This window comes from Rhipicephalus sanguineus, chromosome 3 (assembly GCF_013339695.2).
Source record: "Rhipicephalus sanguineus isolate Rsan-2018 chromosome 3, BIME_Rsan_1.4, whole genome shotgun sequence".
In the NCBI taxonomy this organism is placed as follows: Eukaryota; Metazoa; Arthropoda; class Arachnida; order Ixodida; family Ixodidae; genus Rhipicephalus; species Rhipicephalus sanguineus.
In genome coordinates this window covers 67,093,813-67,225,959 of record NC_051178.1, presented here as the reverse complement: position 1 = coordinate 67,225,959, position 132,147 = coordinate 67,093,813, and the positions used below count along the sequence as shown (strand labels likewise).

The 132,147-nt window shown below is 48.3% G+C and overlaps 2 protein-coding genes across 2 annotated transcripts; both read right to left on the bottom strand.

Moving 5' to 3' along the window:
* Positions 1-40,440: 40,440 nt before the first annotated feature.
* LOC119386709 (uncharacterized) lies at positions 40,441-66,177 on the bottom strand. The gene is made up of 5 exons (XM_037654001.2): positions 66,042-66,177; positions 61,596-61,752; positions 60,590-60,729; positions 55,635-55,752; positions 40,441-42,316 (listed from the first exon to the last, which is right to left on the bottom strand). Exons 2-5 carry the CDS (start codon positions 61,676-61,678, stop codon positions 42,079-42,081), a joined length of 579 nt encoding a protein of 192 aa, XP_037509929.2. The 5' UTR covers positions 61,679-61,752; positions 66,042-66,177; the 3' UTR covers positions 40,441-42,078.
* Positions 66,178-66,290: 113 nt separating this feature from the next.
* LOC119385532 (uncharacterized) lies at positions 66,291-131,836 on the bottom strand. The gene is made up of 4 exons (XM_049414013.1): positions 131,715-131,836; positions 87,665-87,800; positions 84,375-84,514; positions 66,291-66,307 (listed from the first exon to the last, which is right to left on the bottom strand). The coding sequence occupies exons 1-4, from the start codon at positions 131,776-131,778 to the stop codon at positions 66,291-66,293; spliced, it is 357 nt and encodes a 118-aa protein (XP_049269970.1). The 5' UTR covers positions 131,779-131,836.
* Between the last annotated feature and the right edge of the window lie 311 nt (positions 131,837-132,147).

Here is a 132,147-nt window from a genome sequence, read left to right as displayed (position 1 = left end):
GAGCGTTGCTGACAGTCTTTGTGGCCGAAAACCGAACACAGCAAAAGCGATAAAGAAACTCACGTGGCAATGCCCCCCTCTGAAAAAGCATCGTCCCGATGCTTCAAACAGAACACGGGGAGGGGTGGGCGGCCAATACATGCAACAATAAACAACAGGAATAAAGCAAGAAAGTACAATAAACAATAAGCAAAAGTACAGTCCTCAGATTCACTATAACGCGCGTAATATGGCTTGAGGCGCACGACATGGACGACTTCAGGTCGCGCACGGCGCCGCTGAGAGTTCGTAATGCCGTCAGGGACAACCTCGTAGTCGAGGGCGCCGAGGCGTCGAAGTACCCTGTACGGTCCGAAGTATCGTCGAAGAAGCTTCTCACTAAGTCCCCGTCGGCGTATTGGCGTCCATACCCATACACGGTCACCGGGTTGGTATTCCATATGGCTTCGTCGAAGGTTGTAGTGGCGGCTGTCAGTCGTCTGCTGGTTCTTGATCCGTAGGCGGGCGAGCTGTCGTGCTTCTTCGGCGCGCTGTAGGTAGGTGGTCACGTCAATGTTTTCCTCGTCGGTCACGTTTGGTAACATGGCGTCGAGCGTCGTTGCCGGTCTCCGTCCGTAGACCAACTTGTATGGCGTCATCTGTGTCGTTTCTTGTACGGCCGTGTTGTACGCGAAGGTCACGTACGGAAGGATGGCGTCCCATGTCTTGTGTTCGACGTCGACGTACATGGCCAGCATGTCGGCGATGGTCTTATTTAGACGCTTGGTGAGGCCATTGGTCTGCGGGTGGTAGGCGGTGGTGCGGCGGTGGCTCGTCTCGCTGTATTTGAAGATCGCCTGAGTTAGGTCCGCAGTAAAGGCGGTACCTCTGTCTGTGATGAGGACCTCTGGGGCGCCATGACGCAAGACGATGTGCTCCACGAAGAACTTGGCTACCTCGGCGGCACTGCCTTTGGGCAAGGCCTTTGTCTCGGCGTAGCGGGTGAGGTAGTCAGTTGCCACGACGATCCACTTGTTTCCGGTATTGGACGTCGGGAACGGCCCCAGTAAGTCCATCCCGATTTGCTGGAACGGCCGTCGAGGTGGCTCGATAGGCTGCAGAAGTCCGGCTGGCCTAGTGGGCGGTGTCTTGCGTCGCTGACAGTCCCGGCAGGTCTTTACGTAACGGGTGACGTCGGCAGAAAGTCGCGGCCAGTAGTACTTCTCCTGTATTCTTGCTAGCGTGCGAGAAACACCCAGGTGTCCAGACGTCGGGTCGTCGTGGAGAGCCTGGAGGACCTCTGGCCGCAATGTCGAGGGTACCACGAGAAGGCAATCGGCTCGAAGCGGTGAGAAGTTCTTCTTTAGGAGAACACCGTCGCGCAAGAAAAACGACGTCAGTCCCCGCGTGAATACCTTTGGAACAACGGTGGTCCTGCCCTCGAGGTAATCCACAAGGCCCTTCAGTTCCGGGTCGGCTCGCTGTCGTTCGGCGAAGTCGTCGGCACTTATGGCTCCCAAGAAGGTGTCATCATCCGGGTCGTCGGGCGGTGGTGGGTCGACGGGGGCACGAGACAGGCAGTCGGCGTCTGAGTGTTTCCTTCCGGACTTGTACACGACGGTAATGTCAAACTCTTGAAGTCTTAGGCTCCACCGTGCGAGGCGACCTGAAGGGTCCTTCAAGTTAGCTAGCCAACACAAGGCGTGATGGTCGCTCACAACTTTGAAGGGCCTGCCGTAGAGGTAGGGCCGAAACTTTGACGTAGCCCAGATGATGGCGAGGCACACCTTTTCTGTTGTGGAATAGTTTGCCTCTGCCTTAGACAGCGACCGGCTAGCATAACTGATAACCCTTTCCAGTCCACCCGTCCGCTGCACAAGGACGGCGCCGAGTCCTACGCTGCTTGCATCGGTGTGAATCTCCGTATCGGCGTATTCGTCGAAATGCGCAAGTATCGGAGGTGTCTGCAGGCGTCGTTTGAGTTCATGAAATGCTTCGGCTTGCGCTGTTTGCCACCTGAATTTGACGTCGGTCTTTGTGAGCTGCGTTAGTGGCTCGGCTATCCGTGAGAAGACTTTGACAAAGCGTCTGTAATAGGCGCACAAGCCGAGAAATCGACGCACGGCCTTCTTGTCGGTGGGTGGCGGGAAAGCGGCGATGGCAGCTGTTTTCTGCGGGTCTGGGAACACTCCAGTCTTGCTGATCACGTGACCCAAAAACAAGAGCTCTTGGTACGCGAAGCGGCACTTTTCTGGCTTCAGGGTGAGCCCGGAGTTCTTGATTGCTTGAAGTACGGATTGAAGTCTCTGGAGGTGCTCGTCGAAGTTCGAGGAAAACACAACGACGTCGTCCAAGTAAACAAGGCAAGTCTGCCACTTCAAGCCAGCTAATACAGTATCCATGACTCGTTGGAAAGTCACAGGTGCCGAGCAAAGACCAAAGGGCATGACCTTGAACTCGAACACTCCGTCCGGTGTTATGACTGCAGTCTTTTCTCGGTCCCTCTCGTCGACTTCGATTTGTCAGCAGCCGGTCTTGAGGTCCAACGAAGAAAAGTACTTCGCGTTGTGGAGTCCATCTAGGGCGTCGTCTATACGTGGGAGAGGGTACACGTCCTTTTTCGTGATTTTGTTCAGGCGACGACAATCGACGCAGAAACGTAGGGTCCCATCCTTCTTCTTCACTAACACCACGGGTGACGCCCACGGACTCTTTGAAGGCTGGATGATGTCGTCGCGTAGCATTTCGTCGACTTGTTTCCTTATGGTCTCACGTTCTCGCGTCGAAACCCTGTACGGGCTCTGACGAAGTGGCCTGGTACTTTCTTCTGTTATGATGCGATGTCTTGCGATCGGTGTCTGCCGAAGTCTGGAAGATAATGAAAAGTATTGCAGGAGCAGGGTTTTGAGCTGGTCTTGCTTGACCTTCGGAAGGCTCGGGTTGACGTCGAAATGTGGTTCGGGACCTCGACTCGTCGAAGCAGGTTCGGCAGCATCGAAGAGGGCAAAAGCATCGCTGGCGGCTACACATTCTTCGATGTAGGCGACCGTCGTGCCAATGTTGAGGTGCCTATATTCGTGGCTGAAGTTTGTCAGCACTACCTTTGCTTTACCGTCACGCAGCTCGGCTATACCTCGTGCGACGCAAATTTGACGGTTCAGGAGTAGGTGCTGATCGCTCTCGATGACGCCTTCAAGGTACGCAGATTTTTCGGTGCCGACGGAAATAATGACGCTGGAACGTGGCGGAATGGTCACCTGCTCTTCTATCACATTCAATGCATGGTTCCCTGGCGTCGCACGGTGCGGGAGCGCTTTGTCTGAGGTTAGTGTTATCGACTCAGACCTAAGGTCGATGACGGCGCCGTGGTCACTTAGGAAGTCCATTCCAAGTATCACATCCCTGGAGCAATTTTGTAGGATTACAAAGCTCGCAGGATAAGTCCGGTTATTGATGGTGACTCTCGCCGTGCAGACACCAATCGGTGTTATCAAGTGGCCTCCAGCTGTCCGGATTTCGGGTCCACTCCAAGCGGTCTTTACTTTCTTCAGCTTGGTGGCGAATGGCCCACTGACGACGGAATAGTCGGCCCCAGTGTCGACGAGAGCGGTGACGTTGCGGCCGTCGATGATAACGTCGAGGTCGCTAGTTCGTCGTCTTGCGTTGCGGTTGGGTCGCGGCGTCGGATCACGGCTGCGTCGGTATGTTCCGCTGCTTCCATGTTGCGTCGTCGGGTCTTCTTCGGTCCGCGAGGTTTCGTCGGCAGGGCTTCGCCTGCTTCGCGTCGTGTTCTGCAGGTCTCGTCGGGTGGTCGTCGGCGGCGGCCGCGGAGGATCTTCGGCATTTCGTCGTACAGCAACCGCACCTCCATCGGTTGCTGCCCTTAGTTTCCCTGATACGGGCTAGGCGACCGGCCCCGGTTTGGGCCGCTGTACATCTGTCGTCGCTGAGGGGAACGGTAGCGTCCAGGCGACGGCGAACGCGACGTACGTCGAGGTGCCCATTCAGTGGTGGCCAAGTAGTCGGCGATGTCACGTGGCAGCTCACCATGCTGTGGGGGCGGTGCGTTGACGGCGAAGCCACGTAGGCCCATCTGACGGTACTGGCAGCGGCGGTATGTGTGGCCAGCTTCCCCGCAGTGATAGCAGAGCGGTCGGTTGTCAGGGGCACGCCAAACGTCGGTCTTTCGGGGGGCGCAGCGTTGTCCTGTCGGCGGGCGGTATGGCGTCGTTGGTGGTGGCGGCGGTGCCTGGCGGCGCAATTGCTGCGGCGGCGCGGCGTCTTGACGCGAGCGAGGAGGAGTATTGCGGCGGACTGCAGCGGCGTAGCTGATCCCTTGTGGCTCAGGCTGCATTAGTTGAGGTGCTCCCAGGGATTGCTGTATTTCCTGGCGTACGACGTCAGTGATCGAGTCTACTTGAGGCTGCGAGGACGGCAACAGTTTTCGCAGCTCCTCCCGCACGATCGCTCTGATAGTGTCTTGCAGGTCTTCAGATTGCAGCGCTTGAACCTCCCCGTAGGTCGTCGTGGGAATCCGGCGGTTGTACTGCCTCGTGCGCATTTCAAGCGCCTTTTCGATCATTGAGGCTTCCGAGACGAATTCCGCGACCGTCTTAGGTGGGTTACGAACAAGGCCGGCAAAGAGTTCTTGCTTGACTCCTCGCATTAAGTAGCGGATCTTCTTCTCCTCGGACATAGCGGGGTCAGCATGGCGAAAAAGGCGGACCATTTCTTCAGTGTACATGCCGATGTTCTCGTTCGGCAGCTGTACACGAGTCCCTAGCAGAGCTTCGGCTCTTTCCTTCCGGACGACGCTCGTGAAGGTGTCCAGGAAAGCGGCACGAAAAAGGTCGCAGGTTGTGAGCGTGGCCTCTCGGTTCTCGAACCATGTTCGAGCGGCGTCTTCCAAGGCGAAGTACACGTGTCGTAGCTTATCGGGATCAGTCCAGTTGTTGAAACGAGCGACGCGGTCGTACCTTTCAAGCCAACTGTCCGGGTCTTCGAGCGGTGACCCGCGGAAGGCAGGTGGCTCCCTCGGTTGATGTATGAGCACAGGTGCAGGCGCCAAGGGTGCTGTCGCCGTCGTTGATGTGGTGGGCATGGTCGTGGTGTTCCTGGTCTTGTCAGGTAGAGGCTCGTACTCCGGTGGTAGACCTTGTTGCCTACGGCTAGCTCGCTGGTCGTAGCTGGCTGCAATGTCTTCTCCGCGCTGTGGGCTGGGTTCACGGCTTGACGGAGGCGTCCGGATCATGAAGGAACAGCACCTCCACCAGATGTCACGGGGTCGTGACGTGGACGAAGACCGCAGGCGACGTGTCCGAGATGAAAGTCTTTATTTGGCCGAACTTGTGGCCGAGAAACGGAAAGGTAATTTACAGCAATACACACTGTATGCGCTGATAGCGGCGAACAGAGCGTCGACCGTCAATCAACTTACAGGCGATGAAGCGCGTCGTTATTTAAACATGTGCCGTCGAATATTCCAGCGTTATCGCTGGCTGTCGTGCAAATTCTAGAATAAGCTCGAGTGTGCGCGTCTTGCGCGCAATCTTAACAAAACGATCTACAATGATCGCGAAGGTTCTCGAACAATGAGGCGCGGTTCGCGCTGAGCGTTGCTGACAGTCTTTGTGGACGAAAACCGAATACAGCAAAAGCGATAAAGAAACTCACGTGGCAATATGTATATATATCCAGGGCATGACAGCGACGGCAAAAAATCCGCCGAGAGTGTCCATATAATTGCTATCGCAACAAAAATGCGCTGAGTTCTATCGCAAATGCTGAATGTAATGCTCATACATATTTTAGAGCGCAGCTCTTAGGCGCCCGTTCCTGCATTGAGCGTCGTCGACGTTGTTGGCTGGCGTCGGCGTAACCAATAGAGCGAACGAGGAAGAAAGAGAGCGAACACGGAGTCTGACGATATCACGAGCCACTGGCCTCTAACCTCGCTTTCTTCCTCCGTCACGTGCGCTGGCCCCTCGGTCGGAGCTCGTGCGCATGCACGGCTGGCACGTGTACTGCGGCTGGCTTCACTTGTAACGGGGCTGTCGGCGTTTCGCTTGGTTCGCGACGCCTGCAATGCATAGAGTGGTTTCCCTAGCACTCGAGCGCTGGATGTTTCTGCGGCAGCATGCAAAGGACGTTACATTGCTACAACTGCGGGTAGCCAAAACCTGAAACACAGTTGGCGTTGCCCCAACACGAAGCTGCGCTCAGAATTTGAATTAGGCTAACGTAATCGTCAGCGAATTTGTTTGCTCAACAAATTTAATGTGTTTAAGTTTAAAAACATGTAATAATACTGCTTGCTACTATATTTTGAAACTGAAATTAAGAAAGGAAATGAAAATCGCAACACTTTGTCTCAATCTTTCAGACGTACTTAGTACTGAAAGGTTGCTAGATTCCGAGAAAACTAAGGTTTCCAAATGTTAGAATACACATCACCACACAACCTTAATGAATTTGATTTTACAGTAGAGCGATTGCAATTTCTTTTGCGAAAAGATATTGTAGCGGCCGGGAATGTCGGCTGCCGGAGGCAGCGAGAAAGGAGACGTGAAGCTGGTTTGGAGTTGCAGGGCAAGACTGTTTATTTCCACTCCGTGCGAGTGACGAGAGCTCCCCTCGACGAGGGAGAGAAGGAGGCACCCCCGCGTTCTTCTACAAGAAAGAGGAAAAGGGGGCCCCCGAGCGAGCAGACGCAGCATGCCGCCGGTGCTAATTCCCGGAGCCGGCCCCGACAACACGTTGTTCCCCGAACACGGAGGAGGAGGCGCTGGCGCCGCGCGTAGGCGAGCTGTCGACGGCCGGCTGCAGACGGGATAGAAAAGAATGCGGTGGTGCTGAGCAGCTTCCGCTACAAAGGCTCCCCCCCTAGATTACGGAGCGTTTAAAGAAGGACAGCAGTTACGGGCTGAATAGTGAAAGGTCACAGTCCAATGGTTAGCACTGAAATCGTACGTGAGAGGCTGCTTGAATGGAAACCTCAATATGAGCAGGCTTGGCGCGGTCAACGGCGACGACTTCTCGTTTCCCCCGCACGTCGATTGCGATGGTTTTGTTAGTACGTCCCAAAACTTTGAATGGGCCATCGTACGGCGGAGTAAGGGGCGGCTTCGTTGCGTCGTGTCGCACGAACACATGGGTAGCAGAGTCCATGTCAGGAAAAGTGAAAACTTTCCTGTTGCGGGCGATGCGAGGTGCTGTTGGCCTGAGTTGCGCGAGCCATGAGCGCAGCTTCTCGATGTGATCGGAGGCTGTTGGGGCGGAAGGTGTCTGGTCGGAGAAGAATTCTCCCGGGAGGCGCACTGTTGAGCCGTAGACCATTTCCGCTGCGCTGAAGCCGAGGTCTTCCTTCACCGTTGAGCGTAGGCCAAGAAGAACGAGCGGGAGCTTCTCCACCCAGTGCTGGCGGTCGAGTTTCGCTGCCAGTGCGGCTTTGAGTTGCCGGTGGAAGCGCTCAACCATTCCGTTGCTGGCGGGGTGGTAGGCGGTTGTATGCTGCAGCTTCGTGCCGAGGAGCGTTGAAAGTGCGGAAAAGAGGTTGCTCTGGAATTGCCGTCCCCGGTCAGTTGTTATGCGGGCGGGGCAGCCAAAGCGGGACACCCATGTTTGAATGAAGGCCTGCGCGACGGTCTCAGCTGATATGTCCGCAATTGGTATAGCTTCGGGCCACCGGCTGTACCTGTCGATGCATGTGAGCAGGTACCTAAATCCTTGGCAGGGCGGTAGTGGTCCCACGAGGTCGAGGTGAACGTGGTCAAACCGCGACTCAGGAGTGCGAAATTCCTGTAGTGCAGCCCGATTGTGGCGAGTCACTTTCACTTGCTGACACGTTTCACATGTCCGAGCCCATCGTCGCACGTCCGCGTTGACTCCGGGCCAAACGAAGCGTTGCGTTATCAGCCGCTGGGTGGCGCGGACACCTGGGTGGCTGATGGAGTGGAAAGTGTTGAATACCACTCGGCGAAAGTTCAGTGGGACGAAAGGTCGTGGTGCTGCCTGGGAGGTATCGCAGGTTATCGTGCTCTGCACGTAGGGAAGTGCAACCTCCGAGAGCACGAGTGAAGATCCCCCTCCCTTCAGTCTTGTCAACTCGGGGTCGTCCCGCTGAGCTGCGGCCATAGCTTCGAAGTCCAGGACTTCTGTGCCGGAAGCGTTGACGCGCGACAAGGCGTCAGCTGCTTCGTTTTCGACCCCGGGAACGTGGCGGATGTCTGTAGAAAACTCGGAGATGAATGAGAGCTGACGGATCTCTCGTTCTGAGTAGGAGGAACTGTTGTTTTTGAATACGTAGGTGAGGGGCTTGTGGTCTGTCAAGATGTAGAACTCACGGCCTTCGAGGAAGTAGCGGAAATGCTTAATGGAACAATAGATTGCGAGCATCTCCCTTCCAAAAGTGCTGTACCGTGCTTCTGCAGGCTTCAGACGTTTCGAAAAGAAGCCCAGTGGCTTCCACTGGGCGCCCTCCTGTTGCTGCAGCACTGCTCCGACCGATGTGGAGGAAGCGTCCACCATGAGGCGTGTAGGAGCTTCAGGCCGTGGATGAATGAGGAGGGTAGCCGCGGCTAGCTCGTCCTTAGCTTTCTGGAAAGCGTTCTGGTGTTCGTCAGACCAACAAAATTCTGGTGCCTTTTGGTCGTCTCGGCGCAGCAGGTCGGTCAATGGCTGGAGCACTCGAGCACAAGACGGAATGAAGCGCCGGTGGAAGTTTAAGAGCCCGAGGAACTCCCTCAGCTTGCGAAAAGATGTTGGAGCTGGAAACTTCTTGACGGATTCCACCCTCGATTCCAATGGCATAATGCCCTCAGCAGTGATGTGGTGGCCGAGGAAGTTGAGCGCCTCTACTCCAAACACGCACTTTTGAGGTTTCAACACCAGACCGTGCTCATCCAAACGCTGAAAGAGCTGGCGGAGGTGCTCTTCGTGCTCCGCAGGCGTTCTGCTGGCCACCAAAATGTCATCCAGGTAGACAAAGATGAAAGGAAGACCCCGGGTGACTTCATCCATGAACCTTTGAAAGGTCTGTGCGGCATTTTTCAAGCCGTACACTCTAAGCCGAAACTGGGCAAAATTGGACTAACGGCAGTCGTTAAACCAAAGGATCAACGGTTCGTCCAACGCGGTTTAAATGCGAGACAGTGCGTGTCGTGCGCAAACGCCCGGCAAGAAGGGGACCAACGGGGGGTGTAACTGCGCGCCGATCGCCCGCTGCCGCGCTGCACTTCTCGGCCCTGTCGGCTAGCACGATTACGAGTTACATGGCTTACACGCCAGAGTGAAAGCGAAGCACTATTACAACGAATAGAAGCAGTTATGAGAGTCAATTTTAACTCGCGCCGGCGCACACAGCGAGCGAGCGCGCTCACCCACGTTTCTTCCCTATCGAGCTGCCGGACCCAAACAAGTGCAAGCCTTCGAGTCCGGACACCGCGGATCTCTCGCTTCAATGTGCCGAATTAGGAAGAACTACGAAGAACACTGCCAGCGCTAACAAAAGTAAGCGGTTCGTCAGCGGTTGTATTCCCGCAGAGTCACCGGCTACAACTACGAAGCAGTATACGAAGTAGGCTTCGCTACGTCGTCGGCACTAAGCCGACCGGCGGCCGGTGCGAGTTCGTTGCCGGTGCAGGTGAAAGAAACGTTGCGTAGAATTTGTTTCACAGAGAATAATGTCTTCTGGAATAAAGTACAGTTCAATCTGTGTCTTTCTCTTCATGCGACAACTGTTGTCAAACATCTAGCGTGAAGGCGAGCGCCGATACGAATCAACGTGCGGCCGGTGGTGTACAGCGAGCGACTTACGAGCACGGTGAAAGAACCGTGCCTGCGCGCCGTCTCGTCGTTGTAGGCATACATATATCTACATCGCTCCGTAAGACGTCGCGGACAGCGGACATCTATTTTTCATTTGTGTGTAAAAGAACGACGACGAAAACTGCGCAGGAGACGCATGTTGTGATCGCCAGCGGTCGTTTAGTTCAGCCGTGCTCCTCGTAAAGGCCTAACGACGTTGTCGGCAAGAGCCGGCATCGGCGGGGCGCCTCACTGCTTCGCCGGCGTTCCTGCATAAGTGCCGCGTCTATGTTTGTGTGTGCATAAATGGATTTTACGGACTTGTGCACCGGCATTACTAAGGCTGGTTCGGCCGACACGATAGAGTACCAGCTGATGATTCGAATCCGCTGACTGAAAGAGCGTTAAAAATCCGGCGGGTTCATATTAAAAGATCGGTGTGTTGCGGTTCTAACATTGAGCCCACGTAAGTTTAGACGTACGCTGCGAATGTTTATTGTTTTATTATGCCGAACAGAAGTCTGCCACCAGCACAACATGGGAGGTCAAGATACTGTGCCTATATATAGCCGATGGTTGGTTTTCGGCTGTGTAGCGCGGGCGGTATAGGTGCATAGTAGGTGCGTGTGGTGTTTAGATTGCAATGGTTGAGTGTTGTTGTATGTTTGTGTACGTGCCCCTAACACTGCATCATTCAATGCTGATTCAGTTGGAAATAACAAGAATTACGCCGACATAGCGAAGAATCGCCATCTTTTTTTTTTTTCTCGGTTAGTCTCGACGGTTCAACTGTTAGACCCTCGGGAGCATTCTACGAGGACCAACATTTAAACCAACTGGAGTAAGTGCTAGAGAGTAAAAGTTGAACCCCTGTAGTTACTCCCGCAGTTGGTCCAAAAATGGTTCAAAATCTGTGGCAGCCCATTTAGTCCCCTGAAGGACCAATGCCATACCCCATTTTAGTCCTTTTCGGCTTAGAGTGTAGGGCATGCGGACAAACTCAAACAGGCCGAACGGAGTTGTTATGGCTGTTTTTGGTATGTCCTGCGGTTCGACGGGGATTTGGTGGTATGCCGCTACAAGGTCGATCTTGCTGTATATTTTCGTACCTGCCAGCCGCGCGCTGAAATCGTGAATGTGTGGCAGAGGATACTGGTCCGGCGTTGTCGATGCGTTCAAGGCTCTGTAATCACCACACGGGCGCCAATCGTCATCCTTAGGCACCATGTGTAGCGGCGATGAATGGTTGCTAGACGAAGGGCGAACAATTCCCAGCTGCAGCATGTGCTCGAACTCCCTGCGTGCAGCTTGAAGCCTTTTGCTGGACAGCCGTCGTGGCCGGGCGGTGACTGGCGGCCCGGTGGTGACGATGTGGTGAGTCACGTTATGTTTCACCGGCTGTTCCGTGTTGCGGGGCTTGGTGAGCGAGGGGAATTCGGCCAGGACGTGGTGGTAGGCTGATACTGGCTGGAAGGCGCAGATGCCAGATGAGCAGATGTTTGACTCCAAACCACGTACTTTGAGGGATGTGTTGTTATCCTTGAGGCAACGGTCACGTACGCTCACATCCAGGTTGAAGTGGCTGAGAAAATCTGCTCCGAGTATGGCGAAATTAACATCCGCCACCACGAAGACCCAGCGAAACAGGCGCCTGAGTCCGACGTCTATTGTCAGCGAGCGGAAGCCGTACGTAGCGATGGCAGTGTTGTTCACTGCCTGCAGCGACGATGTGTTCTTGCTACGTCGGCGATCCTCGGGGGTTGCCGGGACAATAGAGATTTCGGCTCCCGTGTCGACTAGCAGGCGGGAGTTGCTTACGCGGTCGACTATGAAAAACAGGCGGCTGGGTGGAGGGCCGATGTCGTAAGCCGCCGTTAACGACTGGCCGGAGCGTTTCCCGGAAACGAGCAAGGTTGAGTGCAGCGGCTAGCACCCGTGCCGAAACGACGGTGGTACCAGCAAACTCCGTCCTGTGTATCTCGTGCATGGCTTCTCTGGGAAGAGCTTGGGTGTCTTGAAGGGGATCGGTTGCGTCGTTGCTCGTCCTGTTGGGGAGCGCCAGATAGCACAAGTTTCTGCATGGTGTCGGTAAGGTGTTGCAGTTTCTCCTCAAGGCGCGACAGTCGATCTGGTTGCTCATGTGTTCTTGCAGCAGCTATGGGCGCAAAGGTTGGAGTTGAGTATTCCGTGATGCGATCGGCAAGTTGCGCTAGTTGATCAAGGGACGTCTCATTTGAACCCGCGAGAACCACGCGCACCGACTGGGGGAGCCGTTGCAGGAAAAGTTCACGAAGAAGTGGGAGCTGGCCGTCCTGACGCGCGCGCACACCGAGTAGTTGCCGCATACGGTGCAGCAGTTGGGAAGGTCGTTGGTCGCCCAGCTCTTCGCGACACAAGAGCTGCTGCAGTCTGCTTTCTTCAGGCGCCTCGAGGCGGTCCAGCACCGTCTTTTTGAGGGTGTCATATTGTTCTTGCGCGGGGGGTGAAACCAAAATGTCGGGGGGCAGGGCTGCGACGACGTGAAGATATTTTGTCGACTGCGAGGTGATATGCCGGAGCTGAAAACGGGCCTCCACTTGGCTGAACCAAACTCTTGGATTTTTCGGCCAAAAATTTGGTAGCTTCAGTTCTGTGGCGATGACCGCAGGCGTGGAGGCAGCAGCGTTGTCGTCGGAGCTCATCGCGGCGTGTTCGTTGAAGCGTTCGGGTCACCAATTTTTGTAGCGGCCGGGAATGTCGGCTGCCGGAGGCAGCGAGAAAGGAGACGTGAAGCTGGTTTGGAGTTGCAGGGCAAGACTGTTTATTTCCACTCCGTGCGAGTGACGAGAGCTCCCCTCGACGAGGGAGAGAAGGAGGCACCCCCGCGTTCTTCTACAAGAAAGAGGAAAAGGGGGCCCCCGAGCGAGCAGACGCAGCATGCCGCCGGTGCTAATTCCCGGAGCCGGCCCCGACAACACGTTGTTCCCCGAACACGGAGGAGGAGGCGCTGGCGCCGCGCGTAGGCGAGCTGTCGACGGCCGGCTGCAGACGGGATAGAAAAGAATGCGGTGGTGCTGAGCAGCTTCCGCTACAATATGTTTACTAGATTGATATATGGTAATTTATGGTACAAGGGCCAATGGTGGCCAAAGAGTGCCAGGTCATGGTATGGGATGTGATCAATGATGATGTTAGGTGGCTGTATAAGGGCCTAAAATTGTTCGCACTGAAGGTGCGTAACACGCATAATTGCTAAAATCATGACAGTGACGTGAATTGTGTGCGATGAGGATAAATGAGTAGTGCTTGTGATACTAAAAAAATTCGGCAGATCCCATGTACCGTGGGAATCGATGTTATGCGAAGCATGCGGCGAGTAGGTGACTGTGGCGTAACTTTTTTTACTACGTGTCCCGAGAACGCACGCGCGTTTCGCGAACCCGTGTGCATGTGAGCAAGAAGTTCTTGACAGTTCTTGAACAAGGGCATCATCACCGTGATCAGTGAGCAGCAGCAGCTGGTCATGACTTGTTAGACGATCAGGTCATGATCGTGGTGACGAGGGGTCCATATGTAGTGAAGTATGTGGTACAGTAGAGATGTTGGAATACGTGGATGCCTCGGTCATTTCGTCGAGAAATCGTCTGTCGACAGAGCAGGCGACATGTCGGAACATGCAGCCACCTTTCGCGTTGGTGAGGTATAGGCCGTCGAGGCTGGTAGGCCTGGATAGTGCTACGTAGACTAACATCAGTGGATGGTGTTTGTCGTATTCGTAGACCACCTGGGCGTATGTGGCCTACGTAGCCTAGTCTACAAAGCGGCTGTCAATCAATCTGGCGTCATCCTCGGTCAGCATGAGGCCATCGCCCAGCCTCGTAAGAAATAAAGAGGACACTGCGTCGTTCTGGTGGACAAAGTGCACCTTACGGTGCGGTGATGTGGATATCATATGTAACTTTCGTTAATGTATTTCTCCGGGGTCGAGAAATTCTTCACTATAGCTTGCTGAATCATAAACATACAAACATATTGTTTATTAGACTGCTATAAAAGCGGAGCCAACACTGGAACCACAGACATTAATCTGATTTGACGCCTGTATCGTAGGAGTACACACATCGTAGGAGTATCATGCAGTGTTTATTGCTTTTTTGTAAAAATATAGATAGCCACCACCACAACCACAATTGACGTTGCACCGATGTTACGCCTGCTTAGGCTGTTTTTCCAAATCAGTTTATGGTCCTGGCGTGGCTCAGTGGTAGAATACCTGATTGCCACGCAGAATGCTTGGGTTCGATTCCTGCTGGGATCCTAATTTTCATTCTTTCCATTCGTTGAGTGAACGTTGCCAATGTTGGTTTTCCTTAACGCTCTAGCATTTAAGATACCAATGTCTGCTCTCACCGTTCCTGGGTAGATATAAACTGTCAATCACCTGTGGCGTATACCCGTACACCGCGGCCCGTGGTAAACGGTGTTGCGATCGGCGAGCCATCCTTTGCCGCGGGGCGCCGGGACGGAAAAAAGGCAGCCGCTTCACTGTGCGGCGATAAGGAAGAACGCGAAGACGCCCGGCTGATTCTCATGCGCCAGGAGGTGCATGGTTTCAATTTGCTCGAGACAGCACCATTGTCGCCGGCGCCGGAGCGGAAATGCGACACATGGCGCCTTTGTGCCCCACGAAAGGCCGCGACGCCGAGTTTCCGCCGAAGACGGACCTCGGACCACCGCGGTGTGCGTCTCCGGCTGGTAGGTCGTCTACGCTCAAATCAGCGCCAGCTGCCCACATGAATAGCAGTGGATCTGCCGGGCCTGCAGCCGCCGTTCGACCGCATGGGTGGTCGGCTCGAGCAGCGACACGAGGGACTCATCACAACCCACATGCTGGCGGCATGCTTCCCCCGACGCGACATCGTTGCGAGAACAATGCGCGTGTTTGGGTTGTGTGTGCGTGTGCTGGGGGCGGTGCCAGCAAGGTGACCTGCAGGATTCACTGCCCGATTGGATGGAAACGTCTTCCCCTGTTTCCCCAGGTCTGGCATCTAGGGACCGCCAAGGGGTTAAAAGACGCGAGCGGATGCATGCGAAGGACATTCCGGAACGAGTTGTCTATATGTAAAAAATGTAAATAAACCTCTTATACGCTTCTTCTGCTCCTCAGTCCGGTTCCCTCCAACAGCAGCTCTTCTTGCGGACGAGGTTTGCGACCGCCTGCCTGGACGCGTGAAAACCAGGGCAATTGCGGGAGAGCCTCCCCTCTACAACTTCCAACAACGGGTATGTGCCACACGTGTCTAGTGGAAAGGGTTTGACGGCCTACGCGACAGGATTTTAGGGTTATTCATGTCATGACCCGACAGTCATATTCGACAAATGCTCTTACCCTCCCATGCAAATTTTGGTCTACACCAAGTGAAGGAGGCGATCATGAGAGCACCCAGACGTAGGCGGCTAGATAGATAGATAGATAGATACGTAGATAGAAACGCTCAAAGTGCCAGAGGTTCGCTAAGGAATGCTTCGCATTTAATAGAGTATGGAAGTAGCGCGAAAGCCTCACGAACGCGCTTGAGACAAAGGGCCCTGAGGTAGGTGCTTTCTGTTAATGAAACTACCGCAGCACCGACCTCTCTTGAGAGGCCGTGCTACGGAACACCTGTGTATATTACGTGAAAACTACGAAGCTCTTTTCAAAATCCTAAAAGATAATATTATTTAAAAGACTGATCCTTGCCTAGCAACATTACTGGATGAAGTGGGACTTGCTATCGGAATGGTACTGGAAAATGCTTTCTCCTAAGTGCTCCAAGTTCCCAGCACTCTAGCAAGACGTGAAGGACTGAAAGTGACTGGCCCCATTTATCACAGCTGGGTGGCTCACCACCGGATAAAACATACACGTGTGTGCTGAGTGTGTGTCCTATTCTAAGTCTGTAGAATGTTACTTCGGTGTGGCGTGTCCTTGAAGTGAATGTCCAGCTACCGAGGTATGGCTTAATCATGCGTAATTTGTTATGTATTTCTAGATTGCATGACCTTTGCCAGAAGGCCCCGAGCTTTTCCTTAAAAAAGTGTTTCACGTCGACTACAGGAACACCCATGGATGTATTAGTAGCACTTACCTGGACAGAAGTTGCTAGCTGGTCAGCCAAGATATTGCCTTCGATGTCTCTATGCCCAGGACCCAGCACAACACGATATGTTGGTCGGATGCATACATGGTGCAAAGTAATGAATACAGTTCCATCACCAACGGGTTTTTATTCTTTCGGAGAGAAATGATGGCTTTTATCACACTCACAGGGTCTGTGAATATAATAATTTTTCTAACTTTTCCTTGCTGATATGTTTCACAGCTGTCAGCAGCGCAAAAGCTTCTGCTGTGAAGATGCTTGTTTCCGGGTGCATAGCGCCCGAGTCTGTAAATGAAGGATTGATCGCTGCATGACGAGCACCGGCATGCAGCTTAGAAGCATCGGTAAAAAACTCAGGACAACAGTAATTTGCCTGTAGTTCAAGAAAGTGTGTATGTATGTGCGCTTGTGGAGAATGTTTGGGTATTTCGATTAAGAGCAGCAGGCTAGAGCGCACTAGCTCAGGCCGACCTGTCTGCCTTCGAATAAGTTCTCTCTCTCTCTCGATGAAGGATACGTCACAGTCAATCTGCTGCCACTGCCATGGCGGGAGTGGTCTCGCAGGAGGCATTACTCGGTGTGTAAAAATCGAGATATCCATTTCTTCGTTAATCTTCCTGACACGCAGTGAGAAAGGAATATTGCGGCGCACCTAGTATCGTTTACAGTAGGATAAGCAAGGTGTTCAGATTGTGCATTCACATTCAGAAAATACGTGAAAGTATTGTATGACCGTTGCAAATTGAGTGACCACTCGTTTGCTTACACGGGGAGATTTCTGTACAGGGCTAGTCCTAAATGCGCCAGTGGCTAGGCGGATGCCCAGATGGTGAATCGGATCAAGCATTTTCAGCGCACTTGGTGCGGCATAGTGATACACCACACTGCCGTTGTCCAAACGCGTCGTGACAAGACTCTTGTACAGATCCATTAAGTAGTTCCTATCCTGTGCATTAAGCACTTCCCCATGTTGTGTGTGACAGTATTTTTGGAACACTTAGTTTCAAGTTATTTGATGTGGAGGATGAAGGATAGTTTTGAGTCAAGGATGACACCTAGAAATGTATGTTATTTGTTGTTCTGTATGTGTTGTTAATCCAACGTAACCTCAGGATCTGGTACAATCAAGGGCGTAGGCAGAAATGTTTTGCGGGGGGGGGGGGCACCTCCATGATCTGAAGTGGGGGCAGGGTAGGCAGATGTGGTCGAATGTCATTTTGTGCTGTATATGCCATGGCAAAACAAAATATGGGGGGGGGGGGCCACGGGCCTGGTGTGCCCCCCCTCCCTGTCTACGCCACTGGATACAATGCCCCTTTTTTCTGTTAAAAAGATCACACGAGCTTTTAAGGGGTTGATCTTAAAACCACCCTCCATGAAATAACATTGAAGTGTTGCTTTCGAGAAAATAGATTAGTCGCCGGTTTATCATCTTTTCATAGAGCCTACACAAACAGGTTTTTAGTGCTGTTGGCCCATAGCTGCTGGCCAAGGACGTATCTTTCCCTTATTATTAATGTAATGGGATGATAATAGCTTCTTTCCAAGATGTTGGAATGTATACCTAGATGCCGTTGTAAACGGATAGAAGTGCATTTGGTGCTTCAGGGTGTAGGTTCTTGATCATTTCATACATGGTGCGATCACCACCTTGCGCTGAGTTGTTACAGGAACAGGCGCGCGCGGCGCAAGAAAAGAAAAAAAGGAAGAAAAACAAAGCGAGCGGTGCAATAAACAGTTTCAAAACGTACATAGTCGTTTACATCCCATTTCTTAGGAGCTTCGCTCATCGGTTGTATTTGTACACGGAACAACTGCTATTGTTTAAACTTGTTAATATTGGCACTGTCCGCGAACTGTAGGTGGCGCGCAAGTCGACTCAAGATGGCTGTTCGAGGGATGATAGGCGCTCCGGTATGCCCGGAGAGACCCTTGTAAACACAGCTCGTTGCGTGTTCTTCAGCGTGGTGCGACAAGTTTTGCACCATGTGCGACATCAATTCACTTCCTTTTGCGAGGCCGCTTTCATTCGCGGATGTTATGAGCCACATTGGAGCGGAAGACAGAAGAATTAGATGCCTAATTGAAGGCGAAGCGGTGTTGAACGCCCGGCACATTATATGCTGTGGAAGGAAAAGCTGCGACGCTTTGTCTGTTACCGTCCAAGGGCTGTGCGTCCAGACATCGCACGTGCAACAAAAGCCACACGAACTTGAGTTCGTCTATGGACTCGACGGCTCTATCAAGGTACGTACGCATATGCCCTATTGTGCCGCACTAAAATTAGAGAAAATCTATGGCTATGCACTGCATGAAATTGCTGTTTGCGCTGCAGTAATGCTTCCTTTTAACAAGACGATCTTACGAACCGCGTGCCGCAAGAATATTTGTCGCGCGAACGTCGAGCGAGTTGACGGCCGTGTCATTTCGGCCTGGATGTGGTTCTCGCCGATTTATATAGCATAACTGTGAACTTAAACGAAACGTTTTTGTTTTAAGCAACGGCCGTCAATAACACTTTCGTGATTAGCAACAACGTGCGTCTTTGCGCGACGTGCAAGCACCTACGTCACCAACATGCACGTCGTCATAATCCAACGCTTGCGAAGTGCATGCCGTGAGCGTCTGTGTGGCGAAGACTTCGTCTGCATAAGTTCTCAGAGTATAAAAAAAGTGCTTTTGTCTTACACATTTCGTGTTTCATTAGGGTCACTGTTCTTGCAAAGCGGGTAACTCGCAGCGGTGCAAGCATGTGGTGGCAATGCTGCTCTTTGTGAACAGGCAAGCACGCTTTCTTGTCTTACAGCTTCTGGCTTTTAAGCATATGCGACAGGGCAGCCAGCCGATATCAGAACTCACTAACCTCCCTGTCCTCCCGTCTGTCTCTTTCTCATATTCATAAGACTTCAAATTAATGAGGCATGAAGGCTTAAATCTTCATGGAGCTGGCCTTTTTATTGACAAGCCACCCGGCATTGTATTGCGTAATTTCTTGTGTTTGTGAGTTACCTTGACCTGTGCAGGTTAGAGTAAAAATTACCCAATTACAATTACTTCACTCAGCAATGTAAACTGTTAGTTAACAAATGCAGCGTCACAATAGTAACTGATGTATTAATTAAAAAGCAATCAATTTCTGGTCACTTCAATGTTATGTGCCACGCATCTTTGCCAACTCTCACCATAAAGGTCGTTGGAACACATGAACTGCTCACACATTTAAAAAATTCCGTGATTTGGCAGTACTGCTTATTGTACTGAAGAGCTCACGGCCGAGAGCAGTCTCAACTATCACAGTGCTTGTATAAAGCTTTCTTGAAGAGTGGCTCTCTCAAGTGAAGTGAGCGCAGCCTTCTGTTTTGTTATTTTGGGTATTTGCACGCCAGCTATTTTATACTGTGCAAATATGATCACCTCTGAACTGTGTGTTGCACTCTTCCATTTGCACTGCCCAAGCCTCATGAAGGGTCCTTTGAAGAGTGGCAATGTTGTGCAGATTCCTATGAGAATATCTGAACGCCAAAAAATGACCAGGAACTGAACCCACAACACTTCAGCATCGTAAAAATTTCCTGGCACCGCCTCTGAAGTTCTCACTGCCAGAGTGGACTATTTATTTTCAGCTTAATAACTTTAAAATTACATAAGTGCTCAAAACAGGACGAGATGAAGACACAGATACAGCGCTGACTAACAACCAAAGTTTATTGCAAAACAACTGCAATATAAGGAAGCAGGTATTTGTGCAAAACAACGAAACATAAGCACATACATGTGATACAGGTTATACAACAATGATAATCAGCTCGAACATTGTTTTATTCTTCATCTGTTATGTACCAACCAGCCCACTCAAGCACACTAAGTGCTGGACGCCATTGCCGCGCCTTAATATTTTGTGTCATACATGCATACATAGGTCGGCAAACTCACTCATGAGTCGACTCACTAAGATTCAGATCAGCTGATGTGTCTGAGTTTGAGTGAATCCGGGTGAGTAGTATTTTGGTGAGCTGGAGTCTGAGTGAGTCTGGTTGAGGCAATTTTTAGCGAGTCTGAGTCCGGTTGAGAAAAAGTTTGGTGAGTCCGAGTGTGTCCGGTTGAGGAAAATTTTGGTGAATGTGAGTGCGAGTGAGCCCTCAGTGCGGAATATATTTGTTGGCGAGTCTGAGTGAGCTTCAACTTTTTTCCGACCTATGCATACATAGGTGAACTTGTGGAAAATGAAGCAAATTTGAAAATAACATGTCACTTCCTGTTCTCTATTAGCAGGACCGGCATAGAGAATCTGGAGCCGTTGACTTCTACGGATATCAAACAAGCCTGGGGCAAGCTTAAGGCAGCTCCTCTGTATGCTGCACGAGAACTCAAGGACCTATGCCATGTAGTCTCCCCCCCGCTTGCACCTCTCTGAGCAAGCACGGGAGAATATCAGGCGTAGAATGATTGTTACGCTACCCGACAGTGCATTGGCAAAACACTTCCATGGAAGACAGCAGCAGCAAGAAGTACCTGCCATGGAAATAGATGCCAACGATGAGGAAGAGTCATTGCTGCGCTACATTGTAGAGAAAAACGTGGCGCCTTATTCTGAAATGCTGTTTCGTGATGTAGCATTTAGAAGTTCAACCGCATTCAGGATATTCAAGTTTACTGAAGCAGACCTCACAAACAAGGAGAGGGATTTTTATAGTAAGCACGTTGCAGTGACTTATAATGAATCCTTAAGAATATGTGTAGAGACCAGGTCTCAGGACAATACTAAGTGGCAGCGTGAACGAAAAGTGAGAATTACGGAAAGTAAGTGTCACTCTCTCTAAACATACATTCCCAAAGAAAGTAGCTCATGGGACAACAAAATTGCAAAGATGAGAGATACTTTCCGCGGGAACTCTGCCACACGGTATGGCAAAGAATGCGAGCCGACAGCTCTGGATAGGTATATGCAGATGACTGGAGATGCAGTAACACGGATTGTATTTGTAGTCCACCCAGATTTGCCATGGCTCGGCTACAGTCCAGATAGCGTCATATTTAAGAATGGTGAGCCAGCCATCCTTTTAGAGATCAAGAGCCCCGTTCTTGGCAAAACAAAGGCAGCCATTGATTTAGTTCAAGACAGGAAGCTGCCTTATGTCAAAAGTGGCGAAAACATTACTCTTAATTGTAAGCATAACTATTTTTCGCAGATACAGCTCGGCATGTTTCTTCTAAACCTACAGGTGACTCATTTCATGATATATTCCGAAGTCGAACCACACATCATTGTTGTGCACCGTTGTAACGACCATGTTGACAGACTTTTGCGCAAGCTACAGTTTGTTTACTTTAAGTGCATGCTGCCGAAGTTGGCAGAATCAGCCTAATTCCGTACATGTATGTTATACTTTTAGAAACTTGTTGTCACAAATTAGCGGGTTATAAAGCGCGCGCGAGGCCGCTTTCAAGCAGCTACGAGACAGAACGGCGCGAACCGCTCGCCAAGAGCGCGAAAAGACGAAAAAACAAGCATCAAAAGACGCCGGCACGCCGCATCCTCCTCACCCAATCGAGCCAGGCGCAGACGACGCGATCAAACGCCCGGCAAATCCTGGATGTTTCTAGAAGGAAAGGGTGACGCATCCGAGAGCGATGCCGCCGCGATTCGAACCTACGAGAAAGCTCTCGCCCCTTCTGTAGCCTCGGCTGTACTGCACGCGGAAGAACTCTCCCGACGCTTCTAGAAACCGGGGAAGAAGGGATAAAAGCGTGCAAACGACGAGAGTCGAGTAGTGCAGGCAGAGTAGTCAGTGAGTGAAGTGGAGACAGGAGTGAGTCAGTTGGCCCGGTGATGGTGAAGTTATGCAAAGTGTGGCTTCGTTAGCCAAAGAAGACGTGTTTATGATGGTGTGCGGTCAGTCGCTCGTCGATCTGGAAGAATCCGATGACGACACCGTGTGAGCCGTGACAAGTCACGACGACGGTTGAGCTACGACGATCAACGCTGGAGCTGGCGTGAGTGTTTCCTTGAAGAGAAGCATTCGATTACCGTCCAAGTATTGCGGACTGGATACGCCATTGTTTATTCAGAACTTTAACAGTCGTTGACTAGTTGTAATGCATGCGATTGCATTTGTTGCGTGTGATCTGTTTGTTTAGCTCCCGTTGTGTAAACACCATCTGAGTATTATTGTGAAGCTGTAACTGGTACCAGCCGAGTGTGCACGTGTTTGTGTTATTTGTATTGCCTTAACTGAGAATATATTTCGTTTCGTTTGTGTTGTCGACTCTCGGCTCTGACTCGGTCTTTGGACCACAACCGGCGTTCGCTGGCGCACCAAAGGACCAACTTTAAATTGTCCGCGCTTTCGTGGTGCGTTTTCGGAGGGCCGTGACGCCAGCCCTTAGAATCCGCCCGGCGATTGCCGTCCCCATTAACGGGATTAGTGACACTTGTCTTGGTTAATAATGAATAACTGCTGAAGTTTGATGCGCCAAAAGCCATGATAAGATTGAGGCACGCTGTTGTGAGAGACTCCGCATTAATTTTGGCCACCTAAGTTTATTTAACATGCGCATAACTCTAAGCACACGAATGTTCTCGTTTTGCTTCCATTGAATTGTGGCCAACGTGTCTGTGAATAGAGTCACGCCTTCATTTTCTGGGTTAAGAAACCTGAAACCTCAATAACATAATATTCTCTGGGGTTTTACGTGTCAAAACCACAATATGATCATGAGGCATGCCAAGTGGAGCGCTCCGGAAACTTTGACCATCAGATGTTCTTTAACGTGCACCGATATTGCACAGTAGAGTGAGAAAACTCTCCTCAAATGATCTACAATATCAATGCTGGAATGTATATGAGATAGTTTTGTTAGTGGTGTCTTAGAACTCGCTTTGTATGCCTGATAGGCTGCATGAAATTTAAACCCTTGACACAACATCTAAATCTGCTTGTTTTTTGCTTGACTCACTACAGGGAATATGCACTCAAAGCCAAACAATGCACTCGGGCAGCTTCTCTCCAACTGGTTCGCATGACTATGATTCCCACAATACATGGGATCTGCCAGAATTTTTTACATGTGCTGCAGTTCGGTACACCCTTTAAATGCGTAGGCGTTTCTCATTGCAAATATGCAGTGGTAGAAAAAGTGGGGGTGAAAATGCCTGCACTTAACACATTGTCATGATACACAATGAAAGCTATACAATTAGTTGTAAGACTGGTCAGATATTTGAAATCAATATAAAGGAAGTACATAAACAGCCAGCATTTTATAGCTCTAGGTTATATATGTTTAAGGAAATGTTTTTAAGCAGCATATTCCCTTAAGTGTTATTCCCAAATTTATTCTCAGAGAGTATAGGAGAAGAGAGGTTCACAAGGCCAGCAATTATGACCAGTATCTGGTCGAGTGAACCAACCAACTCCCAAGGCACAGGCCCCCTCAGCACATTAAAAATTTTCATCCACTGGCCCGTTCTACATGCACACGTGCTCTGGCAATATTGAGGGTTTTGCCAGAATCCTCTGCAGAGAACTGGCGCTGATTCCTCAGAAATGGTGGCTGGACAATTCCGATTCCAACCTCACCACAAATGTCTTCCAAGTTAAACCCCTTATCCACCATTACATCATCTCAGAAACTCTCCAGTTTGCTCAGCACACCTGACTTTTCTACGCATGCCTTATCTGATGATCTCCTTCCAAAGCCATTGCTCACGAAAGTTATTAGGCCAGCAGGAGAGACACCCACAAGCATCTTGGCAGTGTGCATTCCTTTGTAATAAGAATACGTTAGAATGCGACAAGAGGCGCAGTGTGACTTTTCTATCTGCACCTCCGTGCAGTCAAGCACTATGCGTACTTCCTTGAAATCCCTGAAACAGTCAGGCATATTTCGTGAAATTTCGTCTCTCTCTGGGCAAGGAGTGGCTGCCTCAAGCACTGCTGCAAGAGTAGATAGTGTGCCATTAAAATTCTTTGTCAATGTTGTCCTGCTGACACCGAACAATGCTGCTAGACACGTAAATGACAGGCATAACTTCAGCTTCACCAGTAGAAGCACGATACGGTCAAGCACATGTGTATTTGTGACCATTTGGTCAATAGCCTCTACTTCGATGGCTATCATTGTCAATGCAGTCCTAAATTTTACGCCAGTAAATGTTAGTACAGCCTTGTCAGTAGTAAGTACACTGAGAAGCCTAATGTTTTTTTGGACTGGTCACTTCAGTGTTCACTCGAACACTTTTGTTTATGGTAGATGTACTCTTCATGATCTCCTCCACATCCTGGCTGCAGGCGGCTAGCTGCAGAAGCGCGGTGGCCACTTCACACTCCTCATTGTTGGGGCTACAGCTAGTAGTCTCAGCAAAGGCGTGTGGCGATGTCGCCTGCAGACAATGTAAACACTGCTGAAAGTTGGGCAAATTGAGCAACATTCACTGAGAGAAAAGTGTCGCTTGAGCACTGAGAGAAGAAGCACAAGAATTTACTTTTTTGCCACTTATCCCTTCATTGTAAAGAGTGTTTATGCCTGCTCCTGTTTAACGAATACCAGACTTGGTCTGCTATTTGTGCACAAAAATGTGGCCTCAGTAACACCAGTACAACACCTGTGCTGCTCCAATTCATACATTAGCAGCAAAATGTGGAGCATCTTCAGTAATCTCTGTCACAACCTTGCCAAATAGCAAAAGTCTGGCCTGCAATAAAGTGCACAAAACTCACTTTCAAATGCTTAGGTTGAGCATCATGTACAGGGTTCTGCTGTTCTGTGAAAGATTACACCTTATGCAGACAGAGGGAACAATGATAATGTTAGAGCACCACATTACAACTGATGCGTACACCGCAGGAGGCCATTTGGCCAAATATTGTTGCCTGTGCTCTCTTAAAATACAGCGAGGCTAGTGTTTCATTACCTTCTATATATATTAACCAAACAGAAACTGAAACCTTTCAGACCTTTGCAAATGTGGCAGGAATGCATGAGCACTCCATCAATAGCACTTATAAAGAAAGAATGAAATCACCTCAGAGTGCTTGCTATGTGTACCTAAAATCAGGAATTTTTTCCTTTCTATAATTGTTCCCTCTCTCCCCCCTTACGGCCCAGTCTCCAATCTTTTGCATTAATATGCAGCATTTCAACAAAAAATTACTCGAAGCCTGTACTTGTCTTGCTTTGTATGTTTCTTATGTCTTCCTTTTTTGGTGCTGTCAGAGTGCATAAAATGTTGAAATGACCAACAAGCACTTCCTCGTGGGTAATTTGCCTTAATGCCTCGAAATATTGTGTGCATGGTCCATGCAGAAGGTCCAAGTTAATTTCTTTAACGGCAGCATTGCCCTTTAGTCACATTGTTTGTATTCAAGCATAATGGATGTAACTTAAATGATAACTTACTGCTGTTGGCGTGTCAGCTGTGCTTTCCACTTCACAAGGCGCTGTGCGAAGTGAACTCTGCTCCAGATTGTCAGCAGGAACTCCTACAATGGTTGCAAGTGCAAATAACTTAGTACACCCTTTGCTATGTACAACACCGACCTTTTCTTTGATCATAGCAATAAAGAATTCAATAATGCTCATGTTCACACAAGTCTCGCATTGTACTTTTGCATTTAAGGAGCCCAAATTTATATTTATACTATCATATATCTAACATCTTTCATGCAAATAATGAGGTGACTTACCATGCTCTTGGCTCCTAGGAGGATTATGCAACTCATTAGCTGCCACTCCCACAGCACTGGATGGTATAGCTGCTACCGAAGATGTGGACAGCCTTCCAGGACGCACTTGTACAATAACAAAGTAGAAAGATATCACGAAATCAGTTGAACTTCTATGCAACAGAAACTCGCAGCTGAAAAATGTTTAAAAAAGCTGCATGACAGTTGCCACAGTAACAATAAGACGTTCTGGTGGGCTAGTTGGTTCATTGCTGTTAAACATTCTTAAACTGTGCAAAATGACCAGGACACGAGTAAGAAAACACACAGAACAACATGAGCACAGACTGCCAACTGCGTATTTCTGGTAAGCAAGGAACAGATATTTCAACCAGAAACCCAGACATGTGACCAATATGTGAATCTCGCCTGTGCCGACAAAAATACGAACATTGCTGAATAAGAATGCACTCCAAGATAGTGGCCAAACAAACACCGCTAAACTTGGGACCAATCTCGCTCGCATGTGAAGAAAGAAACAAAAAAACCAGTTGTCACATAACAAATAACCTGAACAAAGATGAAAAGATGACGACGTAACATCACTTGATCACATGTGCAGGTTCCTGGTTGAAATATCCGTTCCTTGCTTAGCAGAAAATAAACATTTGGCAGTCTGTGCTTGTGCTGTTCGGCGTGTTTTCTTACTCGTGTCCCGGCCATTCGCACAGTTAAGAACGTCTAACACCACAGTAACAAGTATTTATTTTCTAACATGACCGGTAAATAATTAAGGTGACTAGCAGCATGTATAATTCGATTCAGGCTGTGTAATTAATTTAGGAAGATGAAGCATTTATCTACAAAATCATGGCCTCAAAGTATCCTAACAGCTATCATTGCATGTAGCATGAATTGTGTAAACAGTAATCTTTCCCGTCACTGTAATTAATATGTTTTTGCAGCATTCCACTTAAAGGTTGGTGACAGCTGCTTGGAGCAGGCCAATCGGAAGTGAAAAAAAAAGTGATAAAAACATTCAGAGAGGAGCGTTTCAGGTCCCATCACAATCAGCTCGAAAGCAGGAGGCTACCTTTCGATACCTGTTTTGTGAAATAACAAGTATTTGTGTCAGCTGTTCCAACAGCATTTTAATAAGCAGAAAATTTCGTGCTTAAACAGTGTTACAATATGTACAGGGGTGGTCAAAAGTTCCCAGGCCGCAACGCCCGGCTGAGGAGCAGCAGCTCGCTGCTATCGGGGCGCTCTCATCGCAATCACGCCTTGGCGCACGCTGGCGTCGAGCGTGTGCGTGAAGGGGGAGGGGCACCCCTCTCCATTTCTTGCTCTCCTTGATAAGAAAGCGACGTATAAACTTGGTGCGTCATGTTCCCTCATTGTCCGCTCGTCGATGTTTTACTACTGTGCAGCGTGTAGCGAGGCGGCAGTCTTCCGGAAAACTGACGCATTATGATTGCGGCTACATTTAGCTAGGCACCATATACATTACCGTAGTTTTCGGCTTCCTGGAAAACAATATCGCGCGTTTAACTTTCCACTGGCACTGCGGTGGTTCTATCAGCTGTCTTCACAGGCCATTTCGCTGCATACGAGCTTGGTCGGAGCCCGAAATGTATTCAGAAGAGCTTGTGTTGGGGCTAGATGGAACATCTTAGTGGAATAAGCAGCGCTGCACAGTAGTAGTTTATACCTAGGTTCCTTATGAAGGAGAGCAACAAAGAGAGAGAGGGACACACCCCCCTTCCCTTCCACACACACGCTGGACGCCAGCGTGCGCCCAGGCGTGATTGCGATGGCAGCGCCCCAATAGTAGCGAGCCGCTGCTCCGCGGCCGGGCGTTGCGGCCTGGGAACTTTTGACCACCCCTGTACATGTACACTAATTCAGTAAGGCAGGTGAGACGTGTTAAATGCTACCACCTACAGACATAGAGTTTCTTCAAATAATGCCTAGAGGGAAATCTTGCGCCACCGTGTACGCATGTTTTAGAAGGGGCGTTGTGCCATCGTGGGAATGACTGCACATGTGTCTATGAGGCTTCTGTTGGCTCGTGTTGAGCAAGCCCTGGCCTAACACGGTGGATACGGCTGCACAAATAAAGCTTTGCTAAAGCAAGACCTTCATAAACAGATCTTTTTCACCCGTATTACATTTCAAATGAAAAGTTTACTCATATACATAGCATAATTGAGCAGCAAAATTAAGAAACAAACAGTAGCAGAGCAAACGCTGGTCTTGTATCTCTTCCAACTTCAGTGGCTGCTCGGCAGATACAGAGGGCCCCACTTTTCGTCTAAGACAGTCTCTCGATCCGTTTTAAGTTCATAAAACTGCTTCGTTCTAAACGGACGCATCATGTCACCTTAGATTGAAGCCTGCATAGATTGATTGTCTGCATTTTACAGGCCTCCGACGCGCGCAAAACCGTTGTCACACGGGCACTTTTGATCACGGTCAGGGCCGATCTTAGGCTCGGTCCGAATCAGGTGCTGCTACACATTCTCTTGATCGCAATCAGACTCGACGTGGATCAGTTTGGACCAATCACGATTAGAAGATGCGATTCGGATCGGCTTTGATCGCGATCAAATGTCCGTGCAATACTGTTATTATAAACCGCTATGATTAAAATTCGATCGCATCGAAACATAACAATAATAATATCTGGGGTTTAACGTCCCAAAACCACGATATGATTATGAGAGACGCCGTAGTGGAGGGCTCCGGAAATTTCGACCACCTGGGGTTCTTTAACGGGCACCTAAATCCAAGCACACGGGCCTAAAACATTTTCGCCTCCATCGAAAATGCAGCCGCCGCGGCCGGGATTTGATCCCGCGACCTTCGGGTCAGCAGTGGAGCGCCATAACCACTAGACCACCATGGCGGGGCGATCGCATCGAAACAGCTTCATATGATTACGACCGAGCGTAATCCCGATGGCCCTGGCCGCGATCAAAAGTGCCCGTACAATGTCGGAGCTTATTGAAATATTTCACGGAATTCGCTTGTGTATCGAGGTCGGTATTGAATCTCTGTAAAAACAACTGCGAATATCACACGAAAACAGGCAACTTCGCGTCCACTACGTTTGCTCGCTTGCTTGCTTGCTTGTTCCTTAAACTTCCCGCAGTTTGCAGCATTTTCTTTAGTGTCCATCGCGTCGCGTCACGCTAGCACGTACGGGCCTCTACGTCAATTAAAGCGAAAAGTGAAAGTGATTTCCACTTACCTGTGTTGCTCCAGAAGAAATAACTGGGGATGAAATGTGCACTGCAGACCCGCATCGGCGGCGTCACAGGCTTACCGATACGAAGCCTCACCACCCATTCCTTTCTTCGGCGCGGATCTTGCGGGAATGAATGGAGGCTTATCTTCTTAGGGACAGCTCGATTTGTGCACTGGGGCACGCAGCACATCCGATTGCTGTTGTGCTTCTTGGCCATGACGCGCATAAGAAGAGCACAACGGCGCGAGGCATTTGACTATAAGGCAGCCAAAACACGCGTCTTCGTCTGTCTATCCTCCAAGAGTCGCCGCCGTCAGGCGCCACTGTGCGGCGCGACCGTCTACGGACATCGCGAATAGGGAAATGATCACTTCCTTATGGGTTCTTAAACACTCGCCATTCTAGATACGGCAATAGAATAGTGGATGTGATGCTTAAGACGATAGATGCGTATGTTTGCTGCGTAGCATTCAAGTATGTGTGTTCGTTTTTGTTCAGCGGACATGTACCAGTGGAGAATAGGAAATTTTCTATCAGTCGTCCTCTCGCATCACAACGAGAGTCTCTCCACAGTAGGCCATGTACATTTAAATCTCTGACTAGTAAATAAGGTACAGGAAGCTCATAAATTAAGTTTTGGAATTCAGTTTTTGTAAGTCTATAGCCGGGGTGAATGTATAATGATATTTGAGGGGATGTGTTCATCGTGCGGTGCGGGGTGGCTGTCACTGGGACGTCTGCCAATGATGTTAAATTGGACAACTTCTCATGTTGTGTTTGATCCCGGAGTTCCGAAAGAAGATCTCCATTTGCCATTCTCGACGCTTTGCAGCCTACTCCAACAGTTTCGGACAGAGTTCTTGAGACCGGCAAATGTGAGATCATTCTCACTCTCCTTCCTGCTTTCTCGGAATGAACGACATGATAGCGTAGAAATCTTGCTTTCTGGTGTCCAGCAAAGAGAAATACATCTTAGGTGTACCCCCTCTTACGGACGCGATCCCGGAAAAGAGCAAGCCATCAGATATCTTATGTTTGGCAGTAACGCCGACCACCCACCGCAGAGTCCAACTAGGGGACGCTGCAGGAAGTGCGAAAAAAAAAATTCCTGCAAGCGCCAGCTGTACGTTACCGCTATAACCAAATATGGCGTCTCTAAGGCTGGCTACCCACACAGGTTAACCTTAGCCGCCAGGACATTTGGAAGTAAGTGGAAAGGAGGAGAGGACAGGGTAGATTTAGAGAGAGAGAGAAAGACGAAGATAGAAGAGGAAGACAGGAAAAGGCGACTGCCGATTTCGCCTGGGTGGGTCAATCCGGGGGTGCACGCCGTCTACGTGAAGCCAGGGCCAAAGGGGTCTGTCGCCTCTGCCGGGGGCCCTTAAAGGTCTCAGCACCCGGCGTCGACTCAACCCCCAGGATCTCCTCTTCCCCGGACACGGCTAAGCTACGCACGGCGAGGCGTGGGAGGGGGTCGAAAGACCCCGTTGGGCTCGAGTCTGTGGTGACGCCGCTCACTAAACGCCTGCTTGCGCAGACGCCCCTGCGGGGAAAACATATGCGTTCAGCTTTTTTTCTTAACAGCATCATTAAGCATACACTCATATATTACAATATACTGGTGCACCACTGAAATAATTGTAATTTTGCATTTCTTTATTCCTTTCACCATACTCACAAGTGACATTTTTTACGCTGCTGCATTTGCTGTTGTTTGTGTGTGTGTGTGTTTCTTTTTAATTTGAAACGTTTGCATTTAGATTCTGTGTTGCTGTTTTCTTTATTGTGCCAAATTCGAGTGTATACTTATTTTGTGCGCTATGCTTACGTGAGCGCTTCATTGCCGCCACTTTGCGTCTGTGTGTCTATAGCGCCCTGTGTGTCTATATGTGCCTCTATTTTGTCCTGTCTTGTATGTGCGCTACAAAGAAGCCTACAGAAGCCACTATTCTTACTTGTGTTGTTGGGGTATGGGGCCAGTCAAGCTGCGCTTGAGTCACAGCTTTTTTCCCGCACTCCACACCACACTCGGTATTATTTTATATGTACAAGTGTCCATACAATGTAAACAACGTAAAGACTGCGGTGAAATAAGCTCAAACTCAAACATTTCGCCCCTGGGAAAGACAACATACTCAAGTAAACACGACAACATGGGCGACACTTCCTGTTGATTTAATTAAAGGATGAAACGGAGCGTACGTATATATGTAATACACACATGCACAGAACAGCCAACAGCTCTGCCTTTCGTAGCCAGCTCTGAAACAATCTATTCTCTGAAGAACGCAGCTGTGTCGACGTGCCACTGATACATTCACCACCCAAGGTAGTAACGTGAAAAGGTTCTAATAACCCACGTGCTGTCTGACGCTTGCTCTTACCCAGAATCATGACCTCATGAAATCATAGTTATTCCAAAAGAGCGCACAAACGGGACATGAAAGAACCACACTACACAGGCGCTGACTTCCAACAAAGATTTATTGCGCGAACGCGAAATATAAAAGCAGAAAATACACAAAAGACGCGTGATAAACATGATAAAATGATGGCTAGGAGTTACAGAATTTTGAAGGTGTTAATCTTGCCCCGCCACGGTGGTCTAGTGGTTATGGCGCTCGGCTGCTGACCCGAAGGTCGCGGGATCGAATCCCGGCCGCGGCGGCTGCATTTTCGATGGATGCGAAAATGTTTGAGGCCCGTGTACTTATATTCAGGTGCACGTTAAAGAACCCCAGGTGGTCGAAATTTCCGGAGCCCTCCACTACGGCATCTCTCATAATCATATCGTGGTTTTGGGACATTAAACCCAAATATTATTGTATAAGGTGTTAATCTTGCAGATATGCGACTTCCTTGTCAAGTAACTGGATGGACGGTGAACTAACGCACGAATGCCTCCGCTTGATATTGGTGAATGCTTCAATAATTTCGCGCGTGCGCTGGTCCGGATGCTTTCTGATACCGTCATCAGAAAGCATCCGGACCAGCGCACGCGCGAAATTGGAATGCAGTTACATGATCTCTAATGTAGCGCGAAGTTGCTGCCTTGCCTTTGCTTGACATTGTTTGCGTGCTCCCTGAGGCGATCATTAAAGGGGCCCTGCAACACCTTTCTTAGTTATATTGGAATAGTCTCATTATTGACGTATGACTCTTCACGAGTCATATGCCGCAAAAATTTTTGAAATCCGTCAAGTCTAAGTGGTGTTAGCAAATTACAGAGATCACGTTCCGCAGCTTTCTCCCTCAACTCAACGCAGCGAGCGCGCGGACAGCTGCGCGCGGCGTGAAGGGAGGGAGGGAGGGCGGAGGTGCAAGGAGGCGACGTCAGCGCCGGCGGCATTTTTTTTTTCATTTTTTTCTCTCTGGCGTCTCGGCGCAACCACGTGGTCTGTGGCGCCACTTCCGGTCGGCTAGCGCGGTCGTCGTCGAGCGGCGGAGCCCATGGCACCGTGTATCGCGCGTGCTTGAAAACTGCGAGTCGGTTTGGTAATGTTGGGTGTGCACCTCGAACTGCGGTAGTGTTTTCATCGCTCTGCCAACCACGGACGCAAACTTGCGTGCGCGTTTGGAACGAATGACAGCTGAGATGGGTTTCGACCCACACTCCGATACACCGCCTCTTCGCACTGCTCGCGCTTGAATCGTATTCAACACGGCAAGCTGCGTGCACCATTCTTCCAGTGGCGGTACTTCGATGCTGTTTGCTCTTCGAGTGCGGGCGCACAGCGAGTGCGGGCTGACAACAAAGAACTACAGACTAGAAGAAAGGATCGTGGGGCATCGGGCCGGCGCGGACCCATCCCCCGGCTGTCTGCAGCTACCGTGAAAATGCGAATCTGCTTGGTTGCTGTGTCGCGGTTTCTCGGGAACCTGAGACTACGGGGAGGATACGCCGAGGATACGCTCGATGACATACTGAACAGACAGCGAACGGGACTCTCGCCATACAGCGAACACAGGTATCCTAAGCTAGCGGGCGCCAGCATTGTTATCGGAGAAATGCTGCACCGCTGCCTCGGTCGGTCATGAGAACGTGCCGACGATGCAGTTTCCAGCTGACGAGGCAACACTCGAACGGCTGCCACTCTCAACGGCAACCTGCGATGGTCAAAAGCACAGAAATATTCACGATTTCGGCACTGCACATGGTGAAGAAAACGCAACCATGCAACTACGAGCAGACGAGCTGTCGCTGAGACCGGAAGTGCTAATATTAATGTTTGTTCGGTGTTTTAACGGCATAACACAATATAAACATACATATTATCTACTTATTGAACTCAAAATTAACAACTAAGGTAATAATGAGGGTGTTATCGTGATTAAAACATCAGCCAATGGTGGAACTGCCGACAATCGCGTCATATATTGCGGACTAATACATCATTTGTCGAGAGAAGAGGGAGCGATTTTCAGCTGACTTTGAGAATTTATTGTAAATTCCAGGCCGCTTGCTTCGCTATAATATTTGGCTCGCGTGTTCTCGGGAGCCTCGACTACCGATTGGCAGCGCTTTTTGACCCTGCTCAAAAAGTGTTGCAGGGCCCCTTTAAGGCAGCATTCAGTCTGCCCAACGTAGGAGCGGCCGCAGCTCAGAGGGATGTTATAAACGACTGCCTTGACGCAAGTGGTAACGGGCGTCTGGTGTTTTTTCTCGCATGCTTTTCTCAAAGGTTCTTCTTGGTTGACCTTCCTGCATAAGACGTTGAGCTTTCCTGGGGCCGAGAAGACAACTGGAACTCCAGCCCTGCCTGCTGTCTTTAATCTGTGGGATACTCCATGCACATATGGAATGACAGCCAGCTTTGAGGTGTCGATCTCAGTGGTCTTGCGGGGCCTTATCTTCTTCTAATCTCTATAGCGAGGACGTCCTCCGCTAGCGCAACCAGGAGGCACCTCGGGAAACCTGCCCGCATCAGACCCTGTACTTGACCTTGAGAAGCCATTTCAGTCTCGTGCGTGCACGATCTTTGTAGTGCATTGCGGAGGGCCGATTTGGCGATTCCCCTCTTCACAATCCTTGAGTGCGCTGATCACAAAGGCAAGAGGCTTTTGGCAGAGCGAGGTGCATATCTCCAGCATACATGTTCATTTTTCAACAACGGAAGCAGGTCATGAAACCGCAATGTGCCACCCTCCAGAAGCTCCGTGGTGAGCGTGAGGCCATCCATTGTTTTTCCAAAGATACCGTAGACACTCTGTACCATTGTATCAAAGCCGTTTTCGCCCGCGTCAATGAAGACTAGGTAGCCATCGACGTACCTGAACACATTCTTGGCGTGGCTCTCTGGAAGGCTTCTTTGCACGTCACGGTCGTAGTGGTCGAGCAACAAGTCGCTTAGTACAAGTACAAGGCAGGAGCCGATGCACACTCCTTCCTTTTGGAGGTGCACCTTCCCTGCAAACTGCACTACAGAGGAGCGCAAGTACAACATTACCAGGTCTAGAAACCTGTCCACACATGTTCCGCACTCATTTTGGAAGCGCACGACCCCGTATATTTCGATGCCTTCATTTACAACTTCGAGTAGATGCGGGTGTGGCATGGAGTAATACAAGTCCGCATATAATTCTTTTTAACATGCAATAAGTCCAAGGTGCAGCGTAGATTCAGGCTTCGGAAATTGCAAAGGAACGTTAATTCTTTCATTTATTGTGTTGTTCCTTACGGCATCCCTTGCCTACCAAAGTATGCGCTTATGTTAGCGCATGTGCTCCTAAATCATGTGTTTAACCCACATTTTCCATATGCAAGACCATTTCTTTCATTAGTCCTATGCTAATTCCTTCGGCATGGCTGCTATCTGGCTTCAAACCAACCATTTCGCCGACAAGGGCTAGAAGAAAAGTTAGTATTTTTCACCTGCCAGAATCCAGGCCTGCAGAGCGGTTAGAGAGTAGTTCACTTTTGGGAAAAGGCGCTCATGCGTGCGTATAAAAAAGAGACACATAGATCATACCATTGCACTCATCTAACATCCCTTTAGATGGCTAAATTCTGGCGATTTGCGTTCTGAACACACGATATGATTACGAGGCACGTCCCAGCGGGAAACACCGGATGAATTTCGACTGGCTGGTACTCTTTAAAGGGACACTAAAGGCAAATAACAATTTATGTCAGAGTGAAAGCTCAATGTATGACAACTTCTAAAATGGCAATATTATCAACAGCAGTGCCCTACTTACCGAGAAATTAAGCTAAATGTATCACATGATCAGCGCCACGAGTGGGACATTTTCGAAGTGATCCCGATGACGTATGAGAGTCTGCCTACAATAAATCACTAGTAATCAAACTAGCAGCAATAAAAGAAGAACCTTCCGTGCATCAAAAGACGTAATAAAATGCTGTTTGTTCGTTTCCGTTTGATTCATGGAAAAAAGAACCTCTGTGGCGTTGCCATGGGGAACGGCGCGCGTGGTTCAAAGGTACCGTTTTCGCCGAACTGCGCTTCGCCCGGCGCTCTGCTTTGCTCATACGGTCGCGTCTCAGTGGTAATTTCGGGATCGCGTACTACCGCGTGTGTTTTGTGCGCTCGTGAAAGTCGCTCTGACAGAAAGTTTGACAAAATGCCGCATGCAACGACGCCGGCACTACGAGCCCTCAGCAGCATACCGCGTTCATCGGGGCTCAAGTAGCTGAATTGGAGCCCAGCGTCGCGAGCCAATGTCTTGTTGTCAAGTTCTCCGTCCACATCCATTGCGGCGATTGCGGCAAGCTTCGATGGCTTCGATGGCCGTTGTTGCTGCTGTGGGTCCCGCTACTATCGCTCTGCTGCTACTATAGTGTCGGCGGCCGCGCAGTAAAGGCGGGCAACGTTGGGCACGGCAGCAGTGACGTATGAAAGTCTGATTTCAGGCGGGTGATTTGAAGTGCGCTAACGCGATGCGGACCACTAAAACGTGATTTTATTTCAAAATAAGCACTTCCTTGGCATAAAAGTAGCACTGCGAGGCTTCTGGACCGCTATTTCAACAATCAACGTCGACTTAATACTTGCCTTTTGTGTCCCTTTAACATCAGTCTAAATCTAGTAGGCGGGTGTTTTTCCCTTTCGCCACCATCGAAATTCGGCCGCTGCGTCCGGGAATCAGGGCGTCCTCGAGCTTAGCAGTACACCTCCTTAGCCTCAAAGCTACCACGGTGGGCCGTTTCCGAATCACAGGGCCGGTGCCAGGGGGGGGGGGAGGTGGAGGGGAGAGGGGGAAGGGGGGAGTGTAGGGCGCAGCTACCAAAGTGAGTCCCTTATGGTGCATTCAGACGACGGGACGAATCAGGATTTGCCATAAATGCTGACTGCTAATCCACGGATCATCCGCCAGCAGGCGCATCCACACGACGGACGCTGTCCTAGCATTAGTGAGCGGGATTACTCTCGACCGCAGCCTCTGCGCTCACCTGCGCCCGCTGCCAGCAGACCGGTTTGAGAGTATTCAAAAACATGGAGGCCGACAGAAAGCGAAGCTCGAGGATTGTTGAGGACTGTAATTTGTTTCGATGAAAACGGTGCTGTTGACGGAATGGCTCTGACCTCGCTGCTGTCGCTCGTGGGGCCCCGCATACGAAGGGGGAATACAGTGATGCGCCGATATCGGCAGCTTTTTTTTTTCTTTTGCGGAAACAGGTACCGACAGTGCACAATGCACTGCGGCGCATTATGTTTCCTTCTCTTGGTTCCCATCTTAACCTTAAAATCAGTGTTGAAACACGGGCCGTGTTCTGAGACAACCGCATTTGGCGACAACGCCAATTTGTCGGCCGCAGAACCCTTTGTGTGCAATGGTTAAAGCGACAACTTACCCGCTACTCTCCAACCTGCCAATCAGCGCGCATTAAAAGTGACAGGTTGATATGAGCAGAGCTCATATCAACTGCGAGGACAGCCGTATGGCTCGAGCTAAAGAAAAGTGTACTGGTTGCCAGCCTGTTTGTCCGCTAATGCTGCGGTGTTCCGCCGCCAGAATCCCGATGTTAAAAATAGGTTGGGGTCATCCGTCCGCGAGCCGCGCAGACGGGGGAAATCGCTCATGTGGGGTCACGTGATGCGTCGTCCGCCCCTCCAAATACGGATTCGGTCCGTTGTCTGAATGCACCATTAAGGGGCGCAGGGTGGCGGGGAACTTATGCGTTGTGTTTTCACTATGCTTGTTCTTGGTGTGCCAAAGGGGGAGGGCGGGCAATAATTTTTTGGGAGTAGCCGCCCCGCACCCCCCCCCCCCCTGGCTCCGCCCCTGCCGTATCATGTGATCACCATGTCACACATAGAATGTACGGTATCTTCGCGTGGTCATGACGTCAGTCACCATGCGGCTATAAATAAAGCCGCATATCAGAAGACTTCGACGATAACATGCCTCAGACTGTGTCGCTCATACATTGGTCGACGGTCTCAAGACTGTGGACATTAACCATTTGAAATGTCCTAGCCTCCGCGTTCATCATAGCATATCACAAAGGATGCATGGAAGTTGAAACAAGAACATGGTAGATCCCTCCGTCATAGGAATCGAAATAACACGAATGGGAAACGTCTTCTCGCAGAACTAGAATATTTATTATACATCGATATACGAGAGCTTGCATAATGTCTATTGGTGCTTGATAGCTACACCATTGATGCAGATGCACCCACGTTTATGTGTGGTGGCACACCTCCATTCCGACGACTAACGTCCATGAACATGAATAAGCCTTTGTGGTAGCTGTAGTAGTTAACATACAGCTGGACTAGAGTGTACTCTCTGAAGCAACACGTAGCAACTGAAGCTAGTTTTAAGAAGCAAAGGAAAACCAATAGAGTTACAAAAGATGACACTAATGAATAAAAACTAACCATCTACAGCTGCGATTTGAACCCGGGCCTTTTCATTGGGAAACAGGCATTCTGCTCCTGCACCACTTCGGCCGCGCTGCGCGCCACTCTTCAACGACGACACATTGCAGACTGCGGATCGCAGCGCCACGAGCGGATTGACCTTGTTTGGGCTTCACTTTTCGTAGCTCGTTCCGAGCCCTCCCCAGATTTAGTGCACTCTAGCTGGCCACAGCGTATGGTGAATCCCGAGCAAAGATGGCTTCAACATGCACACAATAAACACAAACTCAGGGCTGGGCAGTACCGCGATACAACAGTATCGCGATAGTATTTCAGATATACTTTTGAGTATCTGTATTTCTGTATCGAGATACATTTGAAAAATGTATTTGTATCTCAGTAGTGAAATACGTTTACGATGTATCGCGATACTATGCTGGACACGGGTATCTCGTTACATTGTTTTCTTTTTTGTGTCGGAAATGAGTTGAGGCGTGTTTCCATTGGGGGAATGGCGTTTTTCCTTTCTTTTTTGTGCCAAGACAAGCAATGGCGCGCCGCCGGTCGCCGACAGATAGGGTGGCGATGGTTTCCGCTAAGCACATAATGGTCCATGTGGTAAAGCGCGCGACGCCGCAGACGGCAGAATCGCGGGGGCAGTGTTGTCGGCCTCTGCCGACGAAAGTCACTGTCTCTCAAGGTCAGTGCAGCACGCCTACTGTTTTTCGGGTGGCAAGCTATTACTTCGCGACCCCCCGCGCGGATACCGCCTTGGAACAGGCTTTGCAATGCTTCGCGTGCATTCAGTTCTCAAAGCGGCGGCACTTCCAAAAGCAGTTCCCGTAGTCGCGGCGGAAGTGACTAGAAGATGGCTATCTTCGACGCGCTTTCAGCCACCTCTCCAATGTCAGGGTGCCTTCCTAATTGATTACATGCGTGAAACGGTCTTTTGTGATAGCAGGCTCCCCCACCGCCGGAGCCGACTTCGCCTGTTGTGGCTTTCTCAAATGGGTGCTGGTAGCGTCGGTGGCGGTGACAGCTTCATTGAAGCCGACAGGGTCAGACGGCTTAGGATTCCGAAGATGGGGACAGACTTCGGTTTCTGAACAGCCAGAACAACCCAAGTGAGGGCGGAAGTGTTTCGGTACCTGGATGACCCGATATGAGATATCGCCACGCTGCAGGGCAATCCGGCTATGAAGGCGATATTTATTCACTATAAAACGAATTTGTGCTCGCTAGCGGTAGACAGACTTTTTTTCTTTCGTGAGTCGTGTGCTGAGGCTGAACCGACGCTGTTAGAAGACAGCCTATTTGAGAAGCCTACACAGCAACCTTCTCAGCAAAGCAGATCTTCAAAATAAATGTGTGCTTTTTTCTCAATTCACTGGTGTTAATTATACTTTTTTCTCAATTCACTGGTGTTAATTAGTGATTCGAGTGATTTGCTTAAAGTGTGCTATTTCTAGCATAGCTTAGTTCGCCGAGTATGTCGATTTCGGTGTCCCATCTTTGTTACTGTTGCTGTGAAATGGTGTATTTTTTATTGCAATTGATACTTGTAATTATGCCATTATTGCTAATTATGTACTTTGTCCAACCCCTCCCCTGCCATGTCTTAACGGTGCTGAGGGTACTGTAATAAATATATAAATGAACTGAACGTTTCGATGCGCTGTAACTTTAATTACAACATTATGCTGCACTAATAAGTGTCTTTGCGTAGTATGAGCATCCTTTAAAAAAAATATTCCAGTATCTGTATCGCTGTAACTGTATTCCGGAATACTTTTTTTCGTCTTATTGCAAAACTATCTCCGTAATATCCCGTTACGTTAAAGGCAAATGTATCTTAGTATCTGTATTTTAGGCTTCCAGTTCATGTATTTCGATATCTGTATTCCGGAATACTTTTCTGAGTATCTCTGCCCAGCCCTGCACAAACTCGACTTGCACTCTTTCAAAGCGTCATCATTTGAGGAGAGAAACGGCAAGGTGTGAACTCGTGGTTTGTCTGTGCAAGTGCACTCGAAGCTGTAGGCGGCGGATAAACGCCTTTAGTCCATTTGGAAGCCGCCCTTACGCTGGCAAGGAGGCGTCACACACTGATGCGAAAGGTGAATCGCACAACTGCGCCGTCACCGAATGGAATCACCGTGAACGCAGCATTTCACCGACCATAGAGTTTTCTACAATATTGCAGCGAAAGCCTCCGCCGCGCTGACACTGCCTAAACGCTCGCAGTCGGTGCTCGTTAATGTCATGAATCATTACTCGTGGCCTCCGAGATTGGCTCCGGCAACGCGCCGTTGCTAGTCTTGCTCGGGCTGTTCCATTCGCATGGGGAGAGCGTAATCAGAGAAAGCGGTGCGACAGCCAGAAGAACGTCGGTTATTGGACGCTGAGCTTCTTTACTAAGCTTGGGCTGAGGTCACCATCCCGCGAAATGTTAAAAGAGTTAACGGAAAGGTCACACCACGACTGTGCTAGAAACGCAACGGGCGTCGTGTGTCCCCTCGAGTCTGGCCGTGATTTCTCACGATTCCAACGGAGAAAGTGGTATGACAGCCAAGAGAGCGTCGCAGAGCTATTTGATTGCGATAGCAATTATATGGACAGTCTCGACCGGTTTTGCCGTCGCCGTCGTCATGCACCTTATATGTATAGGTATGTGTATATATATAAAAATTCCAAAGAAAAAGTAATTAAGAAAAATGCTTCCGAAGCACGCAATCGAATCAGCGACCTCTCGCTCCGCAGCGCGTGACGCTAACCACTACGCCATAAAACGCATATCCTTCAGGTAGCTAACGGCGAGCGTTATATACACACCCTTTACCGCTGGCACCACTCCGAGACGGCAGGCGCTTGTAAGTGTTTCTTCATTACCAGCGAGATGGTGCGAGGAGCGCAACGGGCGCATTAAAAGTCGTCGGCCAGCTTGCTCGCTTCTAATATTTGCGCAGGGAGAACCTTGCCCTTCCGCTGTCTGCTCGCGCGGTTACTTCGTGGTGAGGGAAGGAGGGATGTTTCGAGCTTTCACCGTGATGTCCGCGCTAATGTTACGGAGCGTACGAAAGTCACTCGAGCTCAAGGGACGCCGCTAAACGAACAAACAGAAGATGAGCGCGAACTATCAAGTGTCACAGCTCGACATTTGAAGCACGCTAGTTTCCTTCCCTGCTTCGGCCGCCTTTGCAAAAGGAGCGCTGTTCAAACTGAGAGCATCCATTGGCGAGCCTCACTTCGTATAGCATTAGTTTCTTCCTATCGCACTCATTGCTTCGCCCTTGCGGCGAAACTGTCTTTTTTTATTTGTAGCGCCAGCTATTGAGAATAAGAGCAACTACAAAATCATAATATATAACCTCTGAGTTGTCGCACGTCTTTGAGGCCACGTATTCGGCCAATACACTCATTCCTGCTAGGCCTACCGATGAACTTGAATATGGCTCTAGGAAACAGTTCAGATATATCACGAGCGCTTTGCTGTCGAAGCTTCTAGGGAACAAGCTAAGTCACATACAAGCATCAGTTGAGAACTTGGGGGCCACACAGTGTGCGGCGACGACATAGTAGATCCGAGGCGGGCAGGAGCCATTTTGGCAGCAGCGATGACGCCATTACGTAGGCGGAAGTTGCTGCTAGCCGAGTGTTAATTGGTTCGGTGGCCATTGAGCTGCATCCGTCGTCGACGCCGACGCTGCCTACGTGTGGGACGTCCTGAGGCGGGCCTTTCGGCCACCGCCACCAGTAGGATCGACGCAAAGTGACGCGGGGAACGAAATGCCGGCAAAAATGCGGCATGTGGTCCCGCCTTAAGGCGTTCACAGAATTACACTTCTCTAAACAACAGTGCGATGGCGCTTTGCCGTAGGTAATCGCGGAGGCAATGCATTATTTCATGCTTCCGCTCCCAGACGGCGACACCACCCCTCGAACCAAGATAACTGTGAGAGGAAATTGGGAGAGATAAAATGGCGTTCGTGAAGCCTCCTGAAGGTGTAACCGTGGCACAGTGGTTAGAGCATCCGCCAGCTATCGTCCACGAACCGGAAGGTCGCGGGTTCGCCTCCTCTTTACGGGACTCTTCTAGTTTTTTTTCTTGCCCATCTGATCATGTGCATTTTGCTACGTATTTCGGCCACGGAAATACGTCATGAAAGTCTTGGTGGACCGCGCCGTAAAACACTTTCGTGTTAAAATAAAAATAATACCAAATGAGTATGTCAGTCTAACGGTGCATATGTGGCGGCTATCATTCTAGCATAGGCAGCGGCTGCGAAATGTATCCTGCCGCGCACCTTTCTTTCTTCGCACATTTTAATCCATTTGCGCTGCTCCCCATTCGACCACGAATTTTCCCAATGAAATTGCTTGTGTGGGGCCTGTTCGCTTTTTTCTCAAATAGTCGGCATAGTTCCGTTATCACATCATATACGCCTCATTGGCACAGCTGCTACCCCTATAACTCCCAACGCAAACACAGCAGAGGCATAGGACACTGGCTGTGGTCGGACGGCTCCGCTCCTGCTCTGCCTGGAGCAATCCGCTCTGGCGAGAAACACGTGCAGCACGTCGCGGGCTCCCTCGATGTCCGGATGTTCTCCGCACTCGTCCGGCTTCAGCAGCGCGTTGTCCAAACATCGGATTGCTTTCTTCTCGATTGTCCTGCAAAAGTGGACAACGCGGTTCAAGCTCCGGGGAAGCTTGTTACACGTTAGTGCTATGTTCAATTCAGAACTAATGAACGGCGATCGCTTAGCGGATATCCACCTAGGTGTACGTTTGGGCACGAGCCTACAGGAGGCCGTGGGTTTTAGGGACAACAATTGAAAGCTGAACATGCACGCGATACAAATAAGTAAGATAAGGTTAGAGTAATGGTAGCAGAAAACTAGAGAAAGGACAAAAATAAATAGTGGGGAAAATAAGGACATACTGCCGTACGGGGCAGAGAAATGGGCTGTGAATTTGTTTTTTTTTTCTTTAGTAAGGTTGATTTAATCAAAGTAGACAAAGCATTAGGCCAGCATTTTTTTTTTTTTAGCGTGGTGGCGCACGTCACCGCCCTGCTATAAAGGGGACACTCTTAGCATCCATCCACCCATCCATCCTCGCTCGCAGGTTCGCGCCTAGACCGCCGACGGGGCTGAGCATGCGTCTGTCTGTCATCTTGTAGTGCAATACGTTAGTTCCTTTGTCGCACCCTATAGTCGAAGCACGTAGACTTCTCGTCGTTCAAGGCATGCAATAAGGTTAAACCTCCGCAAACCAATGCGTCGTCCTTCCCCAAAGCAATCAAAACCGAGATATCGCTCGACAGACTTCGTTTAACCGCGTTCAAACACGGCGATTTTTGAAGCATTTCTTTACATCCACTACCAAAAGGAAATTATCTTGATATTTAATTACTGTTGTGATTGTCAAGAAACCAACTAGGGAGTTGCGGATAGTTGTAAGAGACGTCGAAACAGCACGTTTCGAGCAAAACAGATACCGCGTTTCACCATTATTATTTTTTTCGGCAAAGGGAGACCGATAGCGAAAACCGAGCACTCGAGTACGGGGTATTACCACTGCAAAACAATGAGAATTCAGGCTGTTCATATCAGGAACGCCGCTCGGGACCGCTGGTCTGACTGACATTCTCAGTAACATTCAATAACACTCCATGATATCTAGGATCTGGTGAAATGGTGCGGAAAGAACAAGCGCGTTTCGTTTTATCGCCGCCAGTTCGCCTCAGTAACTGATAATTCTATCACTCTTTTCCGCAAGTTGAAGTCTTTTTTTATTTTGATGTTATTGCTACCGGTGACCGAATAATGATTACTGAGGTCAAAATGAGCGGTAGCCGAATAACCTGAGATGCAAATTTAATCGAATACGAAGTGCTTATCTAATATTTCTGTAATAACGAAGAGACATTGTCATATTTAATAAAAGAAAATGTTCGCATTTGACTCGCGACGTTAGGAGGCTTCTCTCGTTACATTAATCAATATATATGTATATATGGCTTTTTTATTAATGCATAAATACAACATTATGAACAAAAATTCAGCTATTTCGCACAGCAATCTGGGCCCGTATTCACAAAAACGTCTTACGCTAAAAATTTTCGTAAGAGAATATTTCAGCCGATCACGATGCGGGACACATCATATAGCAAAGCCAGCTGACCGATGGGAGAACGTAATTACGAAAGAGAAGTTTGCAAATTCAGTCCCTGCTTACTGAATACAAGTGACTTTTACCATTTAGCAGGAGCTTGAAACTGTGTCTTCATAAACACGCTTAAGACGAGTAAATACCAATTTATGTAAATGATGATAATTATGATAATTGCTTTCTTTTCATCTAAACTTTGAGGTTGAAGATGAAACAAAAAAAAAAAAGCATAGCTGATCCCTCTGTCATGGGAATTAGTATAACACGAAAGTCAAACGTGTCTTCACAGACGTAGTTGAGCGTTTGTTGTGCATTGCTTCGACCCAAGGGTGAAGAAATGAATCCTATGGCAACGCACTGTAATGTGTTGCCATGGGGAACGCGCGCCGTTCCCCATGGCAACGCCAAAGAGGTTCTTTTTTTCATTAATCAAAAAGAAACGAACAAGCAGCATTTTATTACGTCTCTTGATGCTCGGAAGGTTCTTTTTTTATTGCAGCTAGTTTGATTACTAGCGATTAATTGTATTCAGTCTTTCATACGTCATGGGGGTCAATTCCAAAATCTCCCACTCGTGGCGCTTATTGTGGGATACATTTAGCTTAATTTCTCGGTAAGTAGGGGACTGCTGTTGATAATATTGCCGTTTTAGACGTTGTCATACATTGAGCTTTTACTCTGACATAAATTGTTATTTGCCTTTAGTGCTCCTTTAACACACATTCGTTTAATTCACGATTTGTCAGCACTTCCTCTTGTCATGTGTTTTACGCTCTAATTTTGATCGTTCAGTATTTCCTTGTTTCACTTTAGGGCAGTGATTTTTGTCGCAGGTTAACGAGCGCACACCTCAGTCTTAATTGCACGGTCTGCAAAGTATTTTCTTTTTATCATTTTGTAACCGTATGCTTTGTTAAAACAGATATATATATACTTTTGTAGCCTTGTTTTGTAAAACTGTAATTACCTTGCATGTTAAAACTTCTGTACACTTGTTTCTTCATTGTATAATTATGAGAGTCAGTGAAAGAAGAAGAGCGGAAAGGAGAGTCCACCGTTTCGAGCAACGAGTATGCGCAACACCAATTGAGTATCGAACCAAGAACTTTCCGTTTGAGGCAGACGCTCTAACCACTTGAAACCTGCTGTGGCTATGCTGACGACTAGACGCCTTGACGACGCGATTGACACGCACGCACGCACGCACGCACGCACGCACGCACACACACACACACACACACACACACCACACACACACACACGCACACACGGACGGACGCACGCACGCACACTAAAAATAGCCAAAAATTAGACAAAACTAGCCAACTTGAGCCAAAGGCAGAAAAGTAGCCACGCGTGTGTGAAAACAATAGCGACGTTCTGATGCAAAAGGCTCCTGGCGATAATCTAAATGCGTAGAGCATCAACCCTTCAAAATCGAAATTTCAGAGATCCAATGCATAAATTGCGGACTTTAGCAATGACTTCCTGCAGTGTAACGAAGTTCCTTGCGCTGTTGCAATAATGGGCAGTTTTACAATACGGTACGCAAAGCTTTGAGTTAGCATTTGGTGCCACTGCGCATGCGTCGTACGTTAACCTCTTGGATAGGTACGTTATATTTTTGACATAGCTTACCCACCGACGCAACGCAACGCAACGCATTCAGAAACTCACGCGTCGCTCTCTTCACGCATCTTGACTTTTCTCAAGAAGACTAGAAGTACTACAGCCTTGTGGGGACAATAAAAATAAGTGCGGCATATCAAGATCACAGTTACTAGGATGAATAGCATTGAAGCATAAATTGTAGTAATTTTGGCAATCACTTCTTGCGTGATGACGAAGTCTGAAGATAAAATCACGCCATTTCCGCTAAAGGGGACCATGAGGGGATGCGAAGCAGCGTTTCGGCATGTCGAGCCCGCGTTTCAGAGGGGAAGTGGAGAGGGGGAAGGGAGAAAGTGGGAGAGGGGAGGGGAGAGGGGGAAGTGGGAGAGGAGGTGTGTGAAGCGGGTTCGCGCATGCGCAGTAAGGGTGGTCACGCCGCACACCACCACCACCACCGGTTTGAACTCCGCCATAAGATGCTTCGCATCTAATATTCCCGAGCCGCAGTTCATACCGAATGCTAAGAAATGACGCTAGGAGTTCATCGGATATTCGATGTTCAACGTCGATGACTGCAGAGCGCCCACGATACTTGTTGTTTTTGTTTTGCCTCTACACATGGCTCATACCCACACTGAGGGATTGGCCAAGAATTGCTGATGTGAAGTTTGAAATATGATTAGTTATAAATGATGATTAAAGACAAAAAAGCAAACAGTTAAAAGAAAAAGTGCAGTAATTGCACTTAGACTATACTACTAATCCTAACTAGAAATTAGAATAATGAAATTAAAGTGTGACCCAACGTCTTATTCTTTTTTATTGATTTTTTTTCCTTATTGATTCATTGCTACTATAAGAATACGTTTGTAATTAGGAATTCAATATCACATTCGTTTTTTTTTTCATGAAGGAAAGGAAAGCACTAACAGTATCAAAAACATTTCTGTGTCTGAGGCCCAGAGCCTAAGCACCGAAGGTGAGTATGGCGTCTATTGTTAAGTTTAACCCCAGCTTAGCACATGAAGTGTCAAGAAGTCTTTTTCTTTGTAATATATAGCGGCGACACGATAAAAAATAATGCTTATTGATTCGATTTCTGAACAAAATTCACACAGGGGAGATATCGCCAGACGAGCCCTGTGTGCATACAGATTCAACGCGGGCACTCGGCATCGTAATCTAGTCAATATTACTTCTAATTATCTAGTTTGACATTTCTGGATTTCCACAGAAATTTTAAACATTTAAATTTGTCCACGATGTTATTGATTCTATGGCGTCTGCACGAAGTGAAAATTTCCTATACCTATTCGCAGTTACGCTGGCCACTACAGGAAGGACCGTAAGTATTGGACGATTCTACGCAGCTCGCGCTAGTGTGTCGGCCCATTCATTTAATTCTAATCCACAACGGCCAGGTACCCATGCGGAGCGCTTTTCATCGTCCTTTTCACTTCCTATAGGCGGTCTGCAAAACGTGGCCCCATGCAGCAGTTTTCCACGAATGCAGGCCACTAATATAAAATGCTTTTCTTTTGTGTAATGAGAGTGCCTAATTCGATTTTGGAAGCTTGAAAGACGCCTTATAGCGGCCGTGTTTTGACACCGCATACTGAAAAGCCAATGGCCGCGACGTCACCGAATATTGATAATTTGGTTGAAATGAAGGAAGAGTAAAGTAGCCAAAAAGTAGCGAAATAGCCAAGACGTTTTTCCTGCCGCCACCGGCGTTAAAAAAGCAGCCAAATTGGCGCGATGTAGTTTAACTTGGCAACCCTGTCCAGAGGGCCAACGATGCGTCTGTAGGTCTCGGCCTGACTGTGCCGTCGTGGGAGCGGCCCGCACGCCTCCAGACTTGGTATTACTAATAAAATTTTAGATGCGAAGCATCTAATGGCGGAGTTCAATCCGGTGTTTGTGGTGTGCGGCGTGACCACCCTTACTGCGCATGCGCAAACCCTCTCCACACACCTCCTCTCCACTCACCCCTTCTCGCGTGCTTCGCTGTCTCCTGCGCCATGGAGGAAGGAATACTAAGGAGAGGCCCTGACGTCACATTCGTGAAGCCTCCACATCGCAAACACCTGCATCGCCTCCTAGCGAAGGCGCAGCGAAACATTTCGCGATTTCCGTCGAGACGTTCGCAAGCGCATGTGCGCATCGCGAAACTTTGCAGCCTTTTTGTTTGTTTGTTTTTCGCCGTGCAAGCGGTGCAGTCGATTCACGCATGCTGCTCTTCCTGTGTGTTCTTTAGGAAAGCTACGCAATGCCCAGCTGCTGCGTATACCCGGTGCAAATCGCGTGCACTGCGGACAGTACCGGGTGTCACTTTTCATGTGTACGTATACGTTCGCTTCATTGCTGAACACTAAGGCATGGTATTTGCGTGCGAAGCTCTCGGATGTGCGCTCTGTTGCTTGTTACTCATTCTGTCAACTCAGAACTCATGTGAACTTTTGTTTTTGGCGTCTGACGCGCCGTACATAACATGCGCTGAAGGCATCGTACGTTTTAGAGGCTGTGTCGTTCAACGAAAGGGCAATAAACTTTTGTTGTTATTATCGGACTACGTGATGTATGTATTGTTCGGTGTGCGCTCGCTGCGTGCTTGTGTTGTGTGCGCACTGGAATTACAAACTTTACATGCACGATCGCCTATACAATACAGCGGTGTCCTCTTTTCGACGTGAAGTTACGTCAACTATAGGTTGGCGTTGCGCCGAATAGCTACTGCGCTCATTCCATATACACGAGCAAAGAACAGAAATCGGGCTACGAGAAAGGAAAAGAAAGATCTAACGCCCAGCAGACGCGTAAGTCACTGCTAGGTGAGTTCGCATACGGTGATGGAGGGCTGAATGGTTTTGATTACGGCACGTACCGGTACTTTCTGTACTGTTGCACAAAAACGCTCCACGAAGAATTTCAGCACGCAGTGCTCGGGCCTGCCACGCACGAACAGCCTGGTAAACGTCTGCTTGCAACGTTTTACTACGTGCGAACCGCACAATATGCGCCAAGTTTACGCCGGCACTACAAATCTGAGCAGAAGCGAACCACCGCGGAGAGCACGCCGCGGGGCGTCTGCTGTTTTGTTTGCCCCATACCGGTTTGTTTGCCCCATAAATCTGACGTCACTTCCGCCACACTTTTCGCAATGCATTGGGATACGATAGGGCCTCTCCTTAGTTTTCCTTCCTCCATGTCCTGCGCAACGCCGCGATGAGCGCCAGCGCATGCACGTCCCCTCCCCCTCTCTCTCCTCTCCTACGTCCCCACCCCCTCTCGCGCGCCTGTCGACCGCGTTCCCCGCTCGCCCTGTGAGAATTAAAGGTCTGAACATACGTGCGCGCTGCAGCGTGTCAGCGCGTAACTTTTTGACGCGGCGCCGCGCCCTCTCACTATGGGGCGAGAGGGCGCGCGGCTATGCGAGGCTGCGCGCCCTCTCTCTCCATAAGGAGAGGGCGCGGCGACGCGTCAAAAGGTCACGCGCTGACACGAGGCAACGCGTACGTGTGTTCAGGCCTCAATGGCCAGGCTAGAGGGAAGACACGACGCGCGTAGCTTTCCTCTTCGCGTTCCACGACGCGAAGTCGGTAGCATGCCCAACGAACGCCAACGGAACGCGATCGTGCAAATGCTCCAGCTTCGCATTGCCTCATGGTCCCCTTTAGCGGGAGATGGTTTAATTTTTATGGTGTAATTTTTATGGTGGTTATGGATGGATGGATGAATAAACTTTATTTCGGTCCCTCGGAACGCGCCCTAGCACGCTGCGGGCCGCTCGCACGTCGGAACAGAAAGACCAAGTCTCTCTGCTGCGTCGCGGGCCCGTTATGGTGTAATCTTATAGCGGAGTTCAATCCGGTGGTGGTGGTGTGCGGCGTGACCACCCCTACTGCGCATGTGCAAACCCTCTCCACACACCCCTTGTCCCCCTCCCCTATCTCTCTCCACCTCCATTCTCCCCTTTCCCTCTCCACTTCCCCTCTCAAACGCGGGCTCTACATGCCGAAACGCTGCTTCGCATCACCACATGGTCCCCTTTAACGGGAGATGGTGTGATTTTTAGGGGCGAAGCTCCTTAAAGCGGCACCCGTTCGTCCCTCGTAGTCGTAGTGCGTAACCAGTCGTAACGCTAGTACCAGATCTTGACCTCCAAGGTGGTGCCGGTGGGAGATTTTTCCTGTGAGTTGTTGAACAATAAAAAATTCGCAGCGTGCGCGTTAACTAAAAGCCGAATTCTTCTGTCTCATTCCCCATTAGCAGCCATTGGCATGTTCCAGTAGGAAACGTTAGTAGAAGTAGAGTGTGAAACGAAAAAGAAGTGTAAGGGCCCGCAAACACCTTTCTGTTAGCTAAAAGCCGACTTCTTCTCAAGTCTCAAATTATAGAGATCATTCCCATTCAACGCCGCGAGCGCGCGGAGAGCAGCCATCGAGCGGGGAGGGAGCGCAGACGAGCGAGGCTCCGCCCAACAGCGCCGGCGGTTTACCTCCAAGGTAGTGCGTGGTGAGATTTCTCCGGTTTGTAATGTGGGGTGTGTGCGTGATTAAACTTCTGCGCGCTCAATAAAATCGGTTTCGGCCCATTTTGTTGGCAGACGACCCCAAAACGCCGTTATCGGAGACAGGGACGGCTGCCTCGGTCGGTCGTTGATGAATAAACCAACGAAAGACGCAGATGTTTTCTGGCGAAGAAAACGGAACCACGCAAAAGCAAAACGATGTTTGTTCGGTGTTTTTAAGAACGAAATAAACATACATTTATCTACTTATTTAACTCAAAATTAACCGAAAGTAATAATGAGATGTTCTAAAGCAAAACGAAAAGACTTTGAGAATTTTTGTAAATTCCAGCTGCTTAATTTGGCTCGCGTGTTTCGAAAGGGGCCTGCAACGCCAGATGTAACGAAAGACGCCCAGATTTCTAAAGCAATGGTTTTCTAAACAATGAAAATTCACAGCGTACATGTAAAATTAAAGTGAGCTGCAAGTCGTCATAACTCTCATCGAACCTTTAGTATAAACGCGCCCGATCTCACGTCGGTGATGATGTACTGGGCAGAATTCACGGAAGATTCACGGTTTACCGATGAACCTCCGCAGCTTCGCCCACTCATCATCATTCACTCCGTGGATATGCTGTGATTTTTTCCACACCAAACCATTGCTATGGCTATCAGTGCTTCTTGTGGTTGAACCTGCCCCTTGCTTGCTAAGAAATACGCAGCAGACACTTCAATGGCACCAATCCAAGCGTTTTCTTTACAAAGTAGAAGTTCATCTAAAGGAAAAAATGGAACCTCGCTTTCCTTTCGGCAGTACTTTTTATTGTGCAGCTTACAAGTAAAGCTGTTTTCAAAGGAAGCCAAACTCCGAAGTATAACCAGATCCAGCACGGAGGCTTTTCATGATTACTTACTCAAGGAGTGATCATAGAGAAAGAAAAAAAGTTAAGAGGGGACACTCCGCGAAATCTGGCCTCAGGAAGTGCGTCAACACTACGTAACGAACTAGTGCTCTCACCAAACGCCAGAGGACGCAAGCGCGAAAAAAAAAAGTTATCATCAATCTAACAGAATTGTTTTTACAAATTAATAATTATACGCCAAAATATGGCATGTTCTTTATACATAAAAACAATTTAGTCAACACACAATACGTGCTTATTTTTCTTCAGCCATACTGTCATAAACACCATCCACCCAGCGACAAGCCCATACAAGCCCATGCATAACAGCGGGAAGCTTTCGTCAACGTCGGCTGCGTCGGCGTTTTCGTGTGTGGGACAACAGGTGAGGCACGTTTTCAAGCGAAGCTTGTAGAATGACATGTTGTTGGGCTAGTTGGGTCATTTATTCAGAAAAAGGTTACAACTGCGCGAATAAGACGCCATGTAAGAAACACAGAAACACACACACACACGTTGCGCATCGTGTGTGTGCGTGTTTGTTTCTTACGTGGCGTCCTATTCGCGGCAGTTGTAACTTTTAAGGCGAATGCACTTTATAAGCGACCCCTGAATCCGCCGTCCCATAGCAACGGCGCGAGGAGCGGAGAGGAGCGTCTGTAGCAACGGCACAGCGACGTCACGCCCCACGTGACTGCGCGCGCTCCGCCCTCCGCTCCGTGGCTGCGCGCGCCCCGCGCATTGCCTGTGGTGATGAAGGCCGGCGGCGAGACGCCGAACGAAAGCGTGCGAAGCGAGCCGAGAGCACCCGAAGCCGATCTGGCGCGGGGACGCGCGATGCGTGAGCGAGCGCGGGCCCTCGAATTCGATCGGCCGACGCGCGCTTCAAGCGAGACTTCCTGGACCGCAGCTTCGGATATAGCTGCACGGTGTGCCATCGACTGTGGTTCGACAACAACCTGAGCCCCATCTCGGGCGTGCGCAACGCCGCCAACAAGTTGAACGCGTTGCGGGTTCTTTGGAACGAGTTCGGAAGACAGATCATCATCATCAGTAAAAGTGATTTGCACTTAAAAACGGCCAGACCTCCGTGGGTCGGCTGGCGCGTGCTCTCTCGCTGCCGTCTCCTTCGCTCGGCTCTGCAGTTTAGTCGCGCGCGCCCCCTCATAGCATCACCCCGTGCTTCGCACTTCCTCATACTCCCCTTCGGGGAAATGCGGTTTTTTTTTTTTTTCTGAAGCTTGTGAGGACGGCGAGGTACGCTAAAAAAAGTTTCCGGCTCTATGCGGCCGGCTCTATGCGGCGGCTAGACGTGAACATTGCGCAACGTATGCAGCATAGCAAAGGGGGGCACGGCGTCAAGCCGAGGCGACGCGTGCCGCGTCTGCCACCGACGCGAGCGTCTGTGCGCTGAGCACAACTCGGCAGCTCGGTGCGAAACATTGAGGAGCGTTCGCTGGACGTCGCATGCTTCAATGCGTTTCCCGATACCTCGGACCACGAATAAATCCTGGTGTGCCGGAGACAAATCAAGTACCAGCCAAGGGGCCATCATCTTCGCTTCTTCGCTAGCCTTGCGCCACTAGTGCAAGCTGCCCACAATTTTAGGGGCGAAGCTCTTTAAGGCGGCACCCGTTCGTCCCTCGTAGTCATCGTAGTAGTCCGTAACAAGTCTTACGCTTTGACCTCCAAGGTGGTGCCGGTGGGAGATTTCTCCTGTGCGTTGTTGAACAATAAAAAATTCGCAGCGTGCGCGTTAACTAAAAGCCGAATTCTTCTGTCTCTCATTCCCCATTAGCAGCCATTGGCATGTTCCAGTAGGAAACGTTAGTAGAAGTAGAAGTGTAAGTGTCAGCTAAAAGCCGACTTCTTCTGTCTCTCATTCCCATTAGCAGCCATTGTTTACCTCCAAGGTAGTGCCTGGTGAGATTTCTCCTGTGCGTGATTAAACAATAAAAATTTTGTTCAAAACGCCGTTGATTGATGAAATAAACCAACGAAAGACGCCAGATGTTTTCTAAAAGCAAAACGAAAGAACGCCAGATGTGTCTAAAGCAAAACGAAAAGACGCCAGCTGCTTAAAGGGGCCCTGCAACACCTTTCTTAGTTATATTGGAATAGTCTCATTATTGACGTATGAGTCTTCACGAGTCATATGCCGCAAAAATTTTTGAATCCGTCAAGTCTAAGTGGTGTTACCAAATTATAGAGATCACGTTCCGCAGCTTTCTCCCTCAACTCAACGCCGCGAGCGCGCGGAGAGCTAGGCAGCGAGTCGAGGGAGGGAGCGCAGACGAGCGAGGCTCCGCCCAACAGCGCCGGCGGAAATTGGCTTTCGTTGGGCATGCTACCGACCTCGCGTCGTGGAACGCGCGTCCTGTCTTCCCTCATCCTTGCCTTTAATTCGCACAGAGCGAGCGGGGAATGCGGGTCGCTCTTGGCGCTCTTTTCGCTCGGGAGCGGACTTCTTCCTTGCATTTCACCGATCACAAGTGATAATGAAGGGACCACGTAAACCAACATACAATAAAAGTTGATGTTTAATATAACACGATGTTCACACTCTTTATAGTATGTACTGGGCGCATTTCACGGAAGAGTTTCACGGTTTACAGATGATCCCTCCGTAGCTTCGCCCCACTCATCATCATTCACCCCGTGGATATGCTGTGATTTTGTTTTTTTTACGTTTCCAGGTATATTTTTACCGCGCAAAATTCGAACACCTATTTTTTCCTCCCAAGGTAGTGCGTATACTGCGTACGTACAGAGGGTGTTCTAAAGGCCGCGATGGCATTGTACAGGAGATAGCGGCCTCGAAACTTCTGAACACCTTAAAATGTGGTCTTAACTTATTTAACTCAAAATTAACAACGAAAGTAATAATGAGGGTGTTATCGTGATTATAACATCAGCCAATGGTGGAACTGCCGACAATCGCGTCATATTTTGCGGACTAATACATCATTTGTCGAGAGAAGAGGGAGCGATTTTCAGCTGACTTTGAGAATTTATTGTAAATTCCAGGCCGTGCGCATCGCTGTAATATTTGGCTCGCGTGTTCTCGGGAGCCTCGACTACCATCGGCAGCGCTTTTACTGAGCATGCTCGAAGGTTGCAGGCCCCTTTAACGAAAGACGCCAGAGTGTTCAGTTCGAGATGGTTTTCTAAACAATGAAAATTCACAGCGTACATGTAAAATTTGAGTGTTCATAACTCTCATGGAACCTTTAGTATAAACGCGCCCGATCCACGTCGGTGATGATGTACTGCTGGCAGAATTCACTGAAACCTTCCGCAGCTTCGCCCACTCATCATCATTCACTTCGTGGATATGTTTGTGATTTTTTTGCTATGGCTATCAGTGCTTCTTTGGATTGACCTGCCCCTTGCTTGCTTAAGAAATACGCAGCAGACACAATTCGAACGAACCACTGAACTTTAGACAGAATAGAAGTTCATCTAAAGGACAAAAATGGAACCTGGCTTTCCATTTCGGCAGTACCATTAACGTTCTCAGCTTACAAGTAAAGCTGTTTTCAAAGGTAGCCAAACTCTGAAATATAACCAGATCCAGCACGGAGGCTTTTCATGATTACTTACTCAAGGAGTGATCTCGTAACTTCGGCTCCATCGACAGTACGTCACCTGTAGTGTCCCATCATCGTTCTATTCTCGCAGATTTTCTGTTTCATGTTGCCGTTTTTAAAGGCACTTTTTTCTGGTAGATATTAGGAGAACTGTGTCATCTGTGTCATATATGTGTCAACGTCAACATATGGGGTATCGACAGTGGTCAACCCGTAGTTCCCCAGCATAGTACTATTCTCGCAGATTTTTCCGTTGCATTTATTGCCATTTTTAAAGGGCATTCTTTTTTAAGGGCAAGTTTTTTTCTTTGCAATCTATCGGTCTTAATATTTTACAACGTCATATCCGTGACGGAAATACGTCAGTGGAGCAGGGGTGAACCCCGGCAAAAAACACTTTCGTGTTAAAAAATTACACCATCTCCCACTAAAGGCAAGTTTCCGTTTACGTTCACTTGGCGTTTCCGTTAGTGTGTGCGGTTTGTATTTAGTGTTTGTGTTATCATTACGTAGCGAGCCCTGCGCTGCTGCAGCTCCGCGACGATCTCGGCAGAGGTTGGAGTGCTGCTGCAACTGGCGCCGACGTTGACGTTACAACTCATCTGAATAGGAGCGAAGCGAGAATGACGGAAGCCGACCGAGCGCACGCGCTTATATGAAATGGGGGAGGGATAGGAGAGAGTGGGTTTACAGGCAGCAGCGCGGGGGCAGGAGAGAAGGCGACCGAACGCCTGCGTAAATGAGGAGGGTGCGCGGCTGCAGCGCGAGGGAGGAGAGTAGAGAAGGCGATCAAACATCTGCGTAAAGGAAGAGAGTGGGAGAGAGAGTAGGCTCATGCGCAGTGGAGCGCGGACGCCACCGGATCAAGCTCGTTTATAAGATGCTTCGCATCTAAAGAGCTGAAATAGCTGGGCCAGCTCTCCCTGCCCAACGGAAGAAACATGCGTATTTATGCATTTTTGCTTTTGCATTTGACATACCGTCTTAATTGTATTTCACATTGAGTAACAACATAGCGTGAAATACACAGTAGATATGCAATACAGGAGAAAGCTTTCTAATTAAATGAAGACATAAGTTATCGTATGCATTTTTTATATATTGTTGCCGAGTCCATATCATGCTTATGGCAGTTAGTATTTGTGATGAGAACGAATTCTTCATTACATGGAATGCCAAATGGAATGTTTTAACCTTACCTGCACTGTTCGGGAGTATGACTTGTTCCAAAGATGGCTACAGGACTCAGAATGCCATTAGGATTTATGCAGTCGCTCAGTTTGAGCACTTCGACGCAGTGGAGGGTTCTGGACATATCTGGAAAGCACAACAAAGTAGCAAGTGAGCAGTACGCTTGCCCTTGGATGTCTTAGCATTATCAGTCCGACACGGCTGCCAAGATGCCGCCGTTCATAATAGACGAAGGTGTTCTTGAACCTAGAGCCAGCGCGCATTCGAGCATGTGGGATCAGGCCCGTAGCCAGGGGGGGGGGGGGCTAGGGCGATCCCCCCCCCCGAAATTTCGGTAAGGTATGTGTTTTTACCAAAAATAATAATAATAGGTGTTTTTTTTCAAAAAGTCAAAGTTTTCAGCAAGTGGGCCCCTCCCCCGAAACAAGTTCCCGGCTACGGGCCTGTGTGGGATTTAGTCGGCAAATAAGAGTACGCAGATTCCCATTTGAGAGCTGTCATTGACCGAATGGTTGACGTGTAGCAGGAACATTATGCTTGGAACAGTGCGCTTATTCTTCCAGCCGTTACTATGAATCCTAATTGATGCGGTAAAATAAACAGCCCATAATCTGCGTTTGTTAAGAATTAGTTGCACACTTCAGAGGGAAACCACTTGTCATCTGCTCATGCCGCCAAATAGGAATGAAGCATGAAGTCATAGTGTGTGTGTGTGTGTGTGTGTGTGTGTGTGTGTGTGTGTGTGTGTGTGTGTGTGTGTGTGTGTGTGTGTGTGTGTGTGTGTGTGTGTGTGTGTGTGTGTGTGTGTGTGTGTGTGTGTGTGTGTGCACTGTGTGCGTGTGAGGGAAGTGGAGGTTGTGTGGCCAATTGTATTTGTTGGGTTTTTGGGCCTTAGGTGCAAAACTCACGGCATGAGTATCAGACACGCCCACGGGCGGACTGGCTAAAGGGATGTCTTGAATCCCTTTAGCTTTTGAATGCATAAGCTGAGTAGAGAGAGAGAGAAAGAACAGAGGAAGGCAGGGAGGTTAACCAGAAGTTTGTATCCGTTATGCTACCCTGGTGCAGAAATTTGTATCCGGTATGCTTCCTGCGATCCACTGGCCTGTCAGAGCGCCTCTGAGTGGAACGTTGACGTGTGTGTGTGGTTGTGATTGTTTTTTTTCTTATTATTTATTTTCTCTCTCTCGCTTTCAACCCCCTATTCCCCAACCCTATAAGCTGAGTATGGTTGCTGTACTTCCCATAAGCTGACTTCCTCTCTCCCTTGCCCTTCTTAAAAGTCCTCTATCTACTCATGAGCACGCCGTACTGGGGGACTCCGGAATAACCTTGACTAACTGGGGTTTTTTAAATTGCACCTACATATAAGTACACCGGTGTTTTTGCATTCGGCACCCATCAAATTACGGCCGCCCTGACCGGGAATTGAACCCGCGTTCCTCGGCATACAGTGTTCGCTGTACACAGGAATAAATTTTTTTTTATTTGATTTGATTTGAGTCCTCGAACTTAGCAGCGCGACACCTTACCCACTATGCTGCCACCGCGGGTAAAGGGAGGGGGGGTATCTCTCAGTTTAGCTTTTGAGGAATGGATTACGCTGATGGGCATAGGCAGAATTGTACGTAACGCGTTTCAAGTAATTGATTACTTGTAATTAATTACGTTTCCTTGTAATATTGCAACATAATCGATTACTTTTTCGGAACTGTAACGTTCTGGGTAATTCAATTGAATTTTCTTGCAATTGATTACCGGCAGTGTTTTACTCTTTTTTTCAACATGAAGTTATAACCAGTCTTCTACGGTAGTTCTCGTCCAGAAAAATATGCGACCGCTCTGTAGGGACTCCAGGTCCCGTCAGACGGGGCTCGCTGCAGTGCCTATTATTTTTTAACCTTTCCTTCAGCCTACCTGCAACGCCTTACCCGAGCGCCAGCAACAGTGAAGAGCGACGCTTCATAGAGGACATGGACACTATAATCGAATCACTGCGTAACTATAGCTGGTGCGCAAGGTGTTCCTACGTTATAATCAGGGGCGTAGCCAAGGGGGGAAGGGGTTCAACCCCCCCCCGCCCCCGGGAATTTTCAGTTTTGCTTGCGTATATAATATATATATATATATATATATATATATATATATATATATATATATATATATACACGCACACACATACACACGCTAGAACATACAGAAAGTATGGTTGAACCCCCCTACCCCCCCGAAAAAAATTTCTGGTTACGCTCCTGGTTATACGGCCCTTCCCTCCAGCGCATCCATTGAGAGAGTGTTCAGTGTAGCAAAAGCTAGAGCACTGCACGGGCCGTCATTCTCAGCCCGGGCCCGGCCCAGGCCCGGGACTCGTTGAAGTTTACCCGCCCGAGCCCGGCCCGGCGACTCAAAGCGAGACCCGGGCCCGGCCCGAACCCGAGAAAAAATTTCGCCTACCCGGCCCGGCCCGGTCCGACCCCAGATCGGGCCCGACAGAGGCCCGAGCCAATAATCTAGGTAGTGCTGCCTGAAGATATAATCGAGCGTAAGGGCGTTTTAAGCGGCAAATATCTACGCATGCTTGGCGCATGCTTGGCGCATGCTTCGCTAGCAAGTATACTTTAACCTACGGTACTTTCTTGTAAAAAGGGGCTGGCTCACCGTGGAAACAGTTGAGAGGACATACTGGATACGATGAACGTTTGTTCGGCAATGGTGTACTGTACCCAATTTTCTAGGAATACCATCGGGATCATCAAGAGCGTTTTGTAGCAGATATTGTAGGAAGAAAAGTGATTTCCAGCATGAGTCCGGTTTTGATAAGGAGCGCAATAAAAACAGAGGGGACAGAGAACAGAACGCTCTCTTGACTTTGTTTTTATTGCGCCCTCTATTGAAATTTAAATGGACACGAAAGTGAAACCATGAATCGGCTTAGATTGGTAAATTGTACTCTGAGAAATCTAATGTCGTTAGCTTCACCAACAGAGATTCATTAATAAAGGAGAAAATCAAGGTCAATGTTTCATTTTTAAATTTCGCGACAAAATCTCACGCGTGACAACACGGATTTCAAGGCGTATTTTTCGTATTTTGGCGACTGTGGCTTGTCGAAATTTCCTGAAGCTTCTTATGTTAAGTCTATGCCCCCCCTCCCCTCGGAAGACAATGCACTTCATTTTTACCGATTAGAAACTGCGTACGATCTAGCAGACGCCGTCACAATCTATGACGCGTTTCATGCGGGAATTTCATGGTGGCGTTACCAGCCGTAATTTCGTTTTGCGCGTTTTCACGCTTCCCATGCGTCTTCTAATTTGCTAATACGCCAACAATCGTTTTCTACTTTAGTGCCCCTCTAAAGCATGCTGTAACGACAAAGTGCGCCCTTCTGGATGTGTAGCATATATACCTTCATCATAGTAGCACCTTGCCAATCGAGAGAAGTACACGAAAAAATTCAAATTTATTAGATTTGTTGTAAATACACTAACCTAGATAAAAATTATCACGAACCGCGCGCAGCACGTGGACTTTGGAAATACGTGTAAGAAGCCGAATGGAAAAAATCAACTATTTGTCACAGCATTTTTTTCATATACCACACCACTGCTATTACATACAGTCTATAAATTTTTGTGGCAAGGTTTATAGTTTATTTGTTCGCATGTTATTGTACAAAAAATAAAAATTACAAAGACATTCCACTATAAGCACACCATGCGCCGTTGCATCACATGTCCTGCCACGCTGATGTTTCTTGCACTGCTTGCGCTAGCCGCAGGAGCGCACATCTGCAGCCTTGCATGAGCAATGTGAAGGCGTCGGCAGTCGTAGTTCTGAACTTCCGCCACTGGAGCAAATTTAGGATGTCTTTTTGGACCTTGCAGACTGAAAATAGCTGTCCAGCTGATCCCTTCATTTTTCTCTTCCCGAACGTTGTGCCACTCTTCAATATTATCTATAAATGCCTCTGGGGGTTTCTCCTTGCACTTTTCAGCAGTGTTTGTTATGCACGGCTTGCACGGGGCTCTTTTTTTTATATTATAATGGTGTATGCCTTCCTAACGATATTGTACCGGTAGAATGTAGCCGACGCTGGTAACACTACACTGCTGGGACTGGCAATAGGTGGACGAAGTGATTGCGATCTATTTTCCGCGTTCATTCCAGTTTGTTAATAAAGGTGAGAATAAGCTTCTTGACGTTTACTCATTGGATGCATATGATTCGAGGTAAGGGGACATCCCCCGGCATGGAATTCGTGATTCGTGAATTCGTGAATCAACGACGAAAACTTAGACAAACAACTCCTGTTGAAAGTTAACAACGTGTAACACTATACCACAGGAGCCACAGTGAGCCTCCCAGCCTTCACGCAAGGCTCCAGCCTTCTCTCTACCATGCAAGATACAGTAGCCCGTTGTAGCTTGAGTGAAGTTGCGTGGCTGTGTCATGGCAATAAAGGAAAGTAACTCAAGAGTAGTCGATTACATTTCTGTAATTGCTCACTTACTTTTCTGGGGCTGTAATCGACCAATGCAATCAATTACATTTTAAAGGAAGTAATTGTATTTTAATCGGTTACTTATTTTCTGTAAAGTGTACAAGTCTGTAAGCAAGATAAACCTAGCGCTCGTAATATCTCCGCTCGCACTAAATCTTCCAAGGAATTTTCAGTAACGTCTTTCTGTGAGGCCCTTAATGTATTCAGTTCGTTCTACGTTCTGAAGTGTGCATTCAGGCCACTGTGGAAAAGTTCACCAAGGGCGACTAATTCCCTGCCATCCGTCCCCCTTCCACACACAGTCACACCCCGCCATTTTGTACCGAACATTTAAGTGGCAAGAGCGACAGCAACTCACCACAAACATCGGAGCTGTCTCACTGAACGAGTGCAGCCTCCATTTTTTTCTTGCTTACTGCATTGTTTCGACGGCTCCAAAGAGGCAGAAGTTGTACTCACTCATCAGAAAAGCGGCGTCTTCTCGACAGATCACGGCAATGCTCGCGCTCATTGCGTCCTCAAAACGTGTCACGACATTTTTCTGGTTCGGGCTGCAGTCCTCCGTTGAGTGAGTCTTGGCGCAGATGCCCTTCGGTCGCCTGGATAATGAACGGATTTATAGTTACAAGCTGCAACTATACATGGGCTCCATCAAGAACTCCATACCGTCACCGGCCCTCACTGCCGGGCATTGAGGTGAGCTGTTGGAAAGTTTGTGAGTTAAGTGCGAGGAAGGGCGACACGCATGCAGTGAAGCTTATGCCTTAAGGTGCATTCGGCTGGTCGTTTTCGAGCGCTGTGGGCACGCCAGTTCGCATTTTGTTGGTCTAGATTGTGCACTCTGAACACATTTGGCTGTTCTGTCAGAGCACCACGTTCCTGCTCCGAGCGCTCCTAGACGCTCTCAACGTCAGCCTCGGAGCGAGATGGGGCGGAGTTTCGGTCACGTACGTGGCCACTGCAAATTCCGCTGTTGGCATGACGCCAGCCGCGGCTGCATGTGCGGCGGTTTTTCTTTTTCATAACTTTTTGATAAGAGCGAAAGCTCCACCCATCTTTTTTTTTTAGCATCACACAAATAGTGTCGTGAAATGCTCTGGCCCTTCCCGCGCATCCACTGCAGAACATCTGTCTATAAAATAACAACCGGGGGCTTTTCGATCAACACCTTCGCCGGGTATGTTCCATGCTTTCCTTTGAATGCAACTGCAACCACTTTGAAAACACGCTCACTGAGAACCCTGGAGGGAAAGGCAAAGCTGTATAGTTTGGTTACCTTCAAGATAAAATAGAGCTGATCGCAGTATCTAGTCAACTGTTCCCACTCGCCCAAATTATCATCATTAGGTTCACTTGCCAAAGGTCCACGTGATGGTACAGTTTGATTAAATGTTTGCCTCTACTGTAAAAATAAAGATGTTCTCGGCACTCGAGCACATTGTACCAAAAAGTTGAATGTACTCACTGACATATGTCGTCAACAATTTTCTGCTTGAGCTCTTGCTTCTTTTTGGCAACATTGATGATTTTGCTCGTGTAGATTAACATGAAATCTGTCAGACAATTTACAGCCTTCCGATACTGGCATGCACTTCGGTGGTGCTTTGAAGATTGTTCGAGCGCTGAAAAAAGAAATGAAAGGTTGGGGGAGGGGGGGGGGGCACCGACTTGATTCGGCACAGCCTTTCTTACCACTTTTTGTACAGACCTCACAATAATCTTTATCTACAAACGCCATACGCTATAGACCAGATTATTTTCACTCTCGCACCCACGTTTAGCACAAGCATAAATAATATTCACCCCAGTTGTCAACCGTCCGCGGGGCCAGCGTATGTCCTGAAGGACTGGTTGCGTTACAACTGATGGCGAGCGAACGCTGGCGGTCAGCATCCGATAAGGCCAGGCCGGATGCTATCGCTGTCATCTTAACCGTCCCGTTCAATATGACCCGCAGCCGTAGAGTTTCATACTATAATACCTAGATGGGAATCTGGCGCTAGTTTCTATGTGGGCTCCTTGAGAGGCGCTTCAACCGCCATGGGAATGATGGGAAGCACAGGCTTCGGATCTGCTTCGGGTGGATTAGATTCTTGAGATTCGCGACGGTTGTTTGCCGAGTGTAAAACAAAGCGATATGAAGTTATTTACAATTAAAGCTCGCTTGATTCCTTTGTACGTAAAACTTATTGCAAAAAGTTTGCGTAACCGTGAGATGAAAGTGGAACCTGGGCAAATTCAACCACCAGGGTATCCATTGCACTGCAATCGTGTTCGAGATTTGGCACCACGATATGATGAATTATTTTTTAGAACACTTGAAAACAAACACGCTTGTCTTTCCCTCGAAAGTACGCATTGTCTATTTATAGAAATAACAGTACTGTATTCAGTGAGGAACTCTTAAAGGGGTCATGAACCACTTTTCCAAGTAATGATCTAATGGCCTCAGTATCGGAGTGTACTGCCTCTCGAATCGATTGCCGCAAAAATTTCTCGAATCCGTCAAGAATCAGCGGAGTTACGGGGGTTTGGCGCACGCTCCCAGCGCTTTCTCTCTTTTCTCGTGCCGGCGAGCGCACTGGAAGCTAGACAGGGAGGGATGGCATGGGGGAAAGAAGTTACGCCAGCGCGCGTCATGAAACGCGATCGCTCTCCCGCTGTGATTCGCTTGCGCGAGTGCGGCTACCGTGTACTGAGGAGTGCGGCGCCGGCAAGTGGCGGCACCCCGCGGCAAGAAGCGCATCTGATCCGAACGCCGCTCTCGATTTACGTCGGCTATCGGCCAATAAGCATGCTATGTCTCTTGCGACGTACAGCGGACAGACGCCCCGCCCACCGACGAGAGTGAGAACCGGCCTCTGTTTGAAAAGAGGGTGCCTGGGGAAACGGCAACTTCGCGCTCCGCTTGTGGCTATTACGCGGCGCGCACGACTGTAATATTTGGCAGAGCAGTTCATAGCCGTGTCAGCTTTCCGCAGGATGTGTTTTTTCAATCAGCCCAAGGGGTGCTTCATGACCCCTTTAACGTATCATCTGCTGCGATACCAGATGCGTCTGTCCAAGTGGTCTGCCCCCAACGCATGTCTCGTTTTGTTGTGAAGTCAAGTCAGAGGAGCGTGACGGTGCGTCTACTTAGCTTCGCCGTCGTTTTGCAGCCGATTTGAACGAGTTTTGGCAAGACGCGCTTATCAAACAAACGTGAACTCTATGCAATTTCATGCGCTGGAATGGGACGCTACATCTATGCGCAGGGGTGTATGCACGATGCACCTGTAAAGCTGCAACGTCGCAGCAAACCAAGAGATCTAGCGGTCTTCAGCCTCTTTGAACAGCAAAGGCAATGCTTGAGTGCTTTGCAACGCACCCCACTACCCATGCCTCGCGAAGAACGAAACTGAAACTGTAGAAAAATATCCGTAGACAGTTCGCTAGCTAAGGCAATCTAATCCGAAGTGTGTACTTCCCATCATTCCCATGGTGGTTGAACAATCGCAACGCCAGTTTCCTCTCTAGGTTATTGTATGAGACTCTATGCCCGCAGCCCTCCCCTCCCCAAGGATGGCTGCCCTCTGCAAGCGATAAAAATTCTAGTGCATAGATATTAAGGGATAAATAGTATCGTAGCGGCCACCACTTGGCCGTGAAAGACAATTTCAACTGCGCTTGTCATTAATGCTGCAAATGTATTTTCACTCATTCCTGCCAAAGAGGGCATCGGAAGAAAATCGCCTGCCCGCTTCCATCGCACGCTAACAGGATCGTTATGCGTTCCCGAAGTAGCAATGCCGTACAACTCTACCACTGGTCTGTGCAACGCCCCAATGTTTCAAACCAATAAATAAATAAATATATAAACAAGTATCTTCTTGTTCACACACTACAGACGATGCCTGTACACTTATCCTTGCTTCGCAGTTATTGATTGCGTTTGTAAATAAATAACCAGAGCTAACTGGGGAAATGGAAGGCAGGAGTGGGACGCACAAGCAATTGTAATGCGCAAACACGGCGTGTAGTCTTAGTAGGCCAAGAAGCGAGAGTGAGCAGTTTGCCGCTCTTGGACCACTAGGATGGCATCGACATGCGGTTATTCGCTGACCGGTGCTTCTACAAGGACACAAGGTACGTGTCCAGTGGCCATGCTAATTCTATACTGAAGAAAATGAATAAATTCGAAAATAAACGGCCGCGTCCTGAAGCGAAGAAATGCATGCAAATGTGGCATGCTACACAGCAATGATCACTGTTTATTTATGAGCCTGTTTATTTAGTTCTTTTTTATTTACTTAAAGGAATACTGAACAAAAATTGGGAAAAACTGACGAAAACATCGCAATTCTACACGGAAGAAGCGGTTGTTCCGATAAACAAGAGTTTATTTCGCGTATTTTTTAGCTGTTTGCTGTATTTTTGGTGTCAGCGCGGCGGCTGCACGCCAGCGCGAGCCGTGACGTCACATGCACCGCAGCGCATGCAGGGTGCACGTGTTCCTGTCCTCTTTTTCCCTTTCTCCACCTCTCCTTTACATCTCACTCTCCTCTTGCTCAAAGACGCTGAGGCGTGCCCCACCATTTAGGGGCTTTACCCCAACCGGGAGCATTGTTCACTGCCGTTGCTGTTCGTAGTGGTTCTGGGAACCTTTGTGGGAGCTGAGCGGGTTGAGATAAAGTCCCTAGATTTTTGCCTTAGGGAAAAATCTAGGGACTTTAGGCTGAGAGACGCGGGTGATGGCCGGCATTGTTGGCATGCCCGTTTCCGGTGCATGAGCGTCACCAAACGTCACCTCCTCTAGTTCACGGCGCGGCTACGCAGACACGTCAGTTTGTGAAAAACGCATTAAATTCTTTAGTTTCTTCTAGTTTCTGCCTGGAATAAAGATTGTGTTATCGGTTTCAGCCCTAATATTTCAATCTGGCTGAAAACCTTGGCGGCAAGAATTTTGTTCAGTATCCCTTTAAGGTACACCTAAAGGCCACCAACATGATGACATTACATTGGGAGTGAGCGGTGGGGTGGTGGCTCTAGCGCCACAACATTGTACACATGCTTGTGCATATAACATACACATACAAGGCAAAAAAAAACGTTAATAAACACCCACTAAACACATCCATATATGAACCGAACAGATAATGAAGCCAAGGAAAGCATACATACATGGAGTACTACTTTTTTTAATTAGGGCGTAGTAACTATGACTTAGAGAGAAATGAAAGTACACAAAAAAGCAACTTACCGCCATTGGGAACAGAACCCACGACCTTAGTATTACGCAATAGGGCAAGATTTTTGTAACCACTTTCGTGAAACGTACTTAAAATCGTACCTGCAAGGGCTCGACAAGGACGCTGCATCAGGTTAAATAGTTTGCGGATGGAAATGTCGTTGTTAATTTGAGGCGTGTTGCAAAGGACTGCGAAATGACGGTGCTGACTCTTAGTAAGCAGTATTCAGCCGATGATTGTTTAGTTTTACGTGCTTGTATATAGAGCATGCGTTAATAACGCCTTCCCATCGGATACTGTAAAGGTAAGGTTGTCCGTCAGCATGCCTTAGAGTGCTGCTACAAAGGAAAGTTATCAGCAACTAATAAAATACGTGCTGACTGCGCCTCAAACCACTACGTGCACACAAAACGCACAACACGCAGTAAACTAGATAATAATCTTAAATCATAATAATATAAGAATAACAGATAATCTCATCCAGACCATGTTTGTCTCTATTGAACACTGCAACGCGTTCGTTGAGCGAATAGTACAGGTAGCGCTAGTTCGTGTGCCTCTATTAGGGGTCGTATGCAATGTTCAACGCATGCCACTCCTGAACACATATTCAGTGTAGCCGTTCTTGACATACTGCCGCCACTTTTCAGCATAATAATTAACGTGTGGAAACGGCGGCTTACCTGCCTGTAAGTATTTGGTGGGTTCCCCTGCTCTTGTTGTGCAGTCGAACACTCGCGCCGCCGTTGCAGCCAAAGTCAGAACTTTCCTCTCGGTTACGTCATGCGTGCTGCACGTCGTTCCGCCACTTTCGATCTCGCTGCAAGAAAATCGTGGAAAAGCAGGAATTAGAAGATTCTGGTGTATTGCCGCAAAGCTACAGTTCTATAGCGTCGAGCTCATTTAATCATGCCTGATTTACGTTATCTCCATTAGTTCATGCCACCGCCTACACATGTAAACAAGACAAAAATTCAGGAGAAGATGGAGGCTTGAAGTGGCAATTGCAGCTGAGGATTCGACAATAGGACCCATCGATGCCATCGACATTCTCAGCTTTGTTGCCAGTTGTTGTTTTTGTTTTATTGCGACATAAATTTATCCTTAAGGCATAGAATTTTCTGTGTATATGTGTGTTAGATGTGTGCCATTAGGCCGGTGTTGTGTATGAAGCGAAGCAGTGCCTTGTGGAATCTGTTATCCCTTACAAAAACCAATTTAGACAGTCACAGACTTGTGAAACCCATTTTAACACGAAAGTGTTTTAATGCCGGGGTCCACCAAGTACATCCGTCACGGATATTACGTTGATAAAATGGACGCCAACGGGTGAGAAAGAAAAAAACCAAGAAAAAGATGCCCCGCTGGGAATCGAACCCACGACGTTGCGGCCGCGACGGCAAGCTCCCAGACCCTACCGACTAATAATTAAGCTAACTCGGAAGATGCCAGACACGGTGCGAACGCGCCTTATATCTTTCACATATTCTCTTTCGCGGTGGGCGGAGCGGGGCGGTGCCGCCGTCTGTGAGATGTGAAAAGAAGTAATGCTTCACGATCGACACTTACTAGCGCTCACTGCGAGATTGCACGCGATATCGGAGGACATGGTTACAGCGTCTCGATACCGGAGAGGTAGACTGGCGGCGCTGGCGTCGCCGAGGCACCCTTGACGCAGTTACGTTGGTTAAGGTAGAGTGACCTAGAATAGGGGGAGTGTCCAAAGCGCCGGCTCCCGCGTGGGCATTTTGCCGTGAACTCCCGCGCCGCGCCGCTGCTGCGCCGGACCCGTGGGCTTTCCGCGCTCGGGAAGCGCGCAGAAAGGAGGGGCGTCTGATACGCGCTGTAGTTTTTTGCGCCGCGTTTCCACACAGGGCACTTTAAGTCTACTTAACTTTTATAATGCGGTGCGGAATGGAGCTTATCCATCTTTAAGCGTTGTGTTAGTGCTGGGGCAGCAACACAATGTAAAAAATCATGTGTCAAGCGCCATCAGTGTGGCCTAGTTCTGGTCACAGAGTTCGAGAACGTTGGTGCGTGCGTAAAAACGCGCAAAACGGACTCGCGCAAGCAAAGAACGAAAAAAAAACCTTATTCGCACGAGTGATCGGGCAATAGCATCACGCATGCTCGAATTAAGAGTATTAAAAAAAGTGAATTGCACGCGCAGTAAGCTGAAATACTTGCGCGCAGTGACTGCTTCACACTACGAGTTTTTTACTCATGGTAGCCACTGGTTTGCTAGCCATATGCACACCGCTTTATTCGACAATTCATTAGCCTCCACTAGCTCTTTATTATGGACGGAGCACACCGGGAAGACGCAAGGGAAACAAAAAAAGAAAAGAGTAGAGACGGCCATACGACCGCAGTGCTGTTGGCTTATTTTTGTTTCTGAGGTAGCGTACAACAAGGCTCACCGTGCGCATACATTGGAAAGAAAAGCCATGCCAGGTGAACTAACCTTGTTCCACAAGTTTTTGCATAAAAGGCGTAATATAGAAAATGCTTTACAAATACCCAGATATCATGAAACATAGTTACAAATGCCCATTCTTGCTGTACAAGCTGCTTGAACGAAAATACGGTAAGAAATTGACAAATAGAAGTGTAATATCTCAATCACTTCAGAAAATCGTTCAAATGCAGAGATCCCTTATGTACCTAGCCTGAAAAAATGCAACATGCGATTATATATATATATATATATATATATATATATATATATATATATATATATATATATATATATATATATATATATATATATATATATATATATACATATATATATATATATATATATATATACATATATATATATATATATATATATATAATCGCATGTTGCATTAGATCGCTGAACGTCAGTATGAAACGTTCGCGCGAGATGCGTGCATTGCTTCAAGCCTTCACCATACGAAATGAAAACAGTTTGAAACAACTCATTCTCAAGTTCAGATGTTTTCACGGTTCTCCGAGGTTAGCGTTCGCCCGGTTCAGAGACTTTACGAAAAGATGTGGACGAGTAGTTACATAAAATACAATTGTTTCTGCGGCAGTTGAGTGCGCGCCAACAGGGCACCCGACCGCAATTTCCCGCTTTTTCCTGATGACCTCAATATAGCGTCCACCACAATTTCGTGCTGAAGCTGCGTAGCACTTAAATAGCTAGTCTGCTCATCTCTTGAATAAATATAAAGAGATGACCAGACGGGTAAAGCAGGCCTCTTTTGTCCCACAGACGCGTGCAATCAGCTGCTCTGAACTGAAAATCACGTTTGTTTTCGGGCGATCGCTCGTAACATGAGGTGAGGTATACACGATGTTGCACTGTTATCGTTTCATTTACTTTGATTTGTCTTGTCTTTTTTTAAAATAGAGCCTTAGATGCCTCATCAAACATGAAAACTGACGGTCGGCGTCCCGCGTAGCCAACACGAGTGATGCACAAAATCATCACGCGATGACGTCGTCAGAACTTGTGACGTCACCATGACGTCATTCAACGTGACGTCATATGATGACGCCATCACATGACATGGTCGCTTTGCATTGCCTCCGTGATCGGGGCCGATCACGGAGGCAATGTAAAAGCAGGCGAGGTGCAGAAAGCTTGCAATGCCTTCGATCTTGTGGGCAGTCCGAAACCACGTTATGTGCAGAAAGCTTTCGGAGAGGGGCGCGGGAGGATCAATGCATCGACTGACGAAAACGATGACTTTCGTTTTCGAGTCATCTCAGGCGAATGCATAAGAGACCATGTTTTTTTCTTTCATGTGATTTTTTCGCATACATTTTACCTATGTGGTCAGTTCTTCATGATGTATATGTAAGTCTTACATGCTGGCATCGATATTGGTGACCACCACGTTTTTTATCACCTGACGGAAACACATCGTCAGACCACACATCGTCAGAATTATTTCTGGCTACAGAAAGCGGGTTTGCGCGCCACACGCCATATTATTATTGTTAGTCGTTACGCAAATGGCAAGCATGTCAAGTTAGTGATGCCATGACCTATCAGTTGTGTTGGGCATACATGCCCCTCCCTGCCAATTTTCGTGTATACCACGTGAACGAGACGCGAGTAATTTTTTACTTTTGTTACCCCGGCCACGCCGACTGACACATTCGGCTTCGCATGAAATGACTTGAAACAGCAGAGCGCCGGAGGCGGCCTTGTAAAGCAAATCGAATGCACGAAATAAAAGATAGGATATGAAGGGTGCAAACGCGTTAGCATGCATGAGCTAGTTACTACGTGCATTATGTGCTACGTTCTCCTGGTTATCTCCAGTTTATTCTCCCCTGCAGCAAGTTTACGTTCGTAATTCCGCACGAAAGTAAGTTAAGCGCCTTCTCTCACTATGAAGTGCGCGCAGGATGCGTTCCTCAAACAGCCGCGGAAGTGTGGACCAATGCGGTGACAAACCAGCTGAAAGGATATATACAAAATCCCCGTTTCAGAACACACAAACAAACGCGTTCTCTGTGTGATGACTCGCTGCAGTATTATGTTGCAGTGACGCAGTAATAAATATTCCCCAAACTTCCGCAATTTTAGCTAATAGCGGCCAAAATATCACGCGCGTAGCAGACGCTCGCCGCTTTGACGCGGCTTCCGCCGCGGAGAAAGCCCAGGATGGATGGATGGATGGATGTATACGGCTGTGCCCTTTAGATCGGGCGGCGGCTCACGCCACCTAGCCATAAAGTTAAGTCATGGTTAAGTACTATCACTATGTATTCAAGGATTGCAATTCACTCGTGCCTTGATTGTAGCCACCAATCGGTTAGCCTCCTCCTGGTTAGCCTCCTCCGGCAGCCACGGACCCGTGCCGGACCCGTGGCTGCCGTGCCACGGGTCCGGCAGGGCAGCGCCGCGGCGCGGAAGTTCACCGCAAAAGGCCCTCGCTCCTCCCATGTATTCGCGCGGCGCTTTGGACACTCCCCCTATACTAGGTCACTCTAGTTAAGGTCTTTCTTTGCCTTTCGCTTCGTGTTAGCGTGCGTCGGCTCATCGGAGGTGTGCAGCTTCCACGTGCGCCAACGGGATTTCTCCGCCGCCGACTGCTTCAATTGCGAGAGCACCGACTAACAAAACTGCTGCAATACGCGTTGCAGAAAGGACGCGATTTCGACGGGCGAATGTCGTGCCTTGGTGGAGCGAGAGCAGCGCCTGCGAGACAGAAACCAGCGGTACGCACGCGTTTGCGGCTCAGGCTACGAGCCTCTGCCTCCCGTGTTGCTGAAGCGCAGTGTGTGTTAGTGTATGCATGAGCACAGGCGTCGGCTACCCATTGCTAGAAAGCGCACACCGTGTCGTTTCTCTCCTTAATTGACGACGCTTTGAAGAAGTGCATACCGGGTACCAGTGTTGCTTAAGAGCTTGTTGATATCATCCTTACGCGGTGTTCACGATTCGCTGTGTCCAAATATATGTTCACACCGTCAGCTACCACAACGGTTTAATCATAATCATGGGCATTAGTCGTCGCGATAGAGACATGCTGTCAACATGGATGCATCCACGTCAAACGGTGCTATAGCTGCCAAACACGAATAGACATTGTACAAGGTCTCATATATCACTGCACAATAAGCACTACTTCTGTGAAGACACGTTTCACTTTCGTGTTATACCCATTCCTATGACGGAGGGATCAGCCATGGTTTTAGACGGTCTATAGACTGTCTAAATATATTTTTGTAAGGGATGTATCCCGTGGTCATAGCTGGTCGTGTCACTGCAGCGAAGGCCGGCTTTCAGGAGGTGACGGAAGCCTTCCGATTGTAACCCTTGGCATGTCCATGTAAGATTGTATGCATCTGCTTGCATCACTGTAACAGAGCAGTACGGAGATGTAGCGCACAGCGGTAAATGCGGCCACTTCGACGTCGAGATGACAGCCGGTTTAAGGGCCACCCCGACCCAAAGCCTCCTAAGCACGGCTTCCTCCGCCCTAGTGTTCGTCCGTCGTCTTTTGCTCTGTTATTTTACGATCATGAGCAACTAACTAGCCCGATTTACTGCCATTGTGAAGTAAGGTGAAGGGGAGGGAGCAGACACATGGTGGGATAAGAGCGCGTGTGTCCCGCCGGAGAAAATCTTTACGGGCTTGCAGTGAGTTGAGGGGTTGAGGTGGAAGGGTAATGGATGGAAGATCTGTATTAAGAGGGTAGTGTGCCTGCTGGTCAACAACAATATTGTGAAGGTTCGCAGCATATGGCCTTGAGTCCAGTGTTCCCTGGCGCAAGTAGTTGTATTACGATTCATGGTGTGTATGGCCTCACAGATTTCCATCGCCTTGTGAACTTTTTTGAGTTCTTGAATAGCCGCTAAAGAATCAGTGAAGTTGTCAAGTTGTTCGACTGTAGGCAGCGAAGAGGTAGCACCTTGCACATAGTCATAGATGGCTTAAAGGGGTGGTGCCACCAAATTTGCGGCTTGCGCGTTCTTTGCTGTAAGCATTTCCTATAGCTCCAGGAAGCATGCTGCACGCACCAAGATTCATGTATTCTAGCTAAATAATTTAATATCGCCTTTTGATGATGACAACTTTCGGTTTCGGTTTCTGGGCGCCGAGGTTGGGCAGTGACGTAGAAGTGTAGGAGGCGCAGTCACATGACCACACAAGGCTGTGACGCACTAGCCAAGAAGCGATCGAAACTCGGCGAGTGATGTAGCAACCGATGCTTTGCCGGTACTTTAGTGGACTAGAATATATTCTAGTTCACTACAGCCGGTACGTACGTTGCGGAAGTGGCGTAGGTCCGGGGGTCACTCACGTTACTACAGTAGATTTGGTGTGACGTCATTACAACTTTCGTTGCCCATCCTACAGATCTACGTCAGTGTTGGCGCGCTAGCCATGGGTTTCGCTCGGGAGAATGGGCATTTAGGTGCACTTTGGAAGTGAATTAAAATATATTCTAAACGTTTGCTGTGTCCGACACTTCGTGTGGAGTGTCCTTGCATACAGAGGAAACCCACAACAGGCTTGTTATAGCCTTGAAATTTGATGGCACCACCCCTTTAAAGTTTTGTTACTAGAGGATTGGCAGATAAATAACTCTGGTGACCACTGAGGGAATATAAGTAGTCATGAATGATGTCCTCCCGCCGTCTTGTACGATAGCAGCATCTGTATAGACTTTGCAGGTATTAGCGCATGATACTTCAATGATACTGCGTTCGTCAATAATACATGTTCTATCGCTGCGCCGTAGCTTTGTTGGCTTATTAGTTCTGGTGGTGGTGAATTCCCAGGGGGCGTTGGATCGGGCTGGTTATCAATGGGAGAGCCGTGTTGAATGTGAGCATGCAACGCAGCAACAACCGGAAAAAGATGCACCATTGTATTTTAACATAGGTGATGAAGTCATGCCAAGTTATGTTAAAACCACATATAGGTGGTTTTAACATAACTAGCGGAAGTTGTGCATTCACCTGGCAAGCACGCAGACGTTCACGGGTTCGTTCCCACCGCCTTTGCTTCAAACCTCTAAGCAAGACTGGGTTTGGTGATTGCCGCCCGTGTGATCCCTTCTTCATTTTTATTGGACTAGTGGTGAGTAGTGGGGTTTGCGAAATTTCTGTGGCACGTACACGCTATGAGTTTTTTTTTTTTTTGCGAATATCAACAACACCGATGCCGAGACGAGTGAGGCAATACAAGCTTCGCTTGAGTACATTGTTTATGAGCTCTTTTTGTGGCATCAGTTGATGCGCGCGCATGTCCTCCGCACGCCAGTAGGTTGGTGCACATCGAAGCACAACACGGGGCGCGTCTGCAAAGACGAAGGAAGAATGTGCGTGCGTGCTGCCGAACGCATGGCGAGCGCGCTGCTCACACTGCCCGCCATCTAGCTGTGCTGACGCCAGTTTCTGACGATGATTCGTAGCTCGTGTTCTCGTGTGAATATGACAAAAACAGAGATCCGCAAGAAGATAAAGCTGAGCTGTTCACCTTCAACCAGATTTATCTGCTTGAAGCTGTACTCGTATTGTGGTAACTCTGCTAATCAATTACGGTCTGCGGGTTCAAGGAAGTACTGCGTCAGCGTTTAATGTTTCCGCTGACTTTTGGGCTCGGATGTTCCAGAATTAAGCATTTCATTTATTCTACATAAATTATATGAAGACGCGCTGAGTTAATTATAGCTTATTCATATATTTGCTACTCACCTGCGACTTAAAAGACCAAGCAAGAGGCGGAAAATATTGTGTTCTCATTTGACCAAAAAAGATATACCCAATATAATTAGAGCTAAGATAGGGGCCAACACGATGCGAAAAACATGACCCCCATCACCAACGCGGACCGTAGAAGACACAGAGCCAAAACACTGGTCAAAGTACGCGGCACAAATAGTAAATATTGATACGGGGTTGTTTTGGTATATACAATGTATATTTACAAAGAAGAATTGGTAGACGAGTCAAGCTGGCTGACCAGCACACTCGCGCGCCAGTCGGGCTGTCCAGCACTTCGTCTTCCTTCACTTCATCTCCGTAACAGGACCCCCGGGCGTTGTAGCGCCGTCTCGGCGCAAGTCCGGCGATGAAGTGCGAGAGAAGTAGGGCTTCATCCGCGAAACATGCACAATTTCAACAGGTGGCGGACTTGACGAATTGAAGTGCAACGGCGCAAGCTCGTAATTCACGTCGCTAACTTGACGCAGAACTTGGTAAGGTCCTGAGTAGCGGGACAGTAGTTTCTCAGAGAGCCCTACACGGCGACATGGTGACCAAAGGAGTACCCAATCACCTTGGGCAAACTTCATATGACGATGACGTTGGTCATAGCGGGCTTTTTGAATATCCTGCGACGTGGTGAGACGAGATCGGGCGACTTGACGAGCCATGTGAGCCCGGTCAATGGCGTCGTGAGCGTACATTGTAGTACATGGCGCGGAAGGCAAGACGGTGTCAAACGGCAATACGGGGTGGCGACCATACAAAAGATAAAAAGGGGAAAATCCCGTGGTGTCATGTCGAGAGGAATTATACGCAAAAGTCACATAAGCCAACGTGGCGTCCCAGTCGCGATGATCTTGAGAGACGTACATCGAAAGCATCTCCGTGAGTGTGCGGTTAAGACGTTCAGTAAGACCATTAGTTTGCGGGTGGTAGGCAGTTGACAGCTTGTGCTCTGTGGCGCAAGATCGAAGGAGGTCGTCGACAACTCTGGACAAGAAAGAGCGGCCGCGGTCCGTCAGGAGCTGGCGGGGTGCACCATGGAGGAGGATGACGTCGTGAAGAAGAAAATCCGCGACGTCAGTGGCGCAACTAGTTGGCATGGCCTTCGTGATGGCGTAACGTGTCGCATAATCTGTAGCGACGGCGATCCACTTATTTCCCAGAGTCGTCGTCGGAAAAGAGCCAAGCAGGTCAAGGCCGACGCGATAGAATGGTTCAGAGGGAACTTCAATTGGTTGGAGAAATCCAGCAGGCGGCAGAGGAGGCCTTTTCCGGCGTTGGCATAGGTCGCAAGTAGCAACATAACGACGCACAGAGCGGTATAGTCCAGGCCAGAAGAACCGACGTCGCACGCGGTCGTATGTGCGCGTAACTCCGAGATGTCCCGCCGTCGGTGCGTCGTGAAGTTGTTCAAGGATGACAGGCCGTAGATGGCGAGGAACGACAAGCAGGAGCTCAGGGCCTTCAATGCTGACGTTGCGGCGGTAGAGGATGCCGTCATACAGCACGAACATACGGAATGTGGCGTTGGTGCTGCCAGACTGGACGGCGTCGATGATAGCGCGCAATGACTCATCCCGACGTTGTTCGGTGCGCATATCGCTCACGTCAGTAAAAGCCATTACGCAGCTGTCCGGATCATGTGCAGCGGGGTCAGGAGGATCCACCGGATGACGTGAAAGACAGTCTGCATCCTTGTGCAAACGTCCAGACTTGTACGTGACTGTAAACGAAAATTCCTGGAGCCGCAAAGCCCAGCGACCAAGACGTCCGGTCGGGTCCTTCAGAGAATTGAGCCAGCAGAGAGCGTGGTGGTCCGTAACGACGGTAAACATGCGGCCGAATAAGTATGGGCGGAACTTGGCGACAGCCCAGACTAAAGCCAAGCACTCTCTTTCGGTGATGGAATAATTTCTCTCGGGAGCAGAGAGCAGGCGACTGGCGTACGCTATCACGCACTGTCTACCGTGCTGCCGTTGAGCGAGAACTGCGCCGATACCGTGCCCGCTTGCGTCGGTTCGGACTTCTGTTGGAGCAGATGGATCAAAGTGGGCAAGTATGGGAGGAGTAGTCAAGAAGCCGATGAGAGCGGTGAACGCTTGAGCCTGCTCAGGGCCCCATGAGAATGTGGTATCCTTCTTCAGCAGATCTGTTAGTGGCCTAGCAACATCGGCGAAGTTGTTCACGAAACGGCGAAAGTAAGAGCAGAGGCCGATGAAGCTCCGCACGTCAGAAGTAGAGCGAGGCACAGGAAAGCTGCGAACGGCGCGAATCTTTTCAGGATCTGGTTGCACGCCGTCAGCGTTCACAAGATGGCCTAGTACGGTAATCTGACGGCGGCCAAACTGGCATTTCTTGGAATTCAGTTGAAGCCCGGCCGTTCTGAATACTGCGAGAATTGCGGCGAGACGCGTGAGGTGGCTGTCGAAGGTGGAAGAAAAGACAATCACATCGTCAAGGTAACAAAGACAAGTAGACCACTTGTAACCGCGCAGTAGAGAGTCCATCATCCGTTCGAATGTCGCAGGGGCATTGCATAGGCCAAAGGGCATGACCTTAAACTGGTATAGGCCATCAGGTGTTATGAAGGCAGTCTTCTCGCGGTCCATTGCATCGACAGAAATCTGCCAGTAGCCGGACCGAAGATCAATAGACGAGAAGTATGTAGCTCCGTGCAGACAGTCCAACGCGTCATCGATGCGTGGTAGCGGGTATACGTCTTTTCGTGTGATCTTGTTCAAGTGGCGATAGTCAACGCAGAAGCGCCAGCTACCATCTTTTTTCTTTACAAGGACGACAGGGGAGGCCCAAGGACTGTCGGAAGGTTCGATGACACCTTTGCTGAGCATTTTTTCGACTTCCGTTTGGATCACTCTGCGCTCAGTGTGGGAGACACGATAGGGGCGCCGACGAATAGGACTCGCATCACCGGTGTTTATACGGTGCTGAACGACGGATGTTTGGCCTAGAGGTCTGTCGTCAAGATCAAAAATGTCACTGTACGACGCGAGAAGGCGACGGATGTCATTGGCCTGTGCAGGGTTGAGGTCTGGTGCAATCATCTTCGAGAAATCATCCGGGAAGGAAGATGAGCTGTTAGTCGCAGTAGGCGTAAGTAAATCAGTCTCTGTGCTGAGAGTTGCAATTTCAAATTCGTCAGCATCAGAAATGTTGGCCAAGAACATGCCACGGGGAAGTACTTGAGGGCACAAGCTGAAGTTTAGAAGTGGTAGCGAAGTACGGTTGGCGGTGACAGTCACGAGTGTATGTGGAATGGCGACGTTCCGGCTCAAAAGAACGTCAACGAGGGGATAGAGGACGTATTCACCGTCGGGAACCTGCGGCTCTGCGGTCAAAACGACGTAGGTGACTGCCTGAGGTGATAGACGCACATCTTGAAGAGAGCACAGTCGCGGTGGTGTAGTGTTAGGAGCAGCGACTATCTGAGGCAGTTCTAGCTGAAGGACGCCGGTAGCGCAATCGATGAGAGCAGAATGATCCGATAAAAAGTCCAGTCCAAGGATAACGTCATAAGGGCAGCGGTCAATCACGGCGAAGATGAATGAAGTAGGTTGGTCGACTATACTTAAGCGGGCAGTGCACAGACCAAGAACCAACGGCGTGCCGCCATCGGCCACACGGAGCACCTGCGTAGCTGCTGGTGTGAGTACTTTCTTTAAACGTTTGCGTAGGCTTGAACTCATTACCGATATGTTCGCTCCAGTGTCGACAAGTGCTTGGACAGGTACGCCGTCTACTTTAACGTCAATGACACTTCGTCTAGTGGGTACAGAGAGAGGATTTGCTGCCGTAGTCGTCGATGCAGCACCACCTCCGGGGGCTGCGCTTCTTAGTTTTCCGACATGGTGCGGCCGAAAGCCACGGGGGACGATAGACGCCGTGGCTGTGGCGAACGGGACGATGGGCGACGTGTATGCGGCGAACGAGATTGGTGTCCACGTGGCGAAGGCGAGCGGCTGTACCAAGTGTTCCTAGCGGCGTTGTCAGCGGCGTTGGTCTCGGGAGCGGGAGAAAAATGGTGAGCATTACCGTCAAAACGGGTCATATTGGTCGTTGCACGAGGTACTGAGGACCATGTGTTGCGGCAGTAACGAGCAATATGTCCAACGCGGTGGCAGGTGAAACATATTGGGCGGTCATCTGCAGTTCGCCACTCAGCCGGGTTGCGAGAACGTGCAGAGAATCGTCGGTTTGAGAAGGACATAGCAGAAGGACGTTCGCTGACTCTGGGCGTGGCAACAGAACACACGGAATGCACTCCGATATTTTCCAGCTCCTGACGAACGATGGCTTGAACGAGAGGAACGGTAACAGGGGCATCGGTGCTGCGTGAATAGAATGCGGAGGGCGCCATCGCTTCCAGTTCACGACGAACAATTCGTGTAAGGTCTTCCGGCGGCGAAGAATGTTGCGGTGTCGACTGGTCTTCACACGTCGACGTGGCAGCGGTGTTTGGAAGTCTGGCGAACGGTTGGAGAATGCGGCGGCTTTTTGCTTGTTCGAACTGACGACACTCCTTGATGATCGAATCCACGGTAGAGCAGCCTTTGCACATCAGGAGGTTGAATGCGTCGTCGGCGATCCCCTTCAGCACATGCCCGACCTTCTCAGCTTCCGTCATGTCATTGTCGGCCTTTCGGCAGAGAGCCAGCACGTCCTGAATATAGGAGAGGTATGATTCCGTGGAAGATTGGGCACGGCAGGCCAATTCCTTTTTGGCGGCGATCTTACGGCCGGCGGGTTTACCAAAGACCTCTCGCAACTTTTCTTTGCATCGGTCCCAGCTAGTAAGTTCTTCTTCGTTGTTTTCGAACCACACCTTTGCGGTGCCCCTCAAGTAAAACAACACATTGGCCAGCTGAAGTGTGGGGTCCCATCTGTTCGGTACACTCACGCGTTCAAACATGGCCAACCAGTCTTCAACGTCGACGCCATCGGTCCCACAGAACGTACCGGGATCCTTAGGTGGTACGAAAACAAGTGGTGGGGACGGCGACGTTGATGGAGACAGCGACGTTGATACGGAAGCCTCAGCGTTAGCCATGGTTGGGAGGGCGATGCGACGTCCGCTGCGGAGCTCCGTTGCCTGCTGCAGTACCCCGCACCTCCACCAATATGATACGGGGTTGTTTTGGTATATACAATGTATATTTACAAAGAAGAATTGGTAGACGAGTCAAGCTGGCTGACCAGCACACTCGCGCGCCAGTCGGGCTGTCCAGCACTTCGTCTTCCTTCACTTCATCTCCGTAACAATATCTTTTCATAGATGCTAACCCATGCCCAGAACGCAAAGCCTACACTGCGGTCGCAATTGATGCGACTGGTACGTGCATTTAAGGGACCTGAAACGGCTTCGACGATTTTGTATAAACACATTGAGCCGGTAAAGCAAGTCGTAAGGATCACCTGCAGACTGATTTAAGCTCTCTGCGTCAACTGTGTAAGTTATTACAAGATCGCAGCCAAAAGAGTTTTAATCTTCCCGCTTCCTTTCTACCTAGCATTGTTCCATGACACGTAGCACAGGCGACCAATCTAGTTGGATATGTCCAGCCCACGTTACTGAACCTCCGATGGACAGCGAGCGCCATATGCCTGGGTTACAACGAAGTCCACGATGACGTGAGCCTTGCCATAGTGTTTATCTCGAGGTTTCTTTTCTCTGACGTCATGAATTGCGCTAGCTGCGTTGTGTGCTTCAAATCTAGCGGCTGGTAAATTGTAAAGCTGCGACACCGTGTAAGGCATGTATAGGACAACTGGCTAGCGGTGCCGCTGCAGTGAGCGTCGGGCTCTCGCCATCCGAACCACGCCAGGATCCATGCATCTGTGGCTGTAACTTCACCCCTGAAGAAACGCCCAAAATGCCCAAGGCTACGATTGTCGGCGATCTCAAATACTTTTTGTTTGTTCGCACACTTGGCATCTGCGGAGCGTCGACGTAGAAGAGAATGAAGTTATAACGGCTAGTGTTGCGGCAGCTGTCGGAGCAGATCTCAACCACTCAGAGCGCTTTGTCGGCGTTGCCTGACGGCGACAGCGCGCCAACACCGACAGCGCGGCGGGCGCGCTGTGTTGATTGCGGAGGCCACGGAAACTTTCCGTCGGAAAGGGTAGCCCAGCTCAACACGTCGGGTGCGTTGCTGTCTCCAGCGATGGCCGAGCGTTCGACGAGTTAAAGGGACACTAAAGGCAAATAACAATTTATGTCAGAGTGAAAGCTCAATGTATGACAACTTCTAAAACGGCAATATTATCAACAGCAGTGCCCTACTTACCGAGAAATTAAGCTAAATGTATCACATGATGAGCGCCACGAGTGGGACATTTTCGAAGTGATCCCGATGACGTATGAGAGTCTGCCTACAATAAATCACTAGTAATCAAACTAGCAGCAATACAAAAAGAACCTTCCGTGCATCAAAAGACGTAATAAAATGCTGCTTGTTCGTTTCCGTTTGATTCATGGAAAAAAGAACCTCTGTGGCGTTGCCATGGGGAACGGCGCGCGTGATTCAAAGCTTCCGTTTTCGCCGAACTGCGCTTCGCCCGGCGCCCTGCTTCGCTCACGCGCTCGCGTCTCAGTGGTAGTTTCGGGATCGCGTACTGCCGCGTGTGTTTTGCGCGCTCGTGAAAGTCGCTCTGACAGAAAGTTCGACAAAATGCCGCATGCAACGACGCCGGCACTACGAGCCCTCAGCAGCATACCGCGATCATCGGGGCTCGCTGAATTGGAGCCCAGCGTCGCGAGCCTCGTTGTCAGGTTCTCCGTCCACATCCACTGCGGCGATTGCGGCAAGCTTCGATGGCTTCGATGGCCGTTGTTGCTTCTGTGGGTCCCACTACTTTCGCTCTGCTGCTACTAGTGTCGGCGGCCGCGCAGTAAAGGCGGGCAACGTTGGGCACGGCAGCAGTGACGTATGAAAGTCGGATTTCAGGCGGGTGATTTCAAGTGCACTAACGCGATGCGGACCACTAGAACGTGATTTTATTTCAAAATAAGCACTTCCTTGGCATAAAACTAGCACTACGAGGTTTCTCGACCGCTATTTCAACAATCAACGTCGACTTTACCTTTAGTGTCCCTTAAGGAGGCAAGGCAGTGGTGAGAAGGAGGGTAACCATATTATTGCCCGTAGCTGCCTTGATACAAGGTGCATCGCTTAATTTATGGTGCGAAAGATTTCATGATTCTGTAGCCTAAACGCTGAGAACATTTCAAAAACCGTTTCAGGGTTCCTTTAACACGTGCGCAATCACTACCAACAAGATAGAGGAAGCTGAGGAAATAGCCATGGCTATCACCTCCAACAAACACAAATCCATACTGAGCGAGTCAGAAGTACATATCAGGAATTTCGCCCAAGGAGAGATTCCATAACAAGCCTTTAGAATCCCAATTAACAGCCAAGAACCAGCCAAAGTAGACGAACCTCAGTACCTAACAATGTTTCCGGCGCACACAGAGCCTGATACCACCAACCTGAACAAGATGACCCACGAGTTGTCGAAAATTAAACCACCGCTCAACCCAATTGGACTCAACGATAGACTTGCAAGCTACGCAGAATACACACAACACTACGGAGAGGCAAGGCGCGTCTTCCCCGCGCTCCACACAAATCTAGACACAAAACTGGCGGCGGAATACCGACAGTTAAAAATGCCTACCAAAACCCCGTGCACCTCCCCAGGAAGTACCCACACCTATAACGCACAGCAAATGGAAACTATGCAAAGCCGAAAAGGCTTCATACAAACATATACTGTGGGAATGTCCCAACGTATCAACGAGTTATCCTAAGGCTCTCCAGGAGCGCTCGCGGATAGCGCTGCTCAGCTCGGAGGTCGAAGACCAAGAATGGGCCGTCCAGCACATAGAGTTTCCAACAATACTTACTAGAGGGTGGTGGTTCTGCAGTCTGCTTGCTATATTACAAATGGAGGAAGTCATTTCTTGTGCAGCCACTCGAAGTTGGCTAGCAGCATCGGTCCTTGATAGGGGTATTGTCTCGAGCCTGTCACCTTGAAGAGCTGATCGAGCAGCATTGTCGGCATGTTCATTGCCTATCAGGCCGCAGTGACTTGGCAACCACTGGCCAATTTGCGTCTTCAGACACCTACGGGACTACGCCAAAATGATGCCACTCTGCTTTGCCGTTTATGGCTAAGAGTGGCTTCCACAAAGTCATTCTCCTTTCGAATCCAAATGGCTGACAACCCGTTTTGTGACAGCTGTGGTAGCGAGGAGACACAACAGCACATCTTCTGCGACTATCCTCGCTACAATGCGCAGAGAAAATCCCTCGCAGTCGCTCTTCCTCGCATAGATCCCAGACCGATGACGGCAGAAACCATTCTGGAATGTCGTCCTGAGAGGTCATCGCGGGTGAAGGCGACGAAGGCAGTGCTTAACTTCTTGAAGGCATCAGACCTGCACCGGCGTTTATAGACTAACGACGTTAGCATGACTGTGAGATGTGACTTCTTGTGCGTGCGTGTTCTCCTTCTCTCTCTCTCTCTCTCTCTATCTTTATATCTCCCCCATCCCTTCCCCCAGTGTAGGGTAGCATACCGGTCCTTCTAGACTGGTTAACATCCCTGCCTTTCCTTTCTCTCCTTATCCTTCCTTACTAGAGCGAACTCTGGCGCTAGTGTCTATGGGAGCTGCAACGCATGGCGCGTCAGCCAGCATGGGAATGATGAGCAGTACACAGATTTGTCTAAACTTCGTTCTTTCGGCTCCGTTTGGCTCCGCGTCGCCTGCATCCGCTTTGTCGCAAAACAAAGTTCAGCAAAAGTCAGCAGTTCCACTTCACTACTTTAACTCTTTTAGGCTCACCAATTCAAATCTGGTCACGAAGTTCACAACGATCCATTCTTTTATCCGAAAGAAAACCAAAACACAGCAATAAACAAAGCCGCAAGTGCGTTCGAAGCCCGCAAACACGAAGACTAGGCAAATCCGTGTACTACCCATCAATCCCATGGTGGCTGAACGATCTCACCGCCAGAATCTCCTCTAGTTAATTTTAGGAAACACTATGATCCAGCAGGCCAGGGATACTATAGTCTCTAGGCCTCTACCTGAGCAGTCTAGCCGGGACCACTAAACAGCCGGATCTTGTAATAAAGTTTATTTACTCATTCACTCTCATTTATACGTTTTACGTATTGTGGTAATTTCAAATGATATAATTTATTGTTCTGTAATAAAAACTATCTGTATTAAGGCTTCTGTTCAAGTTGGCTACAACTTTGGTGATAAAATTAAATGGCATGGCGTATTTTATTGGATACAACCAAATGAATGCGACAGACAATTATGTCAAGGAAAGCACAAGCGATATTTAAAAAAAAATCCCCTTCTTTCGTTTATGGTTAATTTTGGCTACTCTTACCTTGGGTTCTGGTTCCTCTTCAAATCTACCCAACGGCAACCCTACGCAGGCGACATAGTGTGCATATGACTCCCGACAAGATCTTCAGTTATGTTGTAGCACTTCCTTTCCGTACCACTCGCTGAGGAAGGGCAGGAGAATGCGTGTTTGTGGAGGCTGGTGCAGATAGCACGAAGTTTCTAACGATTGTTGTCTAACTAGGTCCGCATTTATAGCGTGCGCTCTCAATACATAGCCTTTTGTGCCTTTTGCGCGGTGAGTTCAACGTTCCACTTACTTGCACAGTTCTGCTCTTGGAAGTGGCCACTTTTTCACTGCCGCAAGCGTTCGCCAGCAATCGCTTCTGTTTTCGCCGGCAAACATCCGTTTTATTCCTGCAACATGGATCATGTGTTAATTCTTCGACATCCCAAGAAACAGAAAAAATAAATAAAAAGAAAAGCGCGCAACAAGCACTGCGTCTTCTTTCTGTTCTCAGTATCCAGTAACCTGGCAGAGAAAGCAGACGCTATGAGACAGTGACGCTAGCAGACGACAGCGACTAAGTGGCAAAATAATAAGAGATTATGTGCTTTTTCTTTTAATCGAATGCGCGCAGACATAACCAGCGATAACATTTGTTGCAACAGTTTGGGGCTGGCACTACAAACAATTAGCAAAGTGCACAGAGGAAACAGAGGCACGAACTAGCAATGCCAACACGAACGCCATGAGGAAGCTGATTTGTTTAAGTCTCATTTTTTTTTTTTTCGTCTCTGAAACCGCTATATGCTATAGATACCAGGTAAGATGACGTGCTGCTTGGGGGCGCCTGTTTGATTCCCGCCAACGATGGCCGTATGCAAGAAAACCCGTGTACCTAGATTGAAGTGAACGTTAAAAAAATTTGAGCTAGTGTTAATTGTTCCGTATAGTCACCAGTCGTCCACTACGGCGTGCGTCATAATCATATTTCGGTTTTGGCACGTAAAAGACTTAAAATAAGTTAATTTATTGTTCGTATTTGTATAGTAGCCACCGGCTATGTTGTGGCACTCAAACTTCAAACGAAAACTGAAATTGAATTAAGTTGTTGCAGTATACTCCTGCCCGCGCTCCGTTTCTGCTGTCAGCTTACTTAGAATCTCGTCTGCCGATTAATTCTTAAGCCGTACGAAACGCTTTTAACGTTTTGCGTCCATAGTGCCTCAGGAAGTTATGTCTAATCGTAGAAATTCACACTTCAAGCTGTAAATGAGATGGACTTTGTAAAGTGTAATATAATAATAATAGTAATAATAATAAGAAGAAGAAGAAGAAAAAGAAGAAGAAGAAGACTGCCAATCCCCCAGAGTAAGTGCCATAGTGCTGAAGGAAAAACAAACAAAAGTAAAAGGACTTGCCTTGCCATGTGTGCAGTTCTCCGTCACAAACAAACTGTCGCATCGCTGTGTAGAGGTGCTTAAACTCCCGAGACGAAAGAGGTTGACGTTCCCGAACGCCTTCGTCCACTTCACACGGTGGCTTCGCTGTATACTTTGCCCTAATTAAAAATACGTTACAAGAAAGCTACGTTGAAGGACTGCAATATTTTTTCTCAACAAAAAGAAACACCGGCGTGCATGCGATATGTTTTAAACAAAAAGGTTTAATTAATAAACGTAAGCAGCGTCGAAAATTTTATGATTGTACGAAGACTTTCTTATTTTTCTCGCTTCCGGTAGACCTGCTTTCATGGGGGCTACCAAATAAATATTCACGGCGCACTCGACCAACTCATTACAAACAAACAACTTTTGCTTTCATCGAAACAGTTTCAATAATACGGAAAACAAAAAATTCAAGCAGCAAGTACTTTACATAATTAGATTACTCACGTAGTCAGCTCAAGGGCTGGTTGACATAAGCAATATTTTTCTAGCAAATTTGCGTGATTCGGATGCTTTAAGTACAATGACGTTCATAGCCACTGAACATATTCGGGGCCAACGGCGCTTTATTTTGTGCGGGTGAATCGTTTGGGAGCTTTAGAAGCGACAACTGTTAGGCTGTATATTAAAGGATGTCGCAGAAGCTCGCAGATAATGCATACCAATATACATACCAATGCATACCAATATACAATTGGTCGAGCTAATTTGAATGGCACTTGAAGGTAAAGAATATGAATATTTTCGCGTATAAGCACAGGAGAAAAAGAATAGGGCAGCTTCACACTGGTGGTGCCAAGCCTGAAGGAACAGCGCAGTCGGGCGGCCTTCCTTAGCCTACCAGCCAAGCCTAGCGTAGAGATAGCCACGTAAGTCTAGATATAGCCACATCAGCATAGAGAGGGGCAGTTAAGCCTAGGGAAGCCAAGTTGCGTATCTCTATTTCTTTCTCCCTCTATCTCCATTTCTATCCGTCTCTTTCTTTCTTTCCTTCTTTCTCTTTTCTCTCTTTCTATCTCTTCCTCTCTATCTTTTTCTCCTTCTCTTGCCCGTGGTAACGCAATCATATGGTTCCCACAAATCCTTGTGCTGCTACAGCGCTTGAATGGCCGAGTGGTTACGACGCTCGCCTTCGGACCGTAGGTACGCAGGTTCTAATCCCGCCTCGCCGAGTAATTTATTTCGTCCTGTTTATTTCTTATCATGCTCCTCTCCACTCCTCCATTCCTTCCTCCTCTCCACTTCGTCGAGCAGAGTTTTCGTTTAACGCTGGCCTTCCTTCCCGGCTCCTTGCCTTAGCACTCCTCGTCTTACTGGGCTCTCTCCCACCCCAGGCTCCAACCTTCTTCCCCACCGCTCTCCATCACTATCCTTCGCTCCGCTCTCTTTCTCTCTCTCCACTGTCATCGCTTTCCCTCGAACCTGCTGTACTCGGTAGTCATCATTGTCATCATCAGCCTGTCTACGCCCACTGCAGGGCAAAGGCATCTCCCATGTTCCGCCAATCAACCCGGTCCTGTGCTTTCTGCTGCCACGTTATACCTACAAACTTCTTAATCTCATCTACCCACCTAATTTTCTGTCTCCCCCTCACGCGTTTGCCATCTCTTGGAATCCAGTCAGTTACCCTTAATGACCACCGGTTATCCTGCCGACGTGCTACGTGCCCGGCCCATATCCATTTCTTCTTCTTGATTTCAACTATGATATCCTTAATCCCCGTTTGTTCTCTGACCCACTCTGCTCTCTTCCTGTCTCTTAAGGTTACACCTATCATTTTCCTTTCCATCGCTCGCTGCGTCGTCCTTAATTTAAGTTGAACCCTCTTTGTAAGTCTCCAGGTTTCTGCTCCGTAGGTAAGTACCGGTAACTACCTCTTCCTCTTGAGGGATAGTGGTAGACTACCATTCATGATTTGATAATGCTTGCCGAATGAGCCCCATCCCATCCTTATTCTTCTAGTTATTTCACTCTCATGGTTCGGCTCCGCGGTTACTACCTGTCCTAAGCAGACGTACTCCTTTACAACTTCCAGTGTCTCGCCACCTATCGCAAAGCGCTGTTCTCTGCCAAGATTGTTCCACATTACTTTAGTTTTATGCATATTAATTTTCAGACCTACTCTTCTACTTTCCGTGTCCAGTTCAGTAATCATGAGCTGTAATTCGTCTCCCGCGTTACTCATCAATGCAATGTCATCAGCGAATCGCAGGTTACTGAGATACTCTCCATTAACTATTATCCACAATTCTTCCCAATCTAGGGCCCTGAAAACCTCCTGTAAACCTGCGGTGAATAGCATTGGAGAGATCGTGTCTCCCTGCCGTACGCCCTTCTTTATTGGGATTCTGTCGCTTTCTTTATGGAGGACTATAGTGGCTATGGATCCGCTGTAGATTTCTTCCATTATGTTTATATAGGCTTCGTCGATGCCCTGATTCCGCAGGGCCTGCATGACTACTGATGTCTCCACCGAATCAAATGCCTTCTCGGTAGTAGGGCTTTCCCAATTCCCGTGGCGCATACCCGCCCGAGCTTTCGTGGACGCCACAGGACTTCCCTCGAGCTTAAAGAGCTACGCTGTCAATAATAATTGCTGCTTTGGTCATGCAACAGTGAGAAACAGGGGGCAAGAATAGTAATTAAGGCCGTTGCGCGTCATAAGCCGAAACACGCAGCTCTCCTTGCTCAGATTGAGGGGATACTGCATCGTTAGCTCCAAAGAACTTACAACTTCGCGTCGTGTCCCTCTTCTATACTCGTCCGTTCAGCGCTGCAGCTTGTCAATTACGAACTACCACCAACTCGCCCAAGTATCTCTTTAACCCATTACAGATTTGTAAAGGATCGGTATTCCCCTACCTATCCATCTTTAAACAAGTAACAAACGGCGGCTTGAGGCCTCCTTCGCATAATTATGTATCCGAACCTCTTGGCATACAACAGCCACTATCCAGGGCAACATGCTGATCGGTTTAGGTTATGTAAAATGAGAGCGGAACTATCGCGCAAATTATCCGCCGAGATAGCTGAGACGATAAGGTGCAGAAGTAGGTGGAAAGAAGGTCCGTGGAAAGTGATGCTATCGCAGTACGAGAGTTCAGAGCCGAAGGAATCGCTGAAGTGAGCAGTCACTTTTTTTTTTCACAAAACATATTGTCGCTAAGAGTAGTTCAATGTCACCTATGGTCTTAGTTGAGCAACAATAGAAACCAGAAAAATAATGAATTCAATCATCGGAACGAATCTTTTGCGAGCCTTACTTGCAGAAATGCCGCATGAAGTTGACGAGGTCGCCGACATCTTTTGTGTTGACACAGTCTTGCAAGTCGTCGAAGAAGTCTAGTAGCACTCTCCGGTGGCAACTCGATTGGCTGTTGAGGTCTTCTCCGGGAGAGCCTGCGATAACAGCCAAGTTCGCCGAATCAGCCTGCTTTGATATTCGTTCGTTTGTCGGTAACCTTGAAAGGCAAACTGCAAATAACTTTCCCTTCGACTAAACTTGCTACGAGCGAGCATTAGACGAATGCCACTGAAACAATATTGGCAGACCTTAAGCGCTGCTTGCCCGGTGGAGCCTAAAGACGTATGCAGGAGGTGCTTGTCGTTGTGTCGTACGACGCATCACGTCGCCTCCGAGATGTTAGGGCTTATCCTTACCTTGGAGGACATGCTAACAAGACCCGCGTGCTACATCGCATGCTTGTCATGAGTCACTTTAGGCAAGCGTTATGGGTGGCCTGCCTTTTATGGCCAGCATGAAAAACGGCTATTTTCGGGGAACTGTTCCTCACAGTTCCCCTCGCATTTCAAACATTAAATTTTGCACGGGGGCTCATCTGCATCTGTGGAGTCTGAAATTACGGTTTTTATGACGCCCGAAATTTCATTGCAGTTAGCCTTTAAGTCCTTTGCAATGACTAATTAATTCCACCCAGTGGCGTTTGCAGCTTCTCTAAATCGCGGTTGCTGTAAGCGGCTCTTGAAAGTTCACCCTGGAGTCGAGGCCTCAGCGCTGTCCAACCGCAGATGATGGTCATAACAAGTATAGTACAATGACAACCAAGAATAAAGCTCAGGAGCTTTATGCAGGACTGTATACATCTTATGGGTCGACATAATTTTGCACGTTCCCAGCGCGTGCAAAACCTTGTGCTTAGATTACGTCGCAGATGTTTGACGGTTAGTTCAGAGCGCTCTGTGGAAAAGCTAACTTTCCCGGTTAAGCCATAAAAAAGGTAGTGCTGATGGCGCAAAAGATATGAAGAACAAAAAGTGCACGTTATAAGTTCGCACACGTGCCCTTTAATTGGGCGAAAGGCAAAACTTACCAGAAATCGGCAGAAAAATCACGCGGCGAGCGCGATGTGAAATAATCGGTCCGAGGCCGGTTTTTGCACCACGCGATAGCGGAACGCCTTGCCGCTTCACGGGAAGCCGCAATTTGGCTGCGCTAGCTTATAAACGACGTGGTGCAAACATTCGGCCGTAAATTCCAAATGACGACCGAGGAGTCCGCGGCGAGTCTCCTCGGCGCAATTGCAAACTACCCGTGCTGCACGACAAAACTTGCAGCCTCCTCGAGAGCCTGATTTGGATTACGATTGCCGAGAAGACCGGAATTCGCAGAAGGTGCAGCAGCAGCGAGTCGGCGTGCCCGAATACATCTCGCTTTTGCACCGCCGGTCGAATCCGCCGCTGCTGCTGTCGGCGTGTCCACTTATGTAGCTTCTGCTTGTGTATCTGCTGAAACGACAGCTTGTAAAGGTGAAAACTATCTATTTTCCGTGTTTTGCATGCATAACTTGAATCTTGTACGAAATTAAATGGTCAGGAAACGGGCAAAATGGAGTGAATTCTTGAAGGGGTGAAGGTGGCGTCGGCGGCGGCATGCAGGAGGGGCAGAACAAGTGTGAACATTTTCGACGCGCACGAACACGCTTTTCCGGCCACTCAGGTGTTTTCGCTTTCTTTTCGCTTCTCAAGTGTCAATGCGCCTTTCGTCCTTCCTGCCACTAAGGTATTTGTAGAATTGCCCTAAGTTCTCAGGTCACTACAGGTTACTTCATTCAGATGAGCAGGCCACATCTGTCCTTAATGTGCAGAGGGAGGTTTCTTCGGGTGGGTAAGTCCCTGCACAACATGCTCCGGTGCTCATAACGAGTGAACGGCGCTTTTATATCCTTGAAAAAAAAATCAGAAAAGAGCTTGTATTCCGAGCTTGACGACAATGATCCCCGTGCCCCATTGCAGAACGTGTTTCTTCTGCTGAGCACTACAATCACTAGCTCCACTTGGGCAATGGGCACAAAACAGATTATGCTAACACTACGGTCGCTGGTAAACAGCTCACTCTGCGACGAACCAGAGCGGAAACAGCGATAAGAAAGTCGTTGATTATTACAAGCGCGCTGGAGCTCCGCGAAGTTAGTCACATCGCGCTGATTCCGCGTCGCGTCTATTGGAGGTTGTCTATCACGCAAGCTTTCGCGAGGAGCGTATGAAGAGACGCGCCGGCAGTTTTTGTCGCGTTGCATAGTCCCATACACATATATCTATCAGTTCCAGGACTTCCTTTCTTGTTTTGTTCGTACGGTTTATTCTACCAAAACAACTCCACAGCTTCTATACAAGCCGTAGGCGCATGATTGTTGATCATACATGATAGCAGCCCAGAGAAAAAAAAAGCAGCAGAGATCACCTAACGATGATTACCACAGTCAATGCGTACAGGGTTGTCGTTGAATAAGTATTTCTTAGCCACAATTGGCAGTAATGAAATTACAGTAAATAAATTATTTTAGTGTAATAGTAACGTAAGGAATTACCTTTGCGAGCTGGTCATTTAGCAATATAATTAGTAACTTCCGGCGAGTAATTTCGGGAAAATTACTCATTACTTTTGCAATTACATTCGGCTCAAATATAACATGCCCTCTTCGCGTATGTCGTAGCAAACTGACCATAAAAGTAAAGAAAAATAACAAAGACAAGTTAATCTGAGTCCCTAACCTCAAGCGCGGGAAGTTGGAGAATGATCTCTGAGATTTCAATGTATCTTTCCTGTAGATAAAGTGCACGCCAGTTGTACATGAATGATGAACTTTTGTAAAAGCAATTTCAAAAGTAATTTCATTACTTTTCAAGTGTAATAGTAATGTAATGTCATAATTTTCGGCCAGGTGTAATTTGTAATGTAGTTTAACTACATATCCAAAAAATTGGGCAGCTACGCACTAGAAGTGGCCTTGCCCTCCTTCTTACCATCACTACCCTTTCCCACACCCTTTCTATACTACACTTTACATCGCTATGGTATGCTTTCTTTCTCTCTCCTTATCTTTCTTTCTATTTCTTTGTTTCTGTCTCTTTTTTCTCTATCTTTCTCTCTCTGTTTCTCTCTCTTTCTCTTTCTCTTCATCTTCTCCCCGTTCTCTGGTCCATATCAACGCAATCATATGGTTCACATAAATGCTTGTTCTGCTACCGTGCCTGGACGGCCGAGAGGTTACGACGCTCGTATTCGGACCGTTGGCAACCAGTTCGAAAATTGCGCGAAACCATGGCTCGACTAGGCGAACGAGGATGCAGCTATGCAAAGTTGTTTCTAGGCAGCCGAACTGACGTCATGGCTAGACAGAGCAGGTGCGCGGTCGTAGCAGCTTGGCACGACGATGCAGAGCGCTGCCGGAGCTAGGTGCAGCTGTGCCAAGTGGTTGCTAGGCAACGCGCAGTGACGTCATAGCTAGGCGCAGTTTTTGCGAACACCGCGCGGTGCAACGAAAAGCTTAAACGGCTCCGCTGTATAAATTCCGGAAAAATACTAATACTTTACTTAAATACTTTATAAAATTAATTTTGTCATCTCGATTTCTTACACACTATTTGCGCCCACATTCAATTCATCGGCAGTTTGACAGTTTGAGAGCGGCGTGAGTGCGCGCCAAACGCCTCAACGAGCTTGCACGAAGGAAATTCTTGAGGAACCCATCAGTGTTGTAGAAGATACGTCAAGCATCTGAACTCGGGTGTTTGCGCGTCGGACCTACATAAAGGCGTTCTTTTCTGCCCGATGCAGCATGCGCCTGCCGCGATTGCACGTGCCGACAAAAAGGGCGTTGGCAGAAGCAGTGTACAGTCAAGGACAAACTTTTGCGAGATCCCGGAGCGCCGTTCGAAAGCTGCCTCTCGGAAGCTAGGAGGCGCTGTGCGTGCGTCGAGGCTAAGCTGGACGATCACTAAGCGCATGCGAGTGCTGTATTCGCTCGTTTGCCTGCCTGATTGCTGGCTTCGCGTGAGGCTCTGCTTATTGCGCACTTGGGCGTGGGCAGTCGCTTTAAACTGCTCGCGCTGCTTGAGCCATGCGGCCGTCGTGCGTGGCGCGCGGAGAGTCAACTATTCAAAGGGCATGTGTTTGCAGTGCGCGCTGCGTTTATTGAAGAGATAAGTATAGTGCCGTCGGTTTTAGATGCGAAGCATCTTATGGCGGGGTTCAATCCGGTGTGCGGCGTGACCACCCGGCGTGACCACCCTCTCCACACACCTTCTCTCCACTCCCCGTCCCCTTTCCACACCCCCTGTCCCTCTCCACTCCCCCTCTCGCTTGCCTCATTCTCTCCTGCGACGAGCAGTCATGGGCTAGTTACCAGTAAAAAGTAACAGTGTTACAGTTACAGTTACCTAAGCCAAAAAAGTAACTCTGTTACAGTTACAGTTACAGAGTTTCCAAAAGTAACGTGTTACAGTTACAGTTACTGTGAAAAAGTAACGCTGTTACTTTTCCGTTACTGTATAAAGTACTAGATCACAAAACAAATTATAGTGTTTATTTAATCAAAATGTGCGAAGGCGTGTGGGTAGTCATAATTGCATGTGGTAAAACCCTAGACGAAGGAAACCTGTAAAAAGGGGGCCCAACACAAGCAATCGTTGTGTACGCCTCAATCTGTCGCATCAATAAATGCTCTTGGATACTAGAACAGGCAAACGTGGTTGATGCTCTGGAACAATGGCAGTATACTACGGCGTTTATTAACGATGCCCAGAAATGCATGCGAAGAGGAGCAGGGAGTGCGTCAGGACTGAAGACAACGTCGATTGTGCATATTCCCTGTGTTCAAGGTGTATCAGACCCTGCCCGGAGAGCTCTGCGTCCGCTGGGCATACAAACCGTTTTTAAGCCCCGTTATACATTGAGACATGTGTTCGCGCGAAACCTAAAGACCATACACCTGCGGAAGATCAGAGCCAATCAGAGCGGTGTCATCTAAACGTACAATGTAGGGATTGCCACGTGACTTACATCGAAACAGGCAGGAAAAATGGGATATTGCTGAAGCAAGCCATGCAACGCGTTCTACGATGGGGCTTGCTCGCCACCGCTGAACAACAGCGCATAGTTTTGACCTAAACAATGGGACGACGCTGGCTTGTGAACGAAGGTAGGTGGGAAGAACACTCCTGGAATCGTGGTACATTCGCCGCGAAGCGTGGGCTTGCAACAACCTGAGGATGCCACCTCCACAGAAGGCGAAACGTCTATGTCGTATTGTTAATAATTGTTTTGTTATGTCAGAGCAAACCATTTACAATCAGTTCCAAAGAGGTTTTAAAAAAATTGCTTCGCTAGTTCACAGTATTGCTGGCTCTAAGCCGCTTCGCGCGCTGCACCTTTCTAGCCGCCTGCCAAACAGGATTAGATCGGATTCACGGACGAAGGAGACTATAAACTAGGCGTCCTAAGGCTCCGGTACACCAAGAACAGAGCTACAAGCTCAAGTGACAAAATTATATATATTCCGAAAAAAAAAAAAAACAGACGTGACCTTAGCAAGCTGTTCAATTGCAACATGATTGATTTGCGATATCTAGTTTACATGTAAACTTGAAGTTGCGTTAAAGACCAACCTCAGACCTCGGCCTTCTGCAGGGAAGATAATAGCAAGCTCCTCTCCTAACCGGCGAGGGTAGCCCTATTGTGGAAAGTTGAAAGGTGTATACAGGATATGGTGAAGAAAGAAGTTCGAAAAAGTGGAAAGCGTTTAATGTAAACCCTTACGAGCGTTGCAGTTCGATAATTTTTTTTATAAATACGGAAGTAACTGTAACGGTATTTCACGTTACAGTTACCGTGCAAAAAAGTAACAGTGCTACAGTTACAAGTTCCTCTAACTTAAAAGTAACTAGTTACAGTTACAAGTTACTGAAAAAAAGTAACTAGTTACCGGTAACGCGTTACTAGTAACTAGTTACTGCCCAAGACTGGCGACGAGTAAGGTCCCTCTATTTTTTAAAGGTAGCGACAACTACACGCGCGCCCTCTCGAGGGGTCCAAGGAGCAGCGATAGCAGACGACGCGCCGCTCTCTCCCGTGCACATTGCGGGCTAAGGTCCCTCTATTTAAAGTTCCTCTAAAATAGAGGGACTTTAGCGACGAGCAGGCAGCAGCGACGCCTCCGGCGTCTTGACGTGGCACGAGCGGCCGATGGCCGCCTCTGCTTCTGTGGCTCTAGACGCTCGTGCTCTCCTTCCCTCGCTGAAGAATCTCACGACGACATCAATGGCATGGACTGCAAAGAGGCAGACGCACATGATCTTGCGACTTTTCGGGCGTCGAATACCTCGGACGCCGGCAGTCCCACGCAGCGGGAGCTGGATGGAGACTGGAAGACAGTGCTGATTCTATGCCAGAGGGAGGCACAGGCTCGAGAGCGCAAGAAAAAAAAAATACACCATCTCCCACTCAAGCTAACCATCTCCCCGCTGCTTCGCATCCACACATGGTTCCCATTAGCAGGAGATGGTGTAACTTTTTTTTTAAATGCGAAGCATTTCTTAGCGAATTTCTGCGTCTTTGAGCGTATCTATCTATCTGTCTATCTAGCCGCCTACGACTTTGTGCTCTCCTGGCCGTTTCGTTAATCGGAAGTATACCAAAATTGGGATGGCATAATATGACCGTATTACGAACATAAATGACAGGTCAGAGCATGAAAATCATGGCACTCATGTCATGAACAGCACGATTTACATTCACGGCCTTGGGGCTCTTGCGGCCGTTCCGTTAACTTCATATCTACCAAAATTGGTATGCCGTGACAAGAGTTCATGACGAACATAATGACAAGTCCTAACGTGCAAATCACGACACGCATGTCATGGGCAGCATGATTTACATGAGATCGTCTCGGGGCGCTAGCGGCCGTTTAAATGAATGGATATATACGAAAACTGGTATGACGAGACATTTTTGTATGACGAACATAACTGACACGGGGTAACATGAAAATCATGATATGCATGTTATGTACGACATGATTTACATGCCACGCTCATGGAGCACTCGCGGCCGTTTCGCTAGATTGATATACACCAAAATTGGTATTGCGCGACGTAACTGTACGACAAACGTAAATGAGAGGTGGTAACATGAAAATCATGACATGTACGACATGTACGACATGATTTACATGCCATGCTCATGGCGCACTCGTGGCCGTTTCCCTAGATTGATATACACCAAACTTGGTATTGCGTGATGTGACTGTGTGAAGAACATGAATAACAGGTGATAACATGAAAACCATGATATGCATGTCATGTATGTCATGATTTACTTGCCACGCTCTTGGTGCACTCGCGGCCGTTTCGCTAGATTGTTATAAACCAAAATTGGTATTGCGCTGACGCGACTGTAGGACGAACGTAAATGAGAATGGTAACATGAAAATCATGACATGCAAGTCATGTACGACATGATTTACATGCCACGCTCATGGTGCGCTCGCGGCGGTTTCGCTCGCTTGATATACACCAAAATTGGTCATGCACGACGCGACTGTACGACGAACGTAAATGAGAGGTGGTAACATGAAAACCATGACATGCATGTCATGTATGTCATGATTTACATGCCACGCTCATGGTGCATTCACGGCCGTTTCGCTCGTTTGATATGCACTAAATATACACCAAATATTGGCATTGCGCGATGTGACTGTATGACGAACATAAATGACAGGTCCTAACATGCGAATCATGTTATATCCATGTCATGTACGGTATGATTTACATGACACTGTCATGCAGCGCTTCCGGGCGTTTTGTCAACTGGATATATACCAAAAAAGTGTCTGGCATGACACGAGTGCGTGAACATAAATGACAGGTCATGCATTGTATATACCAGAATATACGTTTCATAAGCATGGTATATACCAGATTGTGCATGCATGCGTGCATGACAAACATGCGATATATGGTGAACTAGATGCCATGGCATGAATGATTTCATTTGGCTCAAAGACAAACAAGGTGATGTATGCAGCTCTTTGCTGGCTGCTTCGCATTACATCGATTCCCACAGTGCGTGTGATCTGCCGGATTTTTTTTCTTTATTTCAGTAATGTCAATAACTGGGCTGGGACCTCTGGTGAGAATCGACGGACCCCTCGACTCGGACACATACGTTGACATCATTCAAAACCCGTTCTTGCCATACACCCTGGATGAGCCTTTCCCGGATGAATTTTGTTTGTTTCAGAAAGATAGGAGCCCTGTACACACGTCTGAGAGAGTGGACGATGTTCGAGATGCTTTTGGCGTGCGGCAACTGGCATGGCCTCCAAAGGCAGCCTACATGAACCTTTAAAAATGTGCGGGGTCTACACAGAGCCAGTCTCGCGATGTCCAATTAAGGGAATGCCAACGCACACACGCTGTGGGAAGCGATTAAAGCGGAGTGGGAACGGCTTCGCACTGGCACAGACGTCGTCCGTTCTCTGTACGACTCCATGCCACGCCGTTTGAGAAGCGTCGTCGCAGCTGGCAGCGAATTCACCAAATTGACCCTCTTCTATTGCAGCCTGGATCGTCTTTATTTTCTTCTTATTTTGCTACATGACAATGAATGCGCTGCCTAACAAGTATTTTTTTTAGGCTTTGCATCGGCACGATAATTGCGAATGGGTGGCGTTGCACGGTAGCGCTCACAGTCAAAGCATACGAACCCAATTTCTTCTACTAAGGCGTTCAATACAGCGGGCAGTTTTCCAATACGAGGCGTCTATAGCAAGCAAGAAGAAAATCATTATTGAAATAAAGACAAAAATTGAGGCAGCTACGCATTAACGGCGCGAAGGCGGAGGAAGCGGCCGAGCTGGTGGCGTTGCCCTCCTCCTTTCCCACTTCCTAAGCCTCACTTCCCTTTCCCATCCCTTACTATGCTATACCGTCGTACTGGTGTAGCGCAACTCAGTTTGAGCATGAAGAAAAGAAGCAACAGCGGAGAAGGAAACACAGGCAACAGGATGAGCGCTTCTCCGCTGTTGCCTCTTTTCTTCATGCTCAAACTGAGTTGCGCCATACCAGTCATCATTATCATCATCATCAGCCTGTCTACGCCCACTGCAGGGCAAAGGCCTCTCCCATGCTCCGCCAATCAACCCGGTCCTGTGCTTTCTGCTACAGAAAGCCCTAAAGGGAATGCAAAGAGGCAAAGCCGCTGCTGAGGATCAGGTAACATCAGACCTGTTGAAAGACGGTGGAGAGATTATGTTAGAAAAACTGGCCACTCTGTGTACGATGTGTCTCTCGACGGGGAGGATACCAGAATCTTGGAAGAATGCCAACATCATCTTGATCCATAAGAAAGGGGACGTCAAGGACCTGAAAAATTACAGGCCCATCAGCTTACTGTCCGTTGTCTACAAGCTATTTACAAAAGTAATTGCTAACAGAATTAATACGACATTAGAGTTCAATCAACCAAAGGACCAGGCAGGATTTCGTACAGGCTTCTCAACAATAGACCATATTCATACTATCAATCAGGTTTCATAGCAGGGAACAGCGCAGAAACACGAGACAAGAGAGGTGACAGGACTTGGCGCTGTATGGACTCAGCGCCAAGTCCTGTCACCTCTCTTGTCTCGTGTTTCTGCGCTGTTCCCTGCTATGAAGCCAAGCCAACAAGCTCAAATTTACACCCCATCAATCAGGTTATAGAGAAATGCGCGGAATACAACCAACACCTATACATAGCCTTCATAGATTACGAGAAGGCATTGAATAAATATTATGCCTAAGGGCAGACTTTCGAAAAAAAAAAAAAAGCATTGGATTCGGTGGAGACATCAGCAGTCATGCAGGCACTGCGGAATCAGGGCATTGATGAAGCCTATATAAACATAATGGAAGAAATCTACAGCGGATCCACAGCCACTATAATCCTCCATAATGAAAGCGACAGAATCCCAATAAAGAAGGGCGTACGGCAGGGAGACACGATCTCTCCAATGCTATTCACCGCGTGTTTACAAGAGGTTTTCAGGGCCCTAGATTTGGAAGAATTGATGGAGTTAATTCCATTATGGAGTTAATGGAGAGTAGTATGGAGAGAAGTATGGAGTTAATGGAGAGTATCTCAATAACCTGCGATTCGCTGATGACAGCGCATTGATGAGTAACGCGGGAGGCGAATCACAGATCATGATTACTGAACTGGATACGGAAAGTAGAAGAGTAGGTCTGAAAATTAATATGCTATACCAGTACGATATCACAATGCACCAACTTGCCCAATCTGCAGTACTTATGCTATACTATACAAGACTGTGCTATACATTACCCTCTCACCTCCTTCTTTCCCTCCTCGTCACCATCATTTCCCTTTCCCACCCCTTACATGCTATACTATACAAGGCTGTGCTATACTTTACCCTCTCACATCCTCTTTTCCCTTCTCGTCACCATCAATTCCATTTCGCACCCCTTGCTATACTATTCTATACATGGCTATGCTTGCTGTGTCTTTCTTTTTCTATCTCTTTTTCTGTATGTTTCCTTGCATCTATTTCTCTATCTATTTCTTTCCCCGTCTTTCTATCTCTTTCCCTTTTTTGTTCCTTTTCTTTCCATTTCCATCTTCCTCTTCCGTTCTATCTCTCTATTTCTCTCTCTCTCTGCACTTGTTCTCTCGCCTTCTATCTTTTCTCTCTTTTCTCTTTATCTCTTACTTTACCTCTCTCTGTCTTTCTTCCCCCGAGTTCGTTCTCTTGCCTATCATAGTTATTGCATTCCCCGCCGAACAAATCGGCGCACGTGTGCTAGGAGCTAAGCAGAAGACGAAGAAGAGGACATGATGCTATTACAGCCCAAATACTAAAAAGCACAAAAGTATTCTCCAGTTCTATATTAGAAGTAATTTGCACACAGTCGGAATTCCAGTCGGAATTCGGAAGTGAACTGACAGTTCACTTCCGAATGACTGGAAAATTACTAAAGTAGTACCTGTATACAAGTCTGGCAGCCGCTCAGATCCCTCCAACCAGTGTGACGGAACGGGACGAAAACCAAGAACGAAAGACGAAAAGAAGGATATTTTTGGCCGGAACGAAAACGTAACCGAAACCGTCATCTATTATATCGTTCCGGAGTGAAACCGAATTTTTTTAAAATTCGGTTTTTCGGTTCACGAGAAAACTTTGCAATCCAGAACAACTGAGGTCATGCAACGTGAGCGATTATGCCTATCTCAGAATACACTATTAGCGCGTACCTCAGTCAGGGATTCCAAAGCAAAGACATGTTGAAATTGTGCGAAAAACGAAAACAATGGCAACGACAGATATTTATATTAACGCAAGTGGAATTTTGCGCGCCTGCCTCGCAGGCCAGCGTGAAAACGGAATTGTCGGCGCTGAAGTTTGTTACAGCGAAAGCTGTTATGAGATCACAAGAGCCGATTTTGGCGCCATAGCTTTCGCCGCCACCGCCGGTGTCCGTAACCGCTATCGCGTGAAATAAAAAAAAATGAAATGAGAAACATTTCTAGGATTGGATGGGGTTTTATCCCGCGCTTCTGCGTGGCAGTCGAGTATTCCACCACAGTGCCAAGTTGGTGCTTGTAACTCCTTCGAAAAAATACGCTGTACGGGCGTCATGTCGGGTAAGTAATCGTGTTAACATATGTAATATAGCGTGGCCGAAGAGTAAAATAACAACCTTGCGTCACACAATGCGAATTACGAAACAAGTCGGTCGTTGAATGCTTCCAACCCGTTTCAAAGTGCTCAGCCATAATTCTTCATCGCCATCAGCCACAGCACAAAGTGCAGATAATGCCTTACAGTTGTGGAGCGGGTACCACGATTCTCCGAAGAATGTTGAAAAATGGCATAGTGGGTACTTCGCTACTTCAGAAAAATTACCATGATTTATGGCGTAGTGGGTACCTTGCATGTGTACTTACTTGTATTAGTTGCCCCAAGAGTCTACAACAGGCTAGATTTAGGTGCACCTTAAAGAACCCCAGGTGGTCGAAATTTCTGGAGCCCTGCACTACGGCGTCTCTCATAATCATATCGTGGTTTTGGAACGTTAAACGCCAGATATTGTTATAGCCTACAATGGGCTCTAAAAAAGCCGCTCTTCCAGCTTTCGCTGTGACTGTGCTGCGTGGTCCGTGCGGCGTGGTCCGCGCAGGCGTGGCGATTTTTAACACCAAAGTGTTTTATGCCGGTGTCCATCAAAATTTGCATGACGTATTTCCGTCACGGAAATACGTCAAAGGCAAAGAAAAAAGAAATGCAAAGAAAAAAAACTTAGCAAAAAGTTGCGTTGACAGGAGTCGAACCCACGATCTCTCAGTCCGTGACGATGGCTGGCGGGCGTTTAGCACACTGAGCTAACGGAGGCTACATGAATGCGCCTTTTATCTTTCACACTATCCTCTCACAGTGCTCTGCATGAATGGATGGATGGATACTATGGGCGTCCCATTTATAACGGGGTGGTGACATGCGTGCCACCAGGCTCGAAAAAAGAAAACAAAAAAAACGCGTCGTTGCTGCGACCGTCCCATTCGGTGCGCTTCCAAAAGAACTGTAATTTCGTTTAACACACCGCGAGGTGGGGCTTCAGCCCAAGCCTAGCTCATAGCGTCAATCCATATCGAAAAATAGCTCTCCGACGCTCGCCTGGCTGTCGCACCGCGTTCCCCGCTCGCCCTGTGAGAATTAACTGCCAGGCTAGAGGAAAGACACAACGCGCGTAGCGTTTCTCTTCGCGTTTCATGGCGCTTTGGAGGAGTGCATACTGAGTATCAGTGTTTATTATGTGCTTGTTGATGTCATATTTGCGCGGGATTTACCATATGCGGTGTCCACGTATATGTTAAGAACTTCAACTACCGCAAGGGTTAAATCATGATCAAGGGCTTTAGTCGTCGGTACGGAGGTGTGCCACTAGGCGTCATTTTATCAAAACAGCGGTCTCGCACATCAGAGAGTACACTGAATGACACGCTGCTTCTGAGATAGTGCTCACTCCCTTGACACAAAGCATTGAGCCTGTTAAAAAAATTGAAATTGACTTTTGAGAAAATAAGTACTATGACTTAGAAGGGTATACTGGTTTGTGCTAGTGGTAGGAATTCCTGGTACAGTAGCTTCGGCTCCTGTGAAGAACGTGGGAAGAACGAGTTTTACCCCTGTGCCACTTTCTTAAGAGGAGGGCAAGTAACTATATCACAAATGCAATGTTTTCTATGATTACCTTAACTTCAAATTTTTGCATAAAAAAACCGTTACGAACCGTTACGGAACATTTTTTTTTTGTTCCGGAATAGAAACGGAACGGAACTTTTTGTGGTGGAACGAAAGTAAAACCGAAACAAAAAAATCAGGACATATCCACGGGGTGAATGATGATGAGTGGGGCGAAGCTCCGGAGGGAATCATCGGTAAACCGTGAAACTCTTCCGTGAAATTCGCCCAGTACATCACATAGAGAGTGTGAAACACCGTGAGTTAAATTTGGGTCGATGGAGGTGATCCCGATGGTTCAGATGATCGTGGCGACACGTTGAAGGACTGGACAGGCCCGTTGCTCAGCTCCTGGCAAACTTGAGTTTATTTACACATATGTACAGTTGCTTACAAAACAAATGCCGGCGCGGCCACTGAACAGCTCTCGCGACAACAACTGGGCTGGACCCGCACCAAGCGTTCAAGCCCTTAAGGGAAAATCTCTAAGTCCTTCATCCCTGGATCAGAGTCGGCGCCAAGCACGACCTCTGTCCCCTCCGCAATCTCTCCGTCAAGCACCAAGCTCTCCTTCCCTTCCTCTCCTAATTCTTCCTTTAAATCCACCCTGTCTCGTCTGAGACCGCCTTACGGGACCAACCCTTTTTGATACTCCACCAATGAAGCAGAGAACTTTGTTTCTCTCAGAGACGTGTCTCCGCCTCCACGTTCCCACGCTTTGCTGCCCTCACTATGCGGCAAGCCAACTAAAACGCCATCAATCACATACACAGTCAACGTACACTGAAATGCACCACACCAACGTGCCCAGTTTACTATGCCGTCTCGAACCTTGTCTGCGACAAGATGCCGCCGCCTGTTGCAATTACTGCAAAACCACATCGGTGCTCCTTCAGTGAGGACCGTCGCGACGGCGACACATTGTTTACGTTGTCAGTCTCCGTGAGATCGCTTCCGCCGTACGGGTGACTCCGCCGCGAAAGGAGCGGTCGACAAAAGGTCGCGGGGTTCGGCTACAAAGGCGCGGGTAGAGGCGAACGGCCTAATGGCCCTTCCGAGCGCCCCTTTTCCGTCACGCGCCGTCTGCGATTAGTCACCGTTGATCCGTACTTTTGTTGTACTGTTGGCTTACGTGGTCCCTTCGATATCACCGCTTTGTGATCGGTGAAATGCAGGGAAAGTGTCCGCTCCCGAGCGAAAGAGAAAGCACGCCAAGAGCGAGCGCCTTTTCTACCTCCATCCGGCGACGAGCGAAAGAGAAAGCGCGCCAAGAGCGACCGCGTTCCCCGCTCGCCCTGTGAGAATTAACGGCAAGGCTAGAGGGAAGAGACGACGCGCGTAGCGTTCCTCTTCGCGTTCCACGACGCGAGGTCGGTAGCATGCCCAACGAAAGCCAACGGAACGCGATAGTGCAAGTGCTCCGGCTTCGCGAACAATGCACGGCGTTTACTGCACATAAAGCGTCCCAAAACCAAACATCTTGCTCAAGGTGTGCTTTGCGTTTTTCGTAGAATTAATTTCTTTATCATGTACATTAGGACGAAAAGTTGAAAGCTCACTAGAGTGCATCGCCCACAAAGTATGTCTTTTGGTGTGAATAAATCAAGGAATACTACGATGTCTTGTAAAATGATATCTAGTGAATTGCTCATCTAGTGAGCAATTCATTAAACTAGAGCTGGCTACATACATACATACATACTACTACTACTACTACTACTACTACTACTACTACTACTACTACTACAGAGGAGGGAACGACCAACACCCTAAGGAGCTTCGCTCCTCAAAAAGCATTTCGTTCCGACAACCTGCCTCCATCTGTCGTCCCATTTCGCTTACAAGCATTGCCTGTAAACTCCTAGAACATATACTATACTCACAAATGACGTGTCATCTAGGTAATCATTCCTTCCTTTTTCCGCAATCAACATGGTTTTCGGCCTAACTTATCATGTGATATTCAGCTCTTTGAATTTGTTACTGAACTTCACTTAATCTTAGACTCAACCTTTCAAACTGACGTCATCTATCTTGATTTTGCCAAAGCATTTGACTGTGTTTCCCACCAGCGGCTTCTGGCCAAGCTTTCATGCCTACAGCTGGACCCCCTTGCGTTGTCATGGACCCACCGCTTCCTGACCAATCGTCTCCAATATACAGTTGTCGGAAATCACTGTTCAGCCACTACTAACGTGATTTCTGGAGTACCACAGGGATCGGTCCATGGTCCTCTGCTCTTTCTCATCTTCATAAACGGTCTTGCTAATGGCGTTTCATCTTCCATTCGACTTTTTGCAGATGACTGCGTTCTTTGTCGTCGCATCGCACACCGAACTGACCATGATATCTTTCAAAACGACTTACATCAAATCGAATCCTGGTGTTCCAATACATTAATGAAACTGATCAATACCTCGAAATGCAAAGTTATGCAGATATCCCGTAAGCGCTTCAACAGTAATTACACCTACTCCCTCGTTATCTATCGTTATCTTGGTGCCACAATAAACAAAACGTTGACATGGTCTCATCACATCACAAAATTAGCAGCCGATACTACTAAATCACTTGATTGCATCAGACGTTCCCTTTCCTTGTGTCCCTCATCCACGCGAAAACTGGCTTATGAAACATTTATACGAAGTAAGCCTCAGCTATTTGGGGCCCCCATGAAGCATACCTCGTTAACGCTTTAGAATCTATACAGCACAGTGCGGCCAGATTCATCTCTTCTAGGTACGGCCGCGATGAAAGCATCAGTGCCATAAAGTCACCCTTGGGACTCGAGTCATTGTCGTTCCGTCGGAGGAATGCAAGGCTGTGCTTGTTTCATCGGCTTTACTATAACTTCCCTCAACTTCACGGTAAACTCCTTAACCCGCCAAGCCGTACATCTCGCCGCCTTTTTAACTCTTGCAGCGTCCAGCGGTTGCACGGTTCTACGTCTTCTTTTAATCAATCTTTTTCGCCAATAGCCATTGCAGAACGGTACATTTTGCCAGACAGTGTTGTCATTGAGCGTAACCCTATTGTGTTGAAGCAGTTTCTCGCTATATCACCTCACGCTGTAAAATTTCATTTACAGTGTTCTCTTTCTCCTTTCCGCCCCTTTTATGCCTCGTTGAAATTGTGCCTTTTTTGTTGTGCTTCTAAATAAGTTTGCGTTTCTCTGAGATATACGTTTCAATATTGTGATCCGATATGTTTCATTTTTCACTCCCTATGTAACCCCCCCCCCCTTTATGCAGTACCCCGAGAGGAGCCTTTAAGGGAAAATAAATTACGATGATGATGATGATGATGATGATGAGAGCGCGTGCCGGTTTATGATGATGATAGTTTTCGGATTCAACAGACACATTACGCCCGGTTTAAACAGCTTCCCTGTAAAAAACGGACGGTTCTCCACTTATCTCATCAGTGAGATAAACGAAGCGCGCGCCGCAAACACGTGCCGTTAGAATAGTTGGCAGTCCACGCGCAGCGCACGACGGCCGCATGGCTCAAGCAGCGCGAGCAGTAAAACGCGACTACCCGCGCCTCAAGGCCTGACCACACGTACGCGTTGCATCGTGTCAACGCGTGAGCTTTAGACGCGCCGTCGCGCCCTCTCCCCATAGAGAGAGGGCGCGACGCCGCGTCAAAAAGTCACGCGCTGACGCGCGGCAACGCGTACGTGTGGTCAGGGCTTAAGGGAGGAATAAGCAGCGCCTCAAGCGAAATCGGTGATCAGGCAGGCAAACGAGTGAATTATAGGAAGCGTATGCGCTTAGTGATAGTCCAGCGTAGCTAGCGTAGCCTCGACCACATCTAGCAGGCTGTTCCTCGAGTAAAGCCTCGATGCGCGCACAGCTTCTGCTTGCGTCCCAGAGGCAACTTTCGAATCCCGCTCCGACATCGCGGGAAATTTTAGATGCGAAGTATCTTAAGGCCGAGCTCAATCCGGTGGTGTGCGGCGTGACCACCCTTACTGCGCATGCGCACACCCTCTCCACACACCTCCTCTCCACTTTCCCTCTGCACTCTCCCTCTCCCATTCACCTCTCCACTTTCCCTCTCCACTTTCCTTCTCCCCTTCCCCTCTCCCCCGCCCCTCTCCACTCTCCCTCTCCCCTTCCCATCTTCACTGTCCCTCTCCACTTTCCCTCTCCCCTCCCCCTCTTCCATACCCCTCTTCCCTCCCCCTTTCCACTGTTCCTCTGAAACGCGGGCTAGACATGCCGAAATTCTCTCCTGCGCAACGCCGCGATGAGCTCGAGCGCATGCGCGTCCCCTCCACTTCTCTCTCCTCTCCTACGCTGCCCCCCTCTCGCCCGCCTGTCGACCGCGTTCCCCGCTCGCCCTGTGAGAATTAACGGCCAGGCTAGATGGAAGATACGACGCGCGTAGCGTCCCTCTTCGCGTTAGGTCGGTAGCATGCCCAACGAACGCCAACGGAACGCGATCGTGCAAGTGCTCCGGCTTCGCATCGCCTCATGGTCCCCTTTAGCGGGAGATGGTGTAATTTTTGTCCTTGACTATACATCACGCTTTTTTGAAGAGAGACAAAAGTTTAGGATTCTGACCTTATGTTTAGGATTATGACCTAAGGCCTTATGCTGGACTGGGTGAGACTGGTTACTAATAGCGCGATCCACCACTTGTGACTTTTTTTTTTTGGCGTCTAAAATATGGTATGCTCTTCTGGTACTCTCCTACACAACAAGTTATTTTGAGCGAGTTCATGGAGTTTGGGCAATATGTATGTGCATTCTAAATGCAAACGAACATCGCGAACCATTCCGTTCATAGGGTAAATGAAGACGGGCTAGGATTAGGTAACTTACTCTTGAAACAGGTGAACATCTAGAGTTTAACCTTAAGAGATCAGCGAGCCCATTTTATCCGTACGACCACTGAAACAATTAATGGTGCTGGGAGTTATACCGAGCTTGTACTCCCCATCACAGAAGACGGCCAGTAAAAGAGGTTCAGAGAAGAAAGGCAAACTGACAACCACCCGTTTGTAGCACGAAGCCGCCAGGAAATCCATACGGATTTCTCAGAAAGAAATCTTAGCTGCCGAAAAATTCGTCTTGGTCCGGGGATCGAGCCCTCGACCAACGCCTTTCCGGGGCAGCCGCTCTGCCAATTGAGCTAGCTGGGGAAGCACATGGACCATCTTATCGTTACTCTGTGGAGGAGGGTGGTGTTGAGGCGGCTAAGGACCTGCACAACACAAAGCTGATTCGGATTTTTCCATAACGAACAAATATCGCTTTTTCATTCTTTAGATTTATAATTCAACTGTGCAAAGTCTAATATTGCAGGCATGATTACCGCTAAATTACCGTCAGACTGGAAATTAGCGAAAATCATACCAATACATAAATCAGGAGATAAAAGTATGGTATCAAATTATAGGCCTATATGACCCACAAGTGCATCGTGTAAACTGCTAGAACACATTTTTTTAAACACATCACACTTTACCTTGCAGGAGTACACTTGTTTTCTCCCAATCAGCACGGATTTCGAAATGGTTTATCAACTATTACACAACTGACGAAGTTGTATGTGCATGACCTTGCATATAGCCTCAGCAACCGCAGTCAAACAGATATGGGTCTATTAGATTTTTCAAAAGCATTTGACAGTAGTATGTCATAAGAAATTATTCGCAAAATTAGAAGCCGCCTTAGGTAACGGTTCATTTACCTGTTGAATTAAGGACTTCTTCCTTAATCGAAAACAATTTGTATTCTTTGAACACGTACGCTACATCAAAAACTGTTTCAGTGTCATCAGGCGTACCACAAGGATCAGTTCTTGAACCTTTGCTATTTTTAATCTATATTAACGACATTGCAATGAACATTGATCCTAACATTAAGCTTTTTGCCGAGGACTGTGTTATCACGACCGCTCGATGAAAAACACACGGTGCGGCCTGCCGCGTGGAGCGGATACTGTGTGGCGCGCCTAGTGCTCCTGGCTGCCGCCGCGGCGCCACCAGTAGGGAAGCCTCTGGGGAGACCGAAAGCGAGAGCACCGGAATTATTGCGGCGGATCGCGGCTGGACAGCGCAGCTTAGGCGCTTGTTAGTTTTTCAAGGCTTATAATAAACTTGCTATAGCGTTAACTATATTGGTAATCGTCCTGCCGAATGTGCGCCGGGGATGCTTCAACCTAAATATAGCAAGTGTTAGTTATTTCTGAAGTGGTTGCTCGTGCAAGTTGCGATTTTTCGCCTCATGTTTTCTCTCTTTTGTTGCCGTTGCGCTGTTCACCCACGGTAATGTATGTTTGTGCTACAGTTATTTTTGCAGCAGGAGAGTCGCTCATTGACAGGTGCGGTTGTATTTCCGCAATGATTGTTGCTCACACCTTAGAAACAAAAGACAAAAGCATTGTGAACATCAGGGGAGTCATATTTGCTTTATTGCACGTGTGTGAAAAAAGGGTCACTGTGTTTTTAGAATCACCGGCGCAGCAGTTTCCTGGCCAGAGGTTTTTGCGCCAAGCTTACGAGACGCTCAACAGACATATTAACATTTCCTGCCCAGTTGGAAAGAAGCACTCCAGTTGGCAAAAAGTGCTCGTAAGAGCTTTCTGATGAAAGCATTGCAGACTTCCATGGCATGGTCGTCCGCCCCGCAAGTCCACTTTCAGCACTTCCATGGTCATAGAGAACAGCTGGTCACCTTTCAGACATCGCGTGAAAAAATATCCGACAGGAATAATGTATAATGTTGACAAGACTCTTATTACAAAACATATTAATCGGTTTGCCACTTGGGGTACCGCTGTTGAGTGCTGTTCTTCACCACGGTCAACGAGACGAGAAAGTTTGTCGACTTGTCGGTCGTATATGACCCTCTGTTGTATGGCCATCTCGTCAATGATGATCAGGGAGCAGAACGCTTCTTGCTCTGCTGTGAGACTCTTGAATTTGATGCACAGCCGCTCCTTTGTCAACGAAGTGACGCCGATTTCACCTGTTGAATGGCCTGCATATTTCTGGAACGTTGAGCGACAAGGGAACTTAAAGAGATGTCTGGAGCATGCATGCTCATAACCTTTGTTGGAGCATGCCTTTCAAATTACACATTCCCGTAGACTGACGTCACTGTAGTGGGGCGTCTTCGTCGAGAAACTGGGGGCTTGGTTTCTAACGAACTCGGCAGTCTTGTCACCTTGCGCAGCACCACTGAGCACCTTCATAAAACAGGCAATGTCCGTGTTGTTTTCATAAAACTGTGCGCGCTCCTCAGCCTCATCCACTTTTTCCTTGGGCCTGCAGCGCTCCTTTCATACGAGTGATCTTCGCTTGAAAGCAGCGCGTTTTTTAGCTTATTCTGTCAGTTTAACAAGGTCGAATGTAGTTTGACATGATGCATCTGAAAATGATGCAAATTCCACACACGTTTCATTCCCTAGTTCGGAGTTGTTGGGCGTCGTGGCTTCAGTGCTGTCACTTGACGAGCCGTTTTGGCTAATGACAGGCCTGTCTTTTGAAGCAGCATTGCCCGAGCACTCGGCACGCGACTGCGCATTATCGTCTTCTATTTCCAAGCATGGCCGCTTCTTACTCGGAGCAGGCGTGCTCCTCGTGCTCATGTAGCTTGGATAACCGTGGAACACTGTCGGCACACCGTTGGCAAAAGTATCCTCAGCTTCTCGGTCTTCTTGTAGTCATTCTCCGTAAAATGCAAGGCGCACACTAGGGACCTGTCATTCGGCTGCCATACTGTTCCTTTCCCGCCGGATCCTTCACGGGAAATGTTTCGCAGCTATGCTGCCCTGCGTTCTGCGTTACTGGGAAACTCGTGGTAGCGTACTTGCGGGTCCTTCGATGCATTCGTGGGACACAACGGCACACAACAGTTGCGCGGCATTTTGCCTAACACATAAAATATCACACATGCGCAAACTGTCTTGAGTGACACTCCGTGCGAGCGATTCATGTGGAGAAAAACAACCACTATCTCGACCTACCCGCTGAGCGCGCGCTCCTTCCCGCCGCGCGTCGCGCGGAGCCCTCCCCTACTACTGCCCTACTCCTAGCGCAATGCGGCGCCAACTGTCAACTCCGCTTCCACGCTCTCGCCCATTGCCTGCGCCGCGACGCGGCAGGCCGCACCGTGTGTTTTTCATCGAGCGGTCGTGGTGTCATATACCAAGAAATTATTATTTATACAGACCCCCTGCTCCGAGTGCTTCCCTTAACACAATATCCGAGTGGTGTAAGCTATGGCTGATGTCAGTTAACGTAAAAAACATGGATGATCCCTCTGTCATAGGAATCGGTATAACACGAAAGTGAAACGTGTCTTCACAGACGTAGTTGAGCGTTTGTTGCGCATTCTTTCGCAGCAAGGGCGATGGAATGAATGCTATAGCAACAAATTGTAATGTCACGCGAAGAACGGCAAGCAGCTCGAAACTTGCAACGCGCCGCTCAAGCAGAAATGACGCACGGAACGAACATACACAGGATGAGAGCGAACTAACTGTCACATATGTAACTTATTTCTGCGTGAGCACCGCGCTCCTTTCGCAAAAGCAGCCGCTGCAGTGGGCCAAGTGACCTTCATGCTCTCAACGCGAGACGTACAGACCACCGCGATCACGAGATAAGCGCCCGCAGAAGCGACCACGCCCTGTAGACGCGGTCGCTCGTCGCAGCGGCGACAACCTTTCGAGAGCGCTCTTCTACGCTCTTCGAGCCCGTCGCGCCATCTCGCCAGTGATAACGAAAACACTGTAACACAGATCTCTGAGTACAGCCACCCGCAAATGGTGTATATAAATAGCTCGCCGTTAGCATCGCGGAGAACGTGCAGTCCGTGGCCAAATCGTTTCGTGCTACGCGCTGCGGAACGAGCGGTCGTGAGTTCGATTCCCGGTGACGGAACTTTTTCTTCTGGTTTTTTTCTTTGCCCACTGTCAGTCTTTATATTTTACAACGTCATATCCGTGACGGAAATACGTCAGCGGAGCCGTGGTGGACCCCGGCATAAAACACTTTCGTGTTAAAAAATCCGCCGTGATTACAACTAAAAGAAAAGATCCTTCCCACTTCGCTTATGCAGTCGACGGCACCATGCTGACTAAAGTAAACGACCATAAATATTTAGGTGTGACGCTTACTGCACACCTTAAATGGACCCAGCACATCGATAACATTACCGCAGCAGCATTACGCAAGTTATTTTTTCTTAAAAGATGCCTAAAACTAGCTCCTACCCCGATTAAGCTGCTCGCCTATAAGACATTTATAAGGCCGATTTTAGAGTACGCCAATGTGGTTTGGTTCCCGCATACGAAGACTAACTTAAGAAAACTAGAAGCAGTGCAAAGAAAAGCCATAAGATTTATCCACAACAGGTACAGGCGCACAGACTCGCCAACTAACCTTCTAAACGCATGTAATCTAGAAACGCTGTCAGAAAGAGCGAAAGAAGACCGCCTAAATTTTTTGTTTCAGATTCTTAACAACAGCTTCAGGATAAACGCGTCCAAATGCATTTCGTTTTCCGTATCTCGACTTACACGTCAAAAGCATGCAAATAAATTAACAGAATATTCATAGAGTAATGAAACTTTTAAACATACATTTTTTCCACTTGCCATTAGGGAATGGAATCAACTACACCCATCTATCACAAACACCTAATCATTCTCGGAATTAATTGAAGGCACGCAGAACTAGCATTGTCCCAATGAGATGTCATACTGCCTACTCCCATCCCCCATTAACACTTGTCGGCTGCCTCCCCTTGGCACAGCCAGGAACACATACAGGCTAATTCCCTCTTTTCTTTGTCTGAAACGCTTTTCATGGGATGTGGCATTACTGTTAAAGACGATAGTCTTTCTTGGGGAACTTAAACGCAGAAATTTTGGTCTGTCTTTCTGTCTGTCTGTCTTTCTGTTTGTCGGCACGTCCCTCGATTCAGCCACTCGGCCAAAGTTGAACCACTTGCCCAAGGGCCAGCCGTCTTGAACTGGTACGGCTGTTCATACTTGTGAACGTTGTCGATCGAAAAGTAAATATTATGCATATCTGAGGTGCAACATCACTAGGTAAGTATTAGGTGGCATGTTCCTTTAATAGAAAATGCATACATACGCAATTTTAAGGACCCTAGTTTCTTAAGCTGCGCTGAAAATGCATAAGAATGGAAGCTTGAGCGAGTTGGTATGCGTTCATCTTTGTTGAAACAGGCACAGGACAGGCGCTGCCTGTCCTGTGCCTTCTTTTACTTCGTCGTCGTCTAGTGAGCGCTGTTTCAACAAAGCTGAAAATGCGACTGCGCTGAAATTTGCCTTCCTCCGTGCCCTTCGCACGAGCTCATTGTTGTGTTTCGGTTTCGGTTCTGTATTGCACTGTACGAATGCCATGGGTTGGTGTTGAAAAACTTTAGTTTTGAGAAGGCCAAGAAGGTGAAAAAAAATATTTAAAAAATGAAAAAGCAGCGTTGTGGGCGGCCTTCAGGCTGCCGGTTGTGGGCGCCGCTCTGGCGTTCCTGTTTTACTCAGGCGACGTGTAAATAAAAGAGTGTGTGGAGAGTACTCGTTGAGTGCGGACGTTTCTCTGCTTCAGCGCTTCGCTCCAAACCGCGTTTTCGGGCTGGCTGGCGTCCCCGCCGGTCGCGTTGGTCACCGCCGGTCTTCGCCTGCTGCTGCGCCGGGACTACCAGCACGCAACACAGCACTCATGTTTCCCGACGTATTGCCAGATGGCGTCCATATCTCACACAGCGCCTCTTCTATCGTCTTTACACGACATTTGCAGCGAAGCACGCAGATACGCGGCCAATTTTTTCATTGTACAAATGGTGTTCAAACTTACACAGTTTCACTTGAGTGATTTAATAAATGTATGCAAGTTCATCGTATGTATTTATGTAACCACTGTTTGTTGTAATTTATTATTGTAACCTCTTTTTTTGCTACATTCGTTTGCATAGTTTATTGTTCTGTAAACCTTTCATATAATGTACTGACTTTTTGTATTGCCCACCTGCTACGCTCTCAGCTGAGAGCAGCAGTATTGAAAATAAATAAATAAATAAATAAATAAATTGTAGCGAAGCGTTGGAAGTTTGTAATGGGTCGCCCTCTCGAGCGCTTTCTAGTGGGTCGTCCCCTTCGGCTCTTCTCTGACAGCACGCTCCTCGCGCTCAGAGTCCGCGCTCTGTCTTGACTGTCGCCGTTGTGCTTCGCCGACTAGGGCCGTCAATAAACGCCTTTATAATTTGGTGGAGAGTGCTGCGCCGTCCAACCAGCTTCGGTCCGTTCGATGCCCCTGGCGCTTCGATCCCGTACCGTGCCCTCTACCATGCCTCAAGACGCCGCCCAGCAAACGCTTCCCCCTGTACCGACACCATGCTCCGGTTCCCCCCGCATCCGCGACCCTTCTATATTCACCGGCGCGGATGGCACTGACGTGGAGGACTGGCTCGCGATATACGAGCGCGTGAGCGTACCCAACAAATGGGACGAGGCAGGGAAGCTGAGCAACCTGGTTTTCTACCTCGCGGGTGTGGCCAGCCTGTGGTACAACAACCACGCAACCGACTTCCTCACGTGGTCTGATTTCAAGACCGCCATCATCAACGTGTTTGGCCGACCTGCCGTACGTAAACTGCAAGCCGAACAACGTTTACGTGAACGAGCTCAGCAGACCGGTGAGTCGTTTACCAGCTACATCGAAGACATCCTCGACTTGTGCAAGAAGGCCGATGTAACCATGTCTTAGTCTGACAAGATCCGACACGTTATGAAAGGCATCGACGACGATGCCTTCACCATGCTGCTCGCCAAGAACCCTCGTACCGTGACAAAGGTGATCACGCTCTGCCAAAGCTACGAGGAGCTGCGCCGGCAACGGTTGCTGACCCGTCGACCTCCATCACGCGACGCCGACCTCGCTGGCTTGTCGGCCATTTCTGATCACTCGGGCTTGCTCGCCGAGGTCAAGTCATTCGTGCGCGAGGAAATTGCCCGCCAGTTTTCTCTACTGACCTTGCCGCAGTCGCAGCATGTTGAACAGCCGTCTACCACACTGCTGCCTCCCTTACGCCGCGCTATTCAACAGGAAATCGCGGAGGTCATGCCGGAATACCACCAGCCACCTCCGGCGCTTGCGCCACTCAGTTACGCGCAAGTTGTAGCCAGGCCATCCCCAGCGATCCCTGTGTCTGCCCCACATCCTTACGCCGAAGTCGTCGCCAGACCACAGGCCTTCCAGGCGAGTGTGCCGGCTGCGTACGCCGACGTCATTCCTAGGCCACGACTGCAGCCCACCATGCAGTCCTATCAGCCGCCACCCCGTCCACCGCGTCTTGGGCCATGGATGGGACCCACCCCGGCGAACCAATGGCGCACTTCCGACAACCGCCCCATCGGCTTTGCGTGCGGTTGCGCCGGTCACGTCGCCCGCTATTGCAATCGCGTGCAGTCGCCTCAAGTCGCCTCAACCATGCCAAGCCAGTCGAGCCGCCCGTATTACGATTCACCGCAGCCTATGTCACCGCCGTCTCGCCCAGCGCCCTCTACCCGCCGTTCACCGTCACCACGACGCCGCTCGCTCTCCCCGATGCGGCCACGTCTGGTCCCACGCGACCAGGAAAACTAGTCGTCGCAGTCCACGAGGCAAGGGCTGCGACGCGATCGAACTGCGAAAGCCCTCAGCGAAGCCCATCGAACGTGATAGACGTGTTTGTAGACGGTGTTCGTGCATCTGCCTTATCGACACTGGAGCCGCTGTATCCGTTATGGACGCAAAGCTTAGCCGAATACTGCGCAAAGTGACGACGCCACTTTCCGGGCTCTCCCTCCGTACAGCCAGCGCCCAACGTATTCACCCTACAGCGGTGTGCACAGCCCGCGTCATGATTAAGGACGCTATGTACGCCGTCGAACTGATCATAATTCCTGCCTGCTCTCACGACGTCATCCTCGGATGGGATTTTCTCTCCCGCCACGACGCCGTCATTCATTGCGCACCAGCCGAAATAGAGCTTGTCACCATTCTCTAATTTGACGCCGGAAGACAGTCCATCGGCTGCGAGCAAGGTACTCATCAAAGACGACATCAAATTGCCTGCAAACTCGTCAACGGCGGTGTCCGTCTACTGCGCCAGTCTATCCGACACCGTTGCACTCCTCTCGCCATTCGACCGTATTTGCGCGAGGAAAGGCTTGCTGGTGCCTTTCGCGACCGTTCAAATCACTCAGGGAAGCACCTCTATTTTTGTAATCAACCCCTCCCCGTACAGTGTTACGTTGGTGCGAGGGGAATGTCTCGGCAGCGTGGAACCCCTCGAAGACGCACAAGTTATGGACGAACCCGATGACACGCACGGCCGCAGTTCCAGTACGCTCAGTGCTGTTTCGATGTCTGGTTCATCACCCGCTGACGTGTTTGGTTCCACCATAGCTGACAACCTTACGCAGGTCCAGCGTTCCCAGCTTCTGGACCTGTTGGAAGAATTTCGCTCTTCTTTCGATGTCGCTCAAACGTCTCTCGGCCGCACGTCGGCCGTTACGCACGGCATCGATACTGGCGCCCACCTGCCACTGCGGCAACGTCCATATCGCGTATCTCCCACAGCACGCCGTGTAATCACCGAACAAGTCGACGACATGCTTCGACGCGATGTTATTCGACCCTCCAACAGCCCTTGGGCGTCTCCTGTCGTTCTTGTTGCGAAGAAGGACGGTTCTGTGCGGTTCTGTATCGACTACAGACGACTCAACAAGATCACTCGTAAGGACGTGTATCCACTGCCGCGAATAGACGATGCGATTGACAGCCTGCAAGGCGCCGAATTCTTTTCATCTCTCGATTTGCGCTCAGGGTACTGGCAAGTACCTATGGCTGACGACGCTCGACCGAAGACCGCCTTTGTCACGCCCGACGGCCTGTACGAATTCAACGTCATGCCGTTTGGGCTGTGTAATGCGCCCGCCACCAGCTGAGCGCATGATGGATACCGTTCTGCGCAACCTGAAATGGCACACGTGCTTGTGCTACCTCGACGACGTCGTCATTTTTGCTCCGGACTTTTCCACGTCGTCATTTTTGCTCCGTGCTGTACCGCAATGGACGCCAGCATGCTGACGCCGACGCACTCTCGCGCTCCCCCTTGCCTGACGACAATACCCATAGCTCAGTGTCTCACAATGCCGTTTCTTCTATCGACATTCACACCATCGCTACTGAACAGCGCAAGGATCACTGGATCGCCTCATTGATAGACTTGCTGACTGATCCATCGGCAACACCATCCAATCGCGCGTTGCGTCATCAAGCCCACCATTTCGCCGTTCGCGACGACCTCCTCCACCGACGCAATTACGGCGACGGCCGCCAGTGGCTACTCGTAATACCCCGCAGTCTGCATTCTGACATATGCGAATCGTTCCACTCTGATCCGCAGTGCGCACACTCTGGGGTATCAAAAACCTACCACCGCATTCGCCAACGGTACTTTTGGCGAGGGATGTACCGCTACGTGCAGAAGTTCGTTCGCTCCTGCATCGATTGTCAGCGCCGCAAAACATCAACGCACCTGTCGCCGGCAGTTTTGCAACCTCTGCCTTGCCCTGACCGGCCGTTCGGGCGCGTTGGCATAGGCTTGTATGGACCACTTCCTCTAACGTCGGCTGGTAACCGCTGGGCCATCGTCGCTGTTGACCACCTTACGCGATACGCCGAAACTGCCGCCCTCCCAGCGGCTACAGCGCGCGACGTTGCTTCCTTCCTGCTGCACCGATTCATGCTGCGCCACGGTCCTCCCCAGGAGCTGCTCAGCGATCGAGGTCGTGTCTTCTTGTCGGAAGTCGTCGAAGCCATCCTGAAAGAGTGCAACGTTGTTCACCGGAAAACTACTGCTTACCACCCGCAGACGAATGGCCTCACCGAACGCTTTAACCGCACGCTCGGCGACATGCTCTCGATGTACGTCGCCGCCGATCACACCAATTGGGATGCCATTCTGCCTTTCGTCACCTACGCCTATAATACCGCCCCTCAGAGCACTACTGGTTTCTCCCCCTTTTTCTTATTGTACGGCAGACACCCGTCGCACACAATCGACACAATCCTTCCATACATGCCGGATCCGTCTGAGTGTGCGCCTATTTCTGCCACAGCCAGACTTGCTGAGGAGTGTCGGGAGCTTGCCAAGACGTTTACTACGCATGACCAAGAGCGGCAAAAGAGCATTCGCGGTGACACCACCACCGCCCACGTTCCGCCCTGGAGCACTCGTATGGCTCTCAGTCCCTACCACTGCACCTGGCCTCTCTTCCAAACTGCTGCCCAAGTACGACGGCCCCTACCGTGTAGTCGAACGCACATCCCCGGTCAACTACCTGATCGAGCCCATTGAACCATCTTCGGACATGCGCCGTCGAGGGCGCGACATTGTCAACGTGGAGCGCCTGAAGCCCTATCATGACCCGCTCATAGTGACAAGCAGTTAGGTCGCCAGGCGGCTCCCTTTTTCGTACCCGGGGTAATTGTAGCGAAGCGTTGGAAGTTTGTAATGGGTCGCCCTCTCGAGCGCTTTCTAGTGGGTCGTCCCCTTCGGCTTTTCTCTGACAGCACGCTCCTCGCGCTCAGAGTCCGCGCTCTGTCTTGACTGTCGCCGTTGTGCTTCGCCGACTAGTGCCGTCAATAAACGCCTTTATAAAATAAATAAATAAATAAATTTTTTTTTTTTTTTACAGATACTGTCAGCCCTTACAAAGGGCTATAACAGGAGTGGAAAACAATACATAATAACATAACAATCATTGTAGAATCAGAACATAATTAACATGTACAATCAGAACTTACAGATAAAGGGAGAAAATGATGTACACCAAGAAACGCAACCAGATAATAAGATTAAATGCACTAGATCAAGTACAGACAAATAAAGCTTTGTTAACTACAAATGAGAATGTGATCTATGTGTTTTAAGAATAAATCTACAGATGAGCATGAAACGGCTTCTTCGCTCAAAGAATTCCAATCCTTAATGGCTCGTGGGAAGAAGCTATACTTAAAAGAATCAGTGTAAACCGCAGGAGCACGAATGAACATTGAATGGCGATGTCTAGAAGTTTCACGACGAAGAATATCAAAATAGTCGGCATACCTTATATGAACATGATGATTAATAATCAGGTAAAGATATTTAAGTCTTTCGTATTTAGTTCGAGCCTGAATCGTGGGTAGCTCGGCTAGTGCACACAGTTGAGATGGTGAATCCGTGTAACGATATTTATTGAATATAAACCGGACTGCTAGACGCTGAATTTTTTCAATTTTCGAGATGTTGGTAACAGAGAAAGGATCCCAGACAATTTTAGCATATTCTATGATGGGTCTAATAAGCGTCTTGTAGGCTAAACATTTTGTTTCTTGCGTTGCAAACGGCAAATGGCGCCTAAGACACCAGAGAGACTTGTTGGCCCTTGCACATACATAATCTATGTGATGATTCCAGCGAAGATCACTCGTAAAAATCAAACCAAGGTACTTATGTTGTTCAACTCTTTTAAGTTCATGATTATTAATATAATACATATAGGTAAAGTAATTTTTCTTTCGAGAGACTGTCATAACTACAGTTTTTAGAGGGTTTAGCACCATTTGCCATTCTTCACACCATTTCCTTATTTTCTCTAAGTTTTCTTGCAATTTTACCTGATCATTCACTGTGTCTATTTTTTTGTATATGATGCAATCATCTGCGAAGAGCCTGATAGAAACGTCTATTTCATTCGGGAGATCATTTATAAATAAAAGAAAAAGAAGTGGTCCCAGAACACTACCTTGGGGTACTCCCGACTTAACAGCTGAAACTGGAGACTTAGTGCCACCAATTTCAACATATTGTTCACGAGAATGAAAATAACATGAAAACCAGTTTGTAATAGTAGGGTTTTGGAACGTAACATCAATTTTTCTTAGTAATTTATTGTGAGATACTTTATCAAAAGCTTTCGCGAAGTCCATGAAAATCAGATCCGTCTGTGCACAAGAGTTAATTGTTTTCGAAAGATCATGGACTAATTCGACGAGCTGGGATGTTGTAGATAAACCTTGTCGAAAACCATGTTGGCAGTTAGATAATAAACTGTGTTCATTTATATAGCTTAATAGATGTTTCAAGACTATATGTTCAAGCAGCTTTGAACAAGTGCTGTGGTTCAGCACTTGTTGATCAAATGATCAGCATGACTCGAATTATGGCAGCAATTGGCTATAATAAAGAATGGGTACACAACTTCCATGTATGGGGAAAGAATAGCGTAAGCTGGTTGTCGGTACCTTACGGATCATGTATAGGGGCCGTCTTTGTCAAAGGTTTTAAAGTCAGTTAAGCGACTGACAAGAGGCGTCATTGTTTTTGCGTGGCATGAAGCGCCTGTAAGACGCGCAGCGATTCCGAACTTGAAAATTGAGGCATGCCATTTCTCGCACACTCTGGGTCCACGGGTTGCTGACGTTCCGCAGAAGCTCAATACTACCTCGCATGGGTGTCGTGCCCACGAAAAACATGCTTCAACGGCTCATTACACTGCAAACGGGTTTCAGCCTTTTAGGGAGTTTTGGGCTCGTTGCGCAGCGCGCATCCTAAAGGTACTACGCAAAACCCCCTTCGAAAGGAGGTTCAAAAGGAGGGAGTGATTAGACGGAACTAAGGAGGTAAATTTGTGTTTTTATTGAACTCATTTTGAGGGCTTGAACGGAGCGCATTGGAAGTTTTTCTGGTTCTTTTGAGAGCTTTTAAAGCCTCCTTTTGGAGGTAAAGTTGGTGTTTTTATGTAACCCATTTTGGGGGCTTGAACAGAGCGCATTGAGAGTTTTTGTGCTTCTTTTGAGAGCTGTTAAAGCCTCCTTTTATACGAGGCCCTAGAGCGGTCGCGAAATGAAAAAAAAAAGTATATTTCAGGCACTACATTACGTTTACCGGCCAATTTCCGCTACTATTCATCACTAGGACATAATAGAAAATGGACATCAAAGTATTTATGCACAACCATGACATTTGCATACAAGTATGAACGACACAGGAATCGAACTCGCGACCACACGCACTTAAAGCAAGCACTATAACGATTACACCACAGCGCCACCACTTGCAAGCTGGCTTTTTTCGTGGGCTTATATATGTACCAATGTATGTACAAAGCGGCTGCTAACCCGTCGGCACAACTTCGAACTTCTGTTCTTGTACCATCGGCGTGTGTTTGCGCTTGTGGCAGGTCAATACATAATTTGTGGGGCGTCATGCAGGCCGAGCCGATCGACGTAAACACCCTCATCTCCGAATTCTCCGGTTCACCATGTCGTGCCGCTATAAAAATTATAAACGTGTGCCCTCTTCGCTCGCGCTAAATTCGTGAATACCAGCGTGACAAAGGTATCTTCAGATGAGCGAACGTATGTGCATTCCATGAGCGTATGCTGTGGAGCAATTTTCGTTATTTCTGCAGCCGCGAACTGCGCGCGTCCAGATGCGACAGCGTGTTATGAGCGGTTCGAAGACCGCCTGCGTTCTCATATGAAAGTTACACACGCAGATGCCCGACTTAGAAGAACATTGTAACGCGCCTACATTTTAAGTGCATTTAATGCGCACGTACTGCCGCGAGGTGCACGCAGGAGCAGCAGCGCGCTCTGAGCAGCTGAACAAAAATCTGTTTCCGCAATTAGCGCTTATTCGCAATGCACTCTTTAGCGCGGACCGCCTGCGTTCGCATATGAAAATTACACACGCAGAAAATTCCAGAGTTACAAGGACATTGTAACGCGCCTACATAAAGTGCGTTGAATGCGCGCGTACAGCCGCGAGCTGCACGCAGCTAGGGGCAGCAGCGCCTTCTGAGCAGCTGAACGCTTATCTATTTCCGCAATTAGCGCTTATTCGCAATGCACGCTTTAGCACGGCACTCAGTGATGCTCTATAACGCACATTCAGTATTTATTTGCTTTCATACTCGGATACTACCTACATTTCTTACTAATTAGCTTTTATTGTTAAGCATCACGCCACCGCATTAAAGGGAATGCCTAACGCGTGCCCCAATGTCAAGGACAACCTCCCCGTTTACCAGTGACAGGTCTCCCACAAAACAAAAAAGTTAATGTACTTGCACTTCTCTCTTGTGAACGTCCATGTGTACTTGGCCCTCCCCTAAGACAGATGATGCAGTACCCATTAAAAAAAAGCATATACCCTCTTCCTCAATGGAACAGCTGTTCTTGAGAAAAAATGGTTCTGTTGAATGACTACACCACAGCAGCAGAGAGGTTGGCTTGTTTGCAATTCAGAATTTCACAATCGTAACACAGAAACACGAGGACTGTAGCAAATATGAAGAAAACTGGAAAAACTATCATATGTGCACTCCCTCGTCCACCTGCACACTATGTTAAACTTTATTTATACAACAGCAACCTTCAATTATGCTACTATTGATAAAAGATCACCCAATCTACGTTAGAACACAGTGATGACTTTCTGTCTTTCTGTTGCCTATCTTCTACAATGTGTCATAATCTGTGAATCATCTGTTCAATGTGTTTGGTAATAAAACACAAGCAGTTACATTGAGCAGGCAGTGTTTCAGCAATTTGTTTTGCAAGCACAAATTCATTTCTTCAATTTGCATGCACGACAAGTAGTCATACTTCAATTGATACAAGAACCAGTGGTTGCAACATTTTATTGGAATCAAAACAGCAGCAGTTTTTGTGTCAATGTAAGGATATAGGTATATATTTCCATCATCGTGCACAGAACCTACTCCCAAAACTGAACACGTGGAACAACATGTACAGTACAGCCTAAGCACTATACATAATTCACAGCAGTAAAGCAATACGAAAGTAGGGTGTAAAATCTCATCATGATGCGCACTAACGTGTGCACTTCACCATGCCAGTATGTAAGTATAATCCAAAAAAATAAGCTACCCAAGGAACTTGGGTGTCAGCCTACACACGAAGGCAACTAATTAGTACAATAAGGTTAGCATCACTTTTGGGAAATATGAAACCGTGTAGACAGGCAGTTGTACAGTTTTTCATTGCATTAGTTTGCCCTATGGCATCAAAACATGTCGCACATGATTTTGGATTTGAGTTTCCTACAAAAAAGCCCAAAATAGACCTGTGGTGTTGATTGTAGGTCCACTTACCAAGGTGCATAAAAGCATTCAGCAATGCCCACAAAATTACAAGGTTGCCTTCATATGTTGCTGTACATATTTACTCACAGATACCTTGAAGCCATCGTAAATTTCTGGAAGTGTGCTTGGGAACTTGTCGGCATAATCACATGACGGCAACGTACCAATACTTCTCATATGCATAAGAAGTACAGCCATGCTTCAATGTTTTTATGCCAGCTAGTGCCATCTGTAACTCAAAAGTTCATCCTTAATTCCTCACTTGACGGCTTACGCATAATTACCACATTGAAAATAATCCAAGCACCATGGCTGAAACGTCAACTTGGAGTTAGGCAATCACATGCACTAAATAAAAAAATTCCTGTAAATAGTGACTGGTCGCTTTGCACATTGGATCCTAGGACTTGATATGCCATGAGGATGAATAAAAATTGACCACACATATATAGAGACTGTGAAACAGTCAGGAGTTCAGTTCATAGGTAAGGAAAACGTGAAAACGAAATCAGAACACATAGCAACAAAGGGGACGGAACGACGCACTACTAACAACTGAAGTTGAACATGTGCTTGGCTTTTGCTGCAGGCGTTGCTGCAGCTGCTAGGAGAGGAGGCAGAGGCGAAGGGACGCAGTTGGCGCTACTTTATATTTTTCAGGGACTTTAGCCTAGCTACGACGATCGCGCCGCCGCGGGAACGACTCGACGACTCCCTCCTCGCTTTTCTTTCTTTTTTTCTATGTTTTTTTTTTCTTCGCGCGTGCATGCGGCGCGAAGCTTTATCCCATTTCACTTCGGTAGCGCCTCGTCTGGCTTGCTTTTAACCTGGCGGGGGCGGGCGGCAGTAGGCTGCAGCCGCCAAGGCCAAAGGGCTTCCTCGTTTCCTCTCCAGCCGTTCGGAGGGTCGCACGTATCTCTTTCTCTGGGCTATCTGTGCAAGGGATTTTTAGTGCGCTGAAGCTTGCCGCCTCTTTCTTTTCTTTCCCCCGCACAGCTGCATACATGCCCGCCAACACTGAAGGCATTATGGAAAGCCTCGGAAAAAAAAAAGAGAAAACATGCCAGAGGAAATGAGATGGGAGTTTTTTGTTCTTGGAACTCCATTCGACGAATGGCGTCATATAGTGAATTTACTTCCTTTCTTCCACATAATTTCTTCACGAAGTAAAATTGAGGACGCAGAACTTTATTACACCGACCTCATTACACCCTAAGGGAGTACTGTCCAGATGAAGGTTGTATTAAGAAGGATTGTAGCCCTTAAAACGCCCAATTCGGCTAGTCTGCGTTTGCAGTGTACGTACTCATCCAACACTCCAAGCTCCCACCTATCCTGTCGAAGATTTACCGGCGTCCCAGCCACAACACTGGAATGTATGACGACGCGTATAAAGAGCGCGCTATAGACCAGAATTTCCAGCGCTCGAAGGGGGCCGCCATGTTTGGCCGACCGAGGCGCCGCGGTGCGAGCGTTTGCTTGGGGGCTGCTAAACGCGCTGGCGTACACTCTTAATCAAGTCCTGGCTAACTCATGCCCTGTAGGCGGGACGCTTCAAAACTCAGGAAAACTCCCGGCTATAAGTAGGCCTTCGAAAAGGAATTAGCCGTGACAAGTGTATATAAAAAACGTGCACCCTTCACCGCCGCCTTATAGACGGCCTGCAGCATTAGTCGCGCGTCGGTGTGGGCCGCGTAAGTGAGAATCCTGGCTACAGCTCAGCGTATGCTCCCGCGTGTTATAACTTGTCGGCGCAAGCGTTGGTGTATACGCATGCGCCGACAGCGTCGGCCGCAAAGGCGAGCTATGCTGCGAGGAGGTATACGCATGGAGCTAACTACGCACCCTCTCTTGCGTGCGTGAGAGAGAATAGGGGCTGCTACGCTCTCTGTTGCACTCCGCTTCTGCTGTTTTTGCGCAGAGAAAAGAAAGGAAGGAGGTAAAAACGAGAGTTCGAAGATATTGTGCGACGGGAAGGGGGTTGCGTTTTTGGCGCGAGTGGTTAGATTTAGCGCATTCCGCGACAGCGGCGGATGATTAATAGGTTGGTGTGGTTTGTTGAGCGTGCCGCGTGAGCCGGTACTCGGCCGCCATAGAAACATTCTCTTATCTCAATATTAAGGGGGTGTTGCGAGGACATAGCGACATCCCTTTGCACGTGAAATGGCTACACGCAAGCAGTTGACGCAGGATTACACGACGCTTTCGCGCCATTTCTGTCTCGCTGGTGCGCACACTGCGGACACAGCCCGGCGCATCGTACCCGCCTGGGTGAGTGTTCTTCTTTCTTCACATATATGCTCGTGCTGTTAGCGTTCACATTGTTGCATGCTTGCGCTGATATATATGAATGACGGTATTGAGCTGCCGGAATATTCTTTTGCCGGCTTTTGAAATAACTATACGAGTATGCGTACGAGTAACTATACGAGTATACGAGTACTTATCTTTGTTGTAATGGTCATCCGTCTCAAGAGTCGCGCACGTGTTGTCGTGCTGGTCGCATTTATTGTGAACTCTCATACAGTTCAGAGGCTTTCGTCGCTCTTGACGTGTCACTGAGATAATCACTTCGTGTTGCTTGACAAGCTGTGTAATTTTAGCTCTCGCATGGCTTCTTATCTTTCGGCTAGCAACTGTCCTCTGCATTTATGGTCAATGATACAATGCGGCAATCAAAGGAAGCATATTTCTGCTAGCAGTTGAATGATGTTGGGACATCCTTTCATGGTAGGTGTTATACTTCGCATTTACATTTCTTTTTTTACCTTTAGGAAGCGGAAAAGTTTTTCCACAATCAAAAATAATAAAACTGCACTTACGAGTACCGAAGCCGTTAGTACCGTTTCATTGCATCAGGCGCTCACAGATAAGACTAGCGGCATCTCTTCTTTTTAGGAGGAAAAATAAGCAATTTGACTTTCTGAATAGCGACAGTCTTTAAAACGCGTTTTCCTGCCTAATTTCTAACAAGTTTTAAAGCCAGCCTCATTCATGCTCGTGAATACATTCGCGTATTTACTGTGCCCCTTCACTGATTTCTGTGGTTTCGGGTCACATTTGCCCATTGGTCTTATGCAGTGCCAAGGGAAGTGTGGACAAGTACATCAGTGCATCATTCACCAACTGTGGTGCCTGTGCAAATTGCTGATCTCGATGAAGGTAAAGTAATGCGTCATATATAATTTAGACGTTAGGTAGTTATTGATGGCATTTTTGTTCTCTCATCCATCACTTCATGCGATGCAACAGCGATATATAACCGTGGTTTTATAAAAGTATTGTTGTTTTCGTTGGCAGCTTATTATTTATGTTGGATAGATCATTGTTAATGTTATTACAGAGAAGTGAAGTGCATACAGCAGTCGTAATAAGGGATATAATTGTTGTTCATCCTCGAGATAGTAGTATAGACAGAATTTGAATACGTTTGCAGGTGACAAAACCTTCTGACACAAGAGCCAGGCGCAGTTTTATCGAGCAACTGGCCAGTAGCTCACGCCTTGCAGTGTCTCCAGCAGCAGCAGCAACACCGGCCGTGGTGTTGTTTACAATGCCGTAACTGACTATACGATCTTTCTTCTTGCGTGTTTTTATTCATTTTCTTTTTTTTTTGCGTTTCACGCCCATCTAAAAATCTTATTTACTAAACGAATGAATCGTGGGTCTATTGTAAAACCGCTTTTCTTGTACGTGATTCTCATCAAATTGCGACTGTGCTGAGGTTTTCACTTGCAGCGGACATTCGAAACACAGCTTCACTTCTAAAAAAACTGGAAGTTTCATGGAGAAGCTCAACAAAGCTTAAGTCATCTTCGGTCAGATGTTCAATACCCGCATGTATTTATTTCGTGGAAGTCGACGAGTATTTCTGAGGAAATGATGCTAAGCTTTCTTTCATAACTGTGGTAAGTTTATAGTTAAAATACTATAAGAAAGCTTCATTAGCAGCTTCTTAAAACACTTTTTGTAATTTCCAACTTCTGTGACGCTGTCTATTTAAACAAAATTTGACAAGGTATATAACAGAATGAGAACAACCGTTTCCCAAGTAGAAGTTTTTGTGTGATGGGCGAAAAGGGCAGGTGATCTAAGAACTTAACGTCGAATGTGTCTTCTTGCTTCTTTTTTTTTTCGTCAGGATGAAATACCAGCAGCCTGCCCATCGCCTGACCCCGGAGTTTGGAGGGAGTACGACAACAAGGCTTTCTACTGCGATCAAGTGCAAGAGAATTTGTAACCTTCAGTTGGCACAGTTCTAGAGCGATTTGTGCTTGACCATGTACGATATGATTATTTTGTGCTTGACAATGTACTATATTAAGGTCCTCACGTACCCAACTGGGTATGCTCAATGCTTCGTCTTGTGCAGAGTGCAATGAGAAATACCCAGTTGTTTCCCAGGTGTTTTGCCGGCGGGAAGCTGCTGAAGAAACATTGAAACAATAAAAAAACGATCATTGAAACATCAAAAACGATCGTTGAAACGATCAAAAGCACCAGAATATATTTGTCCGAAAAAACATCGGGTGTCACGTTTATTGTTTCCTTCAGCGCTGAGCATTGCTTTTAGCGCTGTTTGTATTTTTTTACAATAATTACTTATTTTTACACGTGAGTAGTACCTGTTTCTCGCATGCTTATACACGCTATAGACACAGCAGGTACTGTTGAACTATGAAGCTGATAGGGCCAGTCAAGTCATTCTCAACGAAAATGATTCCGCTGAACGATACATTTACGAGGAACATGGTGCGTCCATGCTTTAACCGCCGTTACTTAAAAAAAAAAAGAATGCGAAGTTTTATACGCATGTCTAAACACACTTCATGCTTATAGTTTCCAAGTTACTTGTAGTGGTTACTCCAGGTAACCATCCAGGGGGAACTGAGCGTAAAAACTTTCCTATGTGACGTAATCGGTTCACGTTAAAAAATCCCAAGTGGTTAAAATTAGGCATTATTAAAATTCGGTACCCAGAGCTTCGTGTGCACAATTTCTTGTTTTGTTGCCACTGCGCATCTGTCAAAGACTAGACACTGGTATACGAACGTTACTTTCCGAATACAGTATAGCGTACGTGCCCAGCCAACGCAACGTCTGCGTACACAATTCTAAAACTCCGTAAGCCAACAATCAACCACTACACGGCATGCCATTTGACGTCAAGGGAGTCCGCATTAGAGATACCGCAACCTGACTGCTTTCTTGGTTCTTGTGCATGCCACAAACACACAAAAAATAGTAATGAATACGCTAGATAGGATCAATGGCGTTTGTGGTGTCCTGACTTCTTTCTTGTGTCCGTGTTTGCACGCCCTGTCTTTTTAGAATGAATACTTACCAACTAGCTCAGCTCTCTGTTATTCCAAGCTTCATCAATGGGGGATTAGTGAAGAGACCTTCGCCTCAGGTGGACATAAAATAGGTTGGTAATGAAGAAAACAAAATGCTTCCTTGGACAAATGCGCGAATCGTTTGCCGTGAAATGTACATATCTAATTTAATGCTCTATTAAAAGCAAAGGCATGCTGTCGAAATCAAGTGCGAACAGTAGAGCTTCCACGATGTTTCTAGATTTCGCAAAACCGTTCAAGCTTTTCTCCTAAATCCATGGTGAGCAATGCCTAAGTCTGGAAAACAAAATTTGCATACTTAAATTACCGTCCTCTGGAACGTACATATGTGCCAGCCCGAAGTGCGCACGCCGGTGGGTGTACCTCGTAATAACATCGCTTCATTGGCCTAAAAAGTTCAGAAATCGTTAAACACCCTCATGTTCGACAAATGGCCACTCTACGTTAACTTTCTTGGGATAATATGTCATAGTTTAGCAGTTTAAGTTCCTCGTGACGACGGCCACACTGAGGAGCAACCGCTTTGTATGTGCGCAATAAAAAAATTACAAATCCAACTTGCACCAAAAGTTGCATCCTTCATAGACCATACCTTGTCTTTTAGCATCTGCGCATAGCTCTGCAACACTAGAACCTATTACGCGATGGTGTCAAATTCATTTTCCATTAATGCACCACTATACGTTCTGGATTTCTGGTGTGCGCAACACCTTTCAGTAATCTGTACATAAAAAATTAAGTGCGTGTACAAGTAAAAAACCCCAGAAGGCTATCCCATGCACTCTATAGCACAACAAACTAACATACCCCAGTAGCGTGCGCATGCAAATGCAGCTGTGTGGATGTAGCTCGCCAATTTTGCGTGTACCGCCGTATTAATAGCGGCGAAATATGCCTAAAATTTATTGAAAGGTGGAACTGGTATACAGCTAGGTACTGCATGCCTATGAAGGTTCCTTTCGCAAAAATACTGCGTATAGTACAATTGCATGGACTCGTGCTTCCAGAAAATATTCTAGTAAACTTATGTGAAAAATATTGTATCATCCAGTGTGAGTTTAGCGAATTCTCCGCTTTGAGATGAGTATGAGGTGATTTAAATTGCGCGGCGGGGCCGCTATACCAGCATGAATCGAGATGTTCTAAAAAATATGGCCACTGATGGAGTCGCAACAGAACGTCGCAAATATTTCGGCGATAATACTGCCGGATATAAGATCCAGTTCATGTTAGCAGCCAGTTCCCGCCTGCGTACTGCGTGCCAGACAACGGCGAATGGCGAGCCGCCATGTCTTTAGCGTGGACAGTCCACTTCACGAGTCACGTCTGTCGCGCGAGTGTCGTCCAAAGTGAGCGCATGTGAGAGACATTTCTTCCGCAGCGCAGTCCGCCGAGCGACCGCGAAGCTGCATGCAGTCAGCTCGACCTCCTCGCTTGCATGGTCGACCGAAACGTGGGCCGCACTTCCTGTTGAAGCAACAATAATATCTGCGGGAATAGTGTCATTCGTTTGAGGGGAAGCGACGTGCACTATCCAACGTTTACAACCAAGATGAGTTCCTTTACAAGTGAAGTTCATCTGCAGTGCGTGCGCGGCACACCGCACCTGCTCGAGCGTGTTCGCATATTATACATATTGCCGACAATACCACGGTTATCAGCGCATGTTCATCTCAGTGTGTAATTATTACGCGGAGAGGGTCGAGCCAACAACGGTAAGAAGTAAAAGATCCTGGCATATGAGCGTGAGCGCTTTGTTCTGAAGCACCGTCGACTACGGCTTCGAAATAAACTGAATAGGCTTAGTTACGATATCGGCTACCGGCCCGGTAACCATCGGCGGTGAAGCGGCCAGCGACGTTACCTAGAACACGGCTATTCTCCGTCGTTGCTACGTCGTTGCTACGGCTACGTCGCTGTATGGTTGGCACGCGTATGGATTCCGAGCTCACGTTCCACGGAAAGCGAATCTTGACGTTGAAACCTCGTTCAATCCACGAAAGGCAACAGGCTGGAGGCTTACGTGAATAGAACTCGGTTATGCACGCTAAGATTCCTTGAATGTCACTGAGGTGCCAGTGCCAAATATATGCGGAACAGTTTTATCTTTTATACCAAGCATGCAAATTCGCTTCAAGCATGCTCTGAGCAATACCTTGAGTGAGCCGGTATATATTTTCACGAATGGCATTTAAAAAATGTCTCCTTACGTATCAGTGAACGCTGCATGTATAATAATGATCTACACTGCACTAATACGCCAGTGTGTAGCGACCCATTGGTACATATAAACCCCCGTTCTTTTACAGCTGTCGCCGCGGCGTGATGTGGTGTAGTGGTTAGCGTACGCGCTTGCTGATCGAGTGTTCGCGAGTTCGAATCCGCGAGTGTTTGTTGTGCATTTTTCTGTGGTTTACTTCTGAATGTAATTTGTGTATATCGATTATGTATGTCCTAAAACATGTGTCTCAGCCTCCAAATCCCCGATTAGACCTTAAAAGGTGACTTAAAATCAATCTTTTGTTTCGCTGGTTTATACACCGCCTATAGCTAGGACGTGCCGTAGCTGGGACACACCGTAGCTAGGCTCAGGCGGAGCGAGGAGATCTCCATAGCCGGCCTCGTAACTAGCCGGGATTCGAGACGAAAAATCTCCGGCCTATTTGAGTCCCGCCTATGAGATGAGCCGCTGAGAAAGCTACTACGCCGCGGGACGGCTACGGGTGGCGCCGCCTACAGGTTGTGCCGGCTAAATAAACAGTCTATAGGCGTTAGATTTTTCGTCTCGTTTCCGGGCTATAGACTGCAACTTTAAGCAGGACATGATTAAGAGTGTACAGCGCGGTGCACCACGTTTGTGGCTCTCAGTAGCGGGCGATGGCAGATTCGCGAGCGCTGCAGCCGCTCAGTCTTCTCTGAATGTCGGAACGTGCATCTTCTTTCATGCGACAACATTTTCGAACAGTGGAATTGTGCCAGGGAGCTTGCCAAACATCGCGAGAACGTTCAGCAACATCGTCACGAAAGTTTGAATAGTTGCAACGCCATGCAGTTGTCCACTCTCTCTTTTTTTATATAACTGTATCATATCAAGAAACGTTTTAAACTTACGCATTTGCGTATGATAACGGCCAGATGAAGCCTAGTAAGCTGTATCTTCTTCTTTTTTTTTTTCTGAAAGGCAGCAGCGACAGATATTTTCGTGCCGCGCTACCGTCCGACTTTGTGCTGCACGATGGCTGTTTTGTGCTCTCTCGCAAAGTGCAACGGGATGAATTTATTTAGGCGATTATTTCAGTTTTTAACGCAGAACGCTGAAGCGGAGATTACGTGCGGCTTCTTTTTTTACTGCGAAAGGATGGCCTGGCGTAGTGTCCGAAGCCTCTTGTAGCAAAGCTAGACGGAGCGCGCATGCCGGCCCCCCAACCTCTGTGTTCTTAAAGAGCAGTCTGCAAGAACACCCCGTCGCACAGGTGCTTTGAATCACTATCAAAACAGACGAAGATTACGTTTGAGTCCGATATTGATTGAGTTCGATCCTGACCAAGCGGCGCACACGCGTGCGCTTTCTGTCGCGACGTGCCTCGTTTAGGATATATATACTTAACTGCAATTGAAGGATCGCCCCTGCAATGACAAGATCCCTGTCACACGGGCACTTTCGATAACAATTGAGCCGGATCAGGATTTATCGCCTCGACCGTCCTTTGCTGTCACAGTAAAAATTTGTTATGAAACCACAGGTCGACATGCCTCGCGGCTGTGAGGTTCAAAATACATATGTTCTATAGACATGAAGTTGTAAAAAGTGAAGCAGTTCGTTACATCGAGGTTTACCTGCGCCTTTTTGAACAAATTTACAACCAAGGTGGCCGCATTTTGATTTCAGAAGCAAGATTAAACAACCGCTTGTTAAAATTTCTGTGCATGTTAATAACTGAAGCTTGTTTCCTCTCGGCAGCTGCGGTGGCGCCTGTAAGTCTTCAGGCAAAATTAAGAGACATTTGTTAATTGGCTTCGCAGTGTGAGAAAATATCTGATGAATACTGTCTTTCTCATTTCAAGATTCGTCGTTGTCGTTCTAGTAATTCAGTTTATTATTTTTTTTCATCCAGCAGGTGGTCCTGTTTTAACCCATACACTTGCAGTGCAGCCGTTTGAATAGGTAGAAAATATGGCATCCTGAGCAAACGCACCAGCTCACTTATTACTTATCGAAATCAAGGGCCTTGAAAACGTCTAGAATACACGCTGCACAAACACAAGCCGCTCGTGTTCCCGTGAACGTCGCAGGTCTGTTGCATCAGCCGCTTCCTTTTTCTCTCGTTGTTCGGGCACCCAACGACGGCGCAGTGCCACCCGGACGAATTTTTATACATTGCACTACAGTGTACTGTAATTGCACTGCCGTTCCTAGTACGCGGCAAGCAAGCAACTAAGACTGCAACTTTCTAACAGCTCTGAAAGCACTGACACAAGCGAACACGCGACGCAAGCGCGGCTATCACCTCCCGCCATCAGCAGCCCCCGCCGTCGTCTGCACCACCAGGCGGCGCCTGGTGTCGAGAGTAGCGGCGCGGCTGACACTCGCGCTACGAGGCTAAGAGAAATCTGGTCTATAGTTTCACCCGTTCATCACGTTTCGACGGCCGACGACTCTGCTCACCGCGATCGTTGTCTTTGTTGCATTATTTAATCTTGCTGGGCTCAAGCTCGTCCTATAAAGAGGTTTAAGGTTCATCACTATACCATTAGGCTGATATCTTGTTCGCCGTCGTTACGTAACATCTGTTGGAGGTGCTTCAGCGTTCATGTATACTGGACAACCCCGCTGAACCGCGAAGCATGATCGAACCGCGAAGAAACCATCAGCGCCGGCTCAGACCATCGACTTAGCGAGACGCAGGCTACGAGAACTGCTATCGGAATACGGATCTCTTGGCTAAAGACCAGCACCTCACTTTTCAAAAAGACCAGGAAGATGATGATCGCGGCAACAGCACAGTTAAAGCCTCATGGCCCCCTATATACAGAGGCTGTGCCACGGCAATCCAGAAAGCCACCAGCTTTCCACATATAATCCTTAGGAGTCCCCGAAAGCTGAATGGAAACATACGAGAGGTTCGTTACGTTCAAAGATATCGTTTGATGCTTATGGATGAATAAGAAAAGGTGCTTAAGCTCAACTATTCGCGAGGAAATAGGAAACGGTCGTTGGTACTCACCTCGAGCGATAGAGCACGTCAAAAAAACGGCCAAGGCGAAGAGTCGTCCTGCGAATTTCGTCATTTCCGAGCCTAAGTTGACTCAACAGCACTGTGTGGGAGATGCGACCACCCCGTTTCTTGCACGCGCGTCGAGCTTTCACTAAGTTGATAAGACGCGCCCCTATCCACTTACTCGCTCGGGAGAAATACCAACGAGCAAAAAGAAAAGAAAGAACTGTCAGGCATTGATAAGAATGTCAGGGTCAGCGATAAAGAACAGATATAGTGAGCAACAAGAAACTCGGTGACGTCAAGGGTGTCTGAGACACCCTTGACGGGTGTCTTATGAAGGGTACTTATGCACAGTGAATTACGAGTGGCGAGCGCCAACTCGGAGAGAAGCGACGGCAGGCGATTATCACCTGAGATCGATGGGATGGGAGCGCAAATG

Bases quoted from the DNA above. Each gene is read 5' to 3' on its own strand.
- LOC119386709 (XM_037654001.2), bottom strand. From the start codon at position 61,678: ATGTTAATCTACACGAGCAAAATCATCAATGTTGCCAAAAAGAAGCAA. The intron at 55,753-60,589 runs GTGAGTACAACT...TGTGCTTTCCAG, and splicing joins AGACGCCGCTTTTCTGATGA to ATATGTCCAGAACCCTCCAC. The intron at 42,317-55,634 runs GTAAGGTTAAAA...CCACTTTTGCAG, and splicing joins CATACTCCCGAACAGTGCAG to GACAATCGAGAAGAAAGCAA.
- LOC119385532 (XM_049414013.1), bottom strand. From the start codon at position 131,778: ATGACGAAATTCGCAGGACGACTCTTCGCCTTGGCCGTTTTTTTGACG. The intron at 87,801-131,714 runs GTGAGTACCAAC...CTGTTATCGCAG, and splicing joins GACGTGCTCTATCGCTCGAG to GCTCTCCCGGAGAAGACCTC. The intron at 84,515-87,664 runs GTAAGGCTCGCA...ATTTTTAATTAG, and splicing joins TTCATGCGGCATTTCTGCAA to GGCAAAGTATACAGCGAAGC.